Source organism: Podarcis gaigeae (assembly GCF_964106915.1).
Source record: "Podarcis gaigeae genome assembly, chromosome: 16".
NCBI classification, from domain to species: Eukaryota; Metazoa; Chordata; class Lepidosauria; order Squamata; family Lacertidae; genus Podarcis; species Podarcis gaigeae.
In genome coordinates, this window is record NC_139693.1 from 33,967,996 (window position 1) to 34,112,174 (window position 144,179).

The window sequence follows — 144,179 nt, forward strand, 5'->3', positions numbered from 1 at the left end:
TTCTGTATCATTCAACCAAGCAAGCAAGTAGTATTGTCAGCATTCAACTCATTTCAGCCAGATAAAAGCACTCAACTAGGCTGCAAAGGAGTCTAAGTAAGGGGTGGGGTCTCTGAGAATACCACACAGCACTGGCCATCTTGAGCTTTTTAGACAAAATGCAGTGTTTGTTCATATAGCCGATACATTTGCAAAGATTAATTGCGCCCAAGCAATTCATGCAGTACCTGAAGCTAACGCACAACATGAACAGGTGGAACAGATCCTAAGCTAAGCCACTGCCTGATACCCATACAGCTTCTCCCACCAATGCAAGTCAAGTTGACCACCATGTGTTAAGAGGTACACTCTCTTTAGAACAGGAATGGCCAAACTTGGTCCTCCAGTGGTTTGGGGACTACAATTCCCATCATCCCTGACCACTGGTCCTGTTAGCTAGGGATGATGGGAGTTGTAGTCCCAAAACAGCTGGAGGGCCAAGTTTGGCCACGCCTGCTTTAAAAGGACTAAACCTGGATTAGATGACCATGCTTTTCATGTAATTATTAAAATTGGTTCTTGGAAGTTTTCCTCATATGGTGACGAACAATGAGCTAGCCTTTCCATCAGCCATAAAAAGCAACCTGTCCTCTGATTCCAGTCTCCCTTTTGGGGAGAGGCAAGATATCTTTTTGCATGGCTGGGCTGCCCGAGGCTGGTGGGTGTGGTGGTCCAAAATATCTGGAGGGCAAAAGGTTGTTGAAGGCTGCTCGAGCAAAGCTTTCCCCTTGCATTTCTAATTGTAAAAGTGCAATGAAATTATCCCTGAGACAACACAGGTGATCACATGCTAATCCACCAGAGATGCTGGGGATCAAATCCATGTCTTTCTTGGTAGAAACTGCAAAGTAGCATGTGCTCTACCACTTTAGCCATCTCCTTCAATTCTCCATGTTGCTTAGTTCCTGATTCAGCAGAGAAGGAAACTAGGAAGGCATCTCCCACTGAAGAGTGTGGAAAATAACTGAAGACTTTGTTCAATGCCATTAGTAAGACATGTTGTCTTTCACTGTTGTTTTTTTTAAAAAGAACACACACTTTTTGCACAAGTATTTTGGTTGTTGAACTGATGGTTTTCCACTCATTTTAAAGGAGATGGAAATGGCTGGTGATGCTGAATTGATGCTGTTTAGATTTTACGCTCTGGTTTTGCATGGTGCATTTGGAACATTTTAGAAGTGTGACTCCAAGCTGCTGTAAAAATCCCGCAGGCTAGCGGCACATAAATTTTAGTAATAAATAAAACAATTAAAGGGGTTTTAGCCGGTGGGAAACTTCCTTTTGAGGACTGTCAAACTGTGTCCTTCCTCACGTGATGCTAGTCCTGTCTGAGCAACATATTTTTGAGGATTTTTGCGTTGATCGTCATCTCAGATATTGATAATGAAAATAGTTTTGATAGACTAAGCTGTCTTGAAATGGAGTATTAAATGGATCATTTCCTTAACTGGATGTAGTAATGGTTAATCCCACTCTTTCCTATTATCAGTTTCACAATGTGAAACATTCCACCTGCTCTACCAGTTGAAATAAATTAACAGGAGGACAAAATACTTGACCTTTTAATTAAGGGAACTGTTCTTTCTATAGATCATATCCAGCCTAAAGAATTGGTTGTCTTTTCTCTTACTTTTAAACAGTCAAATTTAAAGGGTTATTATCACACAATATACTGTAAAACTATATTGCTTAAGAACTATGGAAACAGGCCACTGATTAACATTTTTATCTCCTGGTCCCCCCCCCCCCCGCCTCTAAGCCACTGTTTAAAATATTGCCACTTTATTTTGAAAAGGGTTATTGCACTGAACTTCAATCTGTATGATAAATGAATTTGTAATTATAGGAAGCTCACAAGATTTAGCATATAATTGCTATTTGCCACTAGCCATTTATAAAAGCAAGATAGCATCTTCACTAACTTTCAAGACTATTTCCCCCTTTAGCATGGAGTGGGGAGTTAAATAAGAGAAGTCTTGGATCTCTGGAGAATGGTAGCTGTTTTGCATTTGGGGAAATGATGGCAGATCTAAGAACATGTCAAAGAAAAATAGGTCAGTGACTAAGGGTACGTGAAGTGGTATGCTTCAATGACACACTGAACAGTTTTTCATATTTCAAAACGGTCGATGCTAAAAGCTTTAGGAGATTTTTTTTTATATTTTAACCGTCAAAGTCAGATTAATTATATTTTTTTGTATTCATGTTATTATAACTCTTATTCCAGACGGAATTCACTCTTCCATTGACTACAGTTAGTACCAAGTGGCAGAAGCTCTAATAAAATTAGTTTCAGACTGTACACCTTTGATATCGGAAGGGAAATTAACATGCCTATTTTATATGAACTCCATTGGCTGCTGACTAGTTTTCAGGCTAAATTCAAAGGGCTGATGCTTACCTTTAAAGCCCTTTCTAATCAGAATCTGGTATATTTGAGGAAACTCAATTCTTGTTCAAGAGTGGAACTATTGTCTTAGGGCCCCCAGCCTTTTTAAGAACAAGATTCCCCCAGATATGGTCTTTAATCTTTGGAACAGACTCTTCACTAGAGTACCATACACTACTATAAAATGGGCACCTGTCTAGACAGTTAAAGAGTTTTCCTTTGGCGCAGGGTCTTCATAAACAATGTCCCTTTGCCTTTAGTTTTTTTATGACTTTATGCTGCAATTTTTCATTTGTCACACCGCTTTGGAGAACCCAGACTGAAAAGTGGATCCAAAGAAATCAAATAAGAGGGAAAAAAAACTAATTTCCAGAAAGTATCTAATAAAAATGGTTTATCTGCATTTTAATTTGTGTTAACATCCGCAGGAACATTTTATTTACAAATATACAGACATTGCTCATGGTAAGATTCTTACTGAAGAACTGGTCAAAACGTAATTTACAAAACCCCCAAAGGCTTATTTTATCAAAAGGAAGTTTGACGTGGAAAAATCATTGAAGTTCCAATGAGATCTTCTGTACACAACAAGGATGTCAGCTCCTTGAACTCTGCTGTTGGGAACCACTGGAACCAAGTTTCCTTCTGTACACGGTATTCTGAAGAGTCCCTCCTTCTGGTCTCAGGAGGCACTAGTTGGGATGTTTTTGGAAGCTGCGAGCATTGCCCTCACCTTGGCCATAAGATCCTGCAACAAATACAGGAAACATTGAGAGCTTTTCAGAAAAGTCGTGCTGAGGATGTTCACATTGTACACAGCAGGAAAAGTCAATGTGGTGGCTCCCATCAGCCCCAGCCAGCACAACCAGCCGTCAGGGATGATGGGAGCTGGACTCCAGGAATATCTGGAGAGTAACATGTTGGCTACCTTCGATATAGAGACAGAAATTGCATGTACCATACAAAAAAAGGAGATTTTTTCAACTGATAAAAGGCCAAATGTAGAAAAAGTAATACAAAGGGTGTTCCAGGCATTTTCCTGAACATACAAAACTGAATTTGTGAACAGGTCTTCCCTGTGTTGAGCGGGAAGGTCTGCTGTTGGCTTGTTCTTGTGTTTGCCTGAACACCAGCAGAACACTGCACATGACTGGAGACCCTGATATATCAGGGCTCCCAATTCACAAGACGTCCTACATGAGTAGCAGCCCCCTGCAGATCTTCCCCACTCAACACAGGGAAGCTGGGGACCTGAGTAGATGGGGGACGACAAGTGTGGGTAAACTGATGGCAGGGCTTGTATGCATGGCCCTAACCTTCCAACGCCTGAACTTGCATACAGAATTTCTTGGCAAAGACACAGTTTCTAAATCCTGAGGCAAACAGGTGAAATGCAGAGGACTTAAAACGTCCGCTGTAAAGTGAGCTATTCCAGGATGCCGAGAAGCATTTTCAAACAAATTTCTAAAGAAGCCAAAGGCACTGAATTGCAACTCCGCTTGCACTTTATGCAGGAGATATCCCAGAGCACAATGTAATCTTTTAGGTAAACTGAGAACTGTGGCAGTCTTAAATTACTCACTTGCTATAGTCTGAAAGGTCTAAATTACTCACTATGATTTGAAAGACCCACACTTTTACTGAAGGCAGAGAAATGGGCTGCAGGACACGTACGCATGATGGTTTATTTCAGGGGTGAGGAACCTGTCTCTATGGGTAATATTGGCATGCCAGTGGGTCCAATTTCTCTTTCTGCTCTCTCCCACCTGCCCCTTTAAATACAGTGGTGCCTCGCAAGACGAAAAGAATCTGTTCCGCGAGTCTCTTCGTCTAGCGGTTTTTTCGTCTTGCGAAGCAAGCCCATTGACGGCTTAGCGGCTTAGCGCTATGAGCGGTTTAGCGGCTTTTAGCGGCTTAGAAAAAGGGGGGGAGGGGAAAAAAACCGCAGGAACTCGCAAGACATTTTTGTCTTGTGAAGCAAGCCCATAGGAAATTCGTTTTGTGAAGCACCTCCAAAACGGAAAACTCTTTTGTCTAGCGAGTTTTCCGTCTTGCGAGGCATTAGTCTTGCGGGGCACCACTGTATCTGAACAGATGAGCAAGCAGGTGGCAGGTGGGGAAGATGAAAAAATATGCTGTACACTGAACCCCCGTACCCACCTCCCACATGCTAAGGGCTCTGAAAGTCTCCCCATGTTTCCCCTTTAAACCTCATAGATTTAAAGAGGGAGTGTGGGGAGACTCTGAAAGCCACGCAAGGCTCTCCAGGATCGGGCTGCATCTCCTTTAGAGGAGTTAATTCTCTTAATCAAAACTCCACCAAGTTCTATCCATTTAAGTATAAAAGGATCACATCTAACAAAAACAGCAAGCAGAACGCTGCTTGTTCAATAATTGCACTCTTGAAAAATGACACAAATTATTAAAAGCACCAAACACAATTTCTCAAGACTAACATATTAAGAGAAATTCAAATATCCGTTTAGGAGCTATCCTGCCGAGTCAAATTAAATTTGCAATAAGCAAAACAAAAAGATGCATTTTTAAGACAAGTGAAACTGAACAGTGTGATCACAGAATTATTGTTTTCTTGACTATATTGCGTGAAGGAAATTGAACACATTCTATGCACTTTGCTTAGTGTGCCGAAGGCTAGATGTGATGATTCAAGGCACTGCACTAAAGTGGTGACCCACAACGAAGTAGGGGGTGCTCTTATTATACCCAGATCAGTAAACAAACCTCATCGTATGTTTTGACAGTGCAGTGGTTCTTGCACTATTCTAGTTAACAACATATTCTAATTATTTCCAAAGTACTCATCAGCTTTAATTAGAAATATTCTGTAAGTTTACAAGTAGCAAAATGCTTATCACCATGATGAACGGGAGGGAGGGAGGGGGTATGTGAAGTGATGTGTGTGTGATGAAAGGACTCACAGGGAGGGGTTGCAGCAAGCTGTGCCAGGTAGAGCTGGATTTGCCATGGTTGGGGAAAGAGAATTTTGTCCAAGTGCAGTGGTTTGCTTCTCCCAAGCAGGAGACTGGAAGCCACTTGCATAGATGGGAAGAAGGGGAGCATGTGCGGGACACGGTTGGGGGGCTACATCCACTCTGTTTTCCTCCCCTCCCTGTGATCCAAGCCACTGATGATCAAGCTTACCTTGCTTTTTGGTCAAAACTACAGTGACTCAAGAACCTTGGGAAAGAGGCTGTGGGGCTGGGTACCCTTAACCGATGATCATTACAAAGACTTTGCTCTGTGTGTGTGCATGTGAGTGTTGGAGGGTATTTGTGGAAAAGCAAGGGTCTGCGGATCGGTTTGAAGCGGGGGTGGGGAGGGGAAGGGAAGGGAAGGGGACACTATACAGTCGGGAGAGAATTCCAGGTGTAAGAGGCAGAAAAGGGGAATGGGAAGAGTCATTCAAGGGAGCAATACCAGAGACTACAGCTTTGTAACAAAACAGGTTTAAAATCTGGAAGTATATGCTGATTACATACCATTTGCAGTGCTCTTTTCAATACTGAAAACAGCAATTCAAACAAAATGCAATGTGAGCATTACAAAATTGAGACAATTTAGTAATCATTACTAAATGGAACGTTTCAAGTGGTACCTGAGTTATTTTACTCTGCACTGACGACACAATCGCTGAAGAGATCTGGCCGTCTTTTTCCAAAGAAACTCCCCTAAAAGAATTTTTAAAAGGGGGACATTCAGTCAAGACAGTCAAGTAATAGACAATTAATGCACAGATATAATATATCCAGATACTTCAAACATGAAAAAATCCCCAAGTGAATGAAATGTATTGGCTAAGAGAATGAGCTTTAAGTTCAAATCTCAACTCTGCCATGAATTCAGCAGAAAGTCTTAACAAGCCCCTCAAAGCCTGTCATCCCACCACCTCCCTGTCCCCGTATTGATGATACTCGTCTGCCTTCTAGGCTTCTTGTAAAGATTAATGAGACAATTGATGTGGGTACCTATGAGTAGTCAGGTTAAGGTTTAAGTAAGGCTAAACATAATTGGGTATCATCAAATGGAGGTGCCATGATTTAAAACATATCTAGATAAATGGAACCCGTTCTGAGCTATGTGAATTCTCTCATCCTTGGTGTATTCTCATAAGTGGTTTATGACTGCAGTTGGTGCTAAGTTACAGCTGAAAGAGAGCCAAAGGACACTGACTACCATTTTCCCCATGCACTTGAGAGATATGTCAAATTCTCTCAGCAGCAGCAGCTCATTGGAGTGACTTGCAACATCCTAGCCCAGCATCCAGTGCTCTCTCATTCAAAGCAGGAGAATAGAAAAAAACAAAAACAAAACAAAACCCATCACTATGGAGAACCTAGGGAAACCACAATTAAACCGTGATGAATCCAGTGAGGTGGTTGTATTCACAGGACAGAGGCTAAGCATTGGAACTCGTACATTTTGGCTCCCAAATGATCGGAAACTGGAAGTGAGCGTTCCAGTTTTTGAACGATTTTCAGAAGCCAAATGTCTGGCGCAGCTTTTGATTGGAAGCCGCGTCTTGGTTTTCGAACAGTTCTGCAAGTTGAACCGACTCCTGGAACGCATTCTGTTCAAGAACCAAGGTATGACTGTATTTGACTTCTGACTGAAGAAAATCCTTAATTAAACCTGAGGTATCATGCAAAAAATAAAAATTGCTATCATGCAAAAAATAAAAATTCTTGCAATTAGAAAACTGGCACATCATGGAGAAGTGCTGGTTTTCCACTTAAAAGAAGTAGTCTGCTGCTGGAACTTTAAATGCAGGAGAGCTTCCAAAAATTATGACGCCTCGCCTGCTGCACAACATTATACAATCCTGCCTCATTTGCTGTGTGTATGAATCCTTCTGTATTATCCTGCTAAGCAGTAAAAAGGATCAAGTCACTGCCCTGGTTCCTAAAATTTCCCATCAACAGTCTAGCTGCAGTGTTTTGCACCAGGGAAGTGCCAGTGCCTAGAATTTAGAAAGGGCTCATTACCCAGAACGTTCTTGGCTGGATCCCCTACTCTCCACAGGAGAGACACTGGCTGAATGGGTGGAGTTCTTATGTGCAGATTGTTTGCCTGGAGAGATGGATGGCGAATGAGACCTCGCTTTGGACTTGGTGTGGGAGTGAGATCTCCTTTTCTTCTTTTCATGAGGACTTCTGGGGGAAAGAGACAAAGTAATATATTGATTAATATAAAGCTGTGCCATCAAGCTACAGAAAGAATGTAATCTCCCAGGTCTTTTCAGCTCCACTGAAACAGACACCCATTCTCTGCATCAAATACACCTCTTTTTTTAATGCCAACATTAAAATATAGTGAGACTCACAACCCTCCACACAATATAACTTTAGTTTGGACCATGAATAATTATTTACCCTTTTAACTTATACAGTGGTACCTCTGGTTACATACTTAATTCATTCTGGAGGTCCGTTCTTAGCCTGAAACTGTTCTTAACCTGAAGCACCACTTTAGGTAATGGGGCTTCCTGCTGCTGCGCCACCGCTGCACGATTTCTGTTCTCATCCTGAAGCAAAGTTCTTAACCCGAGGTAATATTTATGGGCTAGGAGAGTCTGTAACCTGAAGCGTATGTAACCCGAGGTACCACTGTATATTGTAAATTGCAAAGATCATACCTAATCATCTATAAATATTTGGTTTTGCAGATGGCGAAAGAAACTGTAGCACAGAAACCAAAGCCTGTGGCAAGTAGCTGTATCTATAAGCAACTCCATCCCCTCCTGCTGCCTCCATATGGCACAACCCCCTGGTTTCCATGCCCTACTGCAGTGGTCTTCAACTGGACCACACCAAAGACCCACCTCTGACTCACAACCTGCAAGATGGACCTACTTTCAAACTTTCACTTTCAGTTTACACTTACTGGTGTTAACACACTTTATCGATCCTAAAATGGCAATTCACAAAGCAATATACATAGTGTTACCTTAGCATTGCTCCTAAATAAAAACCCAGTGATTTTTATACTTTATCAAGAAGCAGTGACTTAAAAATAGACCCCCTCACAATTTCAGTGGGATGTTCTGCCTATGTTCTCCAGATTTCATTCCGGTGAGGGGTGATATTAGAAAGGCTAACTCCTATCTCATTTCCTACAGCTAAAATCTGGGGCTTTTTTTGTTTTTACGGTTACCACTGTTGAGAAGTCTTGTTCACAAAGACAGGTAGTATCACAAAGATAGGTAGTACCAAATGGCAGCAGATGAATGGCAGCTTCCTGGGTATTCTTTACTAACCGAAATCCAGAACTTCAGTAATGCTATCTGTTGAACTTGCACTTTTACACTTGTGTAACAAGACAGTTCAAGGAATTATTTCTGCAACTCAAAGCTTAATTCTGGTGACTCTTGCACCCACAGTGAATCATGATCGTATCTGCTATAAATCTTCACACATTTTTTTTGAGAGATATAATATTTCTTTTGATAGAAGCAAAATTTACTGTATGATCTTCATTTGAAAAAAACAGTGCAACAGTCAGAAACCCGTCAAGGACATTTTCCAAATAGCACCTCAACCAAAGTCTCAGTATTTTTCTTTGAATGATTTTTTTTTAACGTAGCCCAAACTGTAAAATTAGATTTGGAGCAGATCTGTGAGGAAAGTGGATCAGAACACTTCCTCCTTCTGTCATAGATGGAACAAAGTTTTCCTGCTCTTCAAAAACTAGTTGTCCTTTCGTTGAAAAAAATATCTCGAGTGGCTTGTTTGGAAAACGGGAATGCTATGTTTCTAAATGCCTCAACAGCTTTGATCACTTTCATCTGCTGGCATCTTGCCACATTTCACACAACTTTAATAGTTCTGCCCTCTCTCTGCTTCCCTTTCAGTGAAGCCTGCTTTGATACAGAGCAAGAGGGCAAGTCATAATTATTATGTTTGCATTTTATTATAAAAATAATAATTTCAGGCATCCAACAGGATTCTGTGGTACAGTCATACCTCGGATTAAAGTCCCTTCAGGTTGAGCGTTTTCAGGTTACGCTCTGCGGCGACCCGGAAGTAACGGAACGCATTGCTTCTGGGTTTCGCTGCTCGCGCATGAGCAGATGCTCAAAATGACATGTGCATGCGCAGAAGTGGTGACTCGCAACCCATGCACATGGGTTGCCTCCTGCTCCGAATACAAACGGAGCTCTGGAACGGATCCCGTTCACATCCAGAGGTACCAGTGAATTTGGCTGTTAACTGGAAGATTGGTGATTCAAGTGCATCCAGGGCCAGATTCCTGCATTGAAGGGGGTTGGACTAATTGACACTTGGGGTCCCTTCCAACTCTATGATTCTATGAACTTTCCCTCACTTCCTGCATCTCCCCTTCCTTCCATTTCTTTTGCCACTGCCTTTCTTTCTCTCACTTTGCCCCTCCCTACCTCCTTGCACTTTTTGTCCTCTGTCACCTGTTCACACCTCCTGCCTTCTCTTTGCCTCCTTCTTGCATTCTCCCAGTCCCTTCTGCTGCCATTCTTGCCTTCTTTCACAATTCTCTACGCTCCAGCTGTCAGCCTGTTGCCTTTCTCTCACTGTTGACATCTTATTCCACTTTCCCTTCCCACACATTTCAATCATTTCCTTCTCTCACCTTCTTCTAGTTTCTTTCACCTGCTGTTGGATTCCTACAGGTATCCACAGCCATTCCGTTCCACTCCTGTGATTAGAACACAGCCAGCTACAAATCTCTTTCCATCCTCTTCAACACACTAAAATATCCCTCTGACATACATTCACAGCTCTGTGCTCTTTCCTTATAGCCCACCAGAATATGTGAGACTGTCTGATGTGGGCACAACTGATACCTGCACATTCTGGTCCCAGCATAGATTCCTTCCAGAAGTTTACAAAGCTGTAGAACAGCGGTCAGCAAACTTTTCTAGCAGGGAGCTGGTCCACTGTCCCTCAGACCTTGTGGGGGGCTGGACTATATTTTGAAAACATAATAATGAATGAATTCCTATGCCCCACAAATAATCCAGAGATGCATTTTAAATAAAAGGGCACATTCTACTCATGTAAAAACCTGCTGATTCCCGGACCGTCTGCGGACCGGATTTAGAAGGCAATTGGGCTGGATCTGGCCCCCGGGCCTTAGTTTGCCTACCCATGCTGTAGAAGCTAGGGATGGGCAGAATATTGATATACCGCCCAAAACCGGTTTGAAGTCCAAATCGTGATTGCGGTTTCATAATTTTTGACCTGGCAATATATTGCAAATCATTTTGTGTGTGTTTGTGTGTGTGTGTGTGTGTGAGAGAGAGAGAGAGAGAGAGAGAGAGAGAGAATGTATGCTATGCAAAAATCAAAACGTGGGGAAAAATGTGAAGCCAGCCAATGCATTTCTCAATTGCTCCAGCCCGTTAACTCTGTTTCTCAGCTGTCGTCTGCCTGACATTCCTGTACATCCTAACCCTCTGGTTGAAGATCTATGTCTTACTGTAACCCAGTGTGAACTGAGCTTAAGTACATAAAACTAAAACAACTGCAAATTGCTTTCCTGTTTAGTCCTTGCCTCCCCTTCTCTGGTCTCCTCTGGGCTAAATTTGAGATTGTAAGCTCCTTGGGGTAGAGACCTTTCCCACTGCATATTGTAAAGTGCTATGCACACTTAAGGCACAATGGAAATTAAGAATAAATTTAGCAAGTGTAAACACCATGGCTTTTCAGTTTGACATGCTTCCAGGGTGGCTTATGATCAGTGAGTTATGAACAATGAATATAAAATAATAAAAACAATGAATTTAAAATAATAAAATTAACCAGTGCGCAGTTGCCACCCAGAGAACACTGTTATTGAGCCGTATATAAATGCTGTCAAATAAGAAAGCAAGTTCTTAATCGAAGTTCTAATCCAATAATGTAATGAAAAGACCCAGGCAGATTAAAATGTATGTACCTGGAACTGGGTGGCATCTTTACAAGGGCAAGTCTTTTCTTTGGTTGTCAGACACCTAATCTATGAAGGCACCATCTGTGCCCATGGCACAGCCCATTTTGGGAAGCCCCCACACCTAGACAATATGGCCAACATGCAGACTTTGCAGCTTTGCTACACAGTTGTGCACGCTGTGTTTTTACATAAGATAGCCTCTTAAATCCAAGAAACACAGGGTTATTCTTATAAAAAGCTTCCAAATAAAACAACATTTCGCATGGGAATATAAAAACACTAATTCAAACCATCTCGCTGCAGCAGTCAGCATGAGGTTGTTTTGAATTGGTAATGTAACTGGCAGACATAAGTGAAAATTGCTAGCATAGGAGGCAGAAGTTTTATGGTCACATAAAACCCTTTTTACTGTAGATTTAACAAAAGGACAAAACAAAGTACTCGGCAATCTATCAGAGGGCTGAGACAGCTCCCAGCCCTGTAGCATACAGCTTCCATGATAGCATCTGTCTCCAAGGGATGACTCGTGCCACATACTCTTGGTGAAGTTGTCCCAATTGCTTCATCAGGACATTCAACTCAGGGGCAGACCAGCATGCATTTCCTGATAAGGCAAGGGAAAGGCTAGCTCTGGCCAGGAAGTGCAATTCCCAGGGGAGTATCTTTCTTCTAGGTCCTGCCACCTACTGGACAGAGAGAAGACAACCCAGTATTCTGCACTACTGGTGGGCAATGAAGTAGGGAGAACCTCTAGATCAATGTTTCCCAAAATGGGCGATGCTGCTCCTTGGGCATGCTGAAACCCAAGGGGGGCAGTAGTAGCCTTAGGTGCAATAGGGGGACATTGAATAAAAATAAGGGGGTGGTGGAAACATAGAGAAAGAAGAGATTTTTGAGAAACCATTTGTACATGTTTCATCTGTTGTGTAATGATGCTTACCGCCAGGTCGGGCGCCACTGTGGGACGGCAACAACACCTCCCCTGGATACAGCAGTCGTGCTGGAGGTGAGGGTTTTTCCCATGCTTGGGTGAACCCTTTTAGTCTTCACCCATGCCCAGGAAGTGGACCACAACTTGCCTGACTATTTGGCCAATGGCAGTTACAGTGAGAGAAAAAGTATTTGATCCCCTGCTCAATTTGCCCGTTTGCCCTCTGATGAAGAAATGACCAGTCCATAATTTTAAAGGTAGGTTTATTGTAGCTGTGAGAGACAGAATAACAACAAGAAAACCCCCAGAAATAAACCTACCATTAAAATTATGAACTGGTCATTTCTTCGTCAGGGGGCAAATGGGCAAATTTAGCAGGGGATCAAATACTTTCCCGCCTCACTGCAGGCTGCGGTGCTGGCCCTGTGCCTGGGGCGGAGCAGACTGAGCCAGAAAGCTTCACTTGGGTCCACCCCATGGGGCCTCGTCCCCATCCTCATCCAGCTTTGAAAAACCATGCGTACACAGGTAGAAATACAGATCCATAAAAGAACGCAAATTTGTCACCGCATCTTTCTGTTTGTTCGCTTAAAGAAGGTAAATTTGCAGGGGGGGCGCAGAGTAATTTGTTTCCTAAAAGGGGGGGGGGTAGGCCCTATAAGTTTGGGGACCTCTGTTCCAGATATTGCACCTGAATTTCAAGTACCCTTTGAATGCCATGCTACAACAAATAGTAGCACAGCTAAAGGCTCAAGCATTTACAGGCGGGACCATGGCTGCAGTAGGCCTGAAGTTCAATCTCCTTGGCATCACCAGCACCACCACCTCGATTAATATGCACTTAAATGTCAAAATAGGCTTCTGAGAGGTTTAAAAAGCAGGAACATAGAAAGCTGCCTTATAACTGAGTCATACCATTGGAGGAACTGGCATTGTCTACACTGACCAGCAGTGGCTCTTCAGGGTTTCAGACAGGAGTACTCTCCCAGCCCTACATGCAGATGTTGGGGATAGAACCTGGAACTGTCTGCATGCAAACGAGATGATCTACTACTGACTTACATCACTTCCACAGCATAAAAGCCAGTTGTGCAAAGTTTAAATATAACCATCCATAATTTAAATATAAAAAAATCAGCAAGAACTTTCTGACAGTAAGAGCTGTTCCAACAGTTGAATGAACTTCCTTGGGAGGCTCTGAACTCTCCTTCATTGGAGATTTTTAAAGCAGAGATTGGAAATCCACATCTGTCATGGATGCTTTAGCTGAGATTCCTGCATTGCAGAGGGTTGGACTAGTTGACCCCCGGAGTCCCTTCCAACTCTACAATTCTATGATTCTATTGTTCGAATTCCACTCAAAAGATATTTAAATACTTTTTTAAAAACTCAATCCTATTAAAAAATAGTACAGAAATGAAAATAGGACACTCAGGTCAATAGGATATTGCGGGATTTGACATCTTTCCGCAGGGCCTGCAAGATCAAACTGTTTCGCTAGGCTTTTGGTCCAGGCCCAGTCCGACCCCCTTCTTTCCATGAAACCCTGTATGTAAGTGGCCCCCTTCGCCCTTTCCATTGGCCCATATGGGACCAGCACGGGTGACCGGGCCTGGCGAATATTTAATATTCCTACCTTCATGGCTGTGATTCATGGGTTGGCCACTTAATTTTATTCTGATTTTGAACTGCGTTTTAATCAATTGTTTGATTTTGTGTTTTTAATGTATTATATATTTGGTGTTAACAATACTTTACACTCTACTCCAATTTTTTGCGGTCGACGGAGCCTCCCACATCCCTTCTGCATTGAAGGTGTACCACGCAAAAGTGGTTTCCACCCTCTGTTATGCTGCCCCACTCTGGGCCCCAGGGTCCAATTTAACATCGCTGGGGACATTGCAGAATCAGTTTCTCCGTCGCCTCCTGAAACTCCCCATGTGTGTGAGCAATGCAGCCATACATCTGGAGCTAAGGATTGCATCATTGGAGACTGTCATCTGGAAGCGAGTCTTTGGCTACTGGCTGTCCAGCTGGCATAGGCTTCCCGACCATTACCTCTTTCAGTGCCTCTGGCGGGATGACTTTGTTAATCCGTGGGTAGGAAAAATCCATGCCAAACTTCTGAGCATCGGAATTTCCCCAGCGGACTCCTTAAAGATGAACCTACGCTCAGCCAAAAGCCTTATCGAGCAAAGATTAGCAGACATTGAAAATCAACACAACCTCTCCAGGGGTGGGGGTGTCTGCTCCCCCAGGTATCATGGAATAACCCCACCACTTGGCCTTCCATCATATATGTCATCTCTTTCATCTGTACCACACCGACTTGCATTTATTCGTGCAAGGTTCAATGTTTTTCCATCGAACCTGCTGAGCCACAGATTTTCCAAGGGTTTGGTGTCTCCGCTATGCGAGTGTGACGGGAAAACAGTTGAATCTCTTCCACATATAATGTTCAACTGTCCTTTACATAGCACAGCCAGGACTAAATTCCTGGGTCCTGCTTTACTGCGCTTGGTTGGCAGGCCTGTTGAGTCACATGCCGTACTGCTTTTGCAGGATACAGATCCTTCTGTAACTCTGCAGGTGGCGAGATTCCTGAATGCGGTTATCTCACACACAAAAACCACCAAAAAACAACATCAACAACAAAAACTAATCGGACAGTTATGATGAGAGTGCATGACGGATCTCGTCTCCAGTTCTCCTTTTTCTGTGAACCGTCCCTTGGATCTTTCCGGGCCCCAAGCTGTTATTTGTCACTGCTCAATGACCCACCCTTGCATCGTGGTGTTCCCCTTCTGTTGTTAGATGTATTGGTTTTTATGTTTCTGTGCTTTTATGTTTGTACATTTTATGGGCTAATAGCCGTAAATAAATAAATTTGAAAAAATTTGGTGTTAGCCGCCCTGAGCCCGGCCTTGGCCAGGGAGGGCAGTATATAAATAAAAATTATTATTATTAGAGATGCAAGAGATCCCTGTGTAAACAGGCACATCTTCAAAAGCTGGTGGAATGCCAACAGAGATAAGAGCGTAAGAATAGCTTGCTGGATCAGGACAACGGACCATCTAGTTCAGCATCCTGTTTTCACAACCAGATGCCCCTTGTATTTCAGCAGGGAGTATAGTCATGAGAAGTCTCTATCTGAGATTCTGGGGAGCTGCTGCCAGTCAGAGCATGCATGCCCTAATACAGGAGTTCACAATGTGAACCTAGACCTGAAGGGGAAGAGCATCATTCACTCGTGCTCTCTTAAAGAGAAGCTGAAGAACCTGTCCTGGGAGCCAAGAGTGTCAACACTCCTTCTGGAGAAGTGGAACATGCATAATGATGCTCTAAATAAAACTAAACAGTAGCTCCTACACCAGAAGCTCTGCAGGCTGACAGCACGCAACACAACCATATTAGAGCTGCTTTAGCAATCCTGCTGTGACAGCTTCTTACACAGCCGGCTGATTGTGTACAGCTGCCACCACACGCAAGATTATAAGCAGGCTGCCTGAAAAATGGCATTTGTGCCGATAAGGGGGAGAAAAGCCTGAATCTTGCACATGGTTGGCAGCTGCAGTTTCTTCTTGTTGATTTTCCAACACCTGCCCAGGTGCCCAACACATACCAGCTGCATAGACTTTTTATAGGCCATCCTGAGCTACCTAACAACTTGCCAGCATCAAATTACTTTTAATTAAGATTACCAGTTCAACCTTCTAAGCTGAAACTGAACACATTTACATTTCTCTTGCCTGCTGTGTTGTGCTTTCCCCCCCTTTTTTTACAAGTATGATGAACAACCCCAAGTATTAACCTTAGCTGTGGCAGCCAAGGTGCCTTGCTCTAACTTTTTACAAGCTATACACTTGAGGCAACTGTATGAGGTTGATTGCTTTAACGGGGCCCGCAAAAAACTGCGAAGTGTCATTTTCTAAATGTGTTTGCGGCAGATGAAAGGAACAGTCTCCATGGAATTGTCCCTCCTATTAAAATCCCAACTAATGAACTGTTTTAAAAGGCACTTGCTAACCAAAGGATCACCTTCAGACTGAAAAGTCAGAGCTATCCATGGAGTGAGCGTACCACCTCCTGCGCATTTCTTTCTGAGCCACCCCAGTAGCTGCTGTTGGAGAACAGAGTAGTTTAAGGAACAAGCTAGATAAGCAAGTTTGCACAAGCCCCCGGTTTTTCTGAAAGTCACGCCCACATCTTACCATTAAAGCACTAATAAGCCACTTTAGCAGTAATGGCTTCCAGGGAACTGTCATTTTCAAAGGTGCTGACAGTGAGGAGGCCCCGAATGCCAGCACAGAGCTGCAATTCCCAGAGTGGTTTAAAAATCAATGCCTCTTCCCAGGGAACTCTGGATACTGTAGCTCAGGCATGGCCAAATTTGGCCCTCCAGCTGTTTTGGGACTACAATTCCCATCATCCCTGGCCACTGGTCCTGTTAGCTAGGGATGATTGGAGTTGTAGTCCCAAAACAGCTGGAGGGCCAAGTTTGGCCATGCCTGCTGTAGCTCCAGGAGGGGAGCAGGAGTCTCCTAACAACTCTCCTTACAAACTACATTTACCAGGATTCTTTGGGGGAAACCATGACTGTTCACATAGTATAGTGCTTTAAATATAAGGTGTAGATATGATTCAAGCGTTCGGAACATCACAACTGGACTTCTGTAAGGCACTCTATGTGGGGCTTTGTTTGGGACTTGTTTGGACACTTGCAGCTGGTGCAGAAAGCTGCGCCATACTAAGCGTAGAATCTGGAGATGAACAAGTTGCACTTATGGTGAAGCAAGTGCACATGCTACGGATGAGCTACTGGGCTGTGTTCAAGGTCGCGTTGCTATCATTTAAAACCATAAACTCAGAAATAGGTCGCCTGAAGGCCCACCTACTCCTGGAAAGAGATATTTTATGAAGAAATTTTACTTGTGGCACCACGGAACATCATAGGGTGGTAACACAAAAACAAGGATTTTTGGTCATTGCCCTGCACTGTAACCATCTTCCCTTTACCATAAATGAAACATCATCCAGCAGTTGTCTCACTTGATTGGTAGGGTATTTTGCCTAGTCTTTTGCTGACTCGTAAGACTAGACTATTTTATAACTTGATTTCTGTTTTCTAATCTTTTTTCTGTTCAAACGCTTGTATTTTTGTATACCACTTAAAGAGATATTAAATATTAAGAGGCTTGTAAATGCCTTTAAATAAATAATACTGCCTCTGATACTGGAGCTAGAGAAAACACCATTATGACGGGTAAGGGTAAAGGTAAAGGTACCCCTGCCCGTATGGGCCAGTCGTGTCTGACTCTAGGGTTGTGCGCTCATCTCGCTCTAGAGGCCGTGAGCCGGCGCCGGCCGAAGACACTTCCGGGTCACGTGGCCAGCATGACGAAGCTGCAGCTGGCGAGCCAGCACCAGCGCAGCACACGGAAATGCCGTTTACCTTCCCGCTATTAAGCGGTACCTATTTATCTACTTGCACTTAAGAGTGCTTTCAAACTGCTAGGTGGGCAGGAGCTGGGACCGAACTACGGGAGCTCACACCGCTGCGGGGATTCGAACCGCCGACCATACGATCAGCAAGTCCTAGGCACTGAGGTTTTACCCACAGCGCCACCCGCGTCCCTTATGATGGGTAGCCACTGTTAAAGCCTTATCCTCCATGTATTTGTCAAAGTTCACCAACCAAGATGTACACAGAAGCAAGTACATTGGGAGGCCAAGTGGCTAATTAATAATAATGCTTCGCTACCCAGCTCACATCTCATTGGGAAAGCAACAGCAAAAAGTATATATAAGCCACAGGAAAGAACACGGCATTCCCCTCGACCTCTCACCGGCTTTTGATACCATCAACCATGGTACCCTTCTGAAGCAGCTGTCAGTTAGGGGTTGGTAGAACCACTTTGTGGTAGTTCCGGTCCTACTTGGATGGATGTTTCCAGACGGGATTGCTTTGGGAGTGTTCTCCAGCCCCGTGAAGCTGTCAATGTGGGGTTTCTTGGGGTTCAACTTCACCCCCTATTGCTTTTAAACATCTACATGAAAACACTGAGTGGGGTTTATGTGGAGGTTTGGAGTATGCTCTTCGTCTTGCCTCAGTAATGGACTGGATGGGAGCCAAGAAACTGAAGCTCAATCCAGATGAGACAAAGATCCCCCCCAAGCCTCAATATAGTTTATTTTTTAGCCACCATTTGCTCCAATAAAAAAAGTAATATATTAATGTAAGATCATCACCTTTTTAAAGCTAGGCTTTGTGTGTGATTTGGGCAGGGGCAAAGGAGGGGAAACAGGCAACAAGCACAGAAACCAAACAGGCCTACCTAAAATAAGTTGATTTCTTTGCTCAAATGTCAGAAGCAACTTTCAAGAATCATATACTACATGCTGAGACGGAATGTCACATGAACAGAGAAAAGCAAACCAAGCACTAGCAGTACAGACAAGAAATATGCAGATAATTAGTCCATAATATACAGAAAAGGTTGAGGGAAGGAAATATTAATTCTGCTTCTATGGTAAATGTGATTTCAGCAGTCTTTGCTTACCATGGATGCCTGCTTGTAAAAACCCGTGGCATTTGTCAGAGATTACAGGGGGGAAGCCATTTATTTTTTTGGTTCATTTTCTTGCATGAAAAATTTAGCACTCTTATGATAGGGAAGCCAATCTAGGGCCTATGTGTGCCTTCACTTCTCCTCCTTCGTTGGATAGAAAGCCAAATATAATGCAATACAGTACCACGTTGAATCTCTAACAGGATATCCAATCTCTATTGAAGAAAGAGACTACTAAAAATGAAGGGCTCTGGGAGATGAAGCTCAATATAAAAAAAACTAAGATCATGGCCACTGGTCCCATCACTTCCTGGCAAATAGAAGGGGAAGAAATGGAGGCAGTGAGAGGTTTTACTTTCTTGGGCTCCATGATCACTGCAGATGGTGACAGCAGCCACGAAACTAAAAGACACCTGCTTCTTGGGAGAAAAGCAATGACAAACCTAGACAGCATCTTAAAAAGCAGAGACATCACCTTGCTGACAAAGGTCCGTATAGTTAAAGCTATGGTTTTCCCAGTAGTGATGTATGGAAGTGAGAGCTGGACCATAAAGAAGGCTGATCGCCGAAGAATTGATGCTTTTGAATTACGATGCTGGAGGAGACTCTTGAGAGGCCCATGGACTGCAAGAAGATCAAACCTATCCATTCTGAAGGAAATCAGCCCTCAGTGCTCACTGGAAGGACAGATTGTGAAGCTGAGGCTCCAATACTTTGGCCACCTCATGAGAAGAGAAGACTCCCTGGAAAAGACCCTGATGTTGGGAAAGACTGAGGGCACAAGGAGAAGGAGACGACAGAGGACGAGATGGTTGGACAGTGTTCTTGAAGCTACGAACATGAGTTTGACCAAACTGCGGGAGGCAATAGAAGACAGGAGTGCCTGGCGTGCTCTGGTCCAGGGGGTCACGAAGAGTCGGACATGACTAAACGACTAATCAACAACAATTGTGCCAGTTCACATATTATCCAAAGGCTTACCCTCTCTCAGAGCACAAAACTGTTCATGCTGGGGTATGTTGACAACCTAGCATGAAGAGAATGCACTCAAGTCTAACTTCTATTTGTTTTTAACGTCTAAGACAATTTACTGGCATTATGCTCAAAATGTGGATATTCTGTGAATGACACATTTATGTCTAAGATAAGACACATATTTATCCCGTCTGTTCCAGCTTGCTGCCAGTTAACTGGCAAGTGATTTCTGCAACTGAAAGCTTTCCAGAAAAAAAGAGACTGCTGGCAACCCACAAATACCCAGACATTGTCCAGAAAGCTGATAATCCAATGCACACAGAGTACTGGGATGGGTAGGCTCCTGTGTTGTTAAGGAACCATAGCTATGTGTTCCTATGACCATGGTCCTACCACTGCAAGATTTATTGTTTGGCCATTATTAATTATCCCCATTATCTCCTCAGTCATCAGCTTTGTGGCGTGCATTTTGCTTGCCTCCATATCGGTCTTTTATGTACAATGAGAAAGATGAAAAAGGTAAAAGAATTTTTATTTACTTTCTGAGATCACAGAGCAAATCATGCAATCACAACACAGTAGTTAGCAAAACTATAAAAGGGAAAGGACTTTTAAGCTGTCAGTGGCAGATGTCCCCAACAGATATAAAAATTAACAGCTTGGAAAGTGGCAGTCTGCAACTTCAGGGGGAACCCCCCCCCATTACTCACAACTCCACCACATACATAGACAGTACTGGACTCTCAACAACACACTACTTTTACAATAGATCCAGTGCACAAGTTGTGTAACCAGGAAGTTGATAAGCCCAAGATGAATATAAAAACACAAGGCCCTTTCTTTTGTTCAACTCAGCCAAGCAACTGTACATCCAGTTTGATAGTACTTTTTGCTTTTGTTGCACAAAAAAGACTATGAAGGCTGTGATTTTCCTTGCTACAAGAAACCACTCTGAAATTAGGATGGTGCATTTGAAAGGAAGAAAGCACTGTATTTTGTATTTAAGGCGATGTCCCTCCCCCCCGATACTTTGGACTCCTAACTTCCAACATTTCCAGCCAGCATGCAAGCTGGAAATCAACAAAGAAAACCTCTAACATTCCGAAAGACAAACTTGTTTTAGAATGTTACAGCTAAATTTCTGAAATGGGGCTGCTGCTGCATTAATTCGTTTTTTAAAAAGTTGCATGTTATTTTAAGTAATTGCAATCATCATACAAGGCCCCCTTGTATCTTCTTGTGCCCCCTGCATGACAGGTCTGGAGGATGGCAACACTCTCCCCCCAGGGAGGTTCAGCTGGTGCCTTCATGATGTATCTTTAGGTACCAGGAAAAAAACCATTCCTCTTCTCCTGGGCCTTTTGACTAATTAACCTACCCATGGCCTTTTAAGCTCTCTGTGTGTGGTGTGGTGTGGTGTGGTGTGTTGTTGTTTTGCTTGTCATTATGTTATGTAACCTTGTGTTTTTATATTGTAAGCTTCCCAGTGATACCTGGCTGGAGGACGCCATATCAAACAAGCAAGCAATGTTGTAGGCCACTTTGCAAATAGGAATATTTTAAAGAAGTAAAAAGCCAAAAAAGCCAGGGAAACCTTCAACTGAAACACAGCCTCATACCTGGAACGTGTGCGCCGCCTACTCATTCCTGGACTGTTGCTGACACGATATGCAGTTGGGACGCTCCTCTCCTCCCTGCGCCTTTCAGGTGTGTGAGCTCTTCTCCTGGGTGATCTTGAGCGAGACCTGAACAGGAGGGAAATGTTCAAAATCCCGAGTGGGAAGGGATGGGCCTTAATTTCATTACCTGATTGCAGTAGGTGTGCATTACCTTCAAAACCTCATTACAAGATGTACATCCTGTTACACCACAAATATATATACATATATTTAAAGAACCAGCAGATAGGTGGCTCAGTTGGTTAGGGCGTGGTGCTGATAATGCCAAGGTCATCATGGATTCGGATAACCCGTATGGGCCAGATGATTATTCCTGCATTGCAGGGGGTTGGTCTGGATGATCCTCTGGGTCTCTTACAACTCTGCAATTCTATGACAACATATTGTTCACTGGAGATACTGTCAGCTTCCTGAGGGTCCTTCTTCCACACACGTTTTGAGTTCTCAATTATTTGATTCCAAAGCCATATGCATTTAAAAGATTTATAAGTAGTGATTTGATATGTTAAGTAGGTGAGCAAATGAAGCTGCCTTATACTGAATCAGACCACTGGTTTATCTAGCTCAAGACTGCCTACCCAGACTGGCAGCAGCACTCCAGAATTTCAGACACGGTTCTTTCGCAGTCCTAACCTAGAGGTGCTAAGAATTATTTTTTTTGGGGGGGGGGGGGAAGCTGCTATGTACTGCACTGCAGAGTGACTGCAGTTTGCCTTGAAAATCTGATCTTATCCCCGATCTTTCACAGAAGGACGGTGATAGCGGTAATAGTAAAGAGGGATAAAAACCAAGACTGAAGAAGCTGGAGATCAGTCAGAACCTTGATGCTTTAGCAGGATTTTCCTCTAAAGGCTCAGCAGTCATCTCTTTGCACTAATGAAGCTGCCTGAGAGCTCTTGCACTCAGATGCTGCTCCCACTGATGGGCTGCTCAGCCATAGCTCCATGCTCTAAATCCCTGCGGATTCTGGGATTAGATATGGATGCACACACTTCACCTTCATAATAATAGTAATAAATAGGCTGCTATGGGAAGTTAAGAAGGGTCACTAAAAGGGCTTAGATCCCTCAACTGCAGCTGAATTTTTAAGGGAAGCGTGATTACAACTGTTTCAGCCTACAAGGGCTCAGACAAATAAGGAAGCTATTTGCTTAAACTACTTTGTAAGTAGCTGTGTCATGTTCTTTAATTTCAAGTGGTTCTGCTTTCTTCTGGGGGTGCAAAGGGGTACATATACCCCTAAACATTTTGTGAATCTTTGAACTTTTGCCCATTTACTGTATTTATTTTTCCCAATTTGAACTATAAAATGGTGATTTTCTTGAGTCAAAATGATAGTACTGTATGTTCTACTGTATATAGAAAAAATGTTTCTATAAACATTTTTTATAGAAAAAAACCTCTATCTATCTATCTATCTATCTATCTATCTATCTATCTCTATCTATCTATCTATCTATCCGTTTAAAAACAAACACAGCTTTGACTAAGGTACTTTCCCGCCCCACCCCACAGTATTAAATAGAGAAGAGCTGCTTTTACTAGCCTTATTTTAACATGATAAATCCTAAGGATATTATTTGATAAGGTGTGAAATATTAATAAGGCCTTCCCTTTCAATTGTGTTGCTAAACAAGGTCTGTTTAAAGTTCTATTATGTTGGAAAGATTTGGCATATAATCCTACATCTTAAGGAGTAGCACTGGTGCGAAAAGATGTTGCCTCCAAGGGAAATGAATGGATTTTGAAGCAACGCAGCACACAAATTTGCACCATTTTAACAAAGGGAAACCATTTTGCACCCTAGCCTAGTTGATTCTTTGAAACTGAGACAATAAGCATGTTAACTTTACCTCTGCCAATCAGCTAATCTTAAAAGTAATCCTTTAATCATGCCTCTCTCTGCTAATTACTATACAGGGTTTGTTAGCTGGGTAAACAGAGTAGGTGGCTTAGCAAAGTAATCTATTAGTGAAATACATAAAGAAAATTAATGTGAAATGAAACTCTTGGCTGAACTGAAATGCAAACTTGGGAGTCTGACAATCCTCCACACCCATTTATCAGGAGCAGCCTGAGATAGATACGCCCCCAGAACAAGTGTCGTATCCTTCTGTAGGTGGGACTTTGTGAACAAGTGGCCTGAGGATTTTCAGGTGTAAAATCTATCTGCAAAATTAAATCACTCACTGTGTAACCACTTATTTTTATGATCTTATCTCTGCCTCCACCCTTTGACATACAATGCCAACCTCATTCAACAAACTTTGTAAGCAAAAATAAAGAACATTTACATATTCATAATTAATATGTTCCTTATTTGTATTAACTGTGAGTTTTCTCAACCAGGATACCATGCATTAGGTATTCCAAGACTGACGGTTCACAGCTACTAAACTACTGTAATGTTGAGATCCATTTTATGCTTATGTGTGAGGCCAACTGAGCAAACACAAGGATCAGGTGCTGGATTCAGCTGAACAAAAGGGGCCCCAGAGTGATCATTTTTCCTATGTGTTAGGGAAAAAGATCCTCCACTGGGGCATGAGCCAATAGAGAAAAGCTGGAATGAGTCTAGAAAGCTGACAAGGAAAGAAAACTTGAGGTTTTCCTCACAGTAATGTATCTGAAACATATTAATATGGCCACCCAACAACAGGACATACTGATACTGTGGAGTATCTTGCCATGCTGAAATGCAGAAGGTTCACTTTACCAGCTGGTGAAAGACAAGAGACATTTTTATTCCTGCAGGCTTTTTATACTGCTAAGTATATTCTGTTTTATATAAAGGTTATGCTTTTATCTGTGGTCTGGCTGCATTTTTAATGCTGCCTTGCTAGCATACTTAATGTGTATTAAAATGTCTTTTATTGTTTTGTTACGACATTTTGATTTCAAATAGTTGTAAGCTGCCCCGAGTGGCGCTTCAGCACTATAAAGGCAGGACAAAAATTTCTACCGAAATGAATTCATATTTGCTATCCATGAATGGCTTTGCTATGCAGCAAAAATCTCTACAGGGAAAAGTTGATTAAAAAGGGCGTATGCATATGCTGCACATATGGCCTGATTTGCAGACCAGCACCTGGTCTTTGAGAAATCTGGGTAATATAACATAGGAACCCAGAACCCCTCCAAATTCTTGCTCCCCCACCCTCCAATATCTTCCCACTGGCAACAGGTCCAAATGGGAACAAGTGACTGAGCACATACAGCCATTCCCTAGTCATGCTCTCTATGTCTCTGGCCCTTTTAGGCATATTTTCACACTTCTATCTACAACGGTGCGGTCCTTTAAAAGTTGTAACTGTGGTTCTAAGCTAAGAGCTATCAGGTTTCCAAGGTGTATCTGAAGCTGCACGAGGTTTGAGGAACCATTAGCTGCCAGAGGCCCTCTAGCCCCATATATGCTAGTGCTGGAACACAGGAAGCTGCCTTTTATTAGGTTGGATTATTTGTCTGACTAGCTCAGGGCTGTGTACACTAGTCTTTCCCAATTTGATGCCCTCTAGATGATTTGAACTACAACTCCCATCATCCCCGATCAAGGGCCATGCTGGCTGTGGCTGATGGGAGCTTTAGTCCAAAAACATGAAACACATCTATTTCAGCGACCACAGAGTGGTAAATATATGCTGAGAACACACAAAGCTTTGCTAGGGCTCTGTTATGCAAGGAATGCCGCTTGCTCTGAATAGCACCACATTCCCACACAACGTTGTTGGGTTTTTTTAGAACAAGACCATGCCTGCTTTCAAAATTGGCCTGGTAACTCAGCGAAGAAGAAGAAAAGGAGCAGCAGGATGCCCCTAGAAGGACTCTGAATATCACTTTGTGCAAGGTATGAATTGTGCACAGTGCCGTTTGTTCCAAAAACCCTTTAATCTAATGTTAGCTTTCAAACTCACAGACTACCCGAACTTCAATTCATCTTCTCGAGGTAAATGAGTCCTAAAGGTTGTTTAATCAAATCAAAACAAAGTTTTAACACCAGTTCCTAACAAAATGTGTGCCAACTTATTAGAACAAAACCAAGTTAAGTTGCGCTCCTGAAAGCAAAAGCAAAACTGCTGGGTGGCTATGCCCAATTAAAAAAAAGTTCAATATAGGTTAACACTCAGAATATCTCAAGTACTGAGCTTCTGTAATCTTTATAGTAACCCTGTAAAGCAGGAGGCCTGTATTTTAATTCCCATATTACAATGCTAGAGGGTAGTTTTTTTGGGGGGGGGATGGGGAGGCTGAGAAATGGTGGCTTCTCTGAGGCCACAGAAGTAGTGCTTTATTTTAAAATGACACACCTTGCTTCCAAAACAGCATAAGGCATGTGTGCCCCATGTGATCAGCTGCAGCTCTCTATAACCTTTTAATGTGTGGAAGACAGGGCATAAGTACAAAAACAAAACATGCATTTGCTTGAGACATTACAGTTTTAGGCAATACATCATAAAGATCTAATCTGAACCTGGTGAATAGATAGCATGTATGGCAGCCTCACAAAGGCGGCACCGCCGAGGGAAAAGAAATGAGCGTAGAAAAGCACTTAACAATAACATCAGTTCAGAAAACCCACCTGGAATGCCGGACAGTTCTATAGGCAGTGGGAAGTGAGTGCTTGGCTTTTGAATGTGATCGAACCCTGGATTTAGACGAAGAGTGATATTTGGAAGGAGGCGACCTTGACCTTGACCGGGATCTTTTCTTGTGCTTTTTTTTCTTTTTCTCCCGCTCTTCTTCCCTGGGCAGATCTCTGCTTCTGCTTGAAGGCCTTTCAGGTGCCTTTGCTTCCAAGGTTGGCAATGTCCTGATGCCAGTCAACAGGGGACACTGCATGTTACCAACAGTCTGAAATAAAACCAGGAAGGTTTTAGCATTGTGTCAATATGTACACAGTATATACATTAGTTTGGAAGTCTAGGTTAAAATCGAAAAACCCCTCTGCAGTCCCTTGTTAATCTTTGGCCAGTTATTAGCCTAAATCTCCTAACTGTAAAAATGGATCATTAATGACCTATTGTTCCATGGCTGCTCTGAGAATGGAGATGGAGGAAACATTTTGCATATTTAACAGTAATAAACTGAAGAAATCAGCCCAGGATTTTTCAGTCAATCATGAATAAAGTTGAGTCCATGTGCTCATCAAATCAGACTCAATTCAACAATCTGGCCCATCACATGACCTGTAAAGGAACACCAACTAAATGGTGTAACATTATCTTTCCACAAGGGCCAACATTGATGCCAAAATCCAGCATCGCCTGAGCTCTGCGAGTGTAGCTTTCTCCCGACTGAAGTGCAGAGTGTTTGAGGACCAGAACATTCACAGGGAAACCAAAATGCTTGTTTACAAAGCTACTGTACTACCAGCCTTACTGTATGCTTGTGAAACATGGACTACATAAACCCCATCTCCAACTCCTTGAAATATTCCATCAACGGTGTCTCCAAAATTTTTTTACACATCACTTGGGAAGACAAGCCAACTAATGCCAGTGTACTGGAAGAAGCAAAGATGACCAGTGTTGAAGAAACTATTATCCAACATCAATTTCTTCCAAAGCAACTACTCTATTCCAAGCTTAAAAATGGAAAGCGTAATGCTGATGGTCAACAAGAGGTTTAAAGATTCTCAAGACAAATTTTCAATATGTTTTTGAGAGCTAGACAGACTAAAGGGAAAGGACTTTAATAACGTATAAAGTTTGGTAGGCAAGAACGAGAAGTTGTATTTGCTAAATTTTGATCTTTCATTGCTTCTTGACATTTTATGGGAAGAGACTCAAATACATAAAGAAACTGTCACAATAATTATTATTCTGTCCTTTTTTGCATTTGGATGCTACTTTCTTCTCATTTTCTCAATCCTATACTAACAAGGTCACTTTCTACAAGGGACTGAAGCACAGCAACATTTATCTGCTGCAGCAGTCTGCAAGGCTTGGGAAACTTGGACAATCTTGCTCAGAGCAAGAGCTGACCCAATAAAAAGGAATAATCTGTACTTTATGTGCTGGTTTTGATGAGACACCTCACATCCAGCAAGACAGAATATAACTTTCTAATTTTCACAAGCATTGCATACATATTCAGCAGTAATTCTTCAGCCACATAAATGGTCTCATCTTCAGAAGCCTATGTGATTTCTCACCTGCCCCCATGTAAAAAAACACCACCAGGTTTCTCAACCACCCTTCACATTCAAATGGGATAGTAATGTAAAGTTATACTTATTTCACAGTGCAGCTGACATATTCCTGATGAAAAAGTAAATTACTAATAATAATAATAATAATAATAATAATAATTTTTTATTTATACCCCGCCCTCCCCAGCCAAGGCCGGGCTCAGAGCGGCTTACAAGCAATAATAAAAACAAAATGAATGATTACAACTTAAAAACAAAAATAAAATACATTAAAATAATGGAACATTAAGATATTAAAATGTAGCCTCATCACAGGAGGAGAAGGAAAAGAAAGGGGGAAAAAAGAGAGGGAGGGAATCAAATTGGCTCCAAGCCAAAGGCCAGGCGGAACAACTCTGTCTTACAGGCCCTGCGGAAAGAAATCAGATCCTGCAGGGCCCTGGTCTCATGAGGCAGAGCATTCCACCAGGCCGGAGCCAGAGTTGAAAAGGCCCTGGCTCTGGTTGAAGCCAATCTAACTTCTTTAGGGCCTGGGACCACTAGGGTGTTGTTATTTATGGACCTTGAGGCTCTCCTTGGGGCATACCAGGAGAGGCGGTCCCGTAGGTACGAGGGTCCTAGGCCGTGAAGGGCTTTAAAGGTCAAAAGCAGCACCTTAAATCTGACCCTGTACTCCACCGGGAGCCAGTGCAGCTTGAAAAGCACTGGTTGAATATGCTCCCATGGCAGAGACCCTGTGAGGAGCCTCGCTGCAGCATTCTGTACCCGCTGGAGTTTCTGGGACAGCTTCAAGGGCAGCCCCGCATAGAGCGAATTACAGTAGTCAAGCCTGGATCCATGTGACCGTCACATGGATCACTGTGGCCAGGTCGGGGCGGGAAAGGTATATAAAGCTTTTCTACAACGATTCAGACTGTCAGTACTGTCCAAACTTGATGGTGGGCAGCTCTCCAGAGTTTCATAGAAGGGGCTTTCCCACTTCTACCTGGAGATGCTAATGATAAGCCTCTCCCCCATCTTGTCCACACATATGGACACCTGAAGTTCAGCGAATGCAACAAGGTTAAACTTAAGACATAGTACTACCTCAATCAAGTCACTGTTGCCACAATGATCTCCCAACATGAACCTGTGCTGGTATAAATATATAACAATATGTATGAGAGATACCCTAGAAATGGTTTTATCCAACCAACACCCATGTGAAGTTAAATGAACATTCTAACATTTCTCACACTGGATGCACCAGGACTTCACACTAAACCGTGTTTTACTGCTAGTACACAAACTGGAATGAGTCTACGTAATTAAAAAAACCTAGGGTTTGGTCACCCCCCCCCCCCAATTCCTTCTGTGTGGCTGGGAACAGCAATTCACTAGCATTTAGTTTCTCTTTCCGCTGAAATTTTCCGTGAACCAAATCCAGGGCATATCACAAATTCTGGTTAGTTAAATAAGCCTGCTGAACAGAGACTGGCAAGAGTCTGGATTAAAACCATGGTCTCTGATCATAGGCAGCAAGCCAAGATAAACTAAAATGAAAGACCAGCCAAGTTCTTATCCACACAGTGCAGGAGGAGGGAAAAGAGCATGTGAGCACGAGACTTTAGTCTGCCTTGTTCCAGTTTGTGCATGCAAGTGATGTAGTGCTATGCGCAAACTGGACCATTAAGGAACACCAAAACCTGGCTTGTCACCGAACATCAACTCAGAGACCTGTAGACAATAACAGATCCTTGCCAAGTACACCTGCATAGCAACATGCATTTGTTGCATCCTCCCCTATATTTTTCATTTGTAAACTTAAAATAAAGAAGTAATTTATAAAGTGTCCCTAAACTTCAGACAATTTAATATAGCATAATGTACCAGGAAATTAGCAAATTGCCATTTTGTGCCTCTACAAAAAGAAAGAAAGAAAGAAAGAAAGAAAGAAAGAAGAAGAAATCTAGCACCACGGGCCTTCCTCCTCCCCCAAGAGCCACCTTCCATATGAAATGTTCCATTAAGATCTCATCTGCTATTTTAAGCTGGAGAAATTCTATGCATCTGCTATAAACCAGGATTGGGGAACATGTGGTCCCTTTAATTGTTGTTGGACTCCATAGACCCCAGCCAGCCTGGACAACTGTCAGGGATGATGGGAGTTCCAGTTCAACATCAACTGGAGGGTAACTGGTTCCCAACTTTACCTATCTTATCCTTGCCTTACTTAACATGGAAAGGCTTAGAAGAATTTTAGTAAGAATCTCTTACAATAAAGAAAACCAATTAAAAATGATGGCTCTAGGTTTGCCTCCTGCCTCTTCAACTGTGATTATGTTGGACAATACACAAAGGTAATGGAAAGCCAAATTTCAGATATGAGGGAGACACATCTCTCTTTGAGTGCTAATTGACAGTGGTTTTTTATGACCGTGTTTGCAAAAAAGAAAGGGGGGAAAAAACGCTCCATACTGTAGTAAAGCTACCCTTTGTTGATTTTGCTTCAAGGACCATAAAAATTTTTACAGCATTGCCATGTGAATTAAATGCAACTATCCCCCTCATCTCAGGATGACTGGCTTACTGGAGGTTCCTAGCAAATAAAACAAGCAAAAATGGAAGGCACAAATGCTAGAAGCAATGAATTAGAACTGAAAGGGCTTCAGTGAAAAGAATATGAGATGCTGACAATGTAAACAGATAATTGAGACAGAAGCAGAATACACGGAATAAGTCCACTGGTGCACATATTATTTTTAGTAGTAACAAATGCTGAAGTTGTCTTTGCATTTACATTTGTTTATAAATATCTGGACTGCTATTCATACAAAATTATCAGAGCAGTTTGCAATAATCTTATATAAAACAATGTATTTTAAACTATATAAAGTAAGAGATCATCTATTACTTCTCATTCACATGTTTTTTTCTGTCTCAACCATATTTGTATCACCTCAAATGCTTTATATTCCCCTTTCAACTTTAGGATTCCCCCCCCCCCCAAAAAAAATACTCTGTTACAGTACACATCCTCCAAATCCAAATACAGTTGTACCTCGGAAGTTGAACAAAATCTGTTCCGGAAGAATGTTCAACTTCCAAAATGTTCTGAAACCAAGGTGCGGCCTCCGATTGGCTGCAGGAAGCTCCTGCAGACAATCGGAACACGTGGAGGACGTTCGGGTGGTCACAGTCCACACATTTAGAGCAGGAGAATACTGTATCGGCTAGAAAGATGTGTCTAGTTTGTGCTACTGCACTGGCCTGTTAAGCGATGCTCAGGATGAAGCGGACAGGCAGACATGCTTGCTATTGCCAACCTTTTACTGTACACCTGTATCAAAGCAGGCACTTGTAACAACCTTAATACATTGCAAGACATCAGGAATTGCATCCAATGTTAGGCCTACTCAGAGAAGACTCCCCAAAATAAATGGACTTGGCCAATTTAGGTGGGTCACTGAGTGTAACTTAGTTGGACAAAAACCTCGGTTGATCTGCTGCGGCAAACTATTAAACAAAGTGCATTTAATATATTCATAAATGTTTTACCCCGCATTTCCCTGCCGCACGTAACATGTGATCTACGGCAGAACCAGAAATGGGTATAGCATTTATATACAAGTGAAGGGCTGTAACTCAGAGCTCCACCTCTGCATGCAGATGATTGCAGGTTCAATTCTTGGCATCTCCAGGTATGGCTGGAAGTGACTCCTGGGCCTGAAATCCTGGGGAGCTGCTGCCAGCCAGTGTGCACAGTACTAAGCTAGATGGATCAATGGTCTGATTCCGTATAAGGCACTTCTCATGTTCCCCTGAAATGAGCTTGTGGTTTTTAAACTTGGAAGGACTGCCTCAAACAAGGAAGCGAATAGGCTGCTTAAGCAAGGGTTTTGATTCTGAGGAGTCATGCAGCACACGTAGTAGCAGAATTGGTCCTTCCAGACAACTGCCACCAAGCTGGGCAATAACAGAATGTTGTGGCTTAGCTTTAATATTCAGAGAATGGAAATGCTCTCCAAAGTCAACTGAAAAAAAGGGGGCTGATAGGCAGCCTGTTGGTCTTCTAAGGTGACCTTTTCTAATCTAACACAAATGCAAACATTCCTGCAATATTCACAAAAAGTGCTGACTTACTCTGATGCAAAAAATCTGAGGGTTGTCAGAAGGAGAACTTCAAAGCGGATATGCAATTTCCATTACTCTAGCTGTGCCCTGGAATTACTTCAGGCCTATGCTGAAATTCTACCCACTGGTGTGCCTTGAAGCTCTGCAAGACCTCTAAGGTACAGGATCAATAAGAAATTGTGTTTCAAAAAGCTGCAAGAGGACATGGTAATTGCTGGATGTATTGAACACTTCTAACTTTAGCTGCCTCTTAAGAGGTTCTTCTAGCACATCCCTACATTGAAAAAAAGTGAAAGGTTCACCTTGCAAAGAAGGGTTAAAACCACAACTGCAAACACACAAAAAGATAACCATGTCATAGAAGAATTTAATGAATGTTCCATAAGGTTCTGCACAAGAGATGTGAATTGTTGCTATTAATATTATGTTTGCAGTCACAATCAATAATTTTATTATTATTTAGTATTTCAAAGTCAGCAGGTGATTCTGAGTACCCCAGATAACTCAGTTGGGATGTACGCATCTTGGTTTTATGTGAAATATGAATGAGTCTCGGTGTAATGAGTCCCAAGACAGCGTCCTGGAGGGGCTGTTTCAACAGGGGGCAGGGGCAGGTTGAGGTGCCCAAAGATTACCCTGGGGAAGACCCCAGCAGGTTAAGGTGAGTCATATCAGGACCCTATGAGTCATCTGAGCTGTTAGGGAATTTGTCCGTGAGTGAGTACCTTGATCCTGAGGATGGGCCCACTGGATTGCTATGCTACTGGCCCCCACCAGCCTCTGCTGACAAGCCACCACCCACCCAGAAAACGCCCAATGTCCAGAATGAAACTTCCTCCATCGTCTAGAATAGAGATGCAAGCACCACTGTAAACGGACAGCCCAGCCCCTTAGATGGAGTTCCTGTTTGCAGGCACAAACCCAGGTCTCACCCTGTTTGCTGTGCTGAAGTCATGACCACCCCTCTCTATTACAGGAGCCCAGGGGGCATGTCAACTGTTGGAACAATGTTTCAGCTCACCTGGTCATGACCCGTACCTGCTGTGTTGGTGATCCTTGTATTGATTTTGTACAGTACTGAGCAATCATATAGTAGTAAATGAGATCCAAGTTAAGAGTCCTTTGTCCTGCAGGAGCCAGGACACTTGGCTACACATTTGCATGGCCTGTTCCCTCCTCAACGTGTTGTAATTCAACACTTCTGGATTAGATAATCAGTTTCCCATTACATATGAGCCAAGAAACTGTAGATACTATAGATATACATTATAAATGGCATATTTGGAAGAAATAAAATCAACCATAGCAAAAGAGTGCATTCCACCTTTTTATCATACTAAAAACTTCCACTGGACACACGTGCACTCTTAAGGCATACCTTAAATCGTGCTCTGAATCACAGCCTTTTGCAGTAAGGATGACTTTAATACTACACAACTTGACACACACTCTAGTTTTAAAAGCCCTGGTACATGTGAAATGTCATAAAATTCAATGCTTCTTTGTTTGGGGAATGTTCTTCTATGACAATTTGCAAAAGGTGGGGGGGGGGAGGGAGAGACACAGACAGACAGACAGACGGACAGACAGTCACATTGTCAGTTACGGTAATTACTATTCAAAGGAAAAGAATTTCAAACTGTAAGATTATTCGTAGTTCAGACTAATGCTGTAAATGCTTTTTTCTGGATGCAACGAGGATGTATTTAATAATCCAGTCATGAAATGTAGTAAAGTAAAGTACTGTACTGAATTTATTTTCATGACCACTATGGTAAAAATGAAAAACATGAGAGATCAAAAGATTAAGACCCTATTTTGAGCACTGTACTAAAGACTTGGACTTGATTAGTAAATTGAAGTATTCCTATCAACAGTATTTGCCACAGAGCCCCTTCAGATATTGATATTGTAAGAAACTGGTCAAAGAGAACAGTCCTGAAAACAAAGTCAGATTTTAGAAACTTAAAAGGGCAGAAGACCAGAGAAATGGGAAGCTGAGATAAAGTGGTAGAGATTTTCGATATATGAAAGGAGCAGAAAAATTGACCCGTATTTTGAATGGCATTTTCACAGCTGAATCACAAGGTTTCACAGCTGAATCTCAAGAAAGGCTGGGGCAGGGAATCAAAGTGGGTCCCCAGTGCTGAGATATCTGGCAGGGGAGCACAGAAGCTCTCATTAAAATGCCAAAATGTTCCCTGAAGTGTTGCTGATAGAACTGCACAAGAGACAAGTCAGGGCAGAGGAAGTATAAAACTGCCGGGGGGGGGGCACAATAACAGAGACACATAGAAGCTTTCCATTACTTCTACCACCTGTGGAAATTAGCTGTGACCAAAGTTATCTACGAGGAGAGGTGTCAAGGAATGCAAAGCAGCTATTTGAACAGTTGCCATGTTAACTAAATGCACAACTTGGTTGCTCTGCTAATACCTTTTCGATCTGATTTTCAGATTGCAGCAGAGAAATCAGGATTCATCCATATAAAAGTTCAGGGCAACCCCCCCCCCCAAAAGCCTTCATTTACCCCCCAAACAGCAGAATTCAGAAAATGCACTGTGCTAAAACTTCTAAAGACAAAATGGAACCCTTCCCCACCTTATAATTTTCCTAGAGAAAATGATCTTATAAAGTATGAAAGAAAGTCACCCTTCATAGCAAATTCTGATTTTATAGGTTTTCCACTAGTGTGATGAGGCTTTACTGCGCCCCCCCCAAACCGGTGCTGAGGTTGGGAGAGACAGCACAACAGCAGGCTGGGGAAAGAGAGAGGGGATTGTTCCATATAGCAAGATGAAATGTTTTTGCTGACAGAGCAACTGCCCTAGTGTTACACAGATCCCCCCCCCCAAAAAAAATACCTGAATTTCAAATTGGGTCTAGCTATAAAGGGCAATGGGACGCGAGCAGCGCTGTGGTGTATACCACTGAGCCTTGGGCTTGCTGATCTTAAGATTGGTGGTTTGAATCCCCGCGATGGGGTGAGCTCCGTTGTTCGGTCCCAGCTCCTGCCAACCTAACAGGTCAAAAGCATGTCAAAGTGGAAGTAGATAAATAGGTACCATTCTGGCGGGAAGGTAAACGGTGTTTCTGTGTGCTGCTCTGGTTTCGCCAGAAGCGGCTTAGTCATGCTGGCCACATGACCTGGAAAAACTGTCTGCGGACAAACGCCGGCTCACTTGGCCAGTAAAGCGAGATGAGCGCCGCAATCCCAGAGTCATTTGCGACTGGACTTAACTGTCAGGGGTCCTTTACCTTTATAGAGGGCAATAGAGACAGTGGGACTTGCCTTTCAAAACATCAAGTTGGGGAAGCCTGATTCCCATCAACTGGCAGCATCTCTGGGGAGTTTCAGACAGGAATCTTTCCAAGCCCTATTTAAGAGACTCTGGGGTTTAAACCTTGGACCTTTTGCATGCAAAGCATGTACTCTTCCACTAAGACTTCCACCCCTCCTACTACAACTTATAATGCATAGCAAAGTTCCTATTGAGGGGGCAAGGAGTATATTTGAGAGTCAATCTTGAATTGTGGACAGTAATAAAGGCCATCAGGAATACTAGCCCCACTTTCTAAGATTAGGGAGCACATCTTTCAGATGGGGTGGGGCTTCCAGACAAAGTCAAGTCTCAGCACCATTTACACTTAGTACATACGGCACTCCAAACTTAGTTTTTGCCACTCTTATTTGGAGTTCACTTTAGCAGAAGTCTGACAATACAGTAATAACTTGGAAATAAAGTAGCCTAAAAAATTGCTGCAGCCCTCTTAAAGCCCTGGTTTCAGCTTCTAGTGTAAACAATATATATTTTTTCCTGAGCAGGAAAGGCCTACTGTTGACAAAAATGTGGTGACAGCAAAGCAAAAACCCAACTATTTTGTTTGGGAAATATTGTTTCAGGCAAGTAGTCCTGAAAATGTCAGAAATTAGAGCACAGAAACATTTTTATCAGTCGTCTCAGAGGAATCAATATTTTGTTTGAAGGCATAAAAATATTTGACACAGTTCAAACACAAACGATAGTTTTAGTTCAGTAATACTGTGGTAAGATCTGATAAGAAGTGCTTCATTTTGGCACCTTTCCACACAGCTGTGACATGTGTTACCTTTTCACCACATCTGGTGATTTAGAGTTGGGAGAAGTTATGGGTTAAAAAGAAGTGTCAAAACTATATGGAGTCCAAGAAGAATCCGGATGGTTTTCATATTATAAATACTGTGTGTGTGTGTGTGTGTGTGTGTGTGTGTGTAAGACAGCCAGCCAGCCAGCCACCAAGAATGGATGGGAAGAAGAGAAAGGGATGAGCAATTAGCAATTACATAATTAGCAAGTAAGTTAGCTACAGGATTTCTGAGATAATTCCAATGTACTGCTTAGAACATAACTTCTGCTGGTTGCTATGTTAAAAGTGCATTTTTTTAAAAAAAATCTCCATCCACATGGAGTCATACAGTGTACCACAAGCAGACCTGAACTGTTTCAGGTACCAATGCAAATTGACTGCACTTGTGCTTTGTATACACACACACACACACACACACACACACAGAGAGAGAGAGAGAGAGAGAGAGAGAGAGAGAGACTGAAAATCAGGATTTTGTGAAGACACAGTTTCTAAGGATGAGGAAATGGGAAGCTGTAGCCACCAGAGTCCAGATGGTCAACAGTAAGGATGAACTGAAAACTACCGTATTTTTCACTCTATAACACGCACCCAACCATAACACGCACGTAGTTTTTAGAGGAGGAAAATCCGTAGGCATGCCACCCGTAGGCATTCCCTCCATAACACGCACAGACATTTCCCCTTACTTTCTAGGAGGAAAAAAGTGAGTGTTATGGTGCAAAAAATAGGTATTTACTGTTCCCAACCCTAATCCTGCTGAAAGCCATCTAATTAGATTTTAATTTGATCCTGACTTGTTTTTAGGCAGTAATTTAATTATTGTTTGATTTTATACCTATGTTATATATTTAATGTTAGCCGCCCTGAGCCCAGTCTCGACCGGGGAGGACGGGATATAAATAAAAGTTGTTGTTGTTGTTGTTGTTATCACCATCTTAGAGAGGTTAATGAAAAGCAAACACTAGAGAAGCGATAAAATAATAGCAAGAAATTACTGGATTCCCTGCTCACCTTTGGAAAGTTCCAAGACTGCCCCATACTTCTGCACAAATATGTTAAAGGTAAAGGTACCCCTGCCCGTATGGGCCAGTCTTGCCAGACTCTGGGGTTGTGTGCCCATCTCACTCAAGAGGCCAGGGGCCAGCGCTGTCCGAAGACACTTCCGGGTCACGTGGCCAGTGTGACATTGCTGCTCTGGCGAGCCAGAGCTGCACACGGAAACGCCGTTTACCTTCCCGCTAAAAAGCGGTCCCTATTTATCTACTTGCACCCGAGGGTGCTTTCGAACTGCTAGGTTGGCAGGCGCTGGGACCGAGCAACGGGAGCGCACCCCGCCGCGGGGATTCGAACCGCCGACCTTTCGATCGGCAAGCCCTAGGCGCTGAGGCTTTTACCCACAGCGCCACCCGCGTCCCACAAATATGTTACAAGGGTTATTTCAACAGAATGTCAGAGGACAGATCTCTCCTGAGCTCTTAGAGGCATTTATTTAATCAGCTCTCCTCCTCTGAATGTCAATTATTCCTCCTTTATGAGGAATGCAGGCTTTGCTCCAATGCCTATTATGGGCAGAAGCCATTTACTGTGGTCTAGTTATCGACGTACCCAGCTGATATACAGTGAATGGAAAGTGTAAGCTAAGCCTCAGATGTGAAGCAGGGTAAGTGCATACTAACATTTATAAACCTGTAGCAAATCAGGTTTATTATGACAGACCATTACTGTATTAGAAAATACAAAAGACAAGTTGATAACAAAGACTCTCCCCCCCAACAAAACAAAACAAACAGATGGTGTAAAGTTGGAATTTGCTGCTGATGTTGGAATTTTAATTCACTGGGTTGATAAGACAATTGAATACCCTTCCTGAAATAACTGTCCTGGGCCAGGATCGGTTCCAGACACAGCAGCATATCACGATGAGTAAAGGGATTAAATCAAACATACACCCTGTGGGTGGTAACAAAGACTACCATTATGAAGGAATACTGAAGGGTGGCAGGTCAAGTCTCTTGTCTACCTTCTCAAAGTGCCTTCTCAGAGAAGTTATGCACTGAATAGCATCACCCTATAAAGATTGCAGCTGCTGGTGCATGTGGATACACAGTCCTGCTTGGCATTCACAGCTTACTGTCTCATATCACTGAACTGTTTGCTATAAACCTGTTCCAAATCTGAAGGACAAGACCAATGCTCCAGTTCTCGGGCCAAGCATGTTAAAGGATGTTGGGTACCACATAACCAACGAAAGGCTTTAATCTGCCTAGGAGGATGGATGTTTACGTATAAGCAAAAAGCTTGGGGGGAGAGAAGTGAAATGGACTACATTATTTCCCTCCAGCAAATGTGGTGCAAGGTGCCATGGGCCACAACCTCTTGTTTTGCAGTGGAGAGAAAACCCCCCACTACTTCCCTGCCTTTGAAAACTCACTATGCTCCCTGAAGCAACTCCTTTCACTAGAAAAAACTTCTATTTGTAGGAAGAGAATGTACACAATCAAGGAGCTTTGCATTGGGCCATTGAATCCCAATGAGCCCCCCCCCCCCCCGGCAATAGTCTTTGAACAATATCTGGTAGAGATGGATACAGGGTGTTCTTCTTTCACCATGCAGCTTGCTAATCGCCTGTACCTTTTAAGGAAATTTTTAATGAATGTCACTACTATACCTTTATCGTTTTTAGGTAAGCCACTTGCATGATTTTTTAAAAAAAATATATTAAGCAGAACAAAAAAATATAACACATGCATCCTTTAGATGTTTCAAACTGCACAATTTGATATCTGCAAATCATACTAGTAAGTCTGATTTTGCCAGATAAAGCCAGTGCTTTTTATCTCAATTTTCAAAGCCATTCCCACCTTGGAGAACAAGGTGGACTTGACTCCTTCATAATCATAAGTCCACTTAGGTCTTCATCAGGATGCAGCTTTGCTTGACTTTGTCAGATACATCATGTATCATTTGCCCAAAAGCAGAAAGAGAACCAGAAAGATCACACTGTGGGTACTGCTGAACTGGGTGATCAAGGAATAAGCTCTCAAAGTACTTTGGAACAAAGCAAAATTGAGGAGGGGGGGGAGAGAACTTGAGAGTCGCTGGTGGCTAATAATATACAATTTGCCATGTCATTCACAGCAACCAATTTAATTACAAGTATTGTTGTTCGGGAGCAATTGAAGATATTCATTGTCTAACTTTAAATTTGCATTTCCATGTGCTCATTAATAACCATGAACAGTGCTATTAAAAAAACAAAAGCTATTAAGAAAGATTTAAAACAAAGACATCTCATTTGCATACAATTCCAGTTATTTTTAGCACAGGCATGGAACATTTCTGAAGTCTCATTCATAGGACTAATTTTTTGTGGGGGTGGGGAGCTGAGCACTTAAGGCAACCTTTCCCAACCTGGTGCCATCTGTTCTGGTTGGAGCTGATGGGAGTTGTAGCCTAAAACATCTGGCACCAAGCTGGGTAAAGCTGCCTTGCTTGGAATCGTTACTTGGCTAGGGCATTAACACAAGTCCCAGTTCAGTGGACACATAACTGCAATGTAACTGGCTGTCACAGATACACCTCTCTTCCCACAATTCAGATATTTTAGTCTCTTTTCTCCCAGGCCATTCACTCTTAAAAGTGAACGGTAACCTCAGGGATGCGTGAACAGTTTCTTGGAGAGACAAAGACACATTTATTCCCTTCCTATCTGTTAGCTGACTGAGTCAGGGATCACAGTGCCAGTCTTCTGCCATCTCCTCAAAAGTTCTCTTTCATGCTGGAGGGAAATAAGACATCTCTCTCCAGCCCTCCCCCCTGCCCCAAAGCTTTATGCTTCCATTGTAAGCTCTAGCCTCCTAGGCACAATAAGGTATACTTATGGGCTCCTGTGAGAACTCAAGAATGTGAGAGCTACCGAGTAAGAACTAAAGTGAGCATTGGCTGTCTTATATACTTCAATTGTACTTCTAGTGTATTGGAACACATTTGTAAACAGCTAGCTATTCCATATAAAATATGCAGTAGGTCACAAGGAAAGGAGGGGCAACAGCTTCATTCTCTGCTGTGTTTTAACAAGGAATATATCCATGGGGTTCAACAGGTTAAAAATAAGCAAATACCCCTTTAACATGGGCTAGGGCAGAGCTTTCCAAACTTTTCATGTTGGTGGCACACTTTTCAGACATGCATCATTTCATGACACAGTAATTCAGCTTTACTAGCAAACTGGAGGTTAAACTAGCTGCAGCCAACACACTAACATGTCATGACACACAGTGTGGAAAGCTCTGGGCTAGGGCTACGCTTTTAACCCTGATAGCTCAGCTCTGCGTTAAGCATGGAGATTAGTGAAAAGGATTCATGCAGGGCTGGCATTTCTCTCTCCTAATAAAGGGCTACAAGAGGAGGGAGATGGTGCTAGGGAAAGGAGAAGGCATGGCTGAGCAAGGGGAATAGAGGTGGCCAGTCTTAGAATGTATATAGTTAATTTACTGCTTATTTCCAGGAAGGCTTAATCTGATTTGTAGACCGTAGCCTAAATAACTGTAAAATGCCATTGTGTTTGTCTTCCAACTTCACCTTCATTCCGAAAGTTGCCATTACTAAACAATAAAAGAATGTCTCCATTTTCCTTGACGTGTAGGTGGCTTCTGTGAGGCTTGAATGCTGGCTGGTAGGCACCCTGAACAGGAGCACTCCCAGGTCCCACTTGTGACCAAAACACACTTCTAGGCCATAAAACAAGAGGACTAAAAATGTGTGCGCTGAGTAGCAAGAGCAGAACCTAGCAGTAAGGAAATTCCACAAACATTGAAGGAAGCTCTTTTCCTAGAGCATAAAGAAGTGTTAGCAGAACTGAAGAGCAGAGAACCCTATGACAAGAAGCCAAGCGCTAAAGATTTGTCATATTTTTTACCATCACACTTCCAAAGAAGCCAAGAATTCCTTCCTATTAAGGCTAACCTGATTTGTCAGAAAAAAGCAGGTGGGTCAGTGTTTTCCAGACACAGACTTGTAAACTCAAATGCGGGGGGACGGGGACGGGGACCCAAAGGAAACCATGTGAACAAAGGCCCAACAGGAGCCTAAAACCTTTGCTTCAAACCCAGCAGATTAAGTGACTGCACATGGGTACTAATGATTTGCCTTCAAGGAAATATGCCTGCATTTGCAAGTATGCAGACTGTGGCATTATCAGGCACCACAAGGCATATGTTTACACTGCCACAGCTTCTTCGAATGAATGCTTGGAGTTACAGTTCTGCAAGAGTGTCAGGCACCTCTTAGGAACTCTCCTCTGCACCTATGGGAAGTGCAAGAAGGGAAACCATAATACCACCCACACCAGCTGCATGCACATCCTTCATCCTCACCACCTAGAGCCATCTCTCGCCTGCGAAAAGCAGAATGGGAAAGGACATGTGTGAACCTGAGCTGCGGTTTTGATCAGTCCTCAGAATAATTCCCATGTAAAAATACATCTGGACAGCCCACTGCCTTCAATTATGAGACAGGAGCTGCCCTAGATAAAGAGAAGTGACATCCTATGGAAAAAGTAGCTTCCACCCCCGCTGTGCTTGCTAGTTAATGTAAGAGAAACACAAAGGTAGTCTACGGACTCTGCCTCAGAAGTATAATTCTCCGAGGCAGCTCATTAATAATTTTCATCCTTCAGCAAGAAAAACAACTCTGGTTTAGGTGAATACAAGAAGGGAAGAGAAAGGTTTTCGAAAAAAATTCCTTGGCATTAATTAAAGACTTAAATCTACTGAACATACATTGTACAGACACAATTAGCAAATTAAAGTGGAAGAAAATTCACTAGCCTACAATGGTTTCCTTCATTTAAGATAAAACGGCAATATTAGTAATAGTGAGCAATTTTAAAAAGAACTTTAGAGTGTTCAAAACACTTTATACATGTATCTTCCCCATGTTACAGATGTTTAACTGTCTTTAGTCAGAAGTTGGCCATTTATTATTGCCAGTCCCACGTTATAAACACTCTTGAAGCAGAGACTGGTTTTGACTTGTGTCTCTTGAAGGCTTTTTTATGTTGACGTGCCTTTATTATTACCCCCGTATTGCATAGGGAAGAGTCAAACCCAGGGAATTCCTTATTTGTACTACAGCCTCTACACCAGTGTTTCCCAACCTTGTGCCTCCAGATGTTTTTGGCCTACAACTCCCATCATCCCTAGCTAGCAAGACCAGTGGTCAGGGATGATGGGAGTTGTAGGCCAAAAACATCTGGAGGCACAAGGTTGGGAAACACTGCTCTACACTACATGAGTTTACAAAGGTACAACTGAAAGTTTAATTTTCCATCACAGAAATACCAGTATGTCAGGGTTTTGGCACAGCTCTACCTTCATTATTGTGAAATACAAGTTTGCAGTACAGATTTTCCAGCAACGACTCCCATAAACATCACATTCTGTCCAAAATGATGTTTACTTCTCCATGACGGCAAAAAATCGCTATATCTCAAGGACCGCCTCTTGCCATATGAACCCCTGCCTGGACCCTGAGATCATCCACTGAGGCCATTCTGCATGTGCCTTCTCCGCTAGAGCTCCAGAGAGTAGCAAAAAGAGAATGGGCCTTTTCTGCTGTGGCTCCCAGTTTGTGGAATCCTCTCTCCAGGGAGGTTCATCTGGCGCCTTCTTTACACACTTTTAGGTGCTAGGTGAAAACGCATCTCTTTAACCAGGCCTTTGGCTGATTGACAATTAATGCCCTTTTAAATGTATTGTGGAAAGGGGGGTTATTGAGTTGTCTTTGTTGATATTGTAATTTTATGTTGTAAACCACCCTGAGTTCTACGGGTGTAGGGCGTTAAATAAATAATAAAATAAAAATTATATTTTGACTGAACCAGCTCAAGACATCCTTATCAAAAAGGCATACTGGTAGTTTCACCATTTTCTACATTAAAGAAAAAGGGGGGCGGGGTAGACTATGCCACCAACAGAATGACTAAAAAAGAGAGGGGCAATATTAAAGAGTAGCTGTAGATTAAATAAGTGCTTGATTATGCCACTGCTGCAACTAGTATTTCATGAAATTGAATTACAGAAATCTTTACTATTGATTTATAGGGCTGTTATTTCAAAATACGTCAGAACTAAAAATATACCTGTACAGCTGTAGACCTTTCTTTTTAGGAGATCATATACTATTTTAAAATCAATAAACCAGACTGCGATCTGATTTGGCATAGTACACATGCTAAAATGCAACACATACTTTCAACATGGGCAGGTGTTTAAAGCTATTTTTGCACAAAAGATTTTAGGAAAGCAAATGAAATAAAATGGGAATAAAATTAGCCCACAACTGGGTATGGTCAGCAAGATATCACAAAAGGCTTTAGGATTATTGATCACAAGAAATTCTTTCAATATGGTCCATTAACTACAAGGCAGCTGGCTGTGGCAGCCGCCTGTAAAAATTGTTTAATGATTCAGTTTTAATTGCAGTGTGGTAATTCTAATAATCATCATGTTCAGTAATAGAAGGCAACTGCCCTTCTAGAAGACAACTGCCCCTCATTTCACTGACCCATAGTCGCTTAAAAGAGTAAATTGCCACACTTGTTTTACTGCCCAGAGTTATAATTTTCAAATTCTTGTTCAATACTGCAAACATGTGCAGAATACTGAAAATATATCCCCCCAAATAAACAGGATTCTAGAAGCTGCCAGAAATTTTGATGTGAAAATTTGCTTAAGTACCGTACTTAGAACAAGAATTTAGAATACAGTGGTACCTCGGGTTCCATACGCTTCAGGTTACAGACTCCTCTAACCCAGAAATAGTACCTCGGGTTAAGAACTTTGCTTCAGGATGAGAACAGAAATCATGCTCCGGCAGCACAGCGGTAGCAGGAGGCCCCATTAGCTAAAGTGGTGCTTCAGGTTAAGAACAGTTTCAGGTTAAGAACGGACCTCCGGAACAAATTAAGTACTTAACCCGAGGTACCACTGTACCTTTTAAACCAGGCTTATAAATAAGCCCATAGTCTGCATCTGTATTGGAGCTATTTTAAAAATTTGTTCTTGTTTTACATTTGTTTTATGGTTGCGATAGTTTTGTTTATAGTTGCATACTTTATTGCTGCAACCCATCCTGGGATGTTGTGATGGAGGGTGCATAAGAAATCTAGTAAAATAAATAAAATAAACGTTACTACCCTCAAAAGCAAGAACAATAAACTTTAATTGCCTGTTGGGAGGGGATGTCGGCTCTGTTCCCTCCTCCAGCAACCTGCTGCACTTCTATGAGGGATATGGAGGACAACTCTGGAAGCCCAAGATATTTCCTTGCTCAATACAAAGCACAGTGTTTAGAGTTTTTTAAAAAACCAACAATATAGTATCCTATTTTTTTAAAAAAATATTCCCATTCAATCTTTATTGAGTAAGACCAAACATCTGTCTAGTTCAGTATTATCTACAGACTGGCAGTGGCCCTGCAGAGCTTGAGACCGGGAATCTTTCCCAGCCCAACCTGGAGATGCTGTGGATTGAACCTAGATGCAAAGCAGATGCTCCATCTCTGAACCACAGCCCTATTAGAGCACCTCGTGAAAAAGGGAAAACATTCCAAGCATTTCCTTAAGTAGGAGTGGCCACAGCTCAGAATATGCTTTGCATCAGAGGGCCCCAGGTATAAACTCTGCTCTCTCTGGTCAAAGCAGATCAGGAAACAGGGTTGTGCAACGTATTTGCATGAAGACCGTGGGAGAATTGACTCACCTTACCCAACTTGCAACTTCTAAAGGAACTGGATCCCACACTTCATTATTATTTTGATTGGGTGGACCATGTGTCACAGGTGGAAGATGCTGACACTTACTGGTCAACACTCTCCCCACCCCATAAGTGGTGATAAACAGCTTGAAAACAGCTTGACCTACCACAGTAATGGCCTTTGCATCTGAGCCCACAAATGTCCTTCCACACAAATCCTTACATTTCCCCTCGTCATGTTTTTTTAAAAGATATTCTCAAAATGATCACTTCTGTGTCAGATACTGAGCTTCATGTATGCATAATTAGATACACTGTCCATGAGGAATACTCAGAGGAATCTCTTCTTCCCCACAACCTATTGATCTTAGTTATAAAACTGTTTCCTTCCTTCCTGTTTTCTCCTTCTTCAAACAGAAGCCCTTGGATGGCTGCTGCTAGCCATCCAATATTCACTTGCTCCAAAGACTGAGCAATATGCAGTTTCATCTTCTTACTAATTTAATTTGACTTTGCTCATTTTTTTGCCACATGCTTCCAACTTTCACCAGCTAGGCCTGCTCCAGCCCATCGGATATTTCAGCTCCCAAGGATCTTCTGAGGTTGCTCCTGGCAACCTAGTACATTTAAGTGCTCATCCTTTGCCACTATCTTAAATATTATTTATTTCATTTAAGAGCCACCCAAACACAATAGTTCTCTGGGTGAAACACAAATTTATTTTTTTAAATACATTAAAAAATCTCAACAAAAATTAGAGCAATGAACACTTTAATGATATAAAAAACTGTTTTGAAGCAGATATATCAAGATTGAAACATCACACACAATTAATACAGAGTCAAAGCATTAAATTTCACACAGCTGTAGAAGCATGCTAAAACCACAGTGTAATGTGAAGATTAAACGTTTAGAGATTTAAATCTAAAGATTTAAAAGGCCTGAGAAAATAAAAAGGCCTTTGCCTAGTACCAAGAAGACATTAAGGTGGGCACCAAGTGGAACTCTTGTGAGTACTCTGTACAAACAACCTTGGCAGATCAAAGTAATTAATAAAACAAAAGCCAGATGCTTACATCACTCCTGAATGCACAGACGCTACTGAAATCAAATAATGTGCAACTGGCAGAGTGACTGCACCCCCATAGCCTCTCAGACAGCCCCCCTCTCTCACACTACTTGCCTAGGGCCAACTGTGTCCTTATCCTTGTCCAGAAACACCAGCAAAAGCTTGCATTTTGCCTTAAATGCCTTGATTCTGATAAAAGCACTTCTGAATCTTGAATTTAAGTGAAGCCTGAAGGAATTGGGGGGGGGGGTGGTGTCTCACAACATTTGTAGCTTTTAAAAAGAGAGATTCACATAAAATATTCAGTTTACACAACAATGTGAAATCTCAAGTTATTCAGGTACCATTTAGTTATTTGCGCGAGCGGGTTTTTTTTTGGGGGGGGCACGGGCTTATTTTTTCCCTTAGTGCTTTTAAACTACATCAGAATTTCAAACACTAGATCTAACGTGAGCTAGGCTTATTTTATGACACATGAGCATCCACCGTAGTGGTTACAGCACTGAACAAGGGAGAGCAGAGTTCAAATCCCTGCTCAGTCATGAAGCTCCTTGGATGACTTCAGGTGAGTCAATATCCAGCTGAAGTTGAACTACAGGATTATTGTAAGGAAAAAATCGAATAGCCCCAAAATCAGCTCCACGGAGGAAGGGTAGGGGTACAAATGTTAAAGAGAATGAGAAATTAACTATGGGTGTGATTCGCGTCAGAACACAAGAAGCAAAAGGTGTACACGTGGAATCTGGGGATGCCATTGCTGGAACTTCAAAGGATATATAGTGAAGGATGGGGAAGCAAACTTCTAACTTTTTTAAAAAAGGGGGAACACTGGAAACAGAGAGTATTGGCCCAATTTAATATTTCTTTTATATCATTTCAGCAACTTTGATGTAGCCCAACATGCTATTAATTTCAGATCTATTTTCCCCTCTGGAAAAAGCTTTCATTCAAGTCTAATAAATACTAACATTTCAAGCAATGCTGGCTTCTCTCCCCTACCCTGCCTCAAGCAAAGTTCTTTGCAGTATATGCTACTATGGTTAAAAACACCTTTGCTTTGCTCACCTCTATATTGAAGGCATGTTCCTCCATTTTCTCAACCTCTGCATCTGCCAGGGGATTCTTCAGGTTCTGCAAGAACAGTGCAGCTTTTCTTTTTCGTTCCGCCTGAAGCTGCTTTTCTTTCGATTCCTTGGAGGCTTGGGCTAGCTTTTCCCTTGCCGCCGCTGCTAATCTGTCCTCTAGTTTCTGCTTTGCTAGGGAAAAAAAGGGATACAGAATGTGGAGAGTTTACAAGGAGGTAACTTGCTTATCACATTAGGAGGTCAACAGTTTTTTAGCCTGAGCTGCACCCTTGAGTCTAGAAAATGCACATCTATGTAGCTCCTAAAGAGCACCCTGGGATATATATATGCCTTAAAATGCAGTAGAAGCTGTACAAAATGAAAGCAGAGGGGAGAAACCATTTGGCTGGGAGAGATTAAAGACAAAACAATGTAAGATTATGAACACTGGACTAGGAAGAAAGGGGGAAAAATGAGGTTTGTAATAGAGTGCAACAGAAACTGAGAGTTCAGTTCACCAAGAGAGAGAAGTCACAGAAATGAACAACAGAACAGGAGAGGAGGTTTAATAGGAATGTCAGGACCACTGGCTCACCTAACTCAGAAATGTCTATAGCAACAACTATTCAGGGTTTCAGACAGGCATTCTTCCCAGTTCTATGTAGATACATGTACCAGAGAATGGCTTTTCAAATGTAAAAAACTGAACTACAAGCCGTAAATTAGTGTCTGATGAATGGAGAGACTGAGATGGGGAACAGGGAGCATGCAACATAGATAGATAAGAAGGCACAAGACCATGGTGAGACTTAAAGGTTAAAAGGAAGAAATTGAAACTTAATACAAAACAATAGAGGAAGCCAGTGGAGTGAAACATATAGAGAGTAACATGATTTAAGTAAGAAGAAGAAAAAGTTAACAGCCTGAGAAATCCTTTTGAATAAAGGTGCATGCTGCAAAATTTTGTGGGCTGAATTCTTGCTTATGAATAGATAGGACTGGATGTGGTCACACTCCCTCAGAAGCAGCCAATACATAGCTTGGTTTTTTTCTGGGTGTATTACTTTTGTATGAGGCTCAAGTAGCTTTGGTGGTGAGGATTGCCTTCCATCAGCTTCGACTGGTGGATCAGTGCACTCTTCTGGACAGGGACAGCCTAACCTCCGTTGTCTATGCCCTGGTAACCACTAGGTTGAATTACTGAAATGTGTTATAGGTTGGGTTGCCTTTTAAAACAGTTCAAAAAGTACAGTTGAAGGACAACTTGGCAGCTAGACTGCTGACAGGGGCAAGGCAGTCTGAAAATACAACACTATTTCTGGCCCAACTAGTTTCGGGACTAATTTGAGGTGCTGGTTTTGACTGACAGAGCTGTATGCAGCTCAGGCCATTTCAGTGGTGGCACTATGCTTGTGGAATGCACTCACCAGGGAGGCAAAACTGGTGCCATCTTTATATCTTTTTAGGTATCCAGAAACAACTTTTTTTCTTTACCTGGGCTTTTGGCCCTTGATTTGAGATCTACTTGTATATAATTTCATGCCCACTGACTCTCCCCGACTACCTAATTAAGATGGTTGGACAGGAATGTGGAGGGGGCTCCCCACACAGAGTTTGCAGGGTGTATGTATAAGCCATCTTATACATCTAGACAGCATCTTAAAAAGCAGAGACATCACCTTGCCAACAAAGGTCCGTATAGTTAAAGCTATGGTTTTCCCAGTAATGATGTATGGAAGTGAGAGCTGGACCATAAAGAAGGCTGATGGCCGAAGAATTGATGCTTTTGAATTATGGTGCTGGAGGAGACTCTTGAGAGTCCCATGGACTGCAAGAAGATCAAACCTATCCATTCTGAAGGAAATCAGCCCTGAGTGCTCACTAGAAGGACAGATCCTGAAGCTGAGGCTCCAATACTTTGGCCACCTCATGAGAAGAGAAGACTCCCTGGAAAAGACCCTGATGTTGGGAAAGACTGAGGGCACAAGGAGAAGGGAACAACAGAGATCGAGATGGTTGGACAGTGTTCTTGAAGCTACGAACATAAGTTAGACCTGCAGGAGGCAGTGGAAGACAGGAGTGCCTGGCATGCTCTGGTCCATGGGGTCACGAAGAGTCAGACACAACTAAACGACTAAACAACAACAACAACAACATGTATAAACCACATGGTTTTAGAAATGTACCTGATGAATTAGCCTGGAAACCAATCATTTCAGAGCACAGATTTCTCAAAGCATTGACAGAACCTATCTCTTGCATTATGCAATAGTATTCTGTAATTCCTCACTATATACAGAGGCACCTAAATTCTTCACTCTTGAGTATCTATACTCAAACCATATGGCTGCAACAGCTTCAATACGTCACCCCTGGCATTTCAGAATTATGAGAAAGAGCAGCAGCATGTAAGTGCACCTGGAGACTTGCCACAATTTAGGTTATATGGGAATGCTAGTCCCCAACCCTTTTCGTTTCTCTTTCAGGGTCATCTTTGCACTGAAGGTGCCCATGGATAAAATTATCAGCTCCAAAATCCTTTAACTGAATTAAGACATCTCCCACATTTTGTGCATGTGTCTGCTGTTACCATCCCCCAGGAATAATTATATCCCTGGTTTATACCTGCACTGTCTACCCCTGCTTCTGCTCTGTCTGTTGTGCTTTTCATTAAACTCTTATCTTGGCTACTTTTAAATGTGCTTAATGTAATTTGTGACTATGCCAAATGCTTGCTGAGATGAGGAGGACAAAAGAAAATAGCAAACTCTCCCCCGCCCCCGGGTCTATTTCCAAACCCAGCAAAGAGAAGTCTCTATAGGAGTGGTTCCCAAAGTGTAGTCCATCAGCCTCATTCAGATAGTCTGCTGTGGTGACTAAGTTTTAGCATAGATTATTATAATTGATAAACGAAAGGTAGAAAAATCATTAAGTGATCCATTAAGAGCCTCAGCAATTTTGAAGCGGTGGAGGTTATGGGTTGGGAATACCCACAACTGAAAATATGAGTAACTGGAACAAGACGTTCAGAATTACGGATGGACAATAGTTTACAGTGGGATGGACAATGTGGTAATTTAGCCACTTGAACAATGGAAAACATGGAACTGCGGGTGGTGAATCCCAAGCTGTAAAGAGGTAATTGGTCAAATTCAAACCACATGCCAATGAACTTCAACTTATAATGCCTTAAATACCACTATTAGCTGAATGAAATAGCTTAATTGATTTGTGGATTATATGTTTCTTGGATTGTGGATCATGCTATTATGGATTAATGGGATTGCTCTTTTACACTAATTTACATGGGAGTAAGCTCCAATGTGGGACGTAGGTGGCGCTGTGGGTTAAAGCCTCAGTGCCTAGGACTTGCCGATCGAAAGGTCGGCGGTTCGAATCCCTGCGGCGGGGTGCGCTCCCGCTGCTCGGTCCCAGCGCCTGCCAACCTAGCAGTTCGAAAGCACCTCCGGGTGCAAGTAGATAAATAGGGACCGCTTACCAGCGGGAAGGTAAACGGCGTTTCCGTGTGCGGCTCTGGCTCGCCAGATGCAGCTTTGTCACGCTGGCCACGTGACCCGGAAGTGTCTCCGGACAGCGCTGGCCCCTGGCCTCTTGAGTGAGATGGGCGCACAACCCCAGAGTCTGTCAAGACTGGCCCGTACGGGCAGGGGTACCTTTACCTTTACCTTTACTTAAGCTCCAATGAATTGAATGGGACTGAACAGATATGCCTAGGATGTGCAGTTACAGAATAATGGTGTCTTCAGTAGAGTAAACTTTAACATGTTCCATGGATTAACAGTTTACGTGTACACATTTTCACAGAGGAACAATTATTAACGCCCCAGCAAATAAAACTGAACAAGGAGTAAGGGAAGTGTTTTCAGAAATGCACTGGGAACAGAGCTATTACCCTACATCCTAGCATTACTTTAAAAGCAAGAAGCACATTTTTACACAAGAACCCAACGCAAGAGCAGTAAAATATTTCTAATTCTGTGGCACCACCATCAACATTTCTAAGCAGCTAAATTCCTTCAAGCTCATCATTAAAGTTCCAAATATCACATTTTCCAGCATTTCACACTTCTGATTCTATAATGATCAGCTGTGACTAATCAGAAGTATATTATGTCTGTTTCAATTTTCTCATTTCAAGTTTGGGCAAATGCTCACACCTTTTGGGATTTATATACATATTTAAAATGTATTTAATATGAGCATTATATATAAAAAAGAAACCACTAAATAGTTCTTTTTTCACGAAGACCTACCATTTAACCTTGAAAAGTAAACATACAGCTTTCCTGACTGTTAGTTCTCTTTCAAGAATGTTATAAAGAGTTTTTACAAAAGATTAGCAAATATATTAAAATATATTATAGATCCATTTTCAGAATGAGACATTCCTCCTTTAATTTGATGTTTAGCGGTTGTTTTTTTACCTGCAGACATGAAATAATGAATTCATAGTTAACTATAGAACCTGACGCTCCAAAAGGAGCGTCTTCCTGTAGGAGAATTTTTAATAAATAATTCTATTTGGAAGTGACTTCATTTTTTTAATTAAAAATCATATCTTTGCATCTCAGTTAGGTGCCTATTTATAAGATCTGAAAGGCAACATATTCTCTGCAGCGACATTATGAATTCTTCATCAAATTAAACTTTTATATTTTACTGAATTAAGATGCACAGATGCAGATTAAAAGTATAATCCAATTCAACATAAGGTTTTCAGAAAATTACTGAAAATGAGGAAACAAATGCCCTTTCCCCCAGCTGCTTCCATTATTTGATTTCTAATAAATCAAATGTCAAAGTCTGGAGAAGGTAACATAATTTACCAGCCAGAACTTTATAAGAATTTTGTTTGTTTGTTTTTTTAAAAAAAGTCTATGCTAAAACAGAGAATTAATATAATGCAAGCTTTGTTTGGCAGGGGCTTGTTTCTTTCTGTATGTGCTACACACACACAAATATTATGCAACACAAGGTTACAGGAAAGAAATTAAAAGGTGAAGAAATTTCAAAGGGGTCAAGCATTGTAATCTGACAAAACTTGACACAGACACCTCTGGCTGCTGCCAATACAATCTTAAGCATCCATGATGAGCAACAACAGGACCAGAAGCACCCCAGGGCTTTTTAGCCAAAACACCATCTATAATGTGCTTGTGTTTCCCAGGTCGCAAAGCATGATGACATTATGTTAGCTCCTTCTCTGACCACACGTTAATGGGAAACGTGCAAGTAGGACATGAGCACAACAGCAATGCTGTGGAGAAACACAGTGCTTGGTATTCAAAGACATACTGCCTCCAGTGCTGGAGGTAGTACAAAGCCATCACAGCCTCCATGAATCTGTCTAATTCTGTTTTAATGCTACCCAACTTCGTACCATCCTGTGGCAGTAAATTCCAGTTTAACTTAGTGTTGTGTGAAGAAGTACTTTCTTTTGCCTGTTCTGAATCTCCTCGTCTTCAGTTTCACTGGATGACCAAAACTTCTCCTTAGCCACTGCCTCATACTCTGCAAAGTTTTGCTTTGCTTTTAAAATACACCTCTCTCATATCTCCCCCTCCTTTTTTTTCTAAGCTAAAAATACCTTCACATATGAGTTCTTAAAGAATCTTTCATTTACCTGCATCCAGTACCTGCTATGGACAAACACTCACCAGCAGCATCAGGATCAAATTAAAGGCTTTCACAGTAAGGCTGCAACGTGCCCTTATTTTTCAAGTTTCAATATGACGTATATTGCCTCATTTTTCAAGGATTTACTTCCTTTAAGTCAAAATCTTTTCCAGTAATCCTGGAATGGCTAGATTCCAACCCCTGCCCTTGAAAGAGCTCTACTGAATGAATAATCAATAATGACCAGTTAGACCCCAGGATGATATTCACATGCTGCTGATTGCTGAAAAGTGGGCAGAGAAGACCCAGGTCTCTATAGCAGAAGGCCAAGGACACTGCCCTCATCAACAATTTATTTGCCCACAAGTTGAGCATCTCCTCCACATACCTCACTCCTGCCATTTATGTGGCATGTAGATTCTGAAACGACAAAATGTAAGCATACCAGAGTATACTGCTTGAGCCATTACATGATTATATGCTTCTTCTATGAAGCATTAAAGCAAATAGCGTTGGAGTACAAAGCACAAGGGCAAGGCCATGGATGGCTGCACCAGGAAGATATGCTTGCCAATTCAGGGTCTCTAAATTAAGTGGTATGAGCTAGAATTTGCAGCATGTAAACAGGATGTGCTGCCCTGCTGACCAGATAAAGACAGGTGGCAAGGTCTTTGTAGTTTTGCCAGGTTTGGCCAAGTAGAGGCTTCATACTGGTGGTCAGTCATAGGGCCCTTTCTGTACCTGAAAGCCTCTGAGCTGAGTGTGCAGTGTTCACAGCTGCCAGGTTAGCTCACAATGTCAGAAGTTTCTAACATTCTTAAATGAAGCACTGAGCACTTGCAGGGAGAACCCACCCACCTGACCTAGTTGCTGAAGGAACAGCACCTAGCCAGGAGAGTAATACACTAATCTGAGTCTGTGCACCCACAACTCTATTGTATTTCATATCAGCCTGGGATGCAGTACATCCCTGGCCTTACAGATGAGTCCTCCAAAATTTAACATGTACTAAGCACTGCCGGTGGCGCTGTGGGTAAAACCTCAGCGCCTAGGGCTTGCCGATCGCATGGTCGGCGGTTCGAATCCCCGCAGCGGGGTGAGCTCCCGTCGTTCGGTCCCAGCTCCTGCCCACCTAGCAGTTCAAAAGCACTCTTAAGTGCAAGTAGATAAATAGGGACCGCTTCCTAGCGGGAAGGTAAACGGCGTTTCCGTGTGCTGCGCTGGTGCCGGCTCGCCAGAGCAGCTTCATCACGCTGGCCACGTGACCTGGAGGTGTCTCCGGACAGCGCTGGCCCCCGGCCTCTTAAGTGAGATGGGCGCACAACCCTAGAGTCGGACACGACTGGCCTGTACGGGCAGGGGTACATTTACCTTTAAGCACTGCCTCAGAATATTTCAAGACTTTGAAGAAATATGAAGACTGCATTTTTAAGTTGTGTACTGATGGCTATAGTAATACAGAGTCTCTGAAGTTATGCTGCCAAAGTGATGGTGGTAATGCATTTTTGTGACAGCTACTACTCCAGACCTGAAGGAACAATTAAAACTCAATTTGTTTAATTATGAGAACATTACAACACATATAAAATTGTTGAGTAGGAGTTTACAGACCAATTCTTAAATGTGCTTCCCTAGCACCACACACTAGATGCACGACTAAGACCACAGCTACTTTGACAATCAGCATCTCTGAAGCACAATCCATTTTTAGCAAAGAAAAAAAAAAACATGAATGAGAAGTCGTTATGGTCCAACTCAGCTCAAAGCTTGCAGTGCACGCTGTGACCAATTCACAGTGGTCCTGGTGCCTTCGTACACCACTGCTGACAAGCCCGTGAGCATGAAATTCAACATTTCAATGACTACATCTAGTTGGTATACTGTGGATAATTTTATTCACCTCAGAACATCAGCAATTTATTTGTATCAGCCATAGACCACTGTAGTTTACAAAAAGAGTTCCGGAATTCAATATTTTTTAAAAAATCAAATCGTAACTATAAGACATAACAAAAAGTAGAAACTCCCTGGTTTTTTTCTGTTTACTATCCATTTCCTTCCCTTTAAGCCCACTATCAAAACAAGAAGTCTGTCAACAGTACACATTTACAAGCTCCAAACATTTCCTCTCCTCTCCACAGTGCTGATGCATTTACCTTGTTTGGCTTCCAGCTCCTCCTGTGTCAGCTGAGGCCTCTTCTCTTCAGCAGCCCCACTGGACATGGCAAATGCTGAATGGCTGTTTGAGGTGCTACTGGCATTCTCTTGGCCTTCCTTGCCTTCTTCCCCCTCCTCGTCGCTGTCATCATCAAGTTTCACACGGTTTTTCTCCAAGGGGAGCATGTCATTTTCTTTGGCCCTGATTGCAAAGCTTATTGGTGCAAAGGATGCTATTAAAAAGGAAGTGACAACTAGTGAGATATTGTTGACTAGGCTATCTATGAATCAATTTGCAATGAAAACAGCTGCACCTGTGCAGAAGAGGGGAAGTAGCAGTAGGCTAGAGACAACTCCCAAGATGTGCAGAGAACAACAAATACTTAGCTAACCTTCTCAATTGAAGACACCCCCCCCCCCCGAGGCTCAGTGAAAACTGGCTTTGCTCAGTGGTACAGAATGCTATTTGCGGGGTGGGGCAGAATAGAGTAACCAGAAAGCAGGCACAACTGGCTGGCTTGAAGCCTGAACAGGAGCATTCTACACTGCAACGTGTTGCCCTGGGTCCCATCTGTGCTACATTGTGCAGCTGGTGTAGCTTTCTAACAGAGGCTGTTAGAATATGTAGTAGTAGTAGTAGTAGTAATAGTAGTAATAGTAGTAGTAGTAATAGTAGTAGTAATAATAATAATAATAATAATAATAATAATAATAATATATTTATTCCCCAGCCACTCTGGGCGGCTTCCAATCAAGTGTTAAAAACAATACAGTATTATGGTTTTATCTCATTTTTTGTCACTTTGTGGATCTTTATGGCTTAAAAGAGGATTGCAAATATTAAACAGAACAAATATTGAAACTAAATAGTCTTCTATTTACTTCTATAGTCTTAACAATCAAAACCACTGATAAGGGGTGTGGGGGAAGGATTACAGGCTAGGAACTTGGTTTTAGTTCACTCTTGTCTCTAGAGAAAAGAAAAGAAATAATTTGCAGTGCCCCAACTTCTTGCTCCTTTTCTTCCCCTCTGCTGACTGAATGTTCTGTATAGCACATTCTTTTGAGGCTGAAAATCATCCTGCTGAACAGGATGGAAGAGCCTGCATGTAAACCAGCACCAATACATCTCTCTCCACCACATTTAAATGGTCCCGTAAAAACAGTGGAAAAACAAATGGTCCCCTTACGTTGGTAGTAGTGAGGGGAATCATTACCTTACCCTCATGGTTAAAGGGTAAATTCTGATCTGAAGATTTGGAACTACTACAAAAGCCTTTTCGAAGGTAGGGATAGAATGATGCTCGCTTTTTAAAGATAATGTCACCTGCCCCTCCTTGAATGCATGCAAGCAGCTGAAGCTTTCCTTATAAGCATTTGTGCTTTGAGCCCTAGCCAAATATAGGCAGCCTGCCTTTGTGTTTTGGAAAAAGAATTATGAACGGACACAAAGCATTTAGAATGGAAACTTTATAGAAGCCTTAACCGTGGAGGCCGCTAGGGCTAGCTCTATCACTCATTTATATAGCAGTCCTAACGGGCAACTGCTTAAAAAGCTTTGCCTTGTTCAGTCTTGGTAACGATTCTCAGGCAATTGGTAAAATGGAGCTGACAGAGAGATAAACTGGCCGTGAATGCCTGTAATGCCGTTCTGCTGCTGAAGCTTAAGCAATTCTGGCCCATCAAACAGCTTGGATGGGAGATTCCCTGGGAACCGTACTTAAGGTACTTGAGCTTTTTGGAAGGAAAACAAGGTATAAAGGTGGTAAGCTGACCCAGAATATGAAACCAGGTTTTCTAGATTCGTCTTTGATAGTCTAAAGAGATCTAGCCACACGTAACTCCCGCTTTACACAACCTCTACCATTACTGATTTGGAGAGGGCATATACATCAGTATACATCAGTGATAACAGCACCTCAATTGTGTGTAGAACGTCCCAGGTTCACTCCTTGGCTCTCTAGTTAACAATATGTCAGGTAGCAAATAATAGAAACAACATTTTTCTGCTGGGGACCCTGGAGAGCCATTCCTGGTCTGAATAGAAGATATCAGGCTAATTGGGCAAATAGCCTAACCTGGTTTATGGCAACTTCATACATTCCTAATCCTCAAACCTGGATCCATCAGCTGAACTCCCCCCCCCCCCCCGCTAATGCTACAAACCATGTAATTCAATTTTTGGCCCTTTGTGGTTTATTATCTTTTCAAAAGGCCATTTTCAAACCTGACCTCTTAATTAGCCTAACCCACTTGCAACTTTAAAAAAACAAAATACTTTTTCACCTTTCCCCCACTAAATCTGACATCAAGAGGATTTGCTAGCTCACCCAATGGTACTTGGAAGATTTCATTTAATACCAGCCTACAAAAAAAATAATTACTTTGAGGAATTAATTGCATTGCAGCACAGAAGAAAGAAAGGTGAAGCCTATGCATTTCCTCCTATCTACAGCATTTCACAGCTTGCCTTGCAACTGGCAGAAACTCTTGTTGTATTGGAACATTTGTTCCCAACCTCTACCGGAAATGAAAACTGATGAATGACTCCTCCATCTCTATGATCCCCCCCACACACCAAAAAGAAGCCAAATCATTTTACACAGCTATGGTCTGGCAGCAGCTTCCTCTAAATTAAACACGTGCAAGGGATTGCCTACACAAATTTCTTCAGTTTAACTGCTGCCTGCTGTGAAAAGCTCCTGAAATTCAAAGGTTTGATTTTATTGGAACAAAGAATACAGGAGTTTCGTCTGGCAAGCGTTCTGCTACTTATCAAAATAGTGTTTCCAGCTCTGTGGTGCTGCAATCTAATCACAGGTCGCATGAATACTTGATGCTTCATTGAACCAAGTCAGGCCATTGCCCCCACCCACCCCCACCCCCCAGGACTTAACAGAAGTTCTCTTGCGTTCCAGGCAGAAAGAAACCAATAATTTCCCAGCCTCGCTACACAACTCTTTACAAGGACTGAACTTGGGACCTTCTGTTCCATCAGCAGCTGAGCTATGAGCCTCTACTAAGCAGCTACACTACAGCCAATTCTCAAGCAGTCACGCTGCACTTGGGGAAATCGTTCTCTGGAATGGCTTCGATAAAGAACTGAACTAATCCAAGCTTCTGTATCACCCTTCCCCAATCTGGTGCCCTACCTATGTTTTGGACTACAACTCCCATCAAACCCTGCTAGCACTGCACCAGGCTGAGGAAGGCTGCTCTCTATCAGCCTTGAATGAAAGACGAGAGATCTTTCAAGCAGGTGTGTTGTATTAAGTTGTATGATATTGAGAGAACATCAAGACATAAATTTGGATCCATTACTCAGTTCAGAGTTTTCCCTCCACCCTTCAGATGAATGAAACATTCCTTAATGCTACTTATGTATTTATTTGTTATACACACACACACACACGATGTCGGGGTGTGTGTGTGTGTGTGTGTGTCTGGTTCCCACACCTACAGGCATACCTTTTATCAGTTTGCCATCATTGGAAATTTTAATGGCCAGTGCATCTTGTTTATCATTTCCTTGGGCAGCAGATTCTACATCTTCAGACATGTTGTCAGCGGGAAACTGGGCTTCTCCAGGTTCAGTGTTGGCAGTATCAGCAGGGACATCCTCTGATAAAGTTGCTACCTGCTTAAAGACGGGAAAATACAAGACATCCTCACTTTCCAGCTAAAAATGAAAGCCTATGGAATACAATTAAAATGATGGCATTTTAAAAAAGCCACAAAGTGGCACCTCTTGGACAGAACAGCACACAAAGCTCATAAAGAACTAGGCTTCAAGCATACAACTGAACATACCACACGAAATCTAGAATATGACATCCCTTTACATTTCATTCAGGTTTCTATGTATTCTCAATTGAAAAGAACTCATCCCGGGCTATTTTAAGTACTTCACAACTTTAAAGCACCTTTATAAGAGGTAATTTACATGTTCAGAAGCAGCGCAAAGTAGTCCTTCAAGGTCCTGTACTATAAAGCAGTACCATCATAGGAGTATGAAACTAGATGCTTCTTCTTGAGCAGTCCCTGGAAAAAGAGTAAGTTTGCAATCCTACATATACTTATCTTGGAGTAAGCCTCACTGAAGTAAATGAAGCTTACTTCTGAGTTGATATGATAGGATTGCACAGCACACTGAATTCCTATTGTGGGGCAAGGCAACAAAAAAACCTCACAGATAAAGGACCCTCTGACCATTAGGTCCAGTTGTGACTGACTCTGGGGTTGTGGCGCTCATCTCGCTTTACTGGCCGAGGGAGCTGGGGTACAGCTTCCGGGTCATGTGGCCAAAATGACTAAGCCACTTCTGGCAAACCAGAGCAGCGCACGGAAACGCCGTTTAGATACCTTAACTCAATTAAAAGTCTGCACTGCATACTAGGTTCCATATTTGATCTTATAAATTTCAAAGCTGTCTCTGTACATCACAAGGAGGAGACTGCTTCACATGTTACAGCCCCAATTTCTTACGCCAGCAAAATTTTGCCAAACATGCAATGTATGAGAGTGTATGATGTTACTGAACTACAACTCCCATTAGTTCCAGCAAATCTAACAACTGCAACACAGTGGCTTCATTTCTTTGTAATACTGTACTGTAATACTGATATTAGCTGACCTGCCCATTTACTTGCTGTGAAACTTTCATTTTATGTACCAGTTATTAATGAGCTTGGAGATTTTTAAGAAAGCATAGCAGCAGACAAAAAAGCTTGCGATGATTCAAGTATATTTGACATTGCTATTTCATGCCCATTATGGTAGTCAAGAGAGTCATTAAAAAGCACTGTACTAACAGCTTTGCAATAAGAATGTACAATGAAAGTCTAATATACAAAATGGCTAAGCGTAAAGTTTTTCTTTTCTTAAAAAAATGTTGAAATCTTTAAGGAACAATCTTAAAGTTTAGTTTCACTTATTGGCTGCAGCTAATGATACCAATAAAATCTAAGAGTATTTTTGGCATGCAGTTTTAAGGGTTAGCAACTCCCACTGTTAGAAAAAAAAGATGAACACATAATAAAACTTCAGTAGTAAGAATTTATCTTCAGAAGAGAAAGGGGCACTTGAGTTAATTGGTCTAATTTATTCATGACAGAGCAGACTTATGCCAGAGATTGTTTAGTGTGTAAAAAAAACTCCCAAACGTATGATTTGTGAAACACAGGCAATGGAAGCAATTTAAAACTGATTCTGAAAGGGAGTGGGGGGGAAATGTGAATATTGCACAGACCACAGACCGCTATCGTTTACTCTGACAGCAGCTCTCAAAGGTTTCAGGCCAAAAGCTGGGAAAGTGCTGTTATGCTCAGTTCCTGTTTATTAGCTTTCCCATGGACAGCATCATAGGTCTCTGCTACTCCTAGCAGCCTATTTCATCTGTTCACTGAGTAGATTCCTCTAATTTTAGCTGAATATTTAGAGTCCACCTCAAACTGTGCTTCCTTTGCTGCATGCAGGAGAGCTTATAAGCCAGACCTTTTATAATGCCCTGAAAACCTGCCAGCGTCATACGCTGGTAAATCACTTGCTGGTTGGCCTCACACTGCAAAATTCTCTACATAACGGGCACATTAGTCATTGCACAAAAAATAATTTATGGTGCTCCCACCTTTTAAGGGGGTTGTATGTAAACTTCCCGGCTCGGTTATCCTGCCTGGAACCATTACAGAGGAACAGCCCAAGTTTATAAACTAATTTAAATAAATGCCTGCAGAATTTATTCATCTACAGATTAATATCCTCTATATTCAGACCAAGCCTCTCACTGGCTATTGCACACTCATCATCCATTCCTGCACTGAAATCTCCCAGCACAATCATCAAGAGATGTTGGGAAGCATTGGTTAATCAATTTTAAATGAGATTCTAGGGCAGGGGTCAGCAACCTTTTTCAGCTGTGGGCCGGTCCACTGTTCCTCAGACCATGTGGTGGGCCGAACTATATTTTTTTGGGGAAAAAATGAACCAATTCCTATGCCCCACAAATAACCCAGAGATGCATTTTAAATAAAAGCACACATACCACTCATGTAAAAAGAAGCAGACTGGCCCCACAAATAATCCAGAGATGCATTTTAAATAAAAGGACAAATTGGACTCATGTAAAAACATACTGATTCCCGGACTGTACGGAGGCCAGATTAAGAAGGTGACTGGGCCGCATCTGTCCCCCGGGCCTTAGGTTGCCTACCCCTGCTCTAGGGAGCCCCATATTGTATACTGAAATTATGATCTTTATAGAGTCTCTAGGCAGGACATACATATTTATGCAAATTGATTCAGATTCCCTATGTCTTTTCAGGTGGATAAAGCAAGATGAACTGGATTCAGTTACCTGCATATCTACACTTAAACTACTAACCGCCCCTAGAATAAGGCCACCTCTACTTTTTCCTTTCTTGCAAGAACCAATAAAGTGCTAAATCCCAGTAGCTCAATTTCTGGAGCCTAAGACCCCTGTAAACCAATTAACTGAAATTGGGGGAAACTTAAAAAAGCCAAAACCCCAGATCCTTCGACTTGTAACCCCACCCTGAGATAATCTGTGACAATTTTAATGATATTCTTGGGGGCCAAAGCATATATTTTATGCCACCTGAGAAGGCTGCAATGTTTTCTTTGATTGTGCTAGAGAGTGAGGAGGAAAGGAAGTGGTACTTGAATGAAGCAGATGGATTCATGACTGGCCCTGTGATTTGCTACTCAACAACCTCCCACCTAATATTCCCTGGATGAGTTTATCTCCTCAAAAATCAGGTAACTCACTAATGGAAAACAGCAAGGTGAACTCTGCAGGTTTGTAAATCACAGATGTTTGAGCTTTGAGAAATGCCTGAAGTCAATGGTGTAAGTGAAATCATTACCAAAATACTTTACTAACAAAACTGGAACCCTCTTTCTTAGGAACAATGAATATGAGCCATCAATGGTATTTTAGAACCTTAAAATGTTTTGAAAGTTCTCAATGGAAAGCCCTGTTATAAGAGGCAATAGTGGTTTTACTGTCACTTCAACAAGACTGGTGGAGAAATAAAGCAACTAAGAACCATTTAATTACCACAATGCACTGCTCAGAAAAGGCTCTCAGAAACTAAAAAGTTCAAGAATTGATGTACGAATTGAAAACTGTACTTTAGAAAAAGTAATGTTCCTTTCTTTAAAAGGTTCTTTGACTGCCTCTAAGTAGCGATTAAAAAAAAAATTCTACAAACAAGGTTTGAGGATTTTCAATTATGGAGAGGGGCTCATATTACAGGATTTCAGATTGTAGGCACTTAAACAATAATAATTTAAAGAACAGAATAAGCAGAATGCTTAGTTTTGAAGCTCCTGAAAGTGTTTAAATGACAGAAAGAAGGCAGCTCATGTTGGCCAGCACCTGGCAGTCAGCAGAAGCAATATTTTGAATGGAGCAACGACTTAAGTATCAAACAACACTGCCTTTGCCAATAAAACCCACTTCTGTGATTGATGATGGTGATGATGATGATAATTTTATTATGTATACCCCACCCATCTGACTCGGTTGCCCAACCACTTTGGGTTGCTTCCAACATATATAAAAACTTAATGAAACATAGTACATTAAAAGGCTTCCCTATACAGGGTTGCTTTTAGAGGTCTTCTAAAGGTTATAGTGCTACTCATCTCCTTGACATCTGATGGGAGGGCATTCCACAGGGCAGGTGCCAATGCCAAGAAGGCCCTACTTTTTGTAGTGAGAGAACTGCCAGAAGGCCCTTGGCACTGGACCTCAGTGTCCAGGCTGAATGAAGGGGGTGGAGACGCACCTTCAGGTATACAGGGCCAAAGCAGTTTAGGGCTTTAAAGGTGAGCACCAAGACTTTGAATTGTGCTCAGAAACGTACTGAGAGCAAGGAAACACACTGGCAAAAGGGTTCTTTAACCCCATCATGCACCCCACCTGCTTACTCTTCAGAATCTGCCAAATAGGGCAAATGGGAACAAGCAACTTGAGGAGCACAAGAGTGCAGAGGCTCTGCCAATATATATGGTTACAGGAGGGGAGAAGGAAGCTGTGTAGAAGCTGTCTAGCTGATAGGCTGCACAACAGAAAGTTGCTATGCACAAACCAAGGAGAAGGCAGTTGTGGTCACTAGGATTTATATTGAGCTCCCAGGCTGATAGCTTAGAGACAGAGAAAATCAAATAAATGCATATAAAATTTCAGAAGTATTTTGATATGTCACTGTGGTTTAAGTTGCTTTAAAAACAAGCCTGCCAGCTGTTTGTGTGTGTCCACTAGGGATCAACCAGTGTATCTCCACCAGTTCCTCAACCATTTGGTGAGAGGTACGGCCAGGGCTTTGCATTCTCACCCTGCGGCTTAAAGAAGGTGCAAAAAATACAAGAAGCCTCTCATAGTGTTCTCATCCAAAATCTCAGCATAGGTGAGAGTAAGGCATTACCTCTCTGCACATGCTAGAGGGTCTCGCTTGTGCTGGGCTATGGAGAATAAAAGAGCCACAGGAGTCTCCCTACCCCTCCTCATCTTTTCCATACCCCAGCACAAAAAAGAGACACCTTCGCCTCCTCCACAAGCCCTCTATGTGTTTCAGAGAACTTGGAGTGGAAAGCCAAAATTGAAGCCACACCAATGATAGAGGACATCAGCAAATTTTCTATTCCATTTCAAGGAGAATGGACTCATTAATGGCTATCAGTTTAGAGTTGCCATATTTCAAAAAGTAAAAACCACAACACTCTGGAAGACCCCCCAAATTGTTGAGCTTTTTTGCTTTGTTTGTTTTGCAAAAAACCCCAAGTTTTCAATTCCACCTTTGAAATCCCAGTAATGTCTGGGGAAACCCAGACGTATGGCAGCTCTATATTAATTTTGATAGCTATACGGAATTCTGTCTGTCTCTTAGTACAGCTGCAGATCATTGAGCCTGAGCTTCCATAGCTGCCACCCACCATGAACCACCAATGGCAGGGTTGGCAACAGCAGAAGCAGGTATGTACTATGCCTATGCTAATGTTTTATGCTCTTGTTAATAATGCTGTCTTAAATGTGCATTTTACAGTTGACTTCCTTTAGTAACATTTTCTTTTGGAATGTTTAAGGTAATTTTTTTGTTAACTTTGCTGTGTTAAATGTGCATTCTGTAGTTGACTTCCTCTGTAATCTTTTATTTTGAAACCTTTAAGATATTATTTTAGTTTCTGTTAATTATGTTGCTTTGAATGTGTTGTTGTTATTGCTTAGTTGTTTACTTGTGTCCAACTCCTCATGACCCCATGAACAAGAGCACGCCAGGCATTCCTGTCTTCCGCTGCCTCCCGCAGTTTGGTCAAATTCATGTTAGTAGCTTCAAGAACAATGTCCAACCATCTCATCCTCTGTTGTCTCCTTCTCCTTGTGCCCTCAATCTTTCCCAACATCAGGGTCTTTTCCAGAGAGTCTTCTCATGAGGTGGCCAAAGTATTGGAGCCTCAGCTTCAGGGTCAGTCCTTCCAGTGAGCAACTACAGTGGTACCTCGGGTTAAGCACTTAATTCGTTCTGGAGGTCCATTCTTAGCCTGAAACCATTTTTAACCCGAGGTACCACTTTAGCTAACGGGTACTCCCGCCGCTGTGTGATTTCTGTTCTCATCCTGAAGTTCTTAACCCAAGGTCCTATTTCTGGGTTAGCGGAGTCTGTAATCTGAAGTGTCTATAACCTAAAGCATCTGTAACCCGAGGTACCACTGTATTTGACTTTCTTCAGTAATGTTTTATTCTGGATGTTTTCTTGTTTTAGAGATATTTTTCTTAAAAATGTAAAGTGGTACAGAAATGAAATGAATAATAATTTTAAAATTCCATGTTTCGAGGGAGTGTGCTAGTTGCTGGGGGCAGTTACAGCAGGAAAAAAAGCTTTTGTCTTGACACTCTGCCTGTGGCATTTTGAAGGACTGACTGGCCACCATATGAAACAGGATATTCAAGCAGAGGGTCAATCAAGTGAAGATGATCAGTCCCCTGATGGTATTATCCTCCAGCGGTTCTCAATTTCTAAAATCAGGAAGCCTCTTTGCCTAGTGCATAGAGATATTTGTTGAATTGCTACAGGCAACAAACTATTTGCAAGTCTGGCCTAAATCCCCCCTGAGCCCTCTGGCACCTGGCCATTAGACCTACCTGATCATGTACTAGCACCCTTTACTCAACAGAAAATAAAATCCAGGTGGAAACTAAATAAAGGGCTTTTAAAAAGATCAACATGATTAAGTGAAAAATATATTAACTAACTATATTTCACCTGAAAACATGAGGAGTTGTTATACACAGCATTTAAGTAAGTAGTGAAACTGTGTAACCCACTACTAATTTATTAGTACACCCACTACTAATTTCAAAACTAACCTCATCCACATCATGGGAAAATGTGTAAAAATGGTTTCCTAGCAACTTTACTCTGCTTTATAAACATGAACTTGTACTGCAAACTATTCAATCCAAATAAACTGAAAATACAAAGGCAACTCATGCACAGGGTTCATTTAATGGAACTCTTTGTGTCGGTATGCCACTTCAAAATGCTGCCTAAAAAAAGGTTATGCGGGGTATCTTTTCAGAGGGCAAAGAGACAACTTGGGCAATTTTTTTTAGCCTTGAATACAATTCTATAGACTAAAACATCACATCTTTGCTGGAAGGGCATATGCAGTTTATTTCAACTAGTGGTTTGCATGGCATCTGTGAGAACATGGAGAGTTAATCATCAGTAGCACATAAGACACCAGGAGAAGCTGGTGCTCCAGCTGCCCCATAATTTGAGTTTACAAGTGGACACTTCACTCAGAGTGCACAATTAAATCCATCCTACATCTGCTACAGAACAGGTGGATCAATTCTCATATTCATCCTAGAGTATAGCAGTACCCTTTGAGCTTCTAAGGCACCAGCTATCTGTCCCTAATAAACAGGCACCCACCCAAACATTCCCCTATGGCCCAAAGTATGGGACATTTCTGACTTTGTGTTTTCTTTGTGTACAGTATTGTGCAAATCCCAGTGAAGCTTTCAAATCAACAGAAGGGCTATTTGTATGGGTTTCTATCTTTATCTGCTGCTAACCCATGACTCCAGTTGCTGCTCTTTTAGCGCCAAACCTCTCAACAGCCATAGGCCAGAAAAACCTGCCACAGAGATATCCATGTATCTCCAATATCCACATTATATCATAAGCCACTTTGGGAACAAATTTTGGCTGAAAAGAGTAGCTATAAACAAAGTGAAACAAAAACATGTCAAGGAATTAAACAGGCTTAACATCTCAATTGCAGCATGTTTCATTTTTGACCCGTACATTGCAATATTTGATTCTCTTTGATTTAAGATGACCAGCACCTGTTGGAAACTTGGATTTATGCAATCACATACTAAAGTTTCAGAGTTACGATTTTCTTGTTGTGTCTGGCTTCTATTTATTTACAGAATTTATATCCCCTCCAACAGAGTGCTCAAGGTGGCTTTACTGTACAATAAAAGCAATACAAAAATACGATTAAAACTAAATCACAGCGGAACAAGAACACCACACCTGGAAGGCAAAAAAACATCTAAAGATGAGGCAAGCCAAATGGTTCCTATAAAGAAAGGTGACTGTTCCACAGTCTGGGTGTTGTTACAGGGAAGGCACCTACTTTTGCTTCACACTAGCTGTAGCTCAGCTGGTGATGGAACATGCAACAGGAGATGGTATTTAATGTCTAAACCACAGGGCCTAGGGCTTGCCGATCAGAAGGTCGGCGGTACGAATCCCCGCGACGGGGTGAGCTCCCACTGTTAGGTCCCTGCTCCTGCCAACCTAGCAGTTTGAAAGCACGTCAAAGTGCAAGTAGATAAATCTCTGGCGGGATGGTAAATGGCGTTTCCGTGCGCTGCTCTAGTTCGCCAGAAGCGGCTCAGTCCTGCTGGCCACATGACCTGGAAGCTGTCTGCGGACAAAACGCCGGCTCCCTCAGCCAGTAAAGCGAGATAAGCGCTGCAATCCCAGAGTTGTCCGCAACTGGACTTAACAGTCAGGGGTCCCTTTACCTTTACCCCTAAATCTATTTAGGAGGTTTAAAAGGTAATGACGAGCATCTTATATGCACATGCAAACAATCCAGCATTGAGTAAAGATGACACAGAAACCAAGTAATATGCTGCTTAAAATTTGCTCTGATCGCCAGCATTTTGTTTTTTAATACTTTTAAAACATGTTCATGGATGAAGGGCTAGTAACAGCTGCTACCCATGATGGCTAAGCTCTGCCTCAACAGTTGGAGGCAGCACCCATCTTAAAAACCAGTTGCTGGGAATCACAAATAAAGAGTGTATTGCTGCACTCAGGTGTGCCTTTTGGGCTTCCCAGAGGCATCTGGTTGCTGGACTAGATAGGTCTGCAGGCTCTTCTTATGTTCTTAATGGCAGACCCGCATAAAATGAACTGAAGCAACTTAGCCTTTATTACTGGGTTCATAGTTGCATGTTGCTAGCTCCTGCAAGTTGTTTGGCAAGGAAAAGTGGGATATAATTTTTTAAAAATAAATTTACTAGAGGTGGTTTCTCTGTTCCTGGCTGCTCTAGTCAGGTTCCTATGTACATAGCATATAAAGCAAGATGTCCCACTGTTGGTTCCTACTCTTAGAAGCCTACCTTTGAGCTGTCACTGGCCTCTTTCTGAAGGAAAAACTGTTTCTTAAATTCATAGTAGGCATTATACTGGTGCCAAGGTTGCAGGAACTCAAACCTGTTAAGGAACAAAAATGCAATTTGTGGAAAAATACACCACAACATAGCAAACGTCAACCATCATTTAATATTCCAGTACCCCAAGCGCTGAAAAGCTATCTGATATTCTGAAATAGAATAATTTATGCCTAAATGCCCAGAAGGTATACATTCAGAAGCACAAGCTTCAAGATTCTTAGGCAATAATGCTTTATCATTAACTTCAAGTAGTCCCTTGAATTTTAATAAAACAAATTACAACACATTACACTCAACAGCTTTCTTTGCAAAACAGACTGTCAATAAGAGAGGGACAAGCTGCTCACTTACACCACATCATAAAATGAAGTAATTAAGAAAAAAGGCACTTGCACTCACCTTAGATCATTCTTGGCACGGACACTGGTCTCAAATTTAATCCCATTCCTAGCAACATATTCAGCTAACTTGTCAATCACGGGCTGGATGTCTGGAGGTGGGGGGATGATGGTAACCACAGAAGGAATTGTGCTGAAAAAATTAGCATTTTATTATTTACATAGGCAGAGAACATAACATGCAGCCCTATTAAGCCAGAGGCGGCACTTACTTTTTAAAAATCACCACTGATTTTTAAGTTATGAAATATTTGATCCCCCAAAACGAGCTTATTAAAGAAGCCAGAGCTATCTCTTTTGCATTAGAAAAATCCAGGCAAACATTTAAAACTTTTTATAATCTGCCTAACATCACTTTATTTGAACAGTTCATTTTAGGGCACCAAGATTTATGGCTTTACAAGGTTTAAAAAGTTTTTCAACTGCAGTGCCAGGCAGAACGGAGTGAGAGAAATCTGAAGGCCTCTTTAAAACCATTCCAATTTCACAACTTTCATCAGAAAACAGCTGTATACGTGGAAGTTTTCTGTGCAATCATAAAGGCCAGCAACTTACTTCAGTCCAAAATATTTTCATGCATGCTGGTTTGAACCATTTATACAATCCTGATCCCATTTTACTATACTATCATTTTTAATATATTCCACTGTTATAACATGGTAAGGCATTCAGAGAACCTTCACAATAAACAGGAAGAATAACAGAAGTGTTGGAAGAAGTACTTTACAGAAGTACTGGCATAACCGCTGGTAGATTGTAAGTTGATGAGAATCTAAACAAAAGCCCACTCCTACTTGCGTAATGTGCTCTTAATGCCACACAGCTTATTGTTTTGCTAAATTAACACATTGACCAAGCAGAGATCAATTTCAAACAAGAAAACATTAGTGCTTGGAACAGATTTCAGACAACGATTAACTAGCTGAGGATTTATAATGGGTCCACAGCTACAATGAACTGAACAAACAAAGCTACAAGCCACTGTGGTCAAGGGGAAAAAATGTTTATGTGTACTGAAAAGATTAATTTGAGAACTAGTAAACATAGAAAACACCCCTGAGTATGCCATGCATGAACCAAAGCAAGACAGCAAGGGTATGCTGAACATTTGGTGCTTTTTTCCTTAGACACATACCAAAGCCCAAACATCTTAAGGCAGCAGGGAGACATTCTTACTTCCAGTGAACATCAATTAACAGCTACAATTCCCGGGGTTCCCTGTGATGAGGGATTGTTAAACCACTCTGGGAACTGTAACCCTGGAAAGTAAATAGCAGTCTCCAAAACCACCGAGCCTTTGGGCTTGCCAATCAAAAGGTCGGTGGTTTGAATCCCCGCGATGGGGTGAGCTTCCGTTGCTCTTTCTCAGCTCCTGCCAACCTAGCAGTTCGAAAGCATGCCAAAAAGTACAAATAGATTAATAGGTACCACTCCGGCAGGAAGGTAAATGGTGTTTCTGTGCGCTGCTCTGATTTCAGTGTTCTGCTGCGCCAGAAACGGCTTAGTCATGCTGGCCACATGACCCAGAAAAACTGTCTGTGGAGTGGACAAACACCTGCTACTTTGGCCTGTAAAGCGAGATGAACGCCACAACCCCAGAGTTGTTCACAACTGGACTTAACTGTCAGGGATCCCTTTACCTTTACCCCTTAACAAGCTACAGCTCCCGGAATTCCATAATGGTGTAAAGTGGCATCACAGTGCTGTAAATGGGTGGTGTCAATGTGGCCTTTGTTGAACATGACCTGGGATTACCAGAAACCATAGGAAATGCTTTTGCTCAAAGCCAAACTCAAAGGGACAGGCAAAAAATAGGATACCTTGTTGAAGTAGTCGTGGCAGGCATTACACCACTGGTGTCATCAGTTGCCTCTGAAGATGGAGGTGGTGTAGTGCCAGGAGGAGGTGGTGCTGTCATTGTGGCTACTCCAGTAGTGCTAGACACAGTCACTCCTGCTGGTAGTGCATTGTAATAAGTTGCCATGTCAATTCCTGGGGGTGGAGGGGCGAGGCAATATGATCCATCTGGCAGCATGTAGTAACTGTAATACATGGCTGCCACAGTTGCTGTAAAAAAAAGGTTTATGATCAATATTTCAGGCAGTTTGAAGAGGGAACAAAAAAAAAAAATCAAAAAGGTCCCACAGCCCATCCCCTGCACTGTTGCTACCACAAGTGGAACATCGCTTATGTTAAAATTTCCAACTTCCTAATGCATTATCCATTTTTCTTGTGCAGAAAATGAGAAATAGCATTTTGTCAACACATTCGGGTGAAATGAGGCAGACACATCCAAGGCCAAATGGAAACAGCACTGTAGTGAATGAGGAAGTGGAGAGACGTGCAAAGAATCTAAAGAAATTGCCATTTCCCCCCTTCACAACTTAATTCACTTTCGTGTGCCCTTTTAGGTATATTAAAGCCATGCTTGCCTGATTAAAATTAGGAAAATGTAGTAGCTTTCTTTCTGACTGTATAAAGTTATACAGCTAGGATTTGGACTTTTCAGCATCATTGACATTCTGCACCGAGTAAAGGTACAATTTGCATACATTGCCCAACATGAACAATTTTGCATATAATCCAGTATGTGTCTATTCTGGAGCCCTGTATTCAACCACTAGAACTCTCCCCAGCATCAATTTCAGAAGGCCTTTCAAGCATGCCTGCACAGTGCTCAAAACTTGCTTTGTATATGCTTATCTCCTATATATTTGCTATGCATTTGGATACCTCTTAAAGGATCAAAACAAAATTTTGCAGGTTGCTTCCTGAGATAAAAAAGCAGGGCCACACTGATCTGGGGTGAGGTTCTTAGAATTCCTGAACCATGTTAGGTACAATGCTGCTAATACATATAAAGGAATCCAAAATTACTACACAGTTTTCATTACTACTTTCAATTAATCAACAATACAGAAATGTAGTAGCTACTCTTGTCAAACCTAGTGATTACCCACGGGACGGTTATGATCCCAGCCCCCATCTGAAAAAAAAGGAAAGGAAAAAGAACAAAAAGATTTTGGGTAGCTACTCCCAGCCAACAGGAGAACAAGTTGCTAGGAAACAAGGGTTAACAGCCAGCCCTTTCTGTTTAGACACGAATGTTTCTTAGGTGAGCATTTACGATGATTATGAGAGGACCTAGAGAAGTAATCAGATTGGGGAGAATAAGGAGTAGGTTAAGAAACAAAAAAGGTGACGGTGCAGGGATTTGAAACCTACTACTATAGTAACTTTAACATTGGTACTGCAAACTAGTTTTGACATGAGTTGGCCACCTTAGTGCAAAACAAATTTTGGGAACCCTTTTCATGGGTGTCAAAGTCAATTTTGCTAAAATGTCAAGAATGAAATTATAAAAGTGCACTACTCAGTCATTTTGGAACAAGCAAGGATTTCCAAATAATCCTCCCTTCCTTGTCTATCATGTCCAGACTTGTATGCATGCTCTGGTTCCATGCAGGCACATAAAAAGTGCAGGATTCATTGTTCCAAAAATCTCAGACTTCCCTTAGTTTCCAGCCCTTGTGATTGCCAAAAAAATAAAATAAATAAAAATTAAGATTCATGGGATGTGCTTTCCAAACTCTCCAAAGCCAAAGGGATGGCTGATTAACTGTTCTTGTTTTGTGGGTGGAGCCCTGGTGCCCTGCCCTGCTACCTGTCCCCCTTCTCATCTCTAGCAAAACCAGAATAACATATGCTCCAGGATAAGTAACCCAACCTAAGTAATGACTATGTAGGTGGGTAAAATACATTAGAATCATACATTAAACAGACTGACTTTTTGTTGTTTGACTTTGGTACCAGGCATGCCTACTGTACAGCTGTTTCTTCTGACATTAATATTGGTTTGATAAAAGCTAGGTGGCTGAAGCCCTATGATTTGAATCACCAGGAATCATGAAAGGTATAGTACTTCTCACTAGGAAGTTAATTTTCATCCCATGTTGGTTTGTATCCTCAGCTTGCTAAAGCAGCTGATACTGGTGTTAGTTGGTGTTGCCCTCTATTCCCACAGGGCAGTCGATTGTGATTTTGTCAGTGAGACAGAAAGTTACCTGTCAAGTTGGTTTGAAAATGTGTTATTCAACTTAGCTTAAGCTAGATTGCTTAGAAGTCAGAGTGGGAAAATGTTTGATTTCTTCCTAAAAGCCTTGAAATTTTGATGCATCAGCTCTGGATGGTTCTGAAACACGTATTGGGCTTTATTTTATGTTTAAGGCTTCCAGGTACCCTTTGTTTGCTTAAAACTCTCATGGAAACCTCACAGATTGGAGAAAGCTTGCTTAACAAGCAATAAGATATGTCATAAGCTGCCCTGGGAGAAATTTGATGAAGGGCATATAGAAATACTTTAAATAAAAATAGGTAAGTGTGTCAGGTTTGTTGTTGGCATATACAGCCTTTCTGTGCTATGGCTGCTAGCTTTACTTCAAGGAAAACTGGTTCCCCTGGAATCCAGTAGTTAAAGCATGAAGCCTCATTCCTTTCCAGGCAGAAGTTGTAGCATTATTACATTTTGGGGCAAATTGTTTTTGTCTGCATCTTTCCTTGACAAGCTTATGAGCGTAACAGCTGAAGGCTGACCTTTTTCTCATCTCTTAAAATGAAGTTTCTAGATGACTTGGTACTGGTAAATTCAATTCATTTTAAGATGCTGGGCATGGATCAGTCTCTTGTGACTCCACATTGCTTACTTTAAAGGAATGTGGTAGAGATGTGATTAGCTTTGAGCAGGGAAATCCTTAAGCAGCAATTGGGCTGTTCAGATAAGACAATTTTGAGTGGGAAACTCATCATACTCGATATATGAAAGATAGATAATGTCAGAGTGTGCACAGAAGTTTTAGGTTTCCTGCAGGATCATTTTTCAGTAACTTGAGTTATATTTGGGTAAAGGATATACTCCTAATACCCACCTCCCCCAAAAAACAACAACAGCTGCAGCAAAAATTATCATTTGGTAGAGAAAGAGATGTTTGGGTTTTTTAAATGACCAATATGTGGGGAAGTGCTGGGGGCAACAGTCACAAAATGGCTGCGATGGGGAGCCTGACATAATACAAAATCAGAGAGACCGCCACCCATGACGAATTTTGGACACCACAATTTGAGAAGGATATGGACAAGCTGGAACATGAACAGAAGAGGGTGACCAAGATGAAAAAGGGTCCAGAAACCAAGCATCGTGAGGTTGAGGGAACCTGGGTATGTTTAGTCTAGTAAAGAAGAGTCTGAGAGGAGATTATAGAATCATAGAGTTGGAAAAGACCACGAGGGTCATCTAGTCCAACCTCCTGAAATGCAGGAATCTTTTGCCAAACATGGGGTTCGAACCCTGAAATTAAGAGTCTCAACAATGCAACAGACTCACACAAGAGGTGATGGACTCTTGTTCCTTGGAGGTTTTAAAGCAGAGATTGACTCGCCACCTGTCACGTATTATCTAGTTGAGATTCCTGAACCGCGGGGGGGGGGGGGGGTTGGACTAGAGGACTCACAGGGTCTCTTCCAACTCTACAATTCTGTGATTCTATGAGCCTTATACTTATCATAGGAAGTCAGCTATGTCCTGTTGGTCCTGATAACATAATATTGATTTTACACGTACACACACACTCGCTGTAATTGTGTTGTAGCAACACGGAGCTTCCCCACAACCAGGATAACCACATCACACTCATTTTCATTTCACAGAAATCACTTAGAAGGTACCTGCACATTTCTTTAGGGGCAAAAGATTTACTTTAAGAATCAAATTAAAAGAAAGCTTAGGGTCTGGAGCCCCTGCCCATGAGCAGACGTGAAAGCCTTTGTGGGTCCCATTGCATCTATGGGCACTGGGTTGGTGACCCCTGACCTAATCCACTCTCCCTGGACTTTGACTTTATCTGCCTGTGATTATGGGAAGTTACTTCTCACCATGTTTTTGATGACCCGCTTTAACTGGAGATACCTGGACTGGGCCTGGGACCTTCTGTGTGCAAAGCATGTACTCTGGCATTGAGAGATGGCTTTGTCATGTCAAGTGACAATGGATTGTGAATGGATACTTGCTGAATTAAAATAACAATCGGGAAACTTTTTTTAAAAAATAGTCTTTGAGTTAGTGGTGCCCCGCAAGAGGAAACGTCTTGCGAGTTCTTGCGAGTTTTTTTCCTTTTTCTTAAAGCCGCTAAGCCGTTAATCACCGCTAAGCCACTAAGCCGTTAAGCCGCTAATAGCCGTGCTTCGCAAGACGAAAAAAACGCAAGACGCAGAGACTCGCAGAACGGATTAATTTCGTCTTGCGAGGCACCACTGTAATGTTTGTTTGCAGTGGCAGAGTGTTGGCTATGTAAGTTATTTAAAAACTGTAGTTCGTTCTCCCTCTGCTACCAACGTTCAGTTTTATTGAATAATTCAGTGTTACTGTGTTTGCACTATAGATGCCAAAGTAGCCAACTCACCATACAAAATTCTACTTTTCCAGCAAGCAAAAACAGTATTTTGTTAGAGATTCATTGTCTCTATTCTTGCAACACTTATACTGCTGTGTGCTCAGTTGTACAGGTATCTCACATCTTACGCTTATTTAACTTGCACGATCAAAGCTTACATGGATGGGCGGAAAATGATTAAATGAATGGAGGGTGGAAGAAGCCCATTCTCCATTTACTTGTTTCCACGTGCCCCTACAAAGCTGCAATCGCGGGTTTACCCAGCTTAGGGAAGTCAGTGCAAGGGCTCTGGCAGGGTGCCAGAGCCCTTGTGCCTCCTTCCCAAAGCTGGGCAAGTGCTTAAAAGACTATGGAAAGGAGGTGGGAGGACTCCAGGACGCTGCTAGAGCCTTTATGAATCCTCTCCCGAAGCCAGCTAAGCAGCCCTCCTTGCTGGGGGCAGGCAGGGTGGTTCTGCAGGTTTCAGACTTTAGGCATTTTTGCGAATATGCACAGCTTCCCAAAAGCAAATGCTCACATAAGATGGAAATTACCTGTGCTCAGTTGTTGGTTGTGTTTTTCCAATGGTTGTATTTATTAACTCAGGAGCATAATTTCTAGGGGATGGGGTGTCTCCCTGTTGCCCAGTTTGAGAAGCTATAATTCAAAGGAATCAATTTCCACGAGCAACAACTGTTTCCAGTGACATAATAGTTCACAAATGAGGAATTCCTACATGCATATTTAATTGAATAGCACGTTAACAGCTGTGAACTTAAAGGTCCTTTTTTTTGTCTCAGGAGGGTACAAACCTTCATTTCTTTTGTGCCTGTAAAATGCATGAATTACCGTATTTTTCACCCTATAGGACGCACTTTTCCCCTCCAAAAATGAAGGGGAAATGTGTGTGTGTCCTATGGGGCGAATGCAGGCTTTCGCTGAAGCCTGGAGAGCGAGAGGGGTCGGTGCGCACCGACCCCTCTCCCTCTCCAGGCTTCAGGAAGCTCTGCGCAACCCTCAGGAGACCGGTTCCGAGAGTTGCACAGAGCTGCCTGCAGTCCTGGGCTCAGCGCAGCTCTGTGCGGCCATCGGGAGCGGGGCGCAAAGTCCCGTCCGGCTCCCGATGGCTGTGCAGAGCTGCCTCCAGTCCCGGGCTCAGCGCACTTCTCCCCATCGCCAGCCCCACAAGCTGGGTGACAGCGGGGAGGCGGAACGCGCCTTCCCGCTGTTCCCCGACCTGGTTCTTCCAGCCCCGCACCTGGGGGGGAAATATTTTTTTTCTTTATTTCCTCCCAAAAAAACTAGGTGCGTCCTATGGGCCGGTGCGTCCTATGGGGTGCAAAATACGGTATGCAGACCTTTTGCTACACATGACAGCAGGGAGATTATTTCATAAACAGCTGGGCTATTTTATATTGGCGTTCCTGTAACAGGTAGCAGTGATGATAAAATAACAAAATGCTTGCAAACCTGGACATTTTAGTCATGTCAAGCTTTGACACTGGGCTCATTTGTACTTTCCCATCCTGTTTGCCTTCTATCTTGTTGAGTCCTGAGATGCAGCTGCATTTAACTCACTAGGAGGGCGTTAGCTATGCACTTTGTTTTGGAGGTGTATAGTTTCAAATTTCTAGGAATTCTGGGGGGTACTCCTAGAGCCAGATTGCTTGATGAAAGAACAGCAATGAAAACCTGTGGCCCTTAATATTTTTTTCCTATAGTGCTTAGTTCTAGGGAAATACCGGACATTTTCTAGAGAGTACACCAGTAGAGCCCAACTTGCCTGGCTGTCATCCCACACAAATTGGGAGTACAACCTTGATCACCTTCAGAATCCTTGACAGTGTAAACTGTGTTATAGTTTAAACTTTTCGTATGATTGAAAGTTTTATGACTTGCTAGGTCTTCTTTTATTAAATATGCATATATGATGTGGCCTAGTGACAATTTTTTTTACACCAAAGCATTTGTTAATTGCTCCTTAAAACTACAGGTTTTAAGTTTAAACCCAGATTTCAAGCAGCATTCCTTTACTGCGGCACACTCTCTATTCCCACCCTCTTTTCTGAAGTATTCTTGAAGAATTTTAAGTCTGAGAAGGTGCCACATGAAAGAGATTGAAGTGTTACAATTTAAGATTCATTTCAGTTTCCCATTTGCCATTGAGCAATATTCTCTTAAGTCACTTTTTAAATAGTTTTTGTTTTGTTATTTTAAAAAAATGTAGTTTAACAGAGTGATTACTGGAAGATCCCTTGTACTAGGTCAGACTATTAGTCATTCTAGTCCAGGGTTGTCTACTCTGACCACCAGCAACACTTCCAAGTCTGAGGCGGAGGAAGGATCATTCCCATAGTTTGCCACCTGATCCTTCTACGGGAGGTGCCTGAGACTTAAACTAGTACCTTCTGCAGGGAAAGCAGGTGATTTACCACTGAATTATGGCCTCTCTGTTGAAAACACATGCCTTTTGTACAATTCACCATGAATGTTGTAATGTTCCTGATGAAGATGGGTGTGTGCACATGCACAAGAGCTAAGAACACATCCATTTAATTAAGTGCGCTAAGCAAAACAATTCGCTAGTATGTATACAAATGCTTTGTTCCCCAAATACAGCATGGTGTCAAGCTAAGCTCTGCAGAGTTAACAGCAGAAGGCAATCTCATGCTGTGCCATGTTGACAAACCTACATCTGCTGAGTTCTGATAAAAATTAAATCTCAGAAGCAAAATAATTTTCAAAGAGAGAGAGAAAAAAAATCCCCCTTTGGGCTAAAGTGTGCCATACTTCTAATAGTAAGAAAAAGGTGAACACTGGACAAGAAGCCTTTTACAGGCAACAACATACACCAGCAATGAGTTATTGGCACTCGGATGCAACTCTGGGCTGTGAATGATTAGAGACAAAAGGAATTAACAAACACTTATTTGCCCTTTTTAAGAGGAGGGGCACAACTTAATTTTCAGTGTTTTCATCAAGGAAATCATCAGGGTAAATTGGTTTGAGTACAGCACATTTTAACACCCCATCTAATCCAGTAAGACATCACCAAAATGTTAACTGAATCCACATAGCAAGTCTATCAAAATCTTCTTCTTTGGCGATCACTCTTAGCCGAGTAAGGTTGTCTTCCATAAACACAGTTTTAACAATGAGTCCATAAGTGACTGTGGAGGCCAATTCTGGATCTATCAAAATATTACCATTAAGGATGGATAGGGAGATGTTGTAACTTGATATCTGTGTTTGTATTTTGTTTCCTCCTCTCTCCCCTTTTTCATTTGGTGACATCTCTTTTAGATTTAACTCTGAGGGAAGGGACTGTTTGCTTTCTATTGATCTCAACTTTTTATTAATTTCAACCAGGGAAAAATTTGAAGCAGTGTTTCTCAAACTTTCTCAAGTTGTTGTTGGACTACAACTCTTATCATCCATAGCTAGCAGGACCAGTGGTCGGAGATGATGTAGTCCAACAACAGTTGGGGATCCAAGTTTGAAAAACACTTTTAAATAAATGAAGCTATTTGAACCATCAGACTGTTTACAATGGCCTGTGTAAATGAACCAATATCGTGGCAGGAAAGAGTGGGCAAAGCATCAAAAGCATGTTAGCAAAAGCGAGTGAGTGCTTCTTGTTGGGACCTGCAAGTTTCTTATCTGCACTTGAAACTGAAGAAAGGAATGGAGAAGGTGAAGGACCAAGCCAGAGCTTAAGGAAAGGTAAAACTGAATGACCTGGCAGTAGCGACTGCACTCCAAATCTTCTGCTATTTTGGTCAAAGAATGAGCAAGGCATATATAATTTGGGGTTGGGGGGGATAACATATACCTCAGTTTCATGGTACCTTACACTGTACTTGTGAATGTGCTATGACTGGCTGCACACCTTCAGAAGAACCATTAAATTTAGGAGAGGGGCAAATATTTGACCTCTACAAGTTTGGAATGCAAAAAAAATTAGAATTTCTAGAGAAAAGAAAATACAAGTTTAGCCCTCTAAATAAATGCTCAAATGTGAATCACACACATAAGCTTTTATAGTTAAAAGAATTCAGTGTAGGAATACACAGTAGACTGGAAATTAGAGAAAAGCACCTCTTTGGTTATCCAAATTGGTATTCCAAAATGCATAACATATTCCAGTATGCGCTGTTAGAGGAATTCTTAGTTTTAAGTCAATGTGAAGAAAATCATATGTTGTATTTATTATTGTGACAAATTATGCATATTTATTACCATCAATCCAAAGAGTGTGGAGACTGCTTTCCATCTCATGGAGAAACATTGATAATTACCACCCATTGCTTCTGGAAACTTCAACAAACCAACTCTGTACTGAAATGTGGCCCTTGTCTGTACTGAACCGAACCAGATTAATGTATTTGGCAAGTGTACAGAGAACCAAAACAGAAATCCATTAATTTGAGCTGCCCTGTTCATCTCCAGGTATAAAGCATTAGTGCAAAAGCCATGGAGGTTTTGATTTTGGATTGAGTTCCTAGGTAGTGTTAAGGAACAAAAAGTCTTGTGATAAAAGAAAATGTACTCTGGCATTCCAGTGCATTATAATACATTCACAAAAGTTTATGTCAGACTACATCTATTTAGTATTTAAGGTACAGTACGACAATGCTGCTTTTGATGCAACAGCCTAACATGGCCATTCCTTCAGAATTTAGTAGAAACGATTTACAGTTGTACCTTGGAAGTCGAACGGAATCTGTTCCAGAAGTCCGATCTGACTTCACAAACCAAAGCACGGCTTCTGATTGGAAGCCATGGAAGCCCCGTCGGACGTTTGGCTTCCCAAAATAGTTCATAAACCGGAACACTCACTTCTGAGTTTGTGGTGTTTGGGAGCCAAAATGTTCGAGAACTAAGCTGTTCGAAAACCAAGGTACGCTTGGTTCCCAAAGGTACAGTCGTACCTTGGTTCTCAAACAGAATGCGTTCTGGGAGTCTGTTGACTACCAGAACCTTTCGAAAACCAAGGCGTGGCTTCTGATGGGCTGCAGGAGCGTCTTGCAGCCAATTGGAAGCCCTGCCAGACATTCGGCTTCTGAAAATCGTTCAAAAACCAGAACACTCACTTCCTGTTTTTGATCGTTCAGGAGCCGAAATGTACAAGTTTCAAGACATTCAGCAACTAAGGTGCAACTGTAGTTACAAACCAGAATGTTTTAACTGCTGTAACCACAAATACCCTTGCTTATCAAGAAACAAAGTAGGAAGTTTTATTTAAACTGTTGATTTAAAAATACTCCTTTTCCTTGATGATCTGAATCCCCCTCCTTAGAGAGACAGAGAATGTTGCTCACTAGTGGTTTCAAGGGAGGCCAACCGTTCCCAAAAGAGTAAGTATCAATACATGTGCATATGAGTACAGGGGGAACAGATATGAGAAGGGAAAACAGTAATTTAAATACTTATCATCTTTCATATCTGAATTACTATATTTGCAAAAACAGCATATAAAAGACTACTTATGCTGACAGACATGTTCAACATGCCAGAAATAGCCATGGAAAAGGGGCTCCAGTGTGTGAGCCTAAAACTGCAAACCAAGCTTGTGGGGAATATTCAATATTTGACTCCATACACAATAGCATTACATGATTAAAAATGTATAAGACCCTATTTGCATGTTTAATTTATCATCTGGTGCTGACTGAATCATATTAGATTGCATCTGAAGTTTTTGCTGAGAGTGAGTTGCAGACTAAATTATACAACAGTCTGGCAGGGTTCAGACAGGCAGTTTTCTATCAAATAACACTGTTTTAGGCACTGGCTCTGGTAGGAAGAATTTGGACCTTGTTTTGCCTAGTGGCGGTTAAGATAACCTAAACTAAATAGAGTGATATATCCTGTAATAGTTGGGAGTGTGTGGAAATTGCTCTGTATTATGAGTAATTCAATATGGAGAGTTTAGCATTCTGGGAATCTTAGCTACCATATGGTTTGTTAAGCCCTCTAGTATGGGGTCGATGCTGTTAAGGTGGTACACTCAATATGCCAGCAAATCTGGAAAACTCGGCAGTGGCCAGAGGATTGGAGAAGATCAGTCTACATCCCAATCCCAAAGAAGGGCAGTGCCAAAGAATGCTCCAACTACCGCACAATTGCACTCATTTCACACGCTAGCAAGGTTATGCTTAAAATTCTACAAGGCAGGCTTAAGCAGTATTTGGACCGAGAACTCTCAGAACTGCAAACTGGATTTCAAAGGGGCAGAGGAACCAGAGACCAAATTGCAAACATGCGCTGGATTATGGAGAAAGCTAGAGAGTTCCAGAAAGACATCTACTTCTGCTTCATTGACTATGCAAAAGCCTCTGACTGTGTCGACCAGAGCAAACTATGGCAAGTTCTTAAAGAAATGGGAGTGCCTGATCACCTCATCTGTCTCTTGAGAAATCTCTATGTGGGACAAGAAGCTACAGTTAGAACTGGATATGGAACAACTGATTGGTTCAAAATTGGGCAAGGAGTACGACAAGGCTGTAAATTGTCTCCCTGCTTATTTAACCTTTATGCAGAATTCATCATGCGAAAGGCTGGGCTGGATGAATCCCAAGACGGAATTAAGATTGCCGGAAGAAATATCAACCACCTCAAATATGCAGATGACACAACCTTGATGGCAGAAAGTGAGGAGGAATTAAAGAACCTTTTAATGAGGGTGAAAGAGGAGAGTACAAAATATGGTCTGAAGCTCAACATCAAAAAAACGAAGATCATGGCCACTGGGCCCATCACCTCCTGGCAAATAGAAGGGGAAGAAATGGAGGCAGTGAGAGATTTTACTTTCTTGGGCTCCATGATCACTGCAGATGGTGACAACAGTTAGGAAATTAAAAGACGCCTGCTTCTTGGGAGAAAAGCAATGACAGGTAAACCAAGACAGCATCTTAAAAATCAAAGACATCACCTTCCTGACAAAGGTCCGTATGGTTAAAGCTATGGTTTTCCCAGAAGTGATGTATGGAAGTGAGAGCTGGACCATAAAGAAGGCTGAATGCCAAAGAATTGATGCTTTTGAATTATGGTGCTGGAGGAGACTCTTGGGAGTCCCATGGACTGCAAGAAGATCAAACCTATCCATTCTGAAGGAAATCAGCCCTGAGTGCTCACTGAAAGGACAGATCCTGAAGCTGAGGCTCCAATACTTTGGCCACCTCATGAGAAGAGAAGACTCCCTGGAAAAGACCCTAATGTTGGCAAAGATTAAGGGCACAAGGAGAAGGAGACGACAGAGGACGAGATGTTTGGACAGTGTTCTTGAAGCTACGAACATGAGTTTGACCAAACTGCGGGAGGCAATAGAAGACAGGAGTGCCTGGCGTGCTCTGGTCCAGGGGGTCACGAAGAGTCGGACACGACTAAACGACTAATCAACAACAATTGTGCCAGTTCACATATTATCCAAAGGCTTACCCTCTCTCAGAGCACAAAACTGTTCATGCTGGGGTATGTTGACAACCTAACATGAAGAGAATGCACTCAAGTCTAACTTCTATTTGTTTTTAACGTCTAAGACAATTTACTGGCATTATGCTCAAAATGTGGATATTCTGTGAATGACAGGAGTGCCTGGCGTGCTCTGGTCCATGGGGTCACGAAGAGTTGGACACGACTAAATGACTAAACAACAACAAGTATGGGGTCATTCACTGCATACAGTGAATGATCAAAAACCAAAGAATGATGGGTGCTTACTTATCACTGGGTGGACTTTCAGTGGCTCAAGATATATCCATTATGAGAATGGACCATAGCTCATTGGTAGAGTGTGAGCTTTACATGTTTACTCCCCACCTCTCCAATTACTAGATAGCAAGAAAGTAATGGGAAGTGCCTCTGGCTGGGACCCTGGAGATCCAATAGACACTACTGGGCTAGATGAGCTGATCCTCATCATGGGCAACTTGAAGCCCATCAATGCACTTCCCATGGTCACCAAGAAGGCCGAGGTGGGAAGAGAATACTGAACTAAATAGACCCTTGATCTGATCTAAAACGGCTCTTATCTTCTTAATAGGTAAACCTACTATAAGGTTTCCTATGACTCTTTAGTGATTGCATGTACAAATAGCAAACATATCCAACCATTTTGATCTTCCAAGCACAAAATTGTTAAAGCCTTGAAAACCAAATGTTCACAAACCCACACAAAATACAACTCAATTCTCTACAATGTAGACTGGCATACTGAAATTAAAATATATGCTTTGTGGTGATTAGACTACATTTTCCCATTCTGTCTTTCAGATACCACTTTCATTTTATTATGTCTTCAGGGATTTTTTTTATCAATGCTGTAGGAAATTAGCATAACTAAGAAAATTAGGTTTAGGCAAAATGATAGAGGAATCACTTATTAAGACAACTATTTGGTGATTAGCATTACGACCTTCATTCATTTGGCCCTTAACTCACTATAATATTTAATATGCAGTAAACGACTATGCCACCGATAATGCAGAACAGATAGAAATAACATGGTCACATTAGTTATTCCTTTGAGAAAACTATAAACACAAGAAACAAATGCAAACAATAAAGAGCAAAAGACACATTCTTCACTTGAAAGAAGAGTGTAAGAAAAAGAGTAAGACTCCAGGGAAATGCATCTATCATTCCATGCTTTACTCTCAAAATGTTAGCACCTACAGTGGTGCCCCGCAAGACGAACGCCTCGCAAGATGGAAAACCCGCTAGACGAAAGGGTTTTCCATTTTGGAGGCGCTTCGCAAACGAATTTCCCTATGGGCTTGCTTCGCAAGACGAAAATGTCTTGCGAGTTCCTACGGGTTTTTTCCCCTCCCCCCCTTTCCTAAGCTGCTAAGTCGCTTATCAGCTGATCCGCTGATAAGCCGCTTAACAGCTGATCGCTAAAAGCCGCTAAACTGCTAATAGCGCTAATCCGCTAAGCTGTCAATGGGCTTGCTTCGCAAGACGAAAAAACCGCTATACGAAGAGCCTCACGGAACGGATTAATTTCGTCTTGCGAGGCACCATTGTATATGGTATATTATATGAAGTTAATGGATATTTAAAATTTCTTGCTGAATAGCCAACTTTTAGGGAAACAATCTGTATATGCTCTCAAGATTAACACATTACAAATACAATACACAAGAGTGGATGCTCCTGGTCTAGAACAATAGAGTACACTCAAACAGTTCCTTGTTTTCATGACACAGGGTCACAGCTATATCCCGAAAACCGTTAAATGCAACAAATCTGCACCCAGCCTTCCTTTCTAGAAGAAATGGCATCCTAAACATCGCGGCGTCAGGAAGAAACAGGAATGAACTGACTACGAACTAGAAGATTGATTTTAAAATGCCCAGGACTAAACTGTAATGCAGTGAATGCCAAATTTACTGGGCCCAAAGCGCAGTGAGCACCACCACCACCACAATTCCCTGCAACCTATTTTACTGGTTACAATCTGATGCATCTTTCAAGCATACACATAATTTCAGCAAGAGGGAGGCAGGGTATCCTGTGGGCAGCACGAACTACTTCTCTAGGCACACTGCATTTCAACCCCTGCTATAAGAGGGCACTTACAATTAATAAAAGTTACAGAAACCTTTTAAACAGCAATACTGTTAATGTAAACATATCCCCATAAAACTGATGTAACAGGAACTAACACTAATTAGCAAACTTTTGTAACCACATTTGTGTTTGAAGTCCAGAGTCATTTCTGCAGAGCAATGGGCCAATATTTAAATCATTGCAGTCAACACTAGTTACTGTAATCACTTTTGTTGATTATCATTTTAAATATATGGGCTTAAAGCAGACCTAAGGGAGGGGCAACTACCTATCTTTGTTGGACTCAATTCCAAATTTCTGCTGAGTCTAGGGAAGGATTTAAAAAACTTGACAGTTCACTCCATTTCCCATGCAATCTCCACTTATTTAATATAACAAGATGCCATATTATTTCCTGCACATCATGCCCAAAGATGCATCACAACAGACATTACTACAAACAGCAGTATCTGCCAAGCCAATTCCTTCTGTGGCTGCTAGTAGAGATGAAAATACCATGTGTAAATGGGACATTGCCTGTCACTACTGTAGGAAATTCTTCACTGTGCCACCTGTAACAAAACTAAATGGCACTGATCCTGTTCTCACCGAAGTCAATGAGAAATTTACTATTCATTGCAAATAACAGCAATTTTGTTAACGGCCTGGAGAGACAGCTTTGTGGATTATGCTACATGCTTTTAAAAGACCGATTTGCAGGTTGACATTTCCCCCCCCCCAAACTGAACTCTTCCATTTGTCTTGAAATATCAGCTGCAAGCACTTTCTCAATTGATTTATCCATTTCCCAAGGTTATCTTGTCTTACTGTAGCTTGTGCAAGTTTGTCTAGAAGTATTATCTACAAAAATGCTAGGCTGTTACTTCCAACCAAGAGCAAAGTTCCATGAGTATAAAAATATACACCTGTATATCACATTATCCTAGATACTTTATCCTTTCCTCAGTTAAACTGCTCAACTTATTTGATATATAATATAATCACATACACACTATTACAGGCCAGAGAATGTACATTTTTGAACAAACGGGTTTTTTTTTCAAAGGGAGGTATATGTGTGAGAAGACTGCACTTTGAAATCATTGATAGATTCTGAATACAGTTTTGAGATTAATTTTCTATCTTTATTTCCAAGCTGCCCAACTGTTCCATGTTTTAATACACATATTGATTAGTTATTTAAATGAGACACAAGTACTTTCAATGAGGCTACTTAATATGTAATTGGTTATGAACAGGGTCATGTGTGCTTCATAGTGCCGTGCAAGTGGAAATTTGGTACTAAATGGCACCCAGAGCATCTCAGTTTTTTCTTTTTATAATATTGCAAGTTTGCAACCTGTAAAAGATCAAGTATCTGTATTAGGCACAGCACATCAAGTAGGATGGACTTGACATTCATTTACTCTTGTACTTATTTACTACCGTTCCTCTATGATGGAACCGAGGACAGTTCTTACTGTAAAAGGTATTTCACTGTGAATGTACAAAGGGCACCAAGTGGGTTGTGTTTTGCACCAAGTTTGTCCTCTCCCTCCTGACTTCCATTGCCAAACCTAGGGCCTTACCGTTTGTACATCCCTTTTAGAGACCTCTTACATCCACAGGTGGAAGAGGCATTGTATTCAGAACCATCCTTGCATAGCTTCAGCTGCATCATACACCATATGAGAAGAGGCCTGCTAGATCTAGTCCAGAATTTCATAACAAGCCCATGTGAAGCCCACAAACAGGACTTGAGTGTCACAGCACTCTCCCCACTTGTGATTCCCAGCAACTGACATGCAGAGGCATACGGTCTCCAACAGTGTATGCGATCCATACAAAAACTGTTTTGCATATAATTTGACAGAGTGTAATTTCATCTTGTTAAAAGACAAAGAATAGAAGATCTCTGGTAAAGGGATGAAGGCTCAAATGGTACTGCGGCCATACCTTTTCGTTCCAGGCCATAGGTGTTCTTCTCTATGGAGTGGACAGAACTTCGAGATGGGAGGAGTAAGGTGAATTGCCATGTTCTACCCTCCACTGTTGGGAGACTGCATGCTTGTAGCCATTCACCTCAATCCTCCCACCTCGGAGTTCTCTCCACTCCACAGAGAAGAACTGAGGTGAATGGGTAATGTCATGACCTGGGACTTAAACTGCAGATGACTGTCCAACACCTATGGCCTGGAATGAAAATGTATGCCCAATGCCTTGCAAAGCAGCAGCAATGCCTGTAAGTGTACCAAGAACATACAGTCATCAAGCAACAGGGTTTCAGGACCCTATGTAGCCCCTTACCACCCCACTACCATTCGGTTAACTTTTGTAGGCTACATGATTGTGATTTATGGCACTCAAGTCATAATGCCCTACATTTGCCTTAGCTAAACTCAACTACTGTCTATACAAGCACAGTACTGTATCTGCAGATCAGCATGATTAGTAACCAGAAATTACAACCTTCAGTTACTAATTTTTTTTAAAGAAAAAAAAAAGAACACCACTGAGCAAAGGAAAGGCAAAATGTGAACCTTTGAGCCTTCATCCCTTTATCAAAGATCTTCTATTCTTCATCTTTTAACAAGATGAAATTACACTCAAATTATCTGCGGAACAATTTTTGTATGGATTGCATAATTAAAATCAGCAGCATATACGCTGAGTTTGCACTCTTCAAATCACTTTGAAATCGTCCTATTGACTACAGTGAAATAACTCCAGAATTGCAATATTGAAGCGCTTTAGCCAACTGCAGTCTCACCAATAAAGCATTTTTGCTACTGTGTGACTACCAAGATTCCACAGAAACCCCTGAGCCTCAATTTCGGACATCTGATTGAATGTTTGCCGGAAAGTATATTTTTGTGTACATTAAAAACAATCATTCAAGCGAGCTCTCTTCCTTGCAGCGACAGTCAACCTGAACATGCAGTACTGAAATTTATATGCTGCTCAGAACAATTACATGTTTTATTCTCTAGCTACAAATCAGAAACATACTTTCAAAAGGTTTTTCTGACAGTCTGACCAGTTTTGTTTTTCATAATGTGCTCATGAGATAGCCATGCCAACTTTTATCAATGACTGTCTACTGTCGCAAGACAAGCATGTTTCTTGAGAGCTACTTTGATGAAAGTATTTCTTCTAGCTGACCTCTGCATGGTGAAAATGAAAGACTGTAAACTCCCTCCCAACCTCTCTTCTAATGTGCAGGGAAGGCAATAACTAAAGTACAAGAACTACACATTTATTTTATTCAAAATAAATGCCGGACCTCATGACTCAACCGCTGCTTTCCACACTGGGTGAAAGCATGCAAAACAAGTCGAAATTGTGGACTGGGGCACACTAATCTGTTGAAAGAGAAGGGTGCCTCCTAAAAATAGGCCATCCTGCAAGTCTCGTTTATGTATACTACTACTTCCATGACTCTCGGGATAGCCAGTGGCAGGGGGGTGGGGGCGGAGAGACACCATGCGGTATTGATCGTTCTTCAATTCCAATATACAGATAGTGACACCATCGTGAGATATTAACAATGCACCAAAATTGCATCATGCAACTAACTGATATATAGGGGAATCCTGAAATAGCACTATTGGCCAGAGCGCACAATCCCATTTCTGGGCACTGGCTGACTGACTGACTGGGCAAAGGGTACGGTCAGATACTAGAAAGCAATATTGAATCCCATATCCAGAGGCTCTGAAGAGGTGCCTGCCTTTATCTGGGATCTCATCAAGAAAACATGCTTTCATTTGAGTGTATAAGGACTCCTATTTCAACCTTTTTTTTTTTTAATTGCCACACATGCCCATGGAATCCAAAGTCTGGTACACACAGCCATAGGTTTCTTGCACAAGTTAGGAACAGAAAACTAAATTATGCTTTTGAGGAAGAAGAGGAGTTTGGATTTGATATCCCACTTTATCACTACCAGAAGGAGTCTCAAAGAGGCTAACATTCTCCTTTTCTTTCCTCCCCCACAACGAACACTCTGTGAGGTGAGTGGGGCTGAGAGACTTCAAAGAAGTGTGACTAGCCCAAAGTCACCCAGCAGCTGCATGTGGAGGAGCGGAGATGCGAACCCGGTTCACCAGATTACGAGTCCACCGCTCTAAACCACTACACCACACTGGCTATCCATTTTTGCTAAAGTTTCAAAGCCAGCAACACCTCTTTCATGCCTTCAAGCACAATCTGAAAACGCTCATCATTCAATCAAATGTTAATTTTGTCTTTCACTGAATACATTAACCATGGCGTTACCTACTTCGCCCTACATGCCTGAATACATTTTCATACAGATCAAATATCTAAGTTACTCTGAACCTCTCGGAAAACTGGGAATATATATTCCCAAAGGAAAATTGTCAGCGTCTCCAAAGCAAGCATTAGTTTGATCTTATACACAATGGGCACCTATGCTCCTGCTGAAAACAAAAACTGGCCTTTAAAATGCAACTTTGCAGAGCAGACAGCAGATCAATTAGAAACGACAAGAGAATTCTATTCATGTCTCCAAACCTGACAGATACATTAAGGGAGCTTGACTGAACATGTGAAGGAAAAACTGTTCAGCCAACAATGGCACATCTACTAAATACTATTTAGTGATTATTAGTACTGCCTCTCCTAGCTCCTGTTAATAAATAAAAACCTTCTCACATGCTTAATCCGCTTATCCCAATGTACTTACGATCTGAAGAATATTCTATTTGTGACGACTGAACAGCTGCTCCTTCAGCTGGCTGTGGGGCAGCCAAGTTATTGTCAGCCTGAGCCTTGCGAACAAGCACTGCCAGCGGGTGATCAGGGTCCACCACCTTTAAAGGCTGATGGGGAAGGAAAGCAAAGAATAAAAAGTTCAGAATTTCTTTCTCAATGCCCCCACCCCACCCAATTCCTTGCCACTAATTTACCACATTGGCATTTTAAAAGGTTGAAAAAGGGGCACTTAAACTTTATATGCCTGGAATTGGTTTCAAAAGGCTTTGTAGAGTTGTGAATGTGATTATTATGAATTTGCAATAAAAGCTGTGAAGTTTATTATTCCCCATTAATACAATGCTTTAAAATTAAAATCGGCACAATCTTTGCCCAACCCATCCTACAAAGCATATCTCAGTTATGCTTTACAAATTGGATAACAGGACAAGTGCAAGCACAATGGTAATACTATTAAATCCATGCTAACAAAAAGGTCACAAAGATGTCAGCAAGCTTTGAAGTTCATTAAAATGCTTCATCAGGCTGGACTTTAAGAAAAAAATGGGAAGGAAGAAAAAACATGTTGCTGGGCAAATCTTTAAAAAAGCCAAGTGTCTGCAAAACAAACATGAAGCGGTGAGTTGGACAGCCCATAACATCTAATTCTATTTTAAGACTATTGCAAGCTGCAGGCTTCTCCTCCAATACATCTCCATTTTTGGTTTGTTTTTTAAATTGCTTAAGACTGAGCAAGAGTTCTGGAATACTTGAAAGTTTGCTCACTAAAATTTTAGTTAGTCCTGCTACCATGTATTTATCCATTAGTGGATTTTCTAATGGAGTAACATGCCTATCTGCAATTTTTGTCTACTTTAGAGGAACAGTAATTTCAAAAGGCCATAAACTGTGGATTTAAGCCTGTCCTCAACAATATATGTCCCATCGTATTTGATCCAGGTCTACTATACGTATCCTAGAAATAGTGCAACTGAGGGATGGATTCTTTCACTGACATCTTAGTCCACAGAAGCTCAAAGATGAAATCATACTATTTTGCAAAGGTGAATTACACACTGGCTCTATATACAAATGTATCTTTCTTACTGCACTTGATTAATCAATATAAATGGTTTTTTAACTCAGTCAATCTAATTAAGAAGAATCTTCTGTTTGACCTTGTGATTTATGACAACATCTGAGTCACTGAAATTATTTAAACAGATATTTTATTTAAATATGTTTAATTAAAATAAAAAGTTTCTGATGGCAGCTAGAAAACACTGTGTTATCACTAGTCAAGATTCTAAAAGCTACACAACTCATTAAACAACCCAAGGCTTTCAGGGCTTGTATATTCTAAAAAGCATCTCCCCAAGCTGCATGGAGAACCCACTTGGGAATTCCAGAAACAGCTTGTGATACGCTATGGGGAGCTCTAATTCAGAGTATAAAATTCCAATTTAGGATTCAGGGAACTACTCTGTTTGTCAACACCTATCAATTGAGATATCTCAAAGAAAACAGGTACTCAACAAGATATAAAACACTAAAATGAAATTTTGCATGCCAAAATACCTTCATAAGCTCTTCAAGTCTACTGTGCTTTTTAGACGCGAAGAGGCTTGGGTGCAGATAGTTATCTCCATCGTAGTCATCATCTTCATCATCAGTACCTCCTGCATCTGTTTAAAAATTGTATGGTTGTGTTTTATCATTTCAGAGATATGGAAGGGAGTGACTTGCAGGATGTTAAAATGCATAAGTTATAGGTTTTATAAGGAAATCAATAATTATATCAAATTCATTCCCTAAGCCCTATATCTAAATCTTTCCAATGTAAGCATTAGAAAAGTTGCACAGGAATGAAGTGTGAAATCCAAGGCTGCTGTCCTGTTCATGGAACAGCTTTTGTTCCAGTAGAGGCACCTGCTAATGTAAGAGAGGATAAATAATTCTCTCCTATTCCCCCTTCCCAATGCAGCTTCCTCTGCTCTATGAAAAAATCTGTTCCAGAAGATTAGAGGGCTGACCAGAATAGCACAGAAGGAGGAGTGGAGAGCTGCAGGAAATGCAACATTTCTTCTGCGTACAAACCTAGCCTGCAAATAGGAGGGTTACATTAGATTTCCCTCAAAAGCCTTTTAGACATTTGAATAGTGTGAATCTTATTTATGCCACCACAAGTGGCCATAGCTGTGCATCCATATTTGCTCCTTGCATAACTTGCTTCCTGTATGAGTCCTAATGAGTCTGCAATGATGTAGCCATGCAGAACAGAATGTATGCACAGTATTCTCAACATTATTGTTATAGAACTACATATTACATACATTTACCATGTTATTTAAAATGATCTAACTTAGTTTTCTAACTGGAGTGTCAAGTACAATGCTCCCTGAAGGCCAGCTTTCTTATACCTTTAGGGGAGCCACATCAAATAGGTAAAGACTGAAGTTACTACTTTAGGTATTTTCAGAACAGATTTAAATTAAAAAGTAACTTAGCTGAATATTAGGCTATGCCCTGCAAGCCCATTATTCTAACATATTTAAACTTCTCATAATTATCTGCCAGCAAGATACATAGCCTTTGGTAACTACATGTAATATTTATAACAATAATTAAGAGAACACTTCTCTTATCCATCAAGATGCTGGAATGATTTAGAAAGAAATGCATAAGCTGCTGCACAGCCAATGCCATTTTTAAAAAGTACTAAACTTACTTTTTTCCTCTTCTTTTTTCTTTTCTGAAGTGGCAGCATATCGCCCCTCCTTCATAGCTTTCTGAATAAACTTGTAGTAAGGGTTGAGGTAGTGGTCAAACCGCAAAAAGTCAAACTGAGAGTTCCGAGCTTGTTTTGCCTTCAGCATAATCTCAAACTGAGCCCCCTGCTTGCAGACGAAATTTGCAGTCCGTTCTATGATTGCATGCATTTTGGCTGTCGGTGGCTAGAAGAAGAAGTGAAAATGATAAACTTGTGCAGTTAATATTTTAGAGAATTTGTCCACAGTTTCCCCACCCCCATTGAAGCAAACACACTCTAAATCAGAAGAATGTATCCCCACTTTGAGAGCTTCACTACTTGAGATGAAAATAGCTAGTATATACTCCATTTTCTTAAGATCTAATACAAAGGCGAACATACAGTTTACAACTTAAGCTACTGGTGCCCACAGTATCTAGTAGCATTTTGAATTTCTGACTTACCAAACCTACTGGACACATGCAAACAATCATATTTCAGCTTAAAAAGAGTGAGCCTTATTTTGCCAGAGGCAACCAATTTGAAACAAGCCAGGATAGTTTCTGGGTTTGGGTGTACAGTGGTACCTCGGGTTACATACGCTTCAGGTTACAGACTCCGCTAACCCAGAAATAGTACCTCGGGTTAAGAACTTTGCTTCAGGATGAGAACAAAAAATCGTGCTCCAGTGGCGCGGTGGCAGCGGGAAGCCCCATTAGCTAAAGCGGTGCTTCAGGTTAAGAACAGTTTCAGTTTAAGAACGGACCTCCGGAACGAATTCCGAGGTACCACTGTAATGGGATGTTTTCTGGCATGTTTCCCAAATAGGGTGAAGGGAGGAGCAAATGAAACATATTGTTATCTCTATTAAGGCATTATATAATCATCCAAACTAAAAAGAAAAGGTATGGTAAAGGACCCCTGGACGGTTAAGTCCAGCCAAAGGCAACTATGGAGTGCTGCACTCATCTCACTTCAGGCTGAGGGAGCCAGCGTTTGCGCAGAGACAGCTTTCCAGGTCATGTGGCCAGCATGAATAAACCACTTCTGGTGCAATGAAACACAGTGACAGAAGTCAGAGAGCACGGAAATGCCAAATCATCCAAACTCTGTTATTGAAGACTGGTAGAGACTCAAAACTCCTATCTACCTAGAACTGCAGAAATTCTACTTAATACATGGATGGTGGACCATGTTCAGCTTGGGGAGTGACAAGCTGTACAAGACCTTTCAAACAATGCTCCTAGACCTCATTTTACAAAATCTAGATTAGAAAGCTTGGGTAACTGCAATTGCCAACTGCTCAGAAAGCAATCAAGATGCTCAAATTAATCACGTTATTCATTTTTCTACACCCATTTTGGCTCCAGCATGCTTTCCCACAACAATAAACAACTATGATTCTTTTCCAATACAGGCACAGCTACTATCTAAATGAACTTCACAAGGACATACTTTCTGATGAGCAGTATTTATAGCAGAACATTAGTTTCAGAGCTTCCCGTCATCTGTATGCCATGCACAGAGATGAACAATTAGAAGCATAATGCATGTATATCCTAGACCCTCTTTAAACGGAGAAGAGAATGACTGCACTGCTATCCACTATTGCTGACTATGACAACTTAGCCTTCTAAGAACTAAACCATTCAAAGAAATGTGTCATTTAAGAGCTTTAAGAGCTCTACGGCAGTACACTACTCAGAGTTTTTGTTTAATTTTCCACTTCACTAGCTCTGTTTTCCTTAATTACTTACACAAGATGCATTTTCATCCTCCTCTTTTTTTAAAAAAAAACCCTCCATAATTCTAAAATGATGCATTGCTACTGAAATCAGCCTTTTGCACAATTTCCTTTACACAGTTGGCATCAGATTTTATATCGACAGCTTCATGTGTTTCTTATGTAACAACTCAGCATAACTCCAATTGTGTGGTTATTTTAAAAAGCAACAGGGGAACAATATTTGAGGAAAAGAATTACAAGATGATGAATCCATACTGACAAATCTAACTCAAGGACATGTGCAATAGTTGAAAAGACCTTAAAACACACATTTTTGTGATATATACCTGCTTTTGTGGCAAGATTAAGAAGAAAAAAACCCCCAGTAAATAGTGCTGATATTGACTGAAAGACATTACAGGTTGTCTTATATGGCAGGTATGATTGCTAGCACTACTGATACGTCAGTGAAAAATGACCTGTAAAAAATGCTTTTGGATGCAACTACAGATATGGCAGAAGCCTACACACTACAATCTAATGCTGATTATCCCTGAACAGTACTGGGGACTTTGGCAGTTCCTAATGTCTACAGGAAACACACTGTCTTCAGATTCTTAAGATGGTGAAGCATAGTCTTATTAAGCTGTGCTAAAACATTTGCACAGTCTACACACATAAAGATGACCAAACAGCAAAACTATTTCCTGCAATTTATCGGAGTTAAAAACCACATTGTTCAGGCCTATGCATGTTGGACTTCAGCACCATTCAAACACTGCATCCAATGTATGGGTGATTAGATTTGCAATAGGTGCTGAAAGACAGTAGGTGGGCAAAGACACAGAAGTGACCTGATTTCATTGCCTACCTCTGCATTCTTTCAGCAAAATCTGCATCAATAGGACACTGAAGAATTTCCAAAGGAAAACATGATTAGATATGTTAGCTGAAGCACATCTATTGTTGTTATCTATATTAAAAAAAGAAATCTTCAGCTCCTGCCTGTTCTACCCTAAGATACCTAATAGCAAATGTCTGTTCAGTTAAATTGTGGAACCAAGTACACTGCTGTTGTTTTTTCAATTTAAAGTTAAGAATCCATCAACAAGTTGTTAATCCATTCCATGCTGTTAATCAGCTTCACACTGTTAAGGGAGCAATCCTGACAGCAGGTTAACACTTTTAGTGTTGGATTTGTCAAGAATCCACTTTGCAAGGTGTTTAATATACTGCAATTCATTAATGTGTATTTTACATTATTTCAGCTGTTCAATAAATATGCTAGACCAGCATTTCCCAAATTTAGGAAACTCTAAATTAACATGGACTTTTGGTTCATTTAACCCTCCAGAAAAGTCTGGAGTGTGTAAAGAATTACTCGACACTTGAGAAGCAACGGAGAACCTTTTCCAGTCTGGTGCCCTATTTCCCATCCTGGTCAGCCTTCCCAGGGGCTGCATGCCAGAGCTACAAATATCCCCAACTGAAAACCTGGAGGGCTGCTGCCAGCAACGGTACACAATACTGAGCTAGATGGAACAATGGTCTGACTCAGTGCAAAGCAACTTCCCATATACCAATATAGCAAGCAGCAGCCTCTACTGCAGACTCAGTGCAACACAAGTACTCCCCTCCTAGCACACTAATGTTTCCCCAGGAGACAGTTTAGGAATTAATACGGGAAACATTTAACAGCCAGATCCTGTGCCTATTTACTTGGGAGCAGGTCACCCAGTGTTCAATGAGGCATATTGCCAGGTGTGTATATGATTTGAGCATAAATCTGCCGATTTCAATTAAGACCAAGCACTGAGCAGCATGACTTCTGACAAGATTCCTAGGAAGATTTTACAATACATTTTTTTAGAATTGGTTGCCAAACTCTTTCTGCATAACAAGTAATTCCAGAAAAACAAAAACTCAGTCATTTCAAAAATGTTTCAGATATGACATTGAAACACATGCACATACTACACTTACCAGCTCCACGTCAGAAGGTACAGTCAGTCCCAAAGGAGCAACAAATGGTTCTTCATTTTCCTCTACATGTTCTGCCTTGGCCGCAGCAGCTATTAATAAGAAAATGATATAACAGCTAGTTTTGCAATCTGAGCACAACACACATAAACCGTAGCATAAGCATTCTTAACATGTTTGACAGTCAATTTTTTCCCTACATATTTTAATGCTTTTTATAATTCCAATTTTTGTTTCATAGTTTCTATTTGGTTGGCCTATCCTTGCCACCAAAAAATCTCAAAATATGCCTGTGATTAATTGTGCAATTATGAACAGCAAATAAAGTCAGATTGTCAGGGTTTATTTACAACAGAAACATTCAAACCACCCAGGAACTTCATAGCAATTCCCACTCCATCCCCCACAAACGGCAGATAATCTAACTAAAAATCCACACGTGCCACAGACAGTCTACTACATATATTATCTTTGGGGTTCTTTTTTCTGGACTGTAATTAAGCTCTCAACCTCACCACCTGAAATACACACATCTTTACAAACAAGGATGGCGGAAATTATATCTCTTTGTATCTCAAAGCAATTAAACCATCACAGCAAGACTGTGTTTCCTGGAACTGACATAGAACACCTGCAATGAAGTGACATTCCAGCATACATGGTTCATGGGATCAGAACCAATTAATAAGGGGAAAATGTTCTCTTCAAAGTGTATATGCAACCATATTATTTCAAAATGGCTAGAAATAAATCTTTTGTGCAAATCTTGATACAATCCACCTTCTGGCTTTTGAACTGATTGTTCTCCCTGCCCCCTGCCTCTTCCTATCCTACAATTCTCATTCCTTTCAACTCAATTAGTATCAGTAAACAGAGAGGCTCACCAGTACAATGGCACCTAGTCCTTTAATGCATGTAATCTTACAGCATTCTTAAGAATACAACAAAAAGCACAGAGGTGCAGTTAATAAATAATGCCATTAAACTTCACCCAATGTTTACTATACTTCAAGCCAGATCTGCACTGGTTTTCACTTGCTTTTCTTTTTAAAGACACTTGCTCCCTCCCCTGCCCCCCTCCCCATCATCTGAAAGGCTTCTCCAGAGGGCGGGGGACTCTCCTGAGCCAGCATAGGATGGGCACAGAGGGCTGCAGAGGAACAAGAGAAAAGGTCTCTTTAAATCAAGCAAAGGCAACCTGTGCGAGTGCTTTTGTGACAACCTAAAACCACAGTGGGCACACATAGTGTTAACAACCTGAGTTCTTAACGCAGAATTGGTATGTCGCCTCCCCTCCCCTTTGTGAATTCTCACAGCCATAATTAACACCAATCCCGCTCAACCAGAGTTTGGAGCTATCTAATAAGGACACAAAAGGATACCAAACTTGACAACAAAAGAATTTCATGGAAATGTTTTTGACATTGCTATATCGTTCTAATTACACCCATGACTTTTCATTTGCTGTAGAGTCAGATATGCCTCCATTATACAAAATGGTTCCTACTGACAGATGGTATAGGTCATATGATTATGATACACAAAATCAATGGGCTCAGGAACACCTCAGAATAGGACTGCCCTGGGATGGCACAGCTGAAAAGCATCACATTGGCCAGGGAACCAAGGAAGAACATAAAGGAAAGAGACAGCTCAACCAGCCCCATCCACTGGCCAGAAATAAAAACAGATGCAGGGAGCTTGCTTTCCACACCCAGAAATAACTCAATTCATTCAACTGCCAGTTGCACAGAGGCTGCAAAAACATGGGGAATGGGCACATGGGTCCCATCTATCAGCCAAAAGGAACAAGAACCTATTGCTATTCAAATGAGAACTCAAGCAAGGGGGAAATCGTCCTGGCCTCATATGGCTACATGCCTGCTTACAGCATACTACTTAATTCTAAGTTTTGAAGAAGAGAGTTCCCTCTGTCCTTTCCCATGACTCCCCTTCCCTTATGTGCCTTGTCCTTTTAATTTGTTAGCCTGATGACCAGGCCTGATTATTTTGCTTTACTTATTATTGATGTAAACCACTTTGGGACCCAATTGTCAGAAAAGCTGGAGAAAGATAAAGAATCAGATTTCTGCTTAAATTGTAGAATTCTGTGCTGCACTGACTTAACTTTTATGGTACAACACAAGCCAAAAGAGCTGGGAAGTGTTGAGTCTGCTTTTTGTCCTAAATCTGCAGGGACTGCAAGACATGGAGCAGATGAAGAGACTTAACCTCCCTACACGTCTCCAATATTTTCAACAGTTTTCTGCAAAGCTACTGTTCTACCTCCTGTTTAGGAAGACACTTTGAGACAACTAAGTTCACTACAGGGAACCTGCTTTAATGATCTGCCTTAAGAACATGTTTCACTCCAGTGGCGCTAAAAACTCTAGAAGTGTGTTGTAAGATTTGACACAACAGTGAGTCTTGCCATTACTAAGTGTTAAAAGCATTTTGAGTTTCTCAAAGAGCGTCTAGGGGAGGGAAACCAAACATGTTAATTGAACAAAATAACAGCTACTTCTTTGCCCTTTAAAATTCTGACTCGCTATTCTCAAAAGGATTTAGATAACCTGAACAACCTGGGCCACAACTAACTAACTAACTAACTAACTAACTAACTAACTAACAGCTCCCCTTGCCTTCATCCACAGGCAATTTTGGCAGCAACAAAAACAGAGCTCTTACCAAAAGCTGACAATCACTACAGAGTTCTCTTGTTTCTGACTGCATAGAAAATTCCTGTGTATTTGTAAAAGAATACTGAGCTTCTGTACTGCCTCAAAGCAATTCTCTCTTAGGAGAGGGTATTTAAAATAACCACATATTTGATATTCTATGACAAGGCAGAATCCTCCCAGAAAGCTTTTGCAGCCTTGAATCATTTCATTTCAGTTTGTCCATGTGTCTCCATTGATTAACATAAGTAAACATGGTCAACTATAACAAAAAATGAAATACTAAAGGGAATTGTAATTTTTAAAACAAACATTATACATTTGATAGATCTTGATTAATTTGAGGTTTTCTGTTTTCGTATTTTATTTTATTACTTTTAGAGACCAGTTGTTGTTTTTTTAAAAAATACAACCTTCTAATTTCTAGGATGAATGTGTTAATTGCATGTTATACAATTAACAAGCCCCTTTCCCAACTTTAATAATTCTTGTCCAGCTGAAGTTCCCAGAAAAGAAACACAAAGGGAAATAAAAAACTTTGTGTTGAGGTTAATGCATGACTCTTTGATAATCACCAAAAGATTTTAAAAACTACTAAATAAATAAAGACAAGCAATAAAGGTGAATTACTTTTTAAAAAAAGGCAAAACCATTTGAACTCTCGACTCCTTGCTATTAATACAAAACTAAAGGCTTCAGAATGAAGTTCATGCCTACCTTTGCTACTACTTGTCTTTCCTCAAATCAGGATGGAGTATCACTTGCCATCCAAATGCTGCTGAACTACAACTCCAAGCACCCCTGATCACTGGCTATGTTGGCTGGGGCTGATCACTGGAGTTCAACAACCTTTGAATAGGCACAGGTTTCTCATTCCTGCTTTAGAGGGACATCTCTGGCATCCATAACATTGGAGTCCCCAGGAGACACAGAAAATAACAGTTTGCCTATTTGCATAATGACAAAACTCTCAGTTTGCTCAGATAGTTTTACAAATGGCATGGGATGATAATGCATCTTCAACAAGATTGTTCTTTCTAGATCTCTCATACAGTTCACATGCTGAGCCTGAAAGTATTTTTCCTCCCTAATAATCCATAGAATCTTACCTTTTGCTTTTGAAGGCTGTTCCTCCTCCTCAGTGGGCTCCGAAGGATCATAATAATCACTACTGTAAGTGAACCCCACTGCATTATAGGTACCATCTTCTGCCAAAGCTTCACTCAGTCTCTTATATTCTTCCTCTTGAATAAAAATGCAAAATTCAATTAAAAAATGAACACAAAACTCCCACAAGACTTTTATTTTTTCAAAGTATGTTAATGGTTTGAAACCTAACATTCAACCACAACCATTTACAGCAAATGCACCACACAGGTCATCTGTGGTCACTGAGACTTGTGTCAGCCCCAGGGGGCAGAAGGCATATGCTTTTTTTGGGTTTTGTCTGGATGATCGGTTTTCTCCTGCTGAGATAAGTGTCTTAAGAGTTAAATCATTCTACTTAAAACAAAGACAAAGACATGAACTGTTTAATTGATACAATACTGTTAAAGAAGAACAGTTAAAAGTGTCTCAATTCTCAGCCTGCCCTCAAAACTTGGGCAAATTCTGTGTGGCTCTACATATAAACTATCCTGAGGTCCTCTCAGATACGCAAAGACGCTTGCTTTTCGAATCCACTGGGTACTGTCAAAATAATATCAGAAAGAGTGAGTATATAATGAGTGGGAACGAATTTTTTAAAAAGTTATTTTCAATTAAATGTGTTCTAACTCAGGAAGTTGTCCTTGAGCAATACCTTGCCTTGCCTCCTCCTCAAGCAAGTCCGTACGCAAGGCTAAATACCTCTCTTCATCACAGAGGGCTTCTATTCTAGCCTCCTCTTCAGACAACTGGTAATCTCTGTTCCATGTGGAATATTCAGCGTCATATTCAGAAAGGTCATGCAGGTGACCACGCCCATCATACCTGCAACATGAAAGATATGGTCAATGGAAGAACTTTGGGCTTTAGTTTCTGCCACTATACAAATACTTACCACACACATTTGAAAAAGAAGATTTAATATGAATTAAATCAGTATTTTAATCTGACTAATCACTTCTCACCCACTACGATTTTTTTAAAAAAATATAGGTTTCAAATCCCCCTTTAAGACTATTACAAAAGATCTTACTAGTTAAAAAAGAACCAATTCCTCCATTGTTCTTACCGTTTATGGTTCAACCATTCAACACCCTTGATAAAATACATATTTTTTGTGGAAAGGCAATATGTTACATTTACACAAACCCAAATACATAAATACCTATCCGTAAGAACCAAACGGTCGCAATTTCCTCGCTTCTTTCTGCTAGTCTCGAACTCTCAGGAGAAATCTTCACCAAAGAAACTTGCGTCCATTGGAGGTAAAATCATGGCTAGGCTCGGCCCCTAGCCATTTGGCTGAGGAAAGAAGTGCTGATTATGTGATAGAGAGACACACATATATAGGAACAGTAACATATGTGCAATTTAAGGAGGTTCTCTACAGAAGGTACTAAAAATACCATAATGCTCAAGAGATACAGAAGTCTCCTTAAATACAGTTAAATGGTTTATTTTGGGCTTGTAAACAGCTTTTCATTTAGTCACCTTTGGCAAGTAAGAATCACCCTCAGGCAATCAAATATATTTTTGTAAACTTAAGTGTGTGCTATAAATGTATGATTGGCAAGTAACTTAGTAAGCATTTTTATTGTCTAATAATTTCTGTGGAATTATTTGTGCAACATTGGTATAGCTTAGTTTATTGAAGAATGTTAGTAATAATCCAATAGTTTCCATGTGATTTGGAAAAAGTGAGTTGACACAGCAATGAATTCCACCAGTCCGAGATGGACACTGCATAAAAGTCTGACCAGCTTAAAATAAAAAATATCACAACAAGCAACGGATTACCAAAAACATTTTCCCACAGGAATTTTGGCCTTGAATATCTCAATACCAATGTTATTTCATCTTCTGATGAAGATGAACAATTTTGGACAGCTCAAGATAAAAATGAGGATTCCTAGAAAAATATAAAAATTTCCCTGCCCATCTGAAAGCTATTTTGTATTACAGTTGTGTGTGTGTTTGTCAAACCTCCTTAATTTACAAATGTAGATTGTTTACTTTATAGGCCATGAGCATATGCTATAATTTGCTCCCACCGTTCTTCACAGCTGATTCATTCCAGACTACAAGCTGCCCAATAAGGGTGTGTGTGTGTCCCCATCCCTAACCCTACTGAAAATTCCACCAGCACATAAGACACTTGAATATTCAATTTGCTTAGCATGGAACCGAATTCCAACCAATAATCAATTTATCACTTCATCACCAATCCTTCAAACTAAAAACACTTGTTTGGTTGTGTACCTGGAAAAAGAAACTTTATTATCTAGTATCTATAGAGGTTTTCTGTATACAATTCATTTTCAGTCTTTACTGGCATACAATGGTCCTTTACAGAAATTCCCACGGAAAGTAATTTGCCATGTGCTTTGCCTAAGTTCAAGAGTGCTATCACTTTGGGATTATTTATCATAACATAAAAATTAGTTTTCAATTTGGGGCTTTGTGTGAAATTGAAACGGAAGGAGCAAACATTTACAATATGCCATGTGCCCCTTTTCAAACCAAAGTCATTCAGACTTTCCTGTGCTGAGTGTTATGGGGAATTCATCACTACTTAAAAATCGGGGTCAGTCTCCTTGTATATTAGTATTCGTGAAAAAGTCCCTACATAACCATCCACTAAAAGCACAGGCGGAAAATCCTCCAACACTGAGACTATCCAACCAGACACAAAGCTCCATTTAGAAGTTTTTGTTCAAAATTGAAAGCACTACCAAGCGTAAGGAAGTTATACAAAGATTGCAGAAGCCATTACCTAAACATTGCAATCAGAAAGGTTTCCACAAGTGAAAAATCACTATCAGATTCTAATCCTACCAGTGCACCTCCAATCAGCAACATAATGAACCAAATTAGATAAACAGCAACATAAGTAGCAGCTGGTTAAACATTTGCTGGCACATGCCAGAAGCAATACTAGATGTAAATGTTAAGAAGCAGGAATCGCAGGTTTGGGGTCCCTGTTGAGCTATGATGCTCATTCACTACAAAGCTATCACTATTCACCAACTTAACCTGCCTCACATGAGGTGTTGCAAAGATGTCACCTAGACAGCAGTGAAGGAAGAGTGAAACAGAAATAAGCTAAACAACAGAAGAGGCAGAATCTCAACAGTGATCTAGGGAAGAGGTCTTTTATTTTAGCGCTGACACATCACCAACAGCTGAGTCCATCAGTCTACAGGTCTTGCTGGAAGTTAGGATGGAAAGGCATTTTCCATACAAAACATTCCAGGTACCATCACAAAACATTCCAGCCACCAACACATTACCAAAAGGGATACATTCCAAAATTAGGGTACTTGAAAACCCATCTAAAACCCAAGGGAAAAGGAGACAAGTTCTTTTGTTTATTTTCCAGTACACAAACAAAAAAGCTTGTCTTCGTTCAGTTCATAGGAGAAGCCATTATGAAGTTTGGTTTGAAAAGGAGATTATTCCCACCCCAGCATATATAAATATATATAACCATACACAACCCTCCTACAAGGGGGAGGGGGGCATTATATGTCAACCCTCTGCCAGGAAGGAAGTGAACATTGGGGGAGGCCAGAGGCTTCTAGAATTACCAAGTTTTATCAAAAGTGAAGCCTGAATCCTATATTGCAAGAAAGCACTTCTACCTAAGACTGTCCGCTCCCCCCCCTCCCAAACTGAGTCCTGTGTCATCGTCCCAATCACTTCTATGGATCATGTATGATCACTGCCACCACCAAATCCAGAGGGGTAGTCACGTTGGTCTGCTACATCAACTACAGTAAGGAGCCCAGTGGCAGCTTAAAGATGAACAATTTTATTGTGGCGTAGACATCCATGGGCTTGAGCCCAAATATATAAAATGCTAGCCTCAGCTAGCAATGTGCTGTTGTTTTAACTTTAACCTAGTTGTTATTAATGGTTTTGTTCTTTTTAAATGCTGCTTTGGTCAAAAAGGATAAAGACCCAAAATTAAACACATGCATACACACACAAATTCGGATATATATGGAAATTTGTCATTATCTGCCAAATGAGGACAAAGTGGGCTCCAGCCCATGGATGCTTATGCCTTGATAAATCTGTTCAACTTTAAAGTTAATTCCCTACTCCTTTTGGCATCACAAACAAATGACAGAAAGGGAGATTTTGCACCCACCCAATAGTAAAATAAGAGCAACAGGCTAGGAACTAAAGAACAGTACTCTCTTTTAACTGCTCCATCAGTATAACCCTACACGTTTACTCAGAAGCAAGCACCACTGTACTTGATAGGTGCATAGTCCCAGATAATTAAGTGTGCAAAAGATCAGCCTTAATAAAGACACTGAACCAGAGGTGGGAAAGGTGTAGCCTTCCCAAGATATTGCTGGGCTCAAACTGCATGGTCAGCAGTCAAGAACGATGGGATTTATAGTCCCAAAAACATTTTTTGGTGGGGGCAGAATGCAGATTCCCCACTCCTGCCTTACTGTTAACTTTTGGGGGTGTTTTATCTCCTCCTTCCCTCGGTCACTTTCTTAATCAGACCAACACAGCTGCCTGCAAAATTGGGTGATGAGAGTAAAACAATACTCTTCTTGTTCAATAAATAAAATAAATAAATAAAAAATACAGGTGGCACATAATACCCATTCATTTAGTGTGGCAGCACCTGCACTTTGGAACTCCCTGCCTATTGAGTTCAAGCAGACACCTCCTTTTCACTGTACATTTTTCAGCACCTGATGGAAACATTCCTGTTTAGACAAGTCTGCCCAGGTGCTTAGAAAGCAGAGGTGAATCTTAATGCTTGTAGTATTTTAACTTCTGGCACAGCTGTGATTCCCCCTCTTTCATTTTCCTGTTTTATCATTCTGTACACTGTTTTGAGGTACTTTAAAAAAAATTCTAGTGGTGCATTAAATTTCATGAAATTAATAATAATAATAATCAAACCAATCAGCAACAATGAAAATAGTCCTTCATAGTGTGTGTATATGTGTATGTATGTATATATGTGTGTGTGTCGCCTTTTCCCTCTCTCTCCCCTAACCCCGCCCCGCCCCCGGTCTCCCTTTACTGATCCTGCTTGGCAGAGGGTCGTTGAAAGCGTGACACGCAAGATACACGCGCACACACACACACGCATACACACACACCAAAAACTACGACAGAAAAGGAAGAAGCGATAGGCGGGCGGGGGGTTGGCTTGCACCGACCTATCGATCATGATGGAGGGCTCTCCCATCCAAGGGATGAGGTGGCGGCCTTGCTCCTGCTGAAGGGCCTTCTCATCGTCGCGGAACAGCTTGCACGCGTAGCCGAAGACGAGGAGCTCCACGCGGCCTCCTCCGTCGCTGCTGCTGCTGCTGCTGCCACCGCCGCCACTCGGACCCGCAGCCGCGGCCGCAGCAGGGCGCGACGCCGCCCCGCCGACCGACAGGATGGTCCGCGGCGCCGGCCCGGCCTCCGCCACGCTGCCCCGTCCCACGTACATCGCCGAGGCCTAGTCTTGCTCCCGCCCGAACCAAGGGGGGCGGGGGAGAAGTTAACTCGCCCGCCCGGTTTTCCCTTATCTCCCCGGACTCACGACGACGACTCCATCCCCCCTGACAGGCTCCTCTCAAGGCCCTGCAGCGTCGCCATTGCCCGAGACAAAATGGCGGCCGGGACGCTTCCGGCGGCTGAGGCGAACGCCGAGAGGGCAAAAAAAGAGAGAAGGAAGTCAGGCTTCAGCAGATTCGTCAGTTGGAAGAGGGGTAGGGGAGGGGGTTTCGAAGCCACAGCAAGAGGGGGCGGGTGCTTGTCGTGCGGAGGGGATGAGGGAGAAAAGCGTGAATACGTACAGTACATTGTTCAAAGGAGCAGAGAGGGAGAGTGGTGGCGAAAGTGCCGTCTTGAAAACGGGGTTTAAGAAAAGGGGTAAGCGGCTGTAGAGAGAGTAGAAAAGGTAAAGAGAACTCCGGCGCGAGCCAGATGTTGTTAGACTACAGTTCCCAGCATGCCTGGCTGTTGGACATTGCTGGCTGGGGCTGATGGGAGTTGGAGTACTGATGGGAGTTGGAGTACTGATGGGAGTTGGAGTATCTGGCGGTCCATAAATTGCCTTCCTTGCTACAAAGCAGAGATGCCAATGTGGGGTTGTTGTTGTTTGGTGCAGTATATTCTTTCCCCTCTCTGTGTTTTTTATTATTATTATTATTATTATTATTATTATTATTATTATTATTATTAAAATATTTATATCCCGCCCTCCCCAGCCGAAGCCGGGCTCAGAGCGGCTAACAACAGTAATTTCTACTGTAAATAAATGGAGCAACGGAAAGGGGGGATTTATTTTATTTATTTATTTATTTTAAAAAATGTTGCCACCTTTCATCTAAAGATCACACGGTAGTTTGCAATTGCAGCAGAAAAAATACGGGAATGGGAACTTTTCTACTGCAAAGCCTGCTATACATTTAAAAATAATATGAAAATGATATATAGGTGGTATTTGACGCCAAGCAACTTAGCAAAAATGTGTAAATCGGAATCAGGTATTTGTTGGAAATGTCAAGAAACAGAGGGAACGTTTTACCCTATGTGGTGGACATATGAATTAGCTAAGGACTTCTGGGAAATGATGTATAATGAAATGGGGGAGGGGGGAGTTCAAAAGGTGTTTTGTAAAAAGACCTTAAGCCTTTCTTTTAGGAATAGTAGGGTCAGATGTCCACAGAGATCGAAAGAATTTGTTTCTCTGTGCAACCACGGCAGCCCAGATGAAAATATGCTCAGAAATGGAGGGAGGGAACAGTACCAACGAGGGATGAGTAGCAGGTGAAACTGATGGAGTATGTAGAATTCACAAACCTAACTCGCAGAATAAGAGAACAGGAAGAAAGAATTTTCAGAAAAGATTAGAAAATGCTTGTAGAATATCTGAAGAATTATTGCAAACAGGTTAAAAGGTTAGCAGGGTTAGAGTAATTAAGCAAAGGTATACTAATGAGAAAGGGGGAAATATGGAATAATCAGAATATGCAGTAGTAATGGATAATTAAAAATGAACCATGTAAGCGGGGAACGGAATTCGATGACTAATCAAATCAATGGTTGTATTGGTTAATGTTTGGTGTGAAAATTTGAAAAAATAAAATAAAATTTGAAAATAAATAAAACAGCTGTAGTCAGTCCAGTCCCTGTCCTATATTGATGACGTACTGGGATCCTGACAGAACAAGTGAGAACAATCCCCCATGGCAAGATGGAGAACACTGTGCCCAACCTTCTCCAGGACCACAGCATTGCTGCCTGAAGCGAAAAAACTAGGTGGCTGGCCATGGGCCCAAATGAAGCTTGGGAATGGGAAGAAGCAGTGGGTGGTAGTTCCAGTCTCTTTGGGTTTGGGTGGGAGTTATTGTTTGGTTTTTTAACCTTGTTGCAGCTTGGGGGCGGAGAGCATTAGGATGGTGACTGGAGTAGAGCTCCTATCAACTGAACCAAGTTTGTCCTGCTGGAGAACCTCCCCCAACCCCAAAGACTGCCCATAGCCAGCCATGCCTCTCCTGTCCCATTTGAGTCTCCAGCAATGATAGCTCCCTAGGCCAGAGCGCTAACCCTTGAAAAAGAGTACCCCGGAAGTCATAGAGGAAGGAACACCTGTGTGCAGTTCATTTGTGCTAGATTTCCTCCCCGTCCCCTTATTTTCTGTTACGCAAAGCCAGTGGCGTTATCGGCTGAGTTCATGCAAAACAATAGCTGGGAAGAAGAAGCAATAGCAAGCAAAGAAATGAGACAAGCCACCTGTTATGTACTGAGTTGAATAGAGTCCAAAATGCAGCAGTCTGATTGGTCCTAGAACCATAGGATTCAGAATGCAGCAGTCTGATTGGTCCTAGAACCATAGGACCCAGAATGCAGCAGTCTGATTGGTCCACAGGAGCCACCCAATCCAGCTCCAGGTGGAAGTGAATCCGCAACCTGATTGGCCTACAGGAGAATCCTGGAATTAGCCAATCACATATGGCCCATTGGGTAAATAATGTATATAAAGCAGACATTCTGGGGGAACTTCCATTCCTCCTCACCATTATGAGCTGAATAAAGAGCATGAAATCCACTCTTGATTCTGAGTATATTTCAACACCCCTGTAACAAGACACCTGAAGCAAATAATTGATGCTTCACATATATGGCAGAGGGAAGGACATTCCCGAGTGCAGAGGCAATGGTAGAAAATATCCAGGTTTAGAGGGGTTGGGGTTGGAGCACTGTCTTGTGATACTAGACCTCCAGCTGAGTTCTATGGAGCCAATAATTTTGCACAAGTGTCCTAGGGATGGAAATCGGCTACTCATATCACGTCGCCCCTTCGCTAGGGTAGCTGCACTTTCCCTTGTCGCTGAAGGACTTCATTCTTTATTTAAGGATTGTAGGATTAGGTGATTTGCAAACATTGGCAGAGAGCTGGGGCAACGATGCCTCTTTGCATTAAGGAATCCTGCCAAAACTATGCGTTTACTTAAGAATAAATCAACGTTTGCCCTTGGGCCTTTCATTTGCTGCTCATGTCATATGCTGAAGAATATTACCTTCCACTTTGGTAAACATACCATGTTTGGTATGTGGGCGGACTAGTTCAACCTCCAGGGCATCTGAGGATGAAATATATCCATATAGTGTTTTTCAGGAAGTGATGGGTGAGGCCTCCTGGCTCAAACTGGAATTTTTCAGAAATAAAACCAAGCTGTTTCCTCCAAAGCCAGGGAACAGATCATCTTATTTCCGAACCAATCCGTATTCAGATTTTAAGCCACTCCCCAGCACTGAGAGTCCTCACAACCCTCCTTTCGCTCTCAATCTACTCTCTCCAACACCACTTTCTTGAGTCTGCTGGACTGGGGAATCTCAGGTCTGGGGGCCAAATGTGGTCCTCCAGGCCCCTCCATTTGGTTCTCGAGACTCTTCCCAGGCCACATCCCTTTCCCAGTGACCCTCCTGCCCCCATCTCCAGTTGCCAAACTCCAACTCCCATCAGCCCCAGCCAGCACGGCCAACTGTAAGAGATGGTGGTGACAATGATGATTTACGCTTCTTACCTACCCATCACATACCCTCCAACATTCCCATAGCTGTCAACCTTTCCTTATTTGGCGGGAAACTCCCTTATTCCAGCGCCGTTTCCCGCTGCTATCCAAGATTGTTGATATCCCGTAAATTTCCCGGATTTCAAAGGAAGCAGCTTCTCTCCCTCCCTGCTGGCCAGGGAGGCTCCTCAACTGTGTTGCTCAGCTGCCCAATAAGGAGTCTGAGAATGACTGGCGGGTGGAGCTTGCATGCCTTGTGCCAATCAAATTGGCCGCGTTGCCTGGGGACTCGCCTTTGCTTCAGCGCTTCCCAGTGGTGTGGTGGTTTCCTTGCTGCTGTATCCCTTTGCTGGGTTGCTGCGCTATGGGAACCACTGCTTGAGGCTTCGTTTGGCTGATGGCAGGGCTTTCTGCCTTTGGCTCGGAGGGGCTGTAGTGTGTGTGTGTGTGTGTGTGAGAGAGAGAGAGAGAGAGAGAGGGGGGGGGAATGTGTCACTTAAGCTGATAGTAGGGATGCTGTAGCTTCACACACTTACATTCACACAAAGTGTAATTAACTTGGGGAATTTTTTTACCGCAGGATGTGGTGAGGTCAGTACTTTAGATTTACAAGGGGATCTGAGAGATGAATGGGAGATACGGTTTGTCAGTATTAATGTCAGTGGCGTAGCGTGGGGGGTGCAGGGGGGGCCGGCTGCACCGGGCGCAACATCTGGGGGTTCGAGTTAGGGGGCGCAAATCCACGGGTTAGGGGGCGCAAATTACTTGCCTTGCCCCGGGTGCTGACAACCCACGCTACGCCACTGATTAATGTACAGCTGAATAGAAACTTAACCCCAAAAGTTAGGACCAAGATTCAAATCCTGACTGGGTAACTTTGCTCACATTGAACCATGAGGACGAGATGGTTGGACAGTGTTCTGGAAGCTACTAGCATGAGTTTGACCAAACTGCGGGAGGCAGTGGAAGACAGGAGTGCCTGGGACAGGTGAGGCTGCTGATCCCTTAATTAGGCTGCTGATCCCTTATTTTCAAATCTGAAAGTTGACAGCTATGCATTCCTCAGGTGAAAATAGGAACAATAATCACTCCCCTCCTCCCAAACCGACCCTCCTCAAGCCCCCATTTATGCCACACATATCCCAGAGCATTTCCACCAATACTACGCCAATGGGACACAGCACACATCGTCCTGAGAAAACCCCTTAATCCAGATTTGATTTTATTCTTTGGTAGATTTACAAAAAGAAAAACACAAACGAATAGATAAATTTTAGAAAGGGGCAAGGTTAGACACGGACGCACAAAGCATTATTATTATTTTAAATCAAGACTCCTTGCCCTCCACTCCTACTTTCTTTTTTTATATATATAGAATATTTATTAAGATTTTTTATAATAATACAATAAAAAGAAAAAGAAAAAATAACAAAAATACAAAAGTAAAAATAATTAAAAACACACAGATTTTCCATTGCTTATTTTCCTTTAGCTTGTTTCCCGGACCTCCTCATACCTCCCTTTTTTGTATTCCAATTCAGATTGTTAGTTCAGCAAATCCTTACCATTAAATTTTTACCTGTTTCTAAGCCTTTTTTCTATCCAACATCATTCTAACATTCATTAATTTTACAATAATTCTGTAGATAGTCTTTAAATTTCTTCCAATCTTCTTCCGCCGACTCTTCTCCCTGGTCTTGGATTCTGCCAGTCATTTCTGCCAATCCCATATAGTCCATCACCTTCATCTGCCATTCTTCCAGGGTGGGTAGGTCTTGTGTCTTCCAGTACTTTGCAATAAGTATTCTTGCTGCTGTTGTAGCATACATAAAGAAAGTTCTATCCTTCTTTGGCACCAATTGGCCGACCATGCCCAGGAGAAAGGCCTCTGGTTTCTTCAGGAAGGTATATTTAAATACCTTTTTCATTTCATTATAGATCATTTCCCAGAAAGCCTTAATCCTTGGGCACGTCCACCAAAGGTGAAAGAATGTACCTTCATTTTCTTTACATTTCCAACATTTATTATCGGGCAAATGATAAATTTTTGCGAGCTTGACTGGGGTCATGTACCACCTGTATATCATTTTCATAATATTCTCTCTTAAGGCATTACATGCCGTAAACTTCATACCTGTGGTCCATAACTGTTCCTAGTCAGCAAACATAATGTTATGTCCAACATCTTGTGCCCATTTAATCATAGCAGATTTCACCGTTTCATCCTGAGTATTCCATTTCAACAGCAAGTTATACATCTTTGACAAAATCTTAGTTTTGGGTTCTAACAGTTCTGTTTCTAATTTTGATTTTTCCACCTCCACTCTTACTTTCTGGCTCTGCCCTCTGCCCGCGCCTCAGATTTTTCAAGGTTTTCAATTGTTGGGCTATTGAAATCCTAGCTGCAGCTAGCATCCATCTAAGGCTAAATACAGGCACGAGACCGATAGTCAGCAAGTATCCATGTCAAAAGTTTTTTCTTGTTGTTTGTCTACATATTCAGTAATGACAGTTAGGGCAAGGCAAGAACAGGTTATTTAACTATTTTAGATATTTCTTCACATACTTGCAACCTGAGTAATGAAACCTGAGGGCATTCCCACCAAAGATGGATGAATGTACCTCAGAGTCCACAGCCCCTCCAAAAATCCTGTGTTGATTGTGTTGCAATGTGAGACATCTGCACAGGTACAATGCTGTCTGAGCAGAACTTTGAGGGAACATTCCCTCTCATATGATGAAACAGATTTCTAATGCTTAGCTGACCACAGTGATTTCCATTCAAATTCCTCTATTCAAATACTCCTCCCAAGAAAACATATTGCCTACAGGACCAATGGTAAGTAAAAGCACTCCATGAATAATAGAGACCAGTCCTTTAGTACCTCTAATTCAACACAAGAGATTCGAAATTAGTCAGAGATCTACTAATCTTAATACCCAAGAGGAGTCGAGCAATACATCCCATCAACTTTTATAAATGTTGCTTTGGAAAGAAATGAATAAATTTAAAATTACCATGGGAGTTGGCAATTGGATTTGTTGATAATATCTGTTGTGCTTTGTGCGATGGGTTTATATATTTTTTTTCTCCAAGATATTAAGAGCCCACAAGAGGAGTTCTGTTGTTTCCCTGTAAACAAAAGCACAAAGCACTCACTTCATAATTAAATATTTTCAGTTTGGGCTTTGTCTTTCCCCTCTGATGCTCTGTTGCCATGGAGACATTCAAACCTTGTGTCCCACAAAATGCAAACTCCATATGGAGCTCTTCTGAAATAATGCAAAGGAATTTTCTGTGTTACATCAAGCTGACTAAAAATAAAAATAAAGGAAGCAGTTTGTCTCTGAATACCAGCTGCTGACATTCACAGAAGGTGGAAGTGCTCTTATGCTTGAATCCTGCCTATCACATCTATCAACAACTGCCTGTCGATGATGCCACCGCTGAAGCCCAGACGATAGTCACCCACCGAGGGGCATTCCGTTGCCGCCGTTTGTAGTTTGGGGTGAGTGTGGCTCCTGGCATCTTCCAAAGCCTTATGGAGCGTCTCCTGCAAGGGCTTCCGGGCGTGGTACCATATTTTGATGATGTCTTGGTGTCCGCAGAATCACACCAGCAGCTGTTCGAGCGCCTCCGTGCTGTGCTGACCAGGTTCCAGGAGGCCGGGCTCAAGGTAAAGAGGGAGAAGTGCCAGATCGCTGTTCCACAGGTGGAATTCCTGGGCTATCTTATCGATGCCTCCGGCCTTCACCTGACCACATCCAAGATCTGCGCTATCCAGCAGGCCCCCATACCAAAGAACAAGACGGAGTTGCAGGCGTTCCTGGGACTGCTGAACTTTTATAACAGGTTCCTGCCCCACAAAGCCACGGTGGCTGAGCCCCTTCACCGACTCCTCAGCACGAATATAGATGGGCAAATAATAATAATAATATTAATAATGGCCATCACAAGATGAAAGATGAAAATATCTTTTTAAATAATTCCAGTAATTTAGCTTTAGTATGTATAATGGGACATGAATCCAATATCTCCATTCAGACCAGAGCTCTTCATAGTTTTTAGTTTGGTAATGAGTTGTCATTCAGCAACTTCTCTTTCAAGTGTATTTCTAAAATTCTTCTGCAATAAGACAGCTACTTTAAGATCTTGTATAGAATGCAATTAGAAGCTAATTTTGGTCATCTATCCCTTTAAGAATCCCTTGCCCTTCCCTGTGGAATCAACCGGCCATAACAGTCCTCAACAGTTATAAGGCTGAAGTATCTGACGAAGTGTGTATTACACACGAAAGCTCATACCTTGAAAACTTATATTGAGTTGATCTTTAAGGTGCCACTGGAATTATTAAAAAAGATTTTTTCATCTTATTGTTTATTATGACTATGACAGATCAACATGGCCTTCCACCTGAATCTGGTGTCATTCGTAGTTGACCTCTCCCACGCACACTGTCTTAGGCGACTTATTCCGGCTTTTGATCTCAAAACGTTCTGTTTATCACAGTTGTTCCTCTGTTCGTCTTTATTGGAATCGGGGGGACCGGCCTTTGCACCATGCGCCTTGCTCTTCGCAACCCTGATGTCAGGTAAGTGCCACCCCTCAGAGCAGGATCAGCCCTTGGCCTGGTGCTGACAACTGCCATCCCCGCAAAACCACGTTACGTGCTCCCCGCCTCCCAGTGGCCCCTGGGTGTCCTTCACTGATGGATGCCAGGCAGCGCTTTTGAATGGGACCTCAGCTGGACTCCCATCCGTGGCAGCTGCCCGCCACTTTACGCAACTCAAAATTAGCCTCAGGGATCCGTGAGTGAGCTTGGCTTCTTTTCAGAAGCGACACTGCCACTGAAGAGCGTCTGGGGACCCAGTGGCAGGGACTGGTGGCCTGGCTGGGCCAGGCTGATAAGCACCCTTCCAAGCTCCTTGGGGGCAGAGCTTTTGCCACTTCTTTAAGTGTTGCCATCCTAAAGCACCACCTGTGGCCTGCTGTGCTCCAGAGGTAGAGTAATAATAATAATAGTTATAAAACAAATTATAAAACCACAGTAAAATATGAGTGTCACCTTCTTAGCTTTAGAGTAAGAAAACCAACCATATAAGCATTCCCATTCCTCAGCCAAGTTGTATCCAAGGAATTGCAATGAGCAGTGCAGCATAGCTAAAAGGGTATTTGGGAAGAGTGTAAAGGAGCGCCCAGATATCTGAAGAGCAAATGAATCTGGGAGCTTTAGATTGGGTCTTTGGGTTTGATGCTTTTGTAACTGGATCTGTAATGGCTTTTAGTCAAATACAATAAATGATTGGTTGATTGGTTGGTTGGTTGGTTGGTTGATTGATTGACTGACTAATTGGTGAAAAAGTGCTTTTTTACTGAGATGCTAACTTTCTCTCTGCATGCCATTCTTTGAACAGCAAAGATAAGGCTTGCTTTCATTGCTCTGTTCATTTGTGCATTTGACTAGTGTTATGTGGAGGAAAATGCAGCCCCCGGGCTGAATAATGTCCCCCTCCTGCCCCCTTGGGTGTCCATTGTGGCCTTCACAGATATAGACACAACTTGGGGGAGGGTGTTTTGGCTGCGGAGCTGCGCCCCCCCCCCATTGTGAGGGCTGAGGGTGTGATGGTGATGCCTCCCCAGCTGCTGCCATTGTCTGTGGGTTGACTGTGATGCCACAAAAACATTTGGCAGCTGAGCGGGTATAAATGTGGGCCAAGGCGCAAGCCTCGACAGTTGCCCTCCCCAGAGAGAAATGGGCAGCTCAGTGGCACTCAGCCCTGGTGGTCTCCTGCCCCGTGGCAGCAAGCTGACAAGCGGAACGAGGCAATCGCCTGGTGTTGGGATGCTGTGGAGCAAGGAGAAGGCAAGTACAAAGTTTACTTGCTGGTGGGATCGCTACCTGAAGGCGACGGATATTCAGCTCTGAAGCTGGTTGATGTCTGGCAATGGACCTGGTGAGGCTGCAGCTGGTGGGTGGTTGTTGGAAGAGTTTGGGTTCAGGCTAGTGGATGCTGTGAGGCTACGCTGGCAGAGATGGATGCAAAGTGGTTTGGAAGCCTTGTTTGTTAACAGGCAGCCAAACAGAGGAGGAGTCTGGGGGGACGCTGTTGGATGGGGGCCATACCACTCACATGTTTGCCTTTGCCTTACAGGGATGTCCAGAGCCGGTGAGGTTTTCCCCAAGTCCAAAGTCATGAAGAGAACCGCAGGACATCCCCATTTACGTTGGAGAAATGAACGTGAAATACTCGGAGCGAACAATGGACAAGGCCTTGGCCGTACCTGAGAGAAGGAGCTTTGAAGGAAGACTGCAGGCGGACATCTGCTGCATTGCAAGTAATGGGGCAGTGGGGAGAGAGAAGAAAACGAGGGAGGAAGTGCTATGAAGATGCTTTGAACAGGAATGGCTTCCCCTCAGGGATTCTGGGAACTGTAGATGGTTAAGGGGACAGAGAGTTGTTAGGCGGGTTAGGGTTAGGGTAGGGGTAGGGTAGGGGTAGGGTTGAGTTGGGGTAGGGTTAGGGTTATGGTTCCCTTCTTGTCAGGGAACTCTGGAATTGTTGCTGTAGTTAAGAGCTATGGGGTAGGGGTAGGGTTCCCTTCTTGTCAAGGAACTTTGGAAATTGTAGCTCCAATTAAGGGTTAAGGGTTAGCGTTAGTGTTAGAGTTAGCATCAGGGGTATGGGTAGGGGTAGGGTTCCCTTCTTGTCAGGGAACTCTGGGAATTGTAGCTCTGGTTAGGGGGTAGGGTTGGGGTTCCCTTCTTGCCAGGGAACTCTGGGAATTGTAGCTCGAGGTAAAGGTTAAGGGTTAGCGTTAGTGTCAGGGGTAGGGGTAGGGGTAGAATTCCCTTTTTACCAGGGAACTCTGGGAATTGTAGCTCTGGGAGGGGAACAGGGGGTCTCCTAACAATTCTCTGCCCCCTTTTCAAACTATAGCTCCCAGATTCTTTGGGGGGAAGAAGCCATGAGTGTTTAAAGCAGCTTCATAGCACATAAAATGGTGTGGATGCCCTGGCCTCCCTCACCCCACTGCCCCTTATTGTTGAGGAATCGAAAAGATTTCTCCATGCAAATCTCTCAGAAACAATGTATTTCATCTGGAGAACTATTTAATAAAGATTACTTTTTATTAAAACCTGAATGTGTTTGAACTGTGGGTGTTAAGTTGTGGGTGAACATATCAGACGACACAGCGATTCTTCAAACAGCTCTTGTTTATTCACAGGCCAGAACAGAACTGAACTGAGGGGTTCAGTCAGCCTGCTTATATAGAGCTCCAGTACAACGTTACTGTAACAACTTTCTAAAACTATCCAATCACTGAACGTCACTTTCGATCCCTTATTTGCATAACTATCTACAGTATCCCCCTGCTGGCCCAGGGTGAGAACTTCAGTACATAACACCCCTCCCCACCAAGATAAGGCGTTAGTTACAATCGTAATGGTGTTCTTATATACAGCACTACACGTAATGGTTCAATTAGGCACAAAAGCATATCAGTTACATTTCACATACTTCCACATACTTAGACCAACAGTGTTACATGTCCAACAACATAGTTCTTTAAATAAGTTGGGCGCTTGGAAACTCTGCCAGACCGCAGGGGACCGGTACCCAAGTCCGGGGGACCGTCCAATTCTTGCTAAGGCTGTGGCGCGACCCTAGGTGGCGTTGAAACCAAATCCCCTGGATCTGCTGCTGTGGGTGGAACCTCTGCAAGTGGAGTTGGCAAAATGTCAGGCACTGCAGTGGTCATGAGTCTGTGGGAAGTCCGGCAGACCCTCTGAAGTGGCTTGGTTCGGCTCCACGTCCGCAGTTTGCGAGAGAGATGTAGGTGGAGCCTCACCATCTGTAAGTGTCTGTTCCGGAGCCACGAGCGCAGTTGGGGGCACCACGATAGTGTCCAAGTCCCCAACCCTGTGCCTAAGTTGGTGTATGTGCCAGCTCCACAAGCGTCCGTCTTCGAGTGCCACCTGGTATGAGCGAGGTCCAGTGACTCCCACTACTGTGGCTGGCACCCAAGGAATGTCCCTCACATAGTTCCGGGCAAAGACCTGGTTTCCTGGAACAAATGACTGTGGCACGTTGGCACAGCCTGGGGGTTCGGCCACGGCAAAGTCTGGGTGCAGCCGGTTGAGCAGGGACCTGAGGCGGCGGCCCATAAGCAGTTTGGCAGGACTCTGCCCTGTGGCCGCATGAGGGGTGATGTGTTGCATGAACAAGTATTTGGCGACCCACTCATGCCAGTCTCCCCGGTCCAGGCGTGCCAGTGCCTCTTTTGCCAAGTGCACCATTCTCTCTGTTTGCACGTTGCTGGATGGATGAAATGGTGCCGTTAGGGCATGGCGGATGCCCAGTCCCAAAAGGCACCGCTCAAAAGTGCCTGAGGTGAACTGCAGTCCGTTGTCGGAGACAAGGATATCAGGACACCCATGCGTCGCAAAGAGGCTTCACAGCACCCAGATGATGGCCTCAGTAGTGGTGGAGGGCATCAGGGCCACTTCCAGCCATTTGGAATAGGCATCCACCACTACCATAAAGGTCCGGCTGCAAAAGGGGCCTGTGATATCGATGTGCACCCTCGACCAGGGTGTCTTGGGCATCTCCCAGGTGTGTCCATTAGCTGCGGGTGGTGCAGGCCTCGATTCTTGGCACGCTTGACAGGCGGAAACCCAGGCAGTGGTGGCATCGTCCATGTTAGGCCACCAGAAGTAACACCGAGCCAGTTCCTTCATTTTGACGATTCCCAGGTGGCCAACGTGCAGAGCCTCAAGGACACGCTGATGGAGTCTTTGGGGAATCATGACACGGTCTCCCCACAGCAGACAGCCGTGACGAGCCAAGAGTTCGTGTTGTCTGGTTGCGAACGGCTGGAACTCCGATGGAAAAGGCCCTTGTGGCCACCCCCAGTTGAGCACACGGCTGATGGTGCAATCCTGGGCAGATGCGGAGGCTACCGTGGCAGCTGATACAGGCGCTGCCGGAAGATCCTCAGTCAGGAGGAGTGATGAAGCATGAGCCGGGTCTTCCACAAATGGACAACGGCTGAGGGTGTCGGCATGGCCCATTGATTTCCCCAGGCGATGGACGAGCCGGTAGTGGTAGGCAGCTAGGAAAACAGTCCATCGCAGCATGCACGGCGAGAGGACCAGTGGAGTTGGTCGATCACCGGTGAGGAGGCCCAAGAGTGGCTTGTGGTCGATGATGAGGTCGAAAGTCCTGCCGTAGAGGTATTCATGGAACCTCTTCACTCCAGCCACTAGTGCCAGTGCATCCTTGTCGAGCTGGCTGTAATTCCGTTCAGTCAGAGATAGCGTCCTGGAAAAGTAGGCGAGCGGTGCTTCTCTTCCGTCTGGGAAACAGTGACTAAGGACAGCGCCGATGCCAAAAGGTGAGGCGTCGCAGGCAAGGACCAGCCGCCTGGCTTCACTGTACTGTAGCAGCACACTGTCCGATGAAAGGAGAGCCTTGACCACGTTGAAAGCCGCCGTCTCCCGATGACCCCGGGACCAAGGTTACAATGCTGTAACCTTGATAGTCACGCTTCCTAGGTACACTTCCCATAGGCATTTGGTTGTCTACAGGGAAACACCTGATGCTAGACTGGAAGGGCCATTGGCTCTTATGATTTCCCATCCACCCCTCCTGTTATGAGTGGGGGTTACAGCTCAGTGACAGAGCAGTTGTACAGCGCAGAACAGAAGTCTAGTGTCTGGATCAAGGGAAGTACAGTAGTACCTTGGTTCTCAAACTTAATCCATTCCGGAAGTCTGTTCCAAAACCAAAGCGTTCCAAAACCAAGATGTGCTTTCCCATAGAAAGTAATACAAAATGCATTACAGACTTTTAAAAACAACCCCTAAAGCAGCAACTTAACATGAATTTTACTACCTAACGACACCATCGATCCATAAAATGAAAGCAATAAACAATGTACTGTAATCACACAATCAGTCAGCAGCTGAACTGGGTTACAAAAACAAAAAGAACTGCCAAAACAAAAACGCAAGGTAAATAGCAAAAACAGACAGACCTCAGCGTAACTCTTAAAACAGAGGGGTTGCCCTCAGAACAGAAGTGTGGCACTCAAACTGGAAGCATAATACTCAAACGGAGCATGTTTGGCTTCCGAAAAAAGTTTGCAAACCAGAACACTTACTTCTGGGTTTGCAGTGTTTGGGTTCCAAGTTGTTTGAGTACCAAGGCATTTGAGAACCATGGTACCACTGTAATAGTACCACTACTCTGCCTTGGTCAGATCACACCTGGAATACTGTGTCCAGTCCTGGGTGCCACAGTTTAAGAAGGATGTTGACAAGCTGGAACACGTGCAGAGGAGGGTGACTAAGATGTTCAAGGGCCTGGAAACCAAACGTTATGAGGATTTCCAGACTCGGACTAGATGGAGCCAATGTGGTATCATCTTGATGTTGTTTGACGACAACTCCCATGGTTATTGACCATTGGCCATGCTGGCTGATGTGCACTGTAGACCCAAGAGCATCTGCAGAGGCCCACAGTGGCTACTCTGATGATCAGGGCTGGCCCAAGACATTTTGGCATCTGAGGCGGACCCCAAAATAACGCACAAACCCTCCCTGCCAGGGAATAAGGGGCGAGGGGAGCTCTACATCAGGAACAGGAGTGGGAAGGAAGATTGATATTGGAATCTGCTGTCTTCTGTGGACCCTGCTGCCTCAGGTGGTTGCTTCACCTTGCCTCATGGGTGGGCCAGCCCTGCCAATGTTGACAGTTAATAAACATTGCCTGCCTCCAGCCTGCCCCTCGGATCCATAAGGAGTAACAGTTTCTGAACACTAAAATAAATCCCTTTCATTCATTAATGAAAAGTCAATCTATGGCATATGTTGCTGCAAGCTCTGATATATCTCCGGGGACAGTAATCTGCGAGCAGTTACTCAACTGGCTAATTAACTGACCAAATAATATAACTCTGCCTGTTTGTAAATGTCATTTTGCCAGACCATAAAGTAGCAAAGCCGCTCTGCTTGCATTATGATTTCATATGCCCTGAGTACTTGTGATGATGTACAAGATTATAAGATGCACAAGATTAACCCCACATTAAAAATGGGGGTGTAATATTAAAAATGGGGGTGTAAGCAGGAAACACCATCAGAGCACTCCTGACATATGGTTGTCAAGCCTCTGCTTAAAGACCTCCAAAGAAGGAGACTCCACCACACTCCTTGGCAGCAAATTCCACTGTCGAACAGCTCTTACTGTCAGGAAGTTCTTCCTAATGTTTAGGTGGAATCTTCTTTCTTGTAGTTTGGAACCATTGCTCCGTGTCCGCTTCTCTGGAGCAGCAGAAAACAACCTTTCTCCCTCCTCTATGTGACATCCTTTTATATATTTGAACATGGCTATCATATCACCCCTTAACCTCTTCTTCTCCAGGCTAAACATGCCCAGCTCCCTTAGCCGTTCCTCATAGGGCATCGTTTCCAGGCCTTTGACCATTTTGGTTGCCCTCCTCTGGACACGTTCCAGTTTGTCAGTGTCCTTCTTGAACTGTGGTGCCCAGAACTGGACACAGTACTCCAGGTGAGGTCTGACCAGAGCAGAATACAGTGGCACTATTACTTCCCTTGATCTAGATGCTATACTCCTATTGATGCAGCCCAGAATTGCATTGGCTTTTTTAGCTGCCGCGTCACACTGTTGGCTCATGTCAAGTTTGTGGTCAACCAAGACTCCTAGATCCTTTTCACATGTACTGCTCTCAAGCCAGGTGTCACCCATCTTGTATTTGTGCCTCTCATTTTTTTTGCCCAAGTGCAATACTTTACATTTCTCCCTGTTAAAATTCATCTTGTTTGTTTTGGCCCAGTTCTCTAATCTGTCAAGGTCGTTTTGAAGTGTGATCCTGTCCTCTGGGGTGTTAGCCACCCCTCCCAGTTTGGTGTCATCTGCAAATTTGATCAGGATGCCCTTGAGTCCATCATCCAAGTCGTTGATAAAGATGTTGAATAAGACCGGGCCCAAGACAGAACCCTGTGGCACCCCACTAGTCACTCTTCTCCAGGATGAAGAGGAATCGCTGCGCTCGTACCTGTTAACACGAGCATCTTCTACCACCTGAAGTCTCAGGACAGTTTTCAAAGGCATAAAGCGCATTGCAAAAGTCTTAATTTGGAGTGGCTTATGAAATTTGAAACTTTGGGGAGCCAGCTTTCACCCCTTTTTGTTTTTGAAGACGAATAAATGAAGCGAATCGATAAAATGTGGTTCAATGGAGATCTCCCAGGCTAAATGGAAAAGCGGTCCTGATCTCTGCCTTTCGTTTAAAATAAATGGAAGCTACGCCATTTCCCTTCACTCCCCGCTTTCTTCGCCCCCTTGCTGTGGATTCTCAAGAGTCTTACAATTGTCGGGCAAAACAATTATGGCTGCATTTAATGATCTTATTAATGAGCAGGAAAAATGACAATGGGAAATGGGTATTCAGTAGGCTGTGTAGCTGAAGTGTCTTGGTTGCAGGCCATTCATTTTCCACTCAGTGATTTTTCTTTTCTTTTTTGAGAATAGTAAGAGAGGTCTGGTGTATGGGAGACAAGAAAGGGTGACAGAAGCTACAGTCAAAGCCATCAAAGCAGGAGGCACATTTCTCGGCGGTCATATGTTGCCTGGCAAAGTTCTGACAAATGAATAATGGCATTTCCCCCTCCATAGTCTACAAGGTTTGCAGCCTGAATTTATTACAATGCTAATGGAGAAAGCTCATCTTCAAATGTGCTCGCATTGGATTAATTGAAGTGGGTGCCTAATAAGCATCTCTTTCCAATGGGAGCAAGTTTGGGGATAATTTAGTGGTGGCATCATTAGAGAGGAGCGTATTAGGTGAGGATACCCCCCCATTTTTATTTTTTTTATTTTTTTACGATGGTGTGGGAGAAGTAATGGATGGTGCCTCTGGAAGTGAAAGCGCAGTACTGATTCATTGGGCTTTCTTAGGTACAATAAAGAAATAAATTGATGGCCTGGAAGCATGGCTGCCACATCCCTTTGGAGAATTCTTACCCCTTACCCCTTTCATTACTGTGGCACCTGAAGCGGTCACTAGGTAAGCTGAATTAGTTGGAGGAACCATGGATGGCCCTATCATTAGGCAAAGGGAGGCAGCTAGTGGAACCACGGTTAGATTTTCTACTCTCACACCCTCAAAATATCGCCTCCTCCCCCATGGCTTTGCACCTTTCTTCCACACTTACAGCTGCAAAATTTAGGTTTGTTTCCCCCCAACTATTTATACACTTGACACGGTGCTAGTTTAGATAGGACAACGGAAATGTCAACAAGATGAATTGTGCTTGGAGTGAACCCTGGGACATGCCCAGAAACCTATGCGACACAGGGGGTTGTGCTAGACACCTTTAAAGTTGCTTTTAGAGATGAGAGAACTGTAGAGGATTCTTTTTCCTTCCCCAAAGCACTGGAATCGAAGAGTCTGAGCATAGTCATTTCAGTCCTCTCAGTCACAATGGAGCCACATCTCCACCTTGGCATTTACTTTATTTGGTAAGGTTAGAGACAGTGGTGTCACAATGGGGGTGGGCAGTGCGCCCTGGGTGCCATGTCTGGGGGGGTGACAAGAAGGTACCCCACGGGGGCTTGCCCCACAGCAGTGGCGCAAACAGACATCGCGCCGCCGCAGCCGTATATGAAGGATCCTCCGTTTGCGGCTGCAACTGCAAGCAGAGGATCCTGGCGCCGGCGGCAAACCACTATGTACAGCACTATGTATGTAATGATGCCGCACATGCGCTGTACATAGCGGTTTGCTGCTATTGCGGCTCGAGCACCGTACGGACGGTGGTGGGATCCCTCCATCACCACTACAGCTGCATGTAGATGGTCCTCCATTCGCAGCTGCAGCCACAAGCAGAGGATCCCGGCACAGTCTGTACGGTGCTGGAGTGGTGCCGCCAGCAAGCCGCTATGTACAGCGCATGTGCGGCGTCGCTATGTATGGTGTATGCATCGTACATAGAGACGCCGCACATGCGCCCTACGTAGCAGCGCCCCGTCCCAGGTGTCACGACGCCTTCATTTGCCCCTGGTTAGAGATCTTAGTTTTGCTTTTAGAAGACACTTATCTGTACCACATTTTGGCATTCAACCCACCTAGGTGTCACAAAGTGCTTCAGGAGAAATTGTTGTGCCTTAGCAAACCTTGTAAAGATCCCTCTTTGGCACGGATTGAAGGAATGGGTTTCCCAGAACCCAAAACTGACTGTGCCGGCAGTTTTAAACTGCACCAAAATCCCTATTTTTCCTTAGCTAAAATGCATAAACTTGAGCTGTTGAGCAAATGCATAACAAGAACATAGCTCTCTCCTTTATCAGTTTGTGACGTCAAGAATGACCTTGACTGTACCAGTAGAACAGATAAAACATGTCTGTGCCTTATCTTATGTTCTGACCACAAAGACGCACAGACCCAAGTATGGGAACAACGCCAGAGTGTGTTCTCGGAAATGGTGACCTCTGGCTCCAAGATAAGAGTAGGAACAGGAATATCCTTTTATGGTCAGGAGTGCAGGAAGGAAATCCCTTTTATGGTTAAGAGTGCCAGAGCAGGAACATCTGTGATGTCAACCTGTGTGTACAAGCTGACATGGCTGGGGAAGGGGGAGAGGGTGCCTGGAGGAGATGTATACTGCATGTAATCTCTGATTTCTTTGGACTTGCTGTGGACTCACCACGCAAGTGCCTTCTGCTATCCGGAGAGCAGAATAAACTCTTTCTTTGAACCAACCTCGGTGTCATTTGACTTCCTTCCTCCTGTCCCGGAGCAACGCAGAGCCAATCGGTGAACTCCAATAAGGCTACAGGATAAATACAGAACCTTTCCAAAACACTTCTTCAGCTTGGGACTTGACTGGAGCTGCTTCACACCTCTAGTATAAACCCTGAAAAGCATCAGTCTAGGTCTGTGTTAGTGTAGCAGAGAGGTATAAGTCATTTTTTTTAAAAAAGCAAACCAAAACAATAAGAACTTGAACAGATTTTGTTCCGTTGTTTAGGAGTCAATACAGAGGAGAAAGAAACTCACCAAGAGAAGGAGGTCTTTATTAATCCCATCAACAACACGCAGGAGGAAAATCTCCTGGTTGTGTAGCGCTGGGGAAATCAATTGAAACATCAAACAAGATAGCTGTGTAATCCCTCATCAAGAGCTTTGAAAGCTGTGACTGGTGGCTGTCCTCAAGCCCCTAATACAGTACAAATGGCAAGTCTTTGACAAATTGTATTGTTTTCAATTTTGAAAAAGCTCTGGGCCATGAAACCAGAAGCTTCCTGTCAATATAGTGTGGGAAAGTTTTCTCTGCCCCACCCCACATTCCCCACTGAGGTGACTTGTATATTCCACATTTCACTATGGTATCAGATAAGATACCTCGTATTCCTGAAGGGCATTTGGAGCTCACATTGCCTCATCTCTGTAATCAGGTTACCCACTTCATTTTCTTCCCTGTCTTCCTCCCAGGCTTCAAACCTCCTGCGATAAACAGAAGAAAAACAACAGGTGTCCTTGAGTTTGTCTTGTCATGATGCATGGCTGGTTTCCATAGCTTAGAAAGAGCCATGGGTGCTACAAAACTGAACCAGTATGAAGCTTGAGCTACCGCCAGAGCCATGGAATGGGGTGGAAGAAAATGTTAAGCACAGCTGAGTTAAGAGTTCTAAAAAGAAAATGTTCAGTGTGAGTTTGAGGAAACAGTATTTTGCCTTTTGGCATGGCCCAATTTCAAGGAAAGGGCACTGGTGGAGGAAGGGGGTGCAGTGGGTGCAGCTCGCCATGGGTGACATCCCTGGGGGGGTGACATCACCCCCCTAGAGGGCTAGCCCTGCCCCCGGGTGCTGGAACAGCTAGCTCCGCCTCTGGGAAAGGGCAACTAGGGTTGTTTCCAGATAGGGACATCATAGAATCCTCACAAAAACAGAGATGCAGTGGAAATCACTGATGTTTGCTTGTACATCCCATGTCTGGAGTGGGCAGTGTGGTGTAGTGGTTAGAGTGTCAGACTAGGACCTGGGAGAACAGGGTTTGAATCCTGACTCAGCCAAGAAGCTCACTGGGTGGTTTTGAGCCAATCACTGCCTCTCAGCCTAACCTACCTCCCAGGGCTGTTGTGAGGATTAAATGATGAGCGGGAGAACCATGTACACTTCCTTGAGTTCCTTGGAGAAATAAAGTGTATAAATGTAATAAATAAATAAATCCAGTGAGTATAATTGGTATTTGTTGTTGCTGCTTTTAGCCCACAAATGATATGTAATTGATTACGTCTCCTCCCCACTGGCCTTGAGTTCCCTTTGCATTAACAGGAATGGTGGTGGTGGGGATAATGTAATGACAGTGTGATATGTAAACCATGTAATTGATTATATAAGTTACATAGTTTTGCCACAGTAGACAGCGGGATGAATAACACAGTCTTTGGTGGAAGATGAGCTGCAGCAGAAAAGAAACAGAGCTGTGTGTGATGAATGTGGGGTGGAACAGGGTGGAACTTACCATATATCTCTACTTCCAGATGCTTAATGGGTCTTCATCTCTATTAGTTTGTGGAGAGATTAGTCAATACTGCTTTAGACGTGTGTTATCCCACACATTCCAGTGCATTACTCCATGACTTTCCTTATTGCAAAAAGTCCAATTGTGGGAAGCGGGCTTGTTCTGCCAGAGGTCTAGCTTTAGTTGCCCAGCCTGAATTTCCCAGGATACAATTGATTCCCATACCAAAACAGTGGCCGGCTGGAAGCACCCTAAAATGATCAGGGGGCTAGAGCAACTCTCCAGTGAGGAAAGGTTGCAACATTTAAGTCTTTTTATTTTGGAAAAAAAAATGCAAGTGAGTGGGGGACATGATAAATGTGTATAAAATTGTGCATGATGTAGCAGATGTGGATGAAGAGTTTTTCTCCTTCTCTTGAATTACTAGAACCTGTGGACAGCCAATCAAGCTGAATGTTGGGCAATTCAGGACAGACAAAGGGATATATTTCTTTGCACCGTGCACAGTCGAAGTATGGAATTCACTGCCAGAAGATGTAGTTATGGGCACCAACATGGGTGGTAACTGGAGAAATTAATAGCAGACAAGGCTGTCAGTGGCTTTGAGTTATCATAACTATGGATGATGATGATAATTTATTTATACCCCACCCATCTGGCTGGGTTTCCCCAGCCACTCTGGGTGGCCTCCAAAATAATAATAATAATAATAATAATAATAATAATAATAATAATAATAATAATGCTGCTAATAATGCTATAAAACATAAAAAACTTCCCTAAACAGGGTTGCCTTCAGATGTCTTCTATAAGATGCAGTGGTACCTCGGGTTACAGATGCTTCAGTTTACAGACGCTTCAGGTTACAGACTCCGCTAACCCAGAAATAGTACCTCGGGTTTAGAACTTTGCTTCAGGATGAGAACAGAAATCACACGGTGGTGGCAGCAGCGTGAGGCCCCATTAGCTAAAGTGGTGCTTCAGGTTAAGAACAGTTTCAGGTTAAGATCGGACCTCCGGAACGAATTAAGTTCTTAAGTTGAGGTACCACTGTAGTTGTTTATTTCCCTGACATCTGCTGAGAGGGCGTTCCACAGGGCGGGTGCCACTACCAAGAAGGCCCTCTGCCTGGTTCCCTGTGGCTTCACTTCTCGCAGTGGGGGAACCGCCAGAAGGTACTCGGAGCTGGACCTCATGGGGGTGGAGAGGGATTATGTCACTAAATACCAGTTGGTGGGTATTGCACATGTGTCTTCTCTGTGGGCTTCTAATGGGCATCTGGTCAGGCGTTATGAGAAGTGTATGCTGAACTAGATGTGCCTTTGGCCAGTAGGGCTCCTTTTATGTTCTCCAAGATCACTACACACTGGGAGCCAGTGTGGTGTAGTGGTTAAGAGCGGTAGTCTCCTAATCTGGGGAACCGGGTTCGATTCCCCGCTCCTCCACATGCAGCTGCTGGGTGACCTTGGGCCAGTCACACTTCTTTGAAGTCTCTCAGCCCCGCTCACCTCACAGAGTGTTTGTTGTGGGGGAGGAAGGGAAAGGAGAATGTTAGCCGCTTTGAGACTCTTTCAGGTAGTGATAAAGCGGGATATCAAATCCAAACTCTTCTTCTTCTTCTTACACCCCAAGCAACGTGAAAGTAAGGATGTGTTCCTGTTTCATCCATCAGCAGACTTATTTGGTGGCAAATTTCATTTCATTCTGGCCTTATGAGATCGAGAAACTGTGACGCCACTGGGGAATTCATGGGAAGTATTTGTCAATTTCCTCAAAGCTAATTCCATTATTGTGATTTAGCACAGAGAATTTCTGACTGCTTGCCACCAAGTTGGACAGCTTTAGAGCACTTTCCCAGTTTGATACCTTCAGCTGCGGGTAGCAGTGACCAAACATATGAACCAGAGTTGTTTTGGTTGACTACAGTGGTACCTTGGGTTACATACGCTTCAGGTTACATACGCTTCAAGTTACAGACTCCGCTAACCCAGAAATATTACCTCAGGTTAAGAACTTTGCTTCAGGATGAGAACAGAAATCATGCTTTGGTGGTACGGCAGCAGCAGGAGGCCCCATTAGCTAAAGTGGTGCTTCAGGTTAAGAACAGACCTCCAGAACAAATTACCGTATTTTTTGCACCACAACACTCACCTTTTTCCTCCTAGAAAGTAAGGGGAAATGTCTGTGTATGTTATGGAGTGAATGCCTACTGATGGCGGGGGTATCTGCTGCAGTCGTGAGCAGAGGATCCATGGTTCCCCTTCCTTCCCTCCTCCGTGGCTCCCTTTGAAACAGCAAAGCAGGAGAAGAGCCGCTGAGTGAGGAGGAGAGAGAGACAGAGAGCCTGCTTGCTTTAAAGGAGCATAGCGGGAGAGGAGAGGAGAGTGTAAGCGGCTCCTGTCCGGTTGGCTCCTTTAAAGCAAGCAGGCTTGCTAAATAGCAGCAACGTTTTTTCAAGCAGGCTCTCTGTCTCTCTCTCCTCCCCACTTGCTAAAGATCAGCAAAGTTTTTCGCAAGCAGGCTCTCTGTCTCTCTCTCCTCCCCACTCCTCTTATAAGAGCCTTCTCCTCTTATACCCCTCTTCTGCATTATTAACAGCATCCTTCTCCACCCACCCCACACGTGTTCCTTGTCCCTTGAGTGCTTTTCTTTCCCTCCCCACTTAAAACATGGTTACAAAGCTCGGATCCACACGGATCCTCAGGATTTTTGCACTGGGTCACCCCAAATTCACCATCAGATCACATAGCATGTCCATGGCTACATCTTGCACCAAAAAAATCACGCACCCACTGTCGCCTGGGGCCGCAGTGGTGCAAAAACGTGGTTACAAAGCACAGATCCACATGGATCCTCAGGATTTTTGCATTGGGCTACCCCAAACTCACTGTCAGATCACATGTCTGTGGCCACAGCATGAACCACAAAAATCATACAGCCACTGTTTCGTTTAGAATATATTTTTTCTTGTTTTCCTCCTCTAAAAACTATGTGCGTGTTATTTGTTGGGAGCGTGTTATAGAGCGAAAAATACGGTAAATTCTTAACCCGAGGTACCACTGTACGAAGGTTTGCTTTCTAAGCAAAGAACAGCCTTTCCCAATCTTGTGCCCTCCAGATGTTGATGGACTCCCTCAGTCCCAGCCAGCATGGCTAACGATTACAGGAGTTGCAATCCAAACATCTGGCAGGCATTGGGTTGGAGAACATTAGCATAGACTCAGTGCCCCATAGCAATGGATGAATGTGCCAAAAATACAACCGCTGGACCACAAACATATTGAGACCATGTTATGCATGGAACAATAATGTTGCTTTCTGACTTTAATTTCATAAGAAGTTAGCTCAGTGGTTCTCAAAGGGTGTGGCGTTCCACACTGGCATGACAAGTGTGGCAGGAAGATTGAAGGACAGGGCTGGGGGACCCTGCTTCATGGTTCTTCCATAAAGAAAGGAAGAACAGAGCATTGCATTGCAAAGTGCCTTGACAATGTGTTAGATTAGATGGTTTTGTGTGGGCGGGTTTTTTTTAGCTGGCTTTCTCTGCTGTGGGAAACTTCTCACAGTTAAACCCCACATTTTGCAAAAGGACAGTGCTTTCTGCACATATCACAATGGAAACATATCATTGCAACTGAAGGAGGTTAGCACGTTGTTGAATGTGCCTGTTCCCTAGTAACAAGGAATTGGCTATGATTCCTTTTTGTTAAAGCTGTTTAACTGATGAAAGCTTTTATGGAAACAAGTATTCCCATCTTCCGCTTTCTCGCTCTGCTTTAGTTGTGGGAGAATGCAACCATGCATGATCTCTTGTGGATTCACCATAGCCAATCATTTCTCAATTGTCCTTTCCTATTTTGAGAGAGGCATGAGTGAGTGGACCCAATCAGTGCTGGATTTACATATAAGCTAAACGAGCTATAGCTTAGGGCCCCACTCTCTTGCCCCCCCCAAAAATTCGCTATTAATATACTTATTTTTAATTGTATTTCAGTTCAACAATTACTTTGATAAAATACATACCTCGGGTTGAAGTAACTTTGGGATGAATATTTTCGGGTTGCGCTCCGTGGCGACCCGGAAGTAATGGAGCGCATTACTTCTGGGTTTCGCTGCTCGCACATGCGCAGACGCTCAAAATGACATCACTCACAAGTGTGGAAGCGGCGAATCGCAACCCGCAGACGTGGGTTGCATTCGCTTCAGGATGCGAACGGGGCTCCTGAAAAAACAGTGACAATTTGTTGTTGACAAAGGACAGCTGGACAAATAAATGGCCCCATTACTTTCAGTAGCTTAGGGCCTGATGAAACCTAAATCTGGCCCTGCCAGGAATGTTTAATTAGACTATTCCTCAGTGTAAAGAAGGGGAAGGGAACCTCAGGCTGAATCTGGCCCACCAGACCATTCTATCTGGTCCCTGTAACTGTTCTAAGGCCACACCCGTCCTTGCTTTTCACCCCCAGTGTTTTTGCTTGGCTAGAATGCATCCTTAAACTATTTTAATACTTCTTGCTTGTCTGGATGGAAGATAGAAAAGGGGAATGCAGGGCTTGGGGGAATGGATGTTTGTAGAAATTAGCCTGCTGTACCACAGTGACATTTACATTTGTTGTTCTCCCAATTTTTTTCTTGGGAACTGCCACCACTGGCATGTGGCCCCTGGAAGGTTGCTTGGAAGAAAATGTGGCCCTCAGGCTGAAAAGTGTTCCTCACACCTGGGACTAGGTAAAGGTAAAGGTACCCCTGCCCATACGGGCCAGTCGTGTCCGACTCTAGGGTTGTGCGCCCATCTCACTCTAGAGGCCAGGGGCCAGCCCTGTCCGGAGACACTTCCGGGTCACGTGGCCAGCGTGACAAAGCTGCATCTGGCGAGCCAGCGCAGCACATGGAAACGCTGTTTACCTTCCCGCCAGTAAGCGGTCTCTATTTATCTACTTGCACCCGGGGGTGCTTTCGAACTGCTAGGTTGGCAGGCGCTGGGATTATACAGCTGCAAATAAAAAGTATTAAGTGTGTTGTAAATTGCATTATACAAACGTGACACTAGATGGCAATAGTGAGCTATGGCAAATTCAATATATATTTTCCAAAACTTTCTTTTTTAAAAAAACATTTCCATGATTCCCCCCCCCCCCATGTGTCTAGATTCCACCCAGGTATTAAGTAAAGCATAAACTCTGTCTTCTGGCAAGTGCTGAGAAGAGTTCAGTGAAGATGTCTGCCTGATATCAATAGGCAGGGAGTTCTGAAGGGTAGCTGCTGCCACACTAAAAAACTGAGTTCTTACAAATGCAGAGTGGTATTGTGTGGCACCTGTAGAAGAAAGGGTGGGAGGGAAGAATAGACAGGGCACCTATCATATGGGCTGTTTGCCATGCCTTGTGTGTGCTTTCATAGAATCACAGAGTTGCAGAGTTGGAAGGAACCATGAGGAACCATCTAGTCGTGGGCAGTCCAAATTCTCATACCAAGTGGGTCACAACAGTACTTTGGAACAGAACCCATGGCCTGCACACTGCCTTGTCGTGCCAGGGAAGATGGAGCCAGGCCAAAATTTGATGACCCACCTCCATTTTGCTGCCATCCCAAAGCCAGTTAAGCGAGGAGCCGGGCTTTGGGAAGGAGGTGCAAGGCTCTGGCATGGTCCCAGAGCCCTTCCGCTTTATTCCCAAAGCTGGGTAAGTGCAAAATACGCTTTGGGAAGGAGGTGGGAGGACTCGAGGACTCTGTCAGAGTCTTGCATCTCCTCCCCAAAGCCCAGTGCCTCACTTGCCCAGCTTTGGGTACGCCGCGTGGGGTGTCAAATGTTGCTGAGGGCTACCATAAAGGCCTCAAGGGCTGCAGGCAGCCATGGGGCCATGTGTTGGACCCCCCTGACCTAGCCAAGCCCCCTGCAATGCAGGAATCTTTTGCCCAACATGGGGCTCAAACCCACAACCCTGAGATTAAGAGCCTCATGCTCTACCAACTGACCTATTGTGCGTACAGAAGTTTGAGACTTGCTAGGAATATAAGAAACTGCCTTATATGGAGTCAGACCATTGGCCATCTAGCTCAGTGTCACCTACACTGGCAGCAGCTCTATGGGAGTTTAGGCAGGGCTTGTGCCCCAGTGCTACCTGGACTGGATGCAGGTGGTGCTGTGGTCTAAACCACTGAGCCTATTGGGGTTGCCGATCAGAAGGTCGGCAGTTCAAATCCCCGCGACGGAGTGAGCTCCCGTTGCTCTGTGCCAGCTCCTGCCAACCTAGCAGTTCAAAAGCATGCCAGTGCAAGTAGGTAAATAGGTATCGCTGCAGTGGGAAGGTAAATGGTGTTTCCATGTGCTCTGGTGTCCCATTGTGCCAGAAGCGGTTCAGGCATGCTGGCCACATGACCCAGAAAGCTATCTGTAGACAAATGCTGGCTCCCTTAGCCTAAAAGCAAGATGAGCACCGCAACACCATAGTCACCTTTGACTGGACTTAACCGTTCAGGATCCTTTACCTTTTGCCTTTACCTAGAGATCCCAGGGTTGAACCTGGGGCTCTCAACATACAGATGCTCTTTCGCTGAGCTATGCCCTTCCCTAATAATAATAATAATAATAATAATAATAATAATAATTTTTATTTATACTCCACCCTCCCCAGCCAAGACTCAGGGCTCAGGGCGGCTAACAACCGATATAAAAACAAATTGATCGAAATACAACTTAAAAAACAAGATTAAAATACAGCATTAAAACATTAAAATGCAGCCTCATTTCAATGTAAACTCAAATCAAAACATTTTTTGGGGGGATGAAAACGTCCAGTCTTCACCAGCTTCAGACTGTAAAGTCGCCCTTAATTTGTTTCAAGTCCCAACATATTGATGCACTTCAAGGAATGATCCAGACCTGTGTGGCTCTGGATCAACTCAATATGGGTCATGCTTCTTTGAATTGGGAAGGGCTTTTCCATGCCCCAGCCTGCAATCAATTGCTCGCTCCATCCCTGCTTTGGGGGCATGGTTAAAACCGTAAAACAATTGCGGTTCTCATGAATGTACCTTAGTCTATCTTCACATCTAAGCCAGGCTTGCAGGCTCATTTAATCACGGGATCAACATGAGTCTTAAATCAAAGAGCACCGATTTATCTGGACTTGACTGTAAGAAAGGGAGGCTTGCTGCTTCAAACAAAATTGCTCTGTGAGATTTTAGATTTCATTCTTCCATCAAGGGGGGGGGGAAGTAATTTCCTTGATGTCTCTTTCCTTTTTCTCTCCCCTCACCCTGATCTTTGATTTATGTTCTGTCTTTTAATATGATCTGACCTACTCAGCACCCTTTCTCGCTGGCATTTGTTCATCTTTGGTTTCGGCTGCTGCATATTGCAATTTCAGATGCTTGTCCTTTTGCTGATTTGAATCAGCACTGTGTGCCATTAACATGAACAGTTCAATGCCACTTTTGCAACAACCAAAGACATATCTTTTCATGTCTAACAGTCCTGCTTTCCTTAGCAGGAAGTTGCAAGGTAGCTCCTTGAGAGGAGAGGTCATGGGAGATAACGCTTATCCTTCCATCCCTATCACTTCTGGATTGGTAGAGTAGAATGCAGGGAGCCTAGCGGTAAATGGAGTAGCCATGGGTAGATGTTGTTGTTGTTGTTTAGTCGTTTCTGACTCTTCATGACCCCATGGACCAGAGCATGCCAGGCACTCCTGTCTTCCACTGCCTCCCGCAGTTTGGTCAAACTCCTGTTCGTAGCTTCGAGAACTCTGTCCAACCATCTCGTCCTCTGTTGTCCCCTTCTCCTTGTGCCCTGAATCTTTCCCAACACCAGGGTCTTTTCCAGGGAGTCTTCCCTTCTCATGAGGTGGCCAAAGTATTGGACTCTCAGCTTCAGGATCTGTCCTTCCAGTGAGCACTCAGGGCTGATTTCCTTCAGAATGTATAGGTTTGATCTTCTTGCAGTCCATGGGACTCTCAAGAGTCTCCTCCAGCACCATAATTCAAAAGCATCAATTCTTCGGCCATCAGCCTTCTTTATGGTCCAGCTCTCACTTCCATACATCACTACTGGGAAAACCATAGCTTTAACTATACGGACCTTTGTTGGCAAGGTGATGATTCTGCTTTTTATGATGCTGTCTAGGATTGTCATTGCTTTTCTCCCAAGAAGCAGGCGTTTTTTAATTTCATGACTTCTGTCACCATCTGCAGTGATCATGGAGCCCAAGAAAGTAAAATCTCTCACTGCCTCCATTTCTTCCCCTTCTATTTGCCTGGAGGTGATGGGCCCAGTGGCCATGATCTTTGTTTTTTTGATGTTGAGCTTCAGACCATATTTTGCGCGCTTCTCTTTCACCCTCATCAAGAGCTTCTTTAATTCCTCCTCACTTTCTGCCATTAAAGTTGTATTATCTGCATATCTGAGGTTGTTGATTTTTCTTCTGGCAATCTTAATTCCGTCTTGGATGGGTAGATAGATCCAGCCAATTCTAATTTCATCCCCATCCTCTTGCCTGCTGAGTTCTTCAAGGGGCAACAATGAGTCTAAGAAAAACGCTGACAGGTCACCCCCTGGACTGGTTTGTAAGCAAGGCTGAGGTTGTCCCCTATTTGCTCTAATTGACCAACCTTCACTGCTTGTTTAGCTTCAGCAAGGTGGATGCATCATGAGTCTTCAGACTGTAAGCCTAAAGAAAGTTCAAACAGAACATTAATACATAAAGAACATTGTGATGCCTTATTACTTGCTGTTAAGGCATCACCAGCTCCTTTTTGAGAAATAATCTAGAAACCTACAGAAGATCTTTCTCCTGCTGCTTTAGACTAAGATGGCACATGATGATATATATACTGCATACACTCCTGTAATTAATAATTAGATCAATATTTTTTTCTTAATATAGAATTGGACATACATACTTTTTGCATCAATTCAAACCATACATTTAAAGCACGGTGGTACCACTTTAAACTGTCTCAGCTTCAGCCAAAGAATCTTGGGATCTTCAGAGGTGGTGCCAGGGGACCCTGCCTGTTCCTTAAGATCCCAAATTTGTGTGGTGTCTGGTTCATCCTCCAAGGACTCAGTGTCTGGAACCAGATCAGGGTCGGCATGACACCAACTTCTGTTCTTTGTGGCCATCAGCCATGAGGTCTGAGGCTGATGGAGGCTGGAGTCCAGTAAGTCGCAGGCTGAGAAACGCTGGTTAAGGACTTTCAGTGCCCAAAGCAGCATTTGAAATTGGCTCCTGCAACAAGCAGGTAGCATGAATGGTGTACAGAACAGGTGCAATAAACTCTGATTTTTTGGCACTGTGCAAATAGTCCTGCACCTGCTTTGTGGGGCAGCAGTGAACTCGCCCTTGTTAAACCCACATTCTGGCTGACCATGAGACAGTATAGATATGCACAGAGCCCCAGAAATTTGCCGGAGCAAGAGCTTTCCTTAATTGCCCTCACCAGCTTTCTCTAGCCTTTTCACTCTGGTTCAGGACGAAAAAGGTCATGCCTCATTCTACATTTTCTCCCCAGTGGATCAGGGGGATGGAGGGAGGGAGGGACGGAGGGAAAGAATACAAGATGGAACGCTGACACCAGGATAAGAATGTGTCAAGCAAGCACTTTAGTGAATTTAAGAAAACGCTTATGCCATTAGGAAATGCTGCAGCTTGTGGTTCTCCTGTATACACAAATTGGCTCTAGCAATTAGAAGGGAACCTGAGCATGGGGAAAGTGCCTTTAAGTTCCCACTGGGTAACCATAGCCAACAAGGGATTGCAGGCAAAGCTTCTAGGACAGAAGGCATGTCTTCCCGCTTCTTCCTATTTAGAAAGCAGCCTCTCCTATACAGTGGTGCAGTTAGGTAACTTTTAGACCATGGCACAGCAACCAGTGGCCCTTCAGCTGTTGCCGGACTCCAACTCCCATCAGCCTTGGCCAACACAACCATTGGGATGATGGGAGTTGGGGTCTGAAAATAGCTGGAGGGCCACAGGTTCCCCAGCCCTGCCACACACCGTTCAAGTTAATGTGAGGCAGAGAGCGAGAAAAATAAAGTTTTCCTCATCATCACAAATCATTCTCTTATGTTTCATTTTTAATAACCCAAAATCTCTCTCTAGGCAAAATATGAGACTTTGCAGCCTTGGCAATGCACATCGGCAAAACCCTCCTCATTATTCTTCTAAGAATCAGCAGCCACCATAGGTAATTAGGAAGGGAATGGAAGAGCAGTTTTTGACGTGAATGTTTGTCATGCAGCCACAGAAGCACAATGACACCAGAAGTACATGGCAGTGTGTGTGTGTGTTTTATTTACTTACTTATTGCTCCACCACTCCCACCCTTCTGAATGTTTGTGCTAGGACTGGAGGAGCAAAATCACTGTGCTGAGCACATTGGGGTGTGCACCCCACCCTTAGAATTACTACTACTACAATTATTATTTTTCAACAAAGGAAGGAAGGAAGGAGGGAGGGAAATGACAAGACAAATTAGGACAAGGAAAAGGCAAGGAGGCAAAAACAATCACAACAAGAGTGGCCAAGGAGACGAGAGAGATTCTACCTGCAGAGAAAAAGATCCATGCCAAGCTGACCAGTTTGTAGGGAGTTTTGTAGGGTCATTGCTAGTGTGCTATGAAAGCAGTCACTCATCTCTACAGATCTCTCTCCACAAAGAGTAACGTTATGTACTGAGTTGAATAGAGTCCAAAATGCAGCAGTCTGATTGGTCCTAGAACAATAGGATTCCGAATGCAGCAGTCTGATTGGTCCTAGAACAATAGACCCCAGAATGCAGCAGTCTGATTGGTCCACAGGAGCCACCCAATCCAGCTCCAGGTGGAAGTGAATCAGCAACCTGACTGGCCTACAGGAGAATCCCGGAATTAGCCAATCACGTGGGGCCCATTGTGTAAATAATGTATATAAAGCAGACATTCTGAGGGAACTTCCATTCTTCCTCACCACTATGAGCTGAATAAAGAGCATGAAATCCACTCTCGACTCCGAGTATATTTCAGGTAGCAAGCAGAGCTCAGACAGAGGCAGAACCATGACACAGAGGCAGATGCAGGCAGAAGAAAAAGGCTGCAATGGACCTGCAGCTTCTGCTTGCATCTGCTTCTGGAAGCGACGGTGGGGTGATGGGCTCCAGCGGCACCAGCAAGGGAGGAGGTGGGAGTTATTGCCACTGCTGCAGCCAATCACTGTGCAGCTTCTTCCAGAAACAGAGGTTCCACTGCAAATCCATCACAACCTATTAATTTTGCTTGTGCCCCTCTCTGTCTGCTTCTCTACTCCTCCCTTCCACCTTTGTCTCTTCCCTCTGTTATTTCCTTGCAGGTTGTGGCAGCTGAGAAAACTAGATTGCTGCGCCATATGCTCTCCTCCTCACCACATTCCCCAGTTTTAAAAATATTAGGCTATGACTGGGCACATCCAGCACACCCCCTGCTCATGCCTACGGCTGAGTAAAAGCAAAGTCCACTCTGTCAAGAGATGAATATTGGGGAACCAGCTAAGCCATATGTTCTAGCTCTGTTTTTTTAACATGGGTTGTTCAAAGGTTCTGGTTGCTCCCAAAGCATGGGGGTATGTGGTGGTCAAGGGGGTATGTGGTGGTCAGTATAAAGCATGGGGGTATGTGGTGGTCAAGGGGGTATGTGGTGGTCAATATAAAGCATGGGGGTATGTGGTGGTCAATATAAAGGGAGTATTGGCATGCATACTTATGGTATGACAAGGTTAAGATCAATAAGGCCTTTAAGAACCATATTGTCAGGAAAGCAGTATTTAATGTCTGGACAAAATACAAAGACTTATTGGAAAACAAAACTCCAAGGTGGCTTTCACCTCTGGAAGCTAAGGCCCGAAAAAGACCCAATATGGAGGCCAAATGGCCAAAATATTGGGAAATATTAGAAAAAGATGGAGACAATTGGAAATTGCAGAGTTTGGAGAAAATGAAGGATAAAGTGCGAGACTGGTTACACTATGCTCAGATTAAAGAAGTCTTTAAAAACGACAAAAAGTTAGGGTTTCAGGTGGAGAAATCGAAGTTGGAAACAGAATTGTTAGAACCAAAGACTAAGGTACTATCAAGAATGTATAACTTGCTGTTAAAATGGAATACACAAGACGAAATGGTTAAATCGGCTATGATAAAGTGGGCACAGGACATTGGGCATAACATTATGTTTGAGGATTGGGAAAGGTTGTGGACCACTGGGCTGAACTTCACTGCATGTAATGCTCTGAAGGAAAATGTAATGAAAATGATATATAGATGGTACATGACCCCAGTTAAACTTGCCAAAATATAACATTTGTCTGAAAATAAATGTTGGAAATGTAAAGAAAGTGAAGGAACATTCTTTCACCTCTGGTGGACTTGCCCTAAAGTGAAGGCCTTCTGGGAAATGATATATAATGAGTTGAAAAAGGTATTTAAGTATACCTTCACTAAGAAACCAGAGGCCTTCCTTCTGGGTATTGTCGGTCAGAAGGTGCTAAAGAAGGACCGAACATTTTTTATGTATGCAACAACGGCAGCAAGGATACTCATCGCTAAGAACTGGAAAACTCAAGATCTACCCACACTGGAAGAATGGCAGATGCAGCTGATGGACTATATGCAACTGGCCGAGATGACTGGCAGAATCCGAGACCTGGGAGAAGAGAGGGTTGAAGAAGACTGGAAGAAATTTAAGATTTATCTACAAAAATATTGTAATTTGGTTGAATGTTAAGAAGGATGCTAGATCAAAATAACTGTCCACCACTAAATTAGATTTGAATTCGATAAGTGAGATTAAGGAAAATATAAACCTTTTGGAGAACTGCTAGATTGTACTTAAATGAGCGGATATAAGATCGTAAACAAGATGATAATTTGCTTGGAAAAATTTTTTTTAACGATGTAAGTGGGAGCGGGAGACGTGAGGGAGTCCAAAGAAGTGATGAAATTATGTTATGATATAAGTAATGTTGTTTATTATTTATGCATTTGTATTCAAAAATTTTAATAAATATTTATATTAAAAAAATATATAAAGGGAGTATTCTTTTGTTTTTTGTTTGTTTGTGAGAAATAGTTTGCTTTGGTTTCTGCATTTTACTCTCCCACTCCACCCCAGAAAAAATTGTACAGATGCACATGCCCCAAAGGCAAAAGTAAGACACAATATTCCTTCTGTAGCAGCACCACCCTTGCACAAGAGGAAGCTGATGAGAGGCGTTGGGGAACCACCAGATTTAAGCCCTTAAAGGATCTGTGAAACAGCCCATTCAGGGCTGTGTGCTTCCAGTGGCTGTGAAACACTGAGTGACTGGTTTATTTGGGGGTGAAGGGAAAGGGAAATGACTGTAAATGTCTGTAGCTGGGATCCTGAACAGGGTGCACTCCATATTGCAATGTTGGTGGGGCTGGCAGGTGGGCCGAGTTTGATTCAGTTTGTCTTTAAAGGGAAACCCACCTAATCTCCCTTTTCAAACAATACACGAACCCACACACAACTGCCCTCCAAATTTTGCAATGCAATTGTCCACCAAAGCAAATGCATATGTGAAAATGGCATACAAAAAGGTGCTGTATTAGGGGGAAATGGCTTTTTCGAAAATGTGTGTATGAGGGGAAACTGTATATAGAAAGGGGGAAATTCACACGGAAATGCTGATGGATCTGCACAAGGATTTCTTTATTTTTTAAAGTAGCAGTCTGATGTGGAAATGTGGGGAGCTGAACATAAGAATGGAAAAAATGAGAAATAGAGAGAAACCGAAATTGACAGGTTTGCCTGTCCCTGCCTGTTGGTATAATGATTTACCACAGACAGGGACCAGGAAATATAGATGGTCCCTGGCCAATAGGATTGGCTGCAGCATGCCGAAATGTTGGGGATTTATGCAAAACGTGCAGCTAGTTTACTCACTTGCTCTTCCCAAGCAGCTGTTCTGAGACACCCCTGCAGTAATAAATCTGGGCACCCGTGGCAGCGGCAGCAAGTTGCCTTCTTTCCCCCTCCACTTTGGAGTAGGGCTCCCTTTCCTATTGAGGAAATCCGATGCACTGTGCCGCTTATGAAAATAGGCCCTAATGCATGGGTAGTCAAACAAAGGCACGGGGGCCAGATCCAGCCCAATCGCCTTCTAAATCCAGCCCGCGGACGGTCTGGGAATCAGCATGTTTTTACATGAGTAGAATGAATGCTTTTATTTAAAATGCTTCTCTGGGTTATTTGTGGGGCATAGGAATTCATTCTTTTTTCTTCTCCAAAATATAGTCCGGCCCCCCACAAGGTCTGAGGGACAGTGGACCGGCCCCCTGCTGAAAAAATTTGCTGACCCCTGCCCTACTGGAACGACTCCATACATGCCTGATTAATGCAGACCTTAAGAAGAGCTACCGATGGACCCACGGCCCACTGCTTCCTTAAGAGCTTTGCTGGATCGGAGCCACCGCGCCCCTCCAGTTTTTCGCATTTGTATCTCCCTGTGGCATTGATGTGTGTGCATGTGTTTGCATACTCTCCAACATTTCTCCAAGAAAAATAGGGGAGTCCTATTCCATAACAGTAGCAACAACAATTTTATTATTTATACCCCAGCCACTCTGCCCGGCTTCCAACATATAGAAAAACTCATTCATTCATTCATTCATTCATTCATTCATTCATTCATTCATGTTGGTTTCTGTTTGTGCCACTGTGCAGTGCTTTGGAGTCGCAAGACTGTTGGAAGTCTCACGGAAGACAGGAGACGGATGTGACGTTACTGTTTCCTGTTCCTTTGTTGTTTCAGTTGCTCTCTGCTTTCACAGAGAGAGGACATGTTTTCTGTCTGCGTAGTTTGGAATAAAACTCTTAGCAATGTAGCCCGTGTTTCTCATCCTTCCCTGCGTGCTGGACACTCTGCTGAATGGAGAAGCATGCTTGGAGCCTAATCCAAGGCTCAGGTTGTTAATTATGATTGGAGGATGAGCTTTATCAGCTCGGTCGTCATTGGAGATTCCAACAATTCATTCATTCATTCATTCATTCATTCATTCATTCATTCATTCATTGTGTTTATATACCGCCCTATACCTGGGGGTCTCAGGGTGGTTCACATAAAAAGGTTACAGTATATAAAATAAAAATAAAAGCAATAACCCAATAATACTCCCCCCAAAAGAGCCACATTTTAAAAGGGTATGGGATGTTGATCAGGTCAACCAAAGGCCTGGTTAAAAAGGAATGTTTTTGCCTGGTGCCTAAAGGTGTGTAATGAAGGTGCCAGGCAAACTTCCCTGGGGAGAGCATTCCACAGGTGGGGAGCCACTGCAGAGAAGGCCCCGTTCTCATGTTGCCCCGCATGGATCACGTTTGCAACCCGAGGTTCCACTGTATTTTTAATGAAATTTGTGAAAAACTACTCTTCCCACTTAGGCTGCCATACTGTTTCCCCCATGATTTGCTAATTATTCTACATGATTTGTGCTGCATTTGTTCTATCATGCTATTGTTATTTAGTTTTGTAAGCCTTTTCAGGCTTCATTTGAATGTAAAGCAGCATAGGAATATAATCATAAATCAAATTGAATTAAAACTTAGTTAATGAAGATCTTTTAGCTCCACTAACCAAACTGACTAGTTGGCTGCACATTGCTGTTGTTCTTACTCCGTCTGCTGCCAGTTATTTCAAGAGGGGGCTGTGCAGAGGGATTTGGAGCAACGTGTCTGAATCATTTGGCCAGGGGTGGCAAATCTTTAGCCCTCCAGATGTTGCTAGTTTCCAACTCTCATCAGGCCCAGCCAGCAGGGCCAGTAGGCAGGGATGATGGAGACTGGAAGGCCACGGGTCTCCTGTTCTTCCATCACGCCTCTCACCTTGGAGATCAACCTGTGAACTGATGAAGCTACTTTAACAAATTCGTTCCATTTAATGAAGCCCAAGCTGATGGATAATATTCAAATTCGTTCTGACAGCAGGCGATTGGGGGAGAAGCACAAAACAGATGAATTGTGTGAGCTGCATGAAGCACCGGAAAAAGATGAGCTTCAATTGCAGTTACAAATATTTTTGTTATTACAGTTCCTTTATCATGCCAGTGCAATATTGCCTGCCCACAAGTTCATTTAATTATGCAAGACATTTTAAATTAGGATTTCTTTAAAGCGTGGTGAAGTTAAGGCAGGCTATTTTCTTACTTTTGAGATCCCAGCACCTTGGAGCCATTTCACTCGTGGTTTTGTTTGCACAAACATGTTCTATAGCAGGGGCAGGGAACTTGTGGCCCTCCAAGGCTAGTAAAAGCTAACATGATAAAAGTTTATACAATCATACATGTGGATTGTTAGCATCCCATCTGTCTCGAGAGACAGTGGAGTGTATCTCTGGGGGCAAAGTCAAACTGCTGCGTTAGCAACACCGAAGTGACCTTCCCAGGATGAAAGCCTGGGCAGTGTGCATGGAGATTCTGGGCCATAGCTGTCAACTGTCCCTTATTTGGCGGGAAAGTCCCTTATCTCAGCGCCATGTCCCGCTGCTGTCCCTTATTGATGATATCCCTTAAATTTCCCGGGTTTCAAAGGAAGCAACTCCTCTCCCTCCCTCCCTGCCGGCCATGGAGGAGGGAGGCTCCAACTGTGTTGCTTGGCGGCGTTGCTCACCCAATAAGGAGTCTAAGAACGACTGGGGGGTGGAGCTTGCATGCCTTCTGCCGATCAAATCGGCCACGTTGCCTGGGGACTCGCCTTTGCTCAGCGCTTCCCAGCGGAGAGGTGACAGTGGTTTTCCTTGCTGCATCACCTTTGCCGGGTTGCTGCGCTGTGGGAACCACCGCATTTGGCTGCTGGCTGGGCTTTCTGCCTTTGGCTCAAAGGGGCTCAGAAGTTGAACATACCCAAGCTCCGAAAATCCCTTATTTTGGCTGCTGATCCCTTATTTTCAAATCTGTAAGTTGACACCTATGTTCTGGGCTGCCCAGACAACAAGATCCCTCATCCCTAGCCTTACTGTGGTCCAAAGGCAAGCAGAACAATATGTTGGGCACCAGCTTGATTGCAGGAGTTGCCGAAAGGAGGTGTACAAGGTGCCATCCAACTGTCTTAGGGACTCTACTCCAGATATGTACAGTATACAGTTTACTCCCTAGACTTTTCTTCTCCTGAAAATATCCCGCAAGGTAGAGGAGTTCAGTAGCAGAGTTTTCTTTTCCTGAATGAGCTACCTTCGCAGGTGGACAAGCTCCACCTGCCCCTCACTTCCCTCTACAGAAAACATGCAGAAAACACCTTCTGGTCCAGAAGGTCCATAGGACACACTCTTGGTCTTCACATGCAGGGGAAGTCCCTAACTCAGCGAGGGTTTGAGACCCATCGGCTACCCTCACCAGGTTTAGCCACCCAGTTGAAGCCATTTCCTGGGTTGTGGTTACTGCTGCATGCTGACAGGGAGTCACAGGTGAGAGCTGCATGCAGGGTGGCGACTGAAGGTGGACAAACTACCTCTAAAGGAGCACGAGGTGTCATCCACCAGAGGTACTAGCCCTCCCCCAACATCCCATACACCCCAAGTGGATAGAGGAACATTTTTCTCCATCTCTCATAACACTATGGCTCAGGGACATCCCATGGACCTGGCTGTTGGAGGATGCAGGACAGACAAATAAAGGACTTCTTCATTCAGTGCATGGAATTCGCTCCCATAGATGGCCACCAACATGGATGGCTTTAAAAGACAAATCCATGGAGGGAAATGCTATCAGGGGCTGCGAATCCTGCTGTCTGTGTTCTGCTTCCACAGACAGGTGGTTTGCTGATGAATACCAGTTGCTGGAGGGGACAGTTCTGTTGTTCACAGATTCTGTTTGTGCCCTTCCCACGAGCATCTGCCCAGTCACTGTGAGAAAAGGATGCTGGATTACATGAGCCCTTGGCCTGATCCTGCAGAGCTCTCCTTATGCTCCTATGAGAGACTTATTCTCATGATGTATCCAAGGAACCTGGAGGCAGACTCCTGATACCTTACTGTGGTGAACCTGTGGTCCTCCACATGCTTCTGGACTGTCTGGGTCTGATGGGAATCGTTGTCCCTCAACTCTGTCTTATTCCCTACTCCCTGAAGCAGCCAAAGGGAGCTATTGGCTCCATTCTTGCTATACTACAGCACCACCCAGGTGGTGACCAGAGATGGCCGAGGTAGGGTTTGAAAGCAAACCTGGTCCTTCTGAAGAACCTGGGACCTTCTGCATGCAAAGCATGCCCTCAACCATTGCAGTAAGAACATAGGAATCTTCCTTATACTGAATCAGACCATTGGTCCATATAGCCCAGGACTATGCGCAATGACCAGCAGTGTCTCTCTGGGGCTTCAGATGGAGGTCATCCCCAGCCCTACCTGGAGATGTTGGGGGTAAAATCTGGACCAAACGGTGTGCAAAGCAGATGCTCTACCGCTGAGCTACAACAGTTCTTCAACTACAGTCCTTTTCCCTAATATAACTATTTTTTCAGGCTTTGCTCCTCACTCAGAGCAACATGTTAGACTGAAAGGTTCTCCAGAGACTATATTGCCTTGTGGAAATCTCAGGGCCTGTTTGCATGCACCAGATTGCATCTTCTGCATCTGGCCATCCTTCAAACAGACACTTGTTGTCCTCAGGATTTTATGTGCTGCCTGTCTTGGACCATGCTGCCTGGCTGCCATCCTGACACATCCCTGGCTAGGGATGGTTGAGAGGTCTCCCCCCTGCATTTTTAAGCCAGTTGAGATAATTCACATCTGACAGGTGGCACACTTCTCTGTTTGTGATGAAGCTTTCAATTCCAAAACTTTGTGTGTGTGTGCCCACAACCATGTATGTTACGTAGAGATAATGTATGCAAAACTGCAAGTTGGGTGTATGTGTGTTGCAAAATGTGTATTTTAGAGAGAAATGCATACAATGTAAATGGAATTTTTGATATTGATATAGAACATGGGATAGAATGTACTTATGATTGAATGATGCAACATGGTCTGGAATTAGATTGATACACCTGTGTCTATACCTGGACTGCATCAGAGCATTTTCCTGCCTCTCTCACTACCCTCCATCCCCACAGCTTCCTTCTTTGTCTGTTTAAAGTGTATTTGGGGCAAAAATAAAAAAGCCCCACTCCTTTCTTCTTTTTCTTCCTCTTCTTCCAAAGTTGGCAATGTTCCCCTAAGCCATCTGCATTGCTCTCTCTTGCTCTTCTGTCAGTTGGCGATGTTTGCCCTTAGTAGATGATACCATCACAAACGTCACAAAATCTGATTGGCTATGTAGCATTGTGACATTTTCTCATTTGCTACACGTCCCTGGTATTTCCTATGTGACTCATTCTGGAAGAAGAAGGTAGTGGGGGAAGTTACAGTAGGGCAGGCATGTCCAAACATGGCCCTCCAGCTGTTTTGGGACTACAGTTCCCATTGTCCCTGACCACTGGTCCTGTTAGCTAGGGATGGTAGGATTTATAGTCCCTAAACAGCTGGAGGGCCAGGTTTGGCCATGCCTGCAGTAGGGGAAACAAAAGCAACAATCAGGATAAGGGTGTGTTCGCCGTATGCCTATATTGCCACAATTAAAGTGTGTGTTTTTTGTCAGTAAAGAAATGGACTATTTTCCACCAGAAAATTTAAATGGGAGAGTATTTGGCACATTTTTAAAAAAGTAAATACTTAGAAAGTAGTGTCAGAAAAAGAGATACACCTGTAGCTATGCAGATATACCTGTAGCTATGCACCAATTCAGGCACAGTCTTGAGCAAGTTCTCCACCTGCACGAACAATTTATCTCTCCTGACCTTGTACAACATATGCTTGTTTAATTAACTGGGAAGGTGAGTTTAAAGCTCAGCTGTGATACAATATTCCACCCCTCTCTCTTTCTTCACACACACACACACACACACACACAGAATC

General features: G+C 42.8%; 1 protein-coding gene across 8 annotated transcripts; it reads right to left on the reverse strand.

Annotated features, from left to right (window-relative positions):
* Nucleotides 1-2,807: 2,807 nt before the first annotated feature.
* SFSWAP (splicing factor SWAP) lies at nt 2,808-104,347 on the reverse strand. 8 transcript variants are annotated; one of them, XM_083717078.1, is made up of 19 exons: nt 103,866-104,332; nt 99,836-99,972; nt 99,373-99,495; nt 98,634-98,768; nt 94,850-94,938; nt 91,120-91,345; nt 89,970-90,076; nt 88,384-88,519; nt 69,519-69,765; nt 67,700-67,831; nt 67,247-67,340; nt 58,048-58,219; nt 54,579-54,812; nt 46,787-46,977; nt 26,081-26,352; nt 21,445-21,570; nt 7,432-7,599; nt 6,045-6,117; nt 2,808-3,176 (listed from the first exon to the last, which is right to left on the reverse strand). In XM_083717078.1, exons 3-19 carry the CDS (start codon nt 99,380-99,382, stop codon nt 3,111-3,113), a joined length of 2,478 nt encoding a protein of 825 aa, XP_083573204.1. In that variant the 5' UTR covers nt 99,383-99,495; nt 99,836-99,972; nt 103,866-104,332; the 3' UTR covers nt 2,808-3,110. The 8 variants fall into 8 exon arrangements, with proteins under 8 accessions (XP_083573204.1, XP_083573198.1, XP_083573199.1 ...); XM_083717072.1 differs by lacking the exon at nt 99,836-99,972 and having other exon boundaries at nt 99,326-99,495; nt 103,866-104,347; XM_083717073.1 differs by lacking the exon at nt 99,836-99,972 and having other exon boundaries at nt 58,048-58,216; nt 99,326-99,495; nt 103,866-104,320.
* Nucleotides 104,348-144,179: the final 39,832 nt, after the last annotated feature.

What these genes read in the sequence shown, in the direction of transcription:
- SFSWAP (XM_083717072.1), bottom strand. Translation starts at nt 104,143, where the DNA reads ATGTACGTGGGACGGGGCAGCGTGGCGGAGGCCGGGCCGGCGCCGCGG. An exon ending in CGTGCCAAGAATGATCTAAG is followed by an intron (nt 67,341 to 67,699) that starts GTGAGTGCAAGT and finishes GTTCCTTAACAG; the next exon opens with GTTTGAGTTCCTGCAACCTT. An exon ending in TCCAGCCAAGAACGTTCTGG is followed by an intron (nt 6,118 to 7,431) that starts GTAATGAGCCCT and finishes AAATTCTTTTAG; the next exon opens with GGGAGTTTCTTTGGAAAAAG.